The sequence below is a fragment of the Lemur catta genome, chromosome 2 (assembly GCF_020740605.2).
Source record: "Lemur catta isolate mLemCat1 chromosome 2, mLemCat1.pri, whole genome shotgun sequence".
Lineage (NCBI taxonomy): Eukaryota > Metazoa > Chordata > Mammalia > Primates > Lemuridae > Lemur > Lemur catta.
The window spans coordinates 44961551-45081987 of NC_059129.1; the positions used below are offsets into that span (position 1 = coordinate 44961551).

The 120437-nt window shown below is 49.1% G+C and overlaps 3 protein-coding genes, 1 long non-coding RNA gene and 1 pseudogene across 17 annotated transcripts; 3 read left to right on the forward strand and 2 right to left on the reverse strand.

Annotated features, from left to right (window-relative positions):
• Nucleotides 1-5842: 5842 nt before the first annotated feature.
• On the reverse strand, nucleotides 5843-57519 carry LOC123632846. 5 transcript variants are annotated; one of them, XR_006733488.1, is made up of 6 exons: nucleotides 57129-57519; nucleotides 44968-45069; nucleotides 35730-35812; nucleotides 31108-31289; nucleotides 7635-7779; nucleotides 5843-6102 (listed from the first exon to the last, which is right to left on the reverse strand). It is a non-coding gene; the product is annotated as an uncharacterized LOC123632846 (long non-coding RNA). The 5 variants fall into 5 exon arrangements; XR_006733486.1 differs by adding an exon at nucleotides 44284-44431 and having other exon boundaries at nucleotides 5843-7779; XR_006733485.1 differs by having other exon boundaries at nucleotides 5843-7779.
• On the forward strand, nucleotides 14548-48705 carry SCUBE3 (signal peptide, CUB domain and EGF like domain containing 3). 3 transcript variants are annotated; one of them, XM_045543553.1, is made up of 22 exons: nucleotides 14548-14987; nucleotides 27560-27682; nucleotides 28634-28759; nucleotides 31526-31660; nucleotides 32643-32765; nucleotides 32964-33080; nucleotides 37609-37725; nucleotides 39414-39536; nucleotides 40005-40121; nucleotides 40773-40898; nucleotides 41190-41306; nucleotides 41454-41558; nucleotides 41851-41967; nucleotides 42295-42453; nucleotides 42680-42895; nucleotides 43242-43403; nucleotides 43595-43762; nucleotides 44253-44414; nucleotides 44830-45027; nucleotides 45529-45681; nucleotides 45804-45883; nucleotides 47552-48471. In XM_045543553.1, the coding sequence occupies exons 1-22, from the start codon at nucleotides 14903-14905 to the stop codon at nucleotides 47699-47701; spliced, it is 2979 nt and encodes a 992-aa protein (XP_045399509.1). In that variant the 5' UTR covers nucleotides 14548-14902; the 3' UTR covers nucleotides 47702-48471. The 3 variants fall into 3 exon arrangements, with proteins under 3 accessions (XP_045399509.1, XP_045399508.1, XP_045399510.1); XM_045543552.1 differs by having other exon boundaries at nucleotides 14851-14987; nucleotides 32640-32765; nucleotides 47552-47908; XM_045543554.1 differs by lacking the exon at nucleotides 14548-14987 and adding an exon at nucleotides 35189-35236 and having other exon boundaries at nucleotides 27613-27682; nucleotides 32640-32765; nucleotides 47552-48705.
• Nucleotides 57520-57705: 186 nt separating the features above from the next.
• On the forward strand, nucleotides 57706-89757 carry ZNF76 (zinc finger protein 76). Of its 7 annotated transcripts, none has more exons than XM_045543559.1 (14): nucleotides 57709-57928; nucleotides 76568-76718; nucleotides 80094-80174; nucleotides 80286-80363; nucleotides 81804-82003; nucleotides 84053-84169; nucleotides 84427-84502; nucleotides 85103-85228; nucleotides 85360-85539; nucleotides 86352-86585; nucleotides 86677-86840; nucleotides 87568-87732; nucleotides 88262-88375; nucleotides 88931-89757. In XM_045543559.1, exons 2-14 carry the CDS (start codon nucleotides 76646-76648, stop codon nucleotides 89033-89035), a joined length of 1713 nt encoding a protein of 570 aa, XP_045399515.1. In that variant the 5' UTR covers nucleotides 57709-57928; nucleotides 76568-76645; the 3' UTR covers nucleotides 89036-89757. The 7 variants fall into 7 exon arrangements, with proteins under 7 accessions (XP_045399512.1, XP_045399515.1, XP_045399513.1 ...); XM_045543558.1 differs by lacking the exon at nucleotides 57709-57928 and adding an exon at nucleotides 64515-64536; XM_045543556.1 differs by having other exon boundaries at nucleotides 57706-57928; nucleotides 80094-80363.
• A 1710-nt stretch (nucleotides 89758-91467) lies between these two features.
• DEF6 (DEF6 guanine nucleotide exchange factor) lies at nucleotides 91468-114311 on the forward strand. 2 transcript variants are annotated; one of them, XM_045543563.1, is made up of 11 exons: nucleotides 91468-91618; nucleotides 100656-100796; nucleotides 101429-101614; nucleotides 103190-103435; nucleotides 103521-103667; nucleotides 107301-107409; nucleotides 107541-107839; nucleotides 109223-109389; nucleotides 109508-109706; nucleotides 113428-113518; nucleotides 113722-114311. In XM_045543563.1, the coding sequence occupies exons 1-11, from the start codon at nucleotides 91523-91525 to the stop codon at nucleotides 113943-113945; spliced, it is 1905 nt and encodes a 634-aa protein (XP_045399519.1). In that variant the 5' UTR covers nucleotides 91468-91522; the 3' UTR covers nucleotides 113946-114311. The 2 variants fall into 2 exon arrangements, with proteins under 2 accessions (XP_045399519.1, XP_045399520.1); XM_045543564.1 differs by lacking the exon at nucleotides 91468-91618 and adding an exon at nucleotides 95759-95951.
• On the reverse strand, nucleotides 111748-113383 carry LOC123632270 (annotated as a pseudogene).
• Nucleotides 114312-120437: the final 6126 nt, after the last annotated feature.

The window sequence follows — 120437 nt, forward strand, 5'->3', positions numbered from 1 at the left end:
TGATCTGCTGATGGGCCTCTCTTGTTTTCTCACACTATAATAGATTTATTATTTTATTTGTTCCAATCTTTTTTTTGTTTTTTTTTTTTTTTTTGAGACAGAGTCTGGCTCTGTTGCCTGGGCTAGAGTGCCATGGTGTCAGCCTAGCTCACAGCAACCTCAAACTCCTGGGCTCAAGCAATCCTCCTGCCTCAGCCTCTGGAGTAGCTGGGACTACAGGCATGCGTCACCATGCCCGGCTACTTTTATATAGATATAGATATAGATATAGATATAGATATGTAGCTGTCCAGATCATTTCTTTCTATTTTTAGTAGACACGGGGTCTCGCTGTTGCTCAGGCTGGTCTTGAACTCCTGACCTTGAGCGATCCTCCTGCCTCGGCCTCCCAGAGTGCTAGGATTACAGGCGTAAGCCACTGCGCCCAGCCTGTTCCAACCGTTTTTCTGTCATTTTGCGGATCGGGACAGGAGAGAGGGTCATCTGCCTGCTTGACCCAAACTTCAACAATGTCTTTGTATAAGCATCACTCTGCTCCTTGTACAACACACATTTCACAGCTGATGGCTGAAAACCTGACGATCCCCAAATTTAGACAGGTGCTGGGCTGGCTGCATCAGAGTGCCCTGATTATCCATGCGCCCCTCTCCTGGGGGCTCTGAATGCACCGCCCTACTTGGGGGTCATCAGCCCATCGCACGGGAGGGGTGGAGAGAGACTCAGGTACTGGAGCTTGGCCACCTGCTCCACAGTGCTTGTGGCCGATGCTCAAATGTCCAGGTCACTGTCTCTGTGAGTGAAGGGGACACGGGGTGGGTGCAGAGATGGGGAGTCTAGGGGATTTATTTCTCTTAGGACTGAAGGAGGATGGGAAATTGCAAAACCCGTTGGGGAGAACTGAAGGACAAGAGAGATACAATGAGTACGATTGAATGGAATGGAAATGAATGATCGCTGCAGGCCTCTCTCCCTCCCACAACGATATCAACTCTGCAAACCCCAGAGATCAAAATGGGGCCAGAAAATTCCCACACCTAGAGATTTTTTTTAACAACTTTAATTGCTATTCTAACTGAGGGGCCCAACTCCAGCTTTGAGGAGATATATTTACTGGTTAGATTTGCAGTAATGATTATTATTGTTACTGTTAAGAAGAATACACTCATTGTCTGCAGTGAGTTCACAATTCTGCACAAACATGACCTCATTTCTCCTCTGAACGGGGCAGGTATTGTTAACTCTGTTTTTAAAAGAAGGACACGGAGGTCCATTGTGGTCCAATGCCTTGAGCAAGGCCACACATCAAGAGAGGGAGGGAAGATGGAATAGGGCCGCAGGCCTCTCCCGTTTGGGTCCCAGGGCTCTTTGTGCTGTTCTAGGCTCACATGTCTGGTCAGTTCCTCGACTTTCCTTATGATCGCAGGGCTGGTTCCAGGGAACCGAGGGCATCAGAGAAGTCAGGGTACCCTACATCAGATATCAGGGTAGGAATAATCATTACCTTTCAGTGGCTCAGCCAAGTCCAGACTCCAGACTCAGCAACCAGAACCTTCCCTGGTTTGGCTGCAGTTTCACTAGGCTGACTTCCCTCCCCACTACCTCAACAATGCAGGGGAGTCAAGTGCTTCACCCTCTGGATCCACTCGGACTGAAAGCCCTATTCACACCAGATTTGTCCTCCTGCCCCATGACAAGCTCCTGCTGCCTACATGTCCCTTGGGTCAGCGGTCCCCAATCTTTTTGGCACCAGGGGCCAGTTTCATGGAAGACAATTTTTCCACGGACCGGGAGGGGGTTGGGGGCGGAGGCAGAACTCAGGTGGCGATGGCAGTGATGGGGAGCGGCTGTCCATACAGACGCAGCTTCGTTGGCTCTCCTGCCGCTCACCTCCTGCTGTGCGGGCCGGGTGCCTAAGTCTTGTGGAAGACAATTTTCCACAGACGGTGGGGGGCTGGGGGTTGGGGGGTGGGGGACGGGACTCAGGCGGTGATGCGAGGCTGGGTTCATAACAGGCCACAAACAGGTCCCCAGCTGCAGCCCGGGGGTTGGGGCCCGCAGCCTTGGGTTAATCACAGTACATTTTGGCCACTGCACTATTCTTTGGGCCTTTGCTTCTGCCATCCCCTAAACCATGTCCCAGAACACCCTCCACCCTTCCTACCCAAGCTTCAAGCCTCAACATGCCGAAGAAACCTTCCGTTGGCCTTCCAGAACAGTTGCTCTCCCTCCCTGAACCCGTACTCGTTCATTCCCCAGATACTCACTGAGGGTCTCCCGGGGGCAGGCAGCGTGGGAGGTGATGGGAATCTAAGAGTGAACAAGCCAGACGTGGTCCCTGCTCTCATGGAGTTTATAGTCTAGCTGGGGGAGATGGGAAAACAAAAATAAATAATTCAGTAAGTCACATATTTACAAGTCATCATAAGTACCTATGAAAAGGCTTCCCACTAAATTCCAAAGAAATTAAGGCCTCAAAAACATCCCAAATCTGCCACGTGGCTCCATCTCCCGGCCTGTCCAAGAGAGAACTTGGCTTGTCTAGGTACATCACAAAGGGTCATGTGGCTAAAGGGTGACGGTGGATGGGAGCAGAGGGGCGCCAGACGGGGCTTGGAGGGAGGCCAGGCTGACTACACAGGGCCTCGGAGACCACCGGGCAGCTGGATTTTCATGCTTGGAGCAATGGGAAGACGCTGGGAGATGGTAACCAGGGAGTGACGTGAGCTGACTTGTGACAGAGATTCTCAGTGAGGCACAGGGCAGGGGACATGGGGGGTATGATTTTCCTCCCCTCCCCCAGGGGACATTTGACAATGTCTGGAGACAGTTTTGGTTGTCACAACTGCAGAAGGGGAGCTACTGGCATCTCGCAGGCAGAAGGATGCTGCCAAACGTCCTGCAATGCACAGGACAGCCCCACCACACTGTCAACAGTGCTGAGCTTGTGCATCCCGGCTGTAAGATGACCCTGGCTGCTGTGTGAGGGACAGACTCTCCTCAGGCCCCAAGAGTGGAATTAGGGAAACCACCTGGAAAGCCATTTCAATTAACCTCATATAGCTATTTTGTTGACCTGCCTGAATCTCTCTTCCTGTGTCCCAAACCTCATCCTCCCTGCTTTGGGGTCTCTGCCTTCCCTTGGGTGACAGCCAGCGAACTGGGCCCACTCATCTTCCAAGAAGCCCCCTTGCATTTTAACCAGGCCCTTCTGGAGATCATACAGTACCCAAAAGAACAGTCAGGCTGGCAGAGCAGAGGGGGAGTCATGCCAAGGCATCACCGCAGCGGCCACCTGCTCTGTGGGGGAGGATGTGGGGTAACAGAGACCAGCTCCAAGTGTGTCCTCTTCCCCCATAGTCACCGCCGGCCCCTGTCATGCCAACTGCTGCCAGCTCAGTGCTCTTCTCCTCCTTGACTTCCCAAATGCTGGGGCCTGTATGGGCAGCAGAGGATCTGGGCCTCGGAGGCACATGAGGCCCTGCACTTACAGCGAGGTCATGAGTGTTTACACCAGCATGGAAACCCATCATTTACAGCCTTGACATGTAAACCAATACAGAGAGCCCTCAAGGGGCTCTCCTCTTGGCCCCTCCCCTCCAACTTGAGGTTGGTTTTAAGATTTAGGAAAGACATGATTGAGTTGTGGTGACAATGGGAGGTCTGTGGATGAGGAGGTGTCTCCAAAGAGGAGGGGATGGTACCTCCTCAGGGGCAGGGCTGGCCAAGCAGATGGGTGGAGGTGGGAGAGTTTGTTTCCTGTGCCCCAGTTACGGACCATTCTTCTTCCACTAATATACAGGCTGTTAACCTTTTGGATGTGTAGGGGGTCTTATGGAAATGTTGAGGAAAGCCATAGAAAACCTCTCTCCGGAAAAATGAATGCCAGGGACAAAGTTTGTATACAATTTAGGAGACTCTCAATTTCCCTTGAAACCTATGTGACAATATGAACTAATTCACACCAACATGTAAATGACTAACAGGATTCAGTATATTTCCATTTGATTAGGGAGTAAAGCTCTTAAACCAAAGGAACTGGAGCTCTTACTAGAGGAACTTCTCTACATCAGTGGGCTGAGACACATTCTAAAGGGGATGGGAAGCATCTCCTAACTTCTGAAATCTCTATCTCTGCTGTACCTACACATAAAACTGAGTTAGGAAGTGGGGAAGCTGCAAAGGGAGGAAGGGCAACAGAGGGTGTTCTTAGGCTAATTTGGTATCAGAAGGTCGCCTGAGACTCAGTGGGGCTTGTTTGGACCTGGGTACCAGATATTCCTGGTCAGCCCAGAGCATCTGATCTTGTTAATGAGCCAATAAAAATTAAGGGGACAAAGGCCAAGCCCTGGCAGCTCAAATGAATCTCCTCCGCAAGAGGGAGCAAACTCGTAAAGAGTTGTAACTGAGCAAGCAAATGGAGGAATCTTTGGGTTTCATTAACTTTAATAGTGCTCGTTAGGTTGGCTTCTAAGGGCCGTGGACAGGAGCGAGAAAGCCAGACTCGTCCTCAGGGCTGGGGAGCAGACCAGCTCTCATGGACGCCCCCTGCATACCCCAGCGCCAAGCTGGAAGCCGCTGTTCTTGCTACCCCCGCAGGCTCCCCAGCCCAGCACGACATCCTGGCTACACAGGCAAGGAGCCCGGGCCTCAGGGACTAATTCTTTCCTGCCAGAGTAGGGAAAGACAGGGACAAAGAGCTTGGAGCAAACCATCTCCACGCTTGGACAGGCCACCTGGCTCTGGGCATCCACACAGAGGCCCCTCCCAGGGACATCAAAAGTCCAGCTCCAATGCCCACAAGCCCCCACTAAAGGATCCTATGAGAGCCTGGCCAGAGGGCCATTGTCAATGCCAGCCCCACCCCTGCCCTCCTCCTTCTCCATCCCAGACGTGTCCAATGCCAGAAAAACAGAAAACAAACAAACAAGGCCAGCAGAAAACACAGTACCAAACAAAGTCGCCTCACATTGTCCTCTGTGGTTGGCCGGGGCCTGGAGCCAGAGGCCGCTGGCCTGGAAAAGCCCAAAGAGCTCCCTGAGCTCGGCCCCTGCACGGAACCTCCTCCCTGTGCAGTGTCTGCCCTGCTGCCTCCCCTTTCTTTCAGTCCTTCTCCATCTGTCTTTTCCTTCTATCCATTATTTCCCTGCCTGTCACTTCTTTTTATGTCCCTTTTCCCCTCTTCTCCTTTCTGTTCCCTTCCTGCATCCATGATGAAATACATTCACTGAAAATCAACACATTGAAGAAATCCTGCAGCGTGCATAAAGCCAATCTGTGATGCGAGCCAGCCGTGCTGCCACTTTGCTGTACAGTTATCAGGGTTCCCGGCACCTATGCAACAATGCCAGCCCTTTAGCATCTGATCGGAACAGGCTTCTCAGCATCCGCCCTCATCCCACCTTTCAGATCTTCCTCCCACTCCCGAAATACTTGTCTCTGATTGAACCACATTATTCATTCCCTGAAGACACTCTTCCCTCCAAGTCCTTGCTCACCTTGTTCCCCCCACCTGGAAAGCCCTCACCCCCTTCACCTACCTCCACATATGGGAATTCTATGTATCTTTTGAGGTCTGCTTTAAACCCTTTTCTCCTCTGTACAGCCGTCCCCGTGGCAGCTGGAATCAATCTGTGTCCTTTATGCCTTCATTAGAATTTTCTGTTGGCACCTCCATATTTGGACATGTACCACATTCTGCCTTATATTCTAATTACTTAGATGCAAATTTCTCTCTCCTACCAAATTACAAACTTGAAAGGAGAAACAAACCATTGTCGTCTTCGAATCCTCACATCCTTTAGGTATGTCCCTGGCACAGAGTAAGTGCACAATAAATGTCAAACGTTGAGTCTACGGTTATAAAGAAACACACATACAATTAATTTTACATATTAACTTCACCAGTGTGAGCGAATCTCGTTTGCAATAATTTTATTTGCAAACTTGTTTGCGGCACTGTATTCCTTGAGTAGGCTCCCCGAAGTCTGACTTCAGGACTTCGCCAAGGGCTGCTAGGGGATGGTATGTTAGATGGCGGCACCTACTGGTGAAGGGCGGCATTACAGCTTGGTCCAATCCACCCCAGCAGCGTTGGACCCAGGACTGGAGGCAAAGCGCAAAGGCAGAAGAGGATTAGAATGAGTTACCCTCCCTCTTCAGTAGCCCTTAGGCTGATCAAGGGGTGGAACATCGGTGGGTCAGGGTCAGGGCCCCTGGGAAGAGCTTGTTCTCCAGCACACTGCAGCTTCCTGCAGACTGAATTTTGCAGGACCAGAACAGGGGACCAAGGGATCTCAGCCTGACTGTGATGTTCCTTAGTTCTGCCAAGTCAGCTCAGAGGAGGAAAGGTGATGCGAAGAAGGGAGATCTTCGTGCCAAAAAATGCAGGCAAAGTTTTGTAAAGATATCAACGCCTAGCACAAGTACATAACTGGCAAACATTCCAATGACCCCTTTTTTGCTACAGGTTTTCAGCTTCTTTCAGAAGGATTTTCAGTCCTGTGGGAGCCCTTTTCTGAAAATATAATAGATGTTATTGGGTCTTTAGATGCTATCGTAAGCTTTGTTTTACAGCAATTCACTCTACAGTCTACTTGAATCTGGTTCTTGAATACATTGAACTTTGTCCAATACCTCCACTGATTCTTTCTTTAATCTGGGACACCCATAAGAATGGTATTGGTGGATGGAGAAGTCCTTCTCCACCTCTGCGTCTTCTCCTCTGGGGAGGGAGCCCAGCAGGGATGGGGGAGGGAAGCCAACCCAGCTCTCAGCAAAGTTTGGAAGTTCATTATGAAAGTTCCTACAGCCCCCTCCTCTGCCACTCAGAACACATTTGTTAAGGCGTCAACTGATAACTGAAGTTTTAACTGGCAAAGTCTTAATCCTGTCATCCTCTCTCATGGGGATATTGGTATTTGGGGCCAAAGAACATAAGGTTTAGCTCAAAGAAGTGACTCTCTAATGATGGCATTTTAAGCATCAATAGGAAAGATCTTTGATGAGGTGGCAGAGAAGCCCCCAGGGACTTTCAAGTGGCCTCAGTCAGGGTTCTGCCTCCTGGGTCTGCCTCCTCAGAGTTCAGATGGGAGCTGCCTGTAGACCCCTCTCCACGTACCCTGGCCCAGGCCTTTGCTCACTCAAGCTGCTTCTCACCCAGTCTCCTGCCTCTGGCTCTTTATCCAGGGTGCCATCACCCAATTTTCTAGACCTTTGGGGAGATCCTGAGCTCTGGCTTGGAAGATTCCAGCTATGCATCTTTGTCTTCCAGAATCCGAGAGTGTCTGGCCAGAGTCCCCCCAGGTCCCCTGCATCTCCATGGTCTTTCTCCAGCTTAGGGTTTCCACACTGCCCTCCATTCCACAACCTCTGCTTCCCTTAGTCTTTGGGCAACCCGAAGCACCCTCAGACTGGTGGGAGGTGGGGAGACAAGGTCAGGGAATGCTTTACTTCTCCTTGGGGTTTGCATGAACTCACCATTCCTTGATTCTTTCAGTCATGCAACAAACACTCATTGAGCACAACTATGTGCCAGAAATATGCTTGGGATTGGGGATATAGTAGTGACCCAAATGGGTATTGCCCTCAAAGGTTTGACAGACTAGTGGAAGATAAGCAGACTATTACAGTACAACCTGGCCAGGGCCATCACTGGGATAGGTTTCAAAGACCACTGAGCTCCAAGTTTGCTGGGCAATAAGAAGACTTCACAGACACGGTATCGTTTAAGCTGGATCTTAAAATGTAGTAGTGGGTTCCCAGCTGACAAGAACATGGTACCTGCAACTCAGAAGAGAAAAATGACATGTCATTGGAGAGAGAGATTCAGGACTGGCACAGAGGGACATGTATGCCATGCCAAGGAGTTAGAACTTAGTTGTGTCAGACAATGGTCCATGGGACACACAGCAAGTGCCTGAACTGTGGCAGCAGCAAGAGGGGTGGTGAGGAGGGATGGAGTTGAGGGAGGTTTTGGAAGTTGCACCCTCAGGATCTGGTGGCCTGTTGGATGGAGAGGACAGAGTCATTAAGGACTCTAAGGAATCCAGCCGGGGCCACTAAGTGGGTTATGAGACCACTAACCTCAAGATGCAGATGGAAGGAAGAGGACAGGTCAGGGGAGAGCGTTGAGAGGAACAATGAGTTCGGTTGGGGGTAGGTTCAGCTTGAGGTCTTGAAAAATATCATTGGAAGTATCTATAAGTAGGTGGAAATATAAGACTAGATAGAAAAGAAAGGAGCGAGTACAGCACAGATCTGCAAACTGGACGTACAGAATTACACTAGAAGAAAAGTTGGGTTAGGGATATAGATTTGAGCGTCATCAGCACATTGGTGGTGGCTGGAGCCATAATGCCCTACTAGGTGGCCTACTAGGGGCTGTCCACCTACTTTGTGCTGGACCTTCCACAAGTCGTCATCAGTAACACTCCAACAACCTGCAAGGTTGGAATTTTATCCTCCCTGTTTTCCACATGAGGAAGGTGAAGTTCAAAAAAGGGAAGCGACTTGCCTGAGCTTACCCATAGATAGGGCTGGGATTTACACTTGGGACTGTCTGGCCGACATTCTTCCCACCACCCTTGCTGTCTCTCAGAGAGAGTGCCGAGGGAGGTCGTGTAGTGTGAGAAGTGAAAAGAGCCAATCTAGAAGCCCGAACTCTCCAGCATTTAAGAGGCCAGTGGAGGGAGAGTAGCCGCAGGACAAGCAGGAAAAGAAAGCGCTCCGAGAAGGGGAAGGAAAACGTTCAGAGGTTCTGGGTGACGCAGAGAGGTCAGTCTAGCTGGCAGGCAGCCCTAGAAGAGGAGATGTGGATGTCACTGGAGACTGTGGGGAGGGGTGTCAGAGGGAGACTGGGCCAGACTGCCAGGGGCGAAAGGGAAGCAGGGAGGTGGAGACTAGTGCAGGTGTACTCCTCCTAGAGGCAGGAGGGTCTGGGGAAGTTAGTTGCTGCTTGAGGATGCTGCGGATCATGCTGTGCTTACAGAAGGAGGGGAAGGAGCCAAAGTGAGAGGCTCAGGCAGGGGGATAACTGACACAGTGAGCTCCCTGAAGGGCCAGGATGGGTGGGATCCTGTACATACATGTGGTACTGGGCTTGGCTGAAAGGAGGGACACCTCTCCCAGCAGGGGAGGGAGAAGGGGGGCAGGGATAGCAGGCTCATGCCAAATGGTTTCTGGCTTCTCAGTGAAACAGGAGTTGAGGGTGCTGATTGGAAAAGCACGAGGTCATCTGGAGGAACTGAAGTGTGGAAGGGGCCAGGGCATGGGCTTGGGGCAGTTTGGAGACTTGCCTTGTGATGTGCAGGGGTCTGGAACCACACATCAGTGTTGATGCCAACTGGCAGCGTGGAGATTTTTGTTTCCTTCATGGAAGCAGCCAGGGAGCAGGTGAAAAGGAAGCACGTGGCAAAGTGACTCAGGTGTAGGGGTGGGAGGGAGGAAGGGGTGGGCTGACACTGGAGGGAGGGGCCCAGGGATCCAATCAAGAGGTGGTCAAAGTGGCCAGGGGAGGTTGGAAAAGGTGTTGGCAGCTCGGGGTTGGAAAAGGTGTTGGCAGCTCGGACTGGGTTACCTCTCCCCTAGTCCCAGAGGGCTGTCTGTGGACCTGTCTGCAAAGGCAAGACTCAAAGGCCTTGGAGCAAGGTACTCCCAGAATCCCAGAGCTGAAGCAGCCTTTGAGAGAGGATTACCTCCGATCCTCTGCCTATAAGGCAAAATGACTTCTGAGCCATCATGAACAGTGATGGGGTCAACCTGTCCACCAACCCAGCAAGATCCCCTCCCTCCCTCCTATATTTCTTCTGCTGTTGTTCTGAGTATTCTCATTTTCTCTCCATCAATCACTGATTTTTGTTTATGTTTCTGTCTTTATATTTCTCTCTGTTTAAGAGTCATCGGGATTCAGCCCAAATCATCCCTCATCCATGAAGCTTTCTTGGATGACTGGCTTCTGTTTCCTCTGACTTTCTATAGCACTTTCTCTCTGGGCCTTCGATGGCACATTCTGCATTCAGATGTTCTGTTTTGCATGTGTGAACCTTGCCTATCTGCTAAGACGTATGGCATCTGGAGGGTTTGTCTTGCGACGCGGAGGGGTCCAGAACCATACACTGGTGCTGTACCTCCACCAGCGAGGTCACATTTCCTACTTCTTCTGCATCCCCTAGAGGACATAGGACAGTGGCGGGGAAGGCATGAGATAAGTAGCACATGTCACCTGATGGAAGGATTGATGACTGGTCAAATCATCAGGAAGAGAAAGAGCAAGAACCGGAAGGGGGTCCTGGCAGCTCTGGGATATGGGCTAAAGAGTACTGATCTGGAAGTCAGAAGCCAGGGGAGACATGGATTCTGCTTCTAGCTTTGCCTCTTAAATATGCTGTGTGCCCGTAGGCAAGCCATGTGACCTCTCATCATCACACAAAGGTGATGGCTACAGTCTTCTGCAGTTCTGCTGCTGCATGATCCTCCAGAGCAAGGGTACTGCCCTGTATGTGAAGGAGCTGGTCAGCGACCTTTGGCCTGCCCCAAATGATTAGGCTTTAAGAGTTCTAAGAGTGTGTTGCAATTCTGTGGATTCAGAGGTGGCAGTATAGAGAGCAGAGAAGGTATACAAGCTTCAGAGTCAGGCCTGGGCCTGAGTGCTGGCTTTTTCTCTTCTTAGTCTGTCATTCTGGGCAAGTTAATCCACCTGAGCCTCAGTTTTCCCATCAATAAAATGGGGATAACAAGTCTTGCCTGATAGGCTTGTGGTCAAGTGCCTGGTACAGTGCCTGGCACATGGTAGCTATGAGCTCTAATTTGTGTCTCAGCGTGTGTATCCCTTCCTAAGGCAGAGTAGAAGGTGCAAGGCAGTACAAATGGAAGTGCTGCTGACAAGGGCAGTGCGCTGGAATGCATGGAATTTTTGAAACCTTCTCAGCAGGAATGTGTGACAGACAGGAACCTGTTAGGGGTAGTGAGATTTGACCCCATTGGCCACACATAGACCCAGCAGCATCAAAACCTGATCTGGGGCAAAGCTGCTTCTTCCCAAGCACTACTATACTTCTACTGTCAAAACTGTGGTCTTTGTTCCTTCTGTGAAGTAATGCAAATAACTACAGTAGCCTCCCCCACTGAATTTCTACTATGTGCTAGGTGTTTTCTATATATTATCTCATTTAATTAACACCATAACCTGGGAGGTTTTCATCCACTTTGTCAGCTGAGGAAACTGAAGTTCACTGAGGTTGAGTAACTTGCCTGAAGTCACAGAGGTAGAAAGCAACAGAGCTGAGATTTGACCCACAGGTTTGTTTAACTAGATAGACCCCATACAGCTGGACATTGATGTATACCTCATCTTTGAGTCATACGACCATACCCATTTTCCAGATGAGGAACCTGAGGCTCATAGAAGTGAAATAACTCCCTAAGAGTAGATAGGTGACTGGGAAATGGTAAGGCCTGACATTGACCTTGGAGCAGTCTTGTTCCAGCTGGTACATGTTCTCCAGTAGTCTACGCCTGTCAAGGTAGGGTCATTGGACTTGTTTTACATATTAGGAAGCTGAGGAGCAGAGAGAAAAAGCAAAGCTTATAGGAGATTTGGCAGGAGAGGGGAAGTCCCTGAGTGTGGTGGAGCCCCGGCAGAGGCAACCCTGAGCAGAACCTGAACTGAGATCTACCAGCTACGGGCCTGCTCCTCCAGTCTTCTCCCCAGACAGGAGGAATTAGAGTGAAATGAACGTCAGAGGCTCCTCAGAAGGAAGCAGCCTGAGAGGTGAATGTGGGAGTTCCAGGGACACTGGACACTTTGCCCCTGCTGGTTATGATATGGCAGATGCTACTGCTCACCATTCCTTCCTCGTCATCCACCTGAATTACTGGCCAACTAAGTCCCTGCAGGAGTGGATGGGGCAGAGGGCAATGTGACCAGCACCCCAATTCACAGTGCCCTGGTGATACAAGCCCTGCTTCTACTCCTATAGAATCCTCTGAGGGGCTGGGGGTGGGCTGGAACCAGATGGGGGGAGGGCAGCAGAGCAGGCAACTGCCTCTTCTGCTCAGAGGTGGAGGAGGAGCTCACCTCATCCTAGAGAAAAAAAGGAAATGATCATAGGAAAACTGGTAGGATGAATAAAAGGAAACTGGGGTAAAAGACCCCTAATCTTCCAGAGACATAGTAGCTTAGGTAGGGCAACCCACCTGAGCCTCCCTCCCTGAAAGCCAGGGCAATGGCCACATCCAGGGGACCAGGAAATCACACTGAACTGGAGAGAAGGTCCCAGATAACCCATAACCTGCTCCTATAGAACCCTCCATGCCCACCTCAGATGACGGGTAGCGGGTGGGCTGGAGCCCCTCCCCTCATTCCCCCAGGGACCCAGAGGAGCTAATGTCCAAGGAAGCCAGAGGTAGAACAAACCAAAGCAGAGCGTAATCTCCCCTCCCAGCCATGGGGAGCTCCTCAGCTCTCTCCCTGTGCCCCCATGTAGATCACAGGCACCGTCTGGCAACCTCCAATTCTCTTTCTTTCTTCCTTTCTTTCTTTTAACCACTCTCTTGTTTGGGGCAAAGAGGATGGCAAGTTTGCACTTGTCCTCCAGCCCTACACATAATTGGTAGCAGCAGGCAAAGCTGCTACAAGGGGAGGGCCTTGCCAGTGGAATGAAAGGGGGAGAGTCTTAGAGTGACAGGGCCGGAAGGGACCTGGCAGATCATCTGACCCAACATTTTTGCAGCCTCCATACCATTCCCGTGATCTGCGTGCTCCCATCCCAGTGGCCATCCCTCATGCCACGCAAAGGTTTGCAAGACCTTCTCCCCCAGCCTTCCTCAGGGCATTGCCCCCTTTCCACCTCAGAGCGAATCCACCCTCTTGTTTTCTAGATGAGGAAACTGAGACCAATTGAGATATGACTTGCCCAGAGGAATCTCGTCCTAAGATAGAGCCAGGACAAGAAACCCAAATGCCTAAGTATGTTTCCATCCTCTTGGTTTTCTACCCCATCCCTAGGGAAGGAAGGGCTCGGCTCTTCCCTCTCGGGGGCATGGAGGCTGCTGACCAAGCACACCTCTCACCCCAGCTGATGCAGGTGACCACTGTCAAGGGTCTGAGAACCAAGTTGTCTTCGAGGAGATTTTGGTCATTGCCCCTTCCCCCAGAGTACCCTGAGGGCTCTGTGAGGCTAGCCTGGGTTCCCATGGTCTCGTCCCTGTAGCAAATTGGCTGTGAAGCATGAGTAGCACCTGGGGCCTCGTGTGGTCTCATTCTGATCACAGCCCCACACTCCAAGAAAGCCCTCATCACCTTCCAAGAGGTCTTTCCTCTTTACCTTACTATGGAGAGAAGATGCAGACTGGGGGAATGGGTCAGGAGGCAACGGCCATGATTGAGGGATACTGCTCCTTCTGCACAGGTTGCCCCTATTTTATCTTTCCTCTGCTGGCCCTGCAGTTGGAGGAATGAAAGGTTGAGAATGAAAGGTTGAGAATGGACCAGACAGGACCACCGCATGAAGCTGAGTGTTGGAGGTTTGGAGAAGCCTGTTGTCTTTGTGTTTACACACATGGGCATGTTTCTGTGGGTTAGCTTTTGCTCCTGTGCTGAACACATGAGAGTGTGTGTAGGCGTCCGTGTCTACATGGGTCGGGGGGTTCAGCGGGCTTACCTCCAAGGCCCTTCACTGCAAAGGGGTTTTCCCTGGAGCTGGCAGCTTTAGCAGGGGGAAGACTACTTTCTTCTTAGTCCTCAGTTAAAGTGGACTCAGACCTGGAGTCCCGAGGATGGGGATGTTTTTGGGGAGGGGGGTGTCTAAGAGTTGGGAAGGCGTCACTCGGCCAGGCACTGGAGTCACTCTGTGTTTCAAGCTCCTATGTTCCGCGTGTCAGGCTGTGTCGGTGGACGCGCCCAAGTCCTGCGTGTCCATGTCTGCCCCAGCTTCCCGACATCTCGTGCCCTCTTTGTCTCCGGGTGGAGGTGTGCGTGCAAACCTGCGCCGCACGGCCTTCCTCGCGTGCGAGCGCGGGGCGCACCCTCGCTCCCCCACTCTTTCCGCGGGGAGAGAGGACGAGCCGGAGCCCGATGGTGTTTGGTCTGGAGCCGAGCGGGGCTTGCATTGATCCATTGATTGTGCGCGGTCTGCGCCTGACCTCCCTGCTCCCGGGGAAGCCGTCTCCATGGAGACCGGGCCCGCTCCCCCAGCGCCGGATTGTAAATTCCTGCAGGCAGCGGCCCGGCAGCCTGGGGAGGGGGCCGCCGCGCCCGGGCGCGCAGGGGGAGCGGCCGCCGCGCCGAGGCCCCATTTGAAAGAAAAAAGGGCACGAAAAAGGAGGTGGTGGAGGAGGAGGAGGGGGAGGAGGAAGGAACGAAAAGGAGCGAGGAGAGGAGGAGAAAGAGGAGGAGGAGGAGAAAGGCGAAGAAAAAGAGACGGAGCCTGAGAGACGGAGCAAGAGCGAGAGAGGAAGAAAGAGAGGCAGAGAGGGCGTGTTTCTGGCGCTGCCTTTCCCCTCCCCTTTCTCAGGTCTCTCGCTCGGGCTCTGCGCGCTCTCCGGCTGCAGCTCTCCGGGCGAAGCTGGGAATTGGGTGGGATTATACGGAGCAGCCCGCCGCCGCCGCTAGCAGAGCCCGACTTGGAGAGGGCGGGGGTTCCCCTCCGTCAGTCGCGCCGGGCGCCCCTCGCCTCGTCTCGCTCTCCGCCTCGCATTCCCCGACGTCCGGCCGGCAGGACCCCGCAGCACCCGGAGCCTCCCGCCCGGGGAGCCACGGTCTGCGCCCCGAGCCTGTAGCCCCCCGCCCGGCCCCGGCGGGGCCCCCCCCTCCCCTCCCCCTCCTGCGCGCGGGGACCCGGCCGGCTTCCGCCCGCCCCGGGCTGCAAGACCGGCCCTGGCTGCCCGGCCGCCCGTAGCTCCAGCCATGGGCTCGGGACGCGTGCCCGGGCTCTGCCTGCTCGTCCTGCTGGTCCACGCCCGCGCCGCCCAGCACAGCAAAGCCGCGCAAGGTAAGGAAGGAGGGGCGCGCGGCCGCGGGGCTGCCCAGGCTGCGGGGCCCACGGGCCGGGGCGCGATTCCCGAGGGCAGGGAGGCGCGCCGCTGTCAGGACCCGGCCCTGAGCGCCCGGACTCCGCGGCTGGGGGCCTGACCGCTGGGCGCCGCGCCCCGAGTGCAAAGCTGGAGCAGCCGGGGCGGCGAGGGTGAGTGCGAAGTTCTGGGGGCGGTAGGCAGAAGTGACCACGCACCTCAGAATTCTGCCCGACTTCATCCATCCCACCCCGCTCCCAGCATCTTCGAAAGACTTCTTGTCCTCCAAAACCCAGGAGAGAATCTTCTCTTCTCTCAAACAGTGCCAGAAACTTCACTTGTGGCCTGGAGAGACTGAGAGAATGAAAACTTTTCAGCCATGCCATATATTTCTCCCTCTCATCCCCAACCCGCATGCAAAGTCAGACAGAAATTTCGAAGTTCCTATCTTATCAGTGGAAAAATGTTAAAGAAAAATAGGATCTTTTATGGGAAAACCAACTCATCTCTCACCCATGGTAGGGGGCTGAAGAAGACAAGAAAATTTCTGTGACTGGCTCCCGGCAAAAATGTTGCGTTTCTGCCTCTTTGGGGGAAAATCTCTTTCGTCTTGCATGGCTTTCCTTTCTTATCATAATATTTATTTATTAAGGCCTCGGGTTTCCAATTCCATTTAAATCCAGGTCAGAATTGCATTAAAATAACAAAGTAGAATTCCAGGCTGGGGAGTCTGACAGATCCCTCTAGGAATTAGAGACAAGGAGGTCTCTGGTCCCAGTCCCTGACCCCCAGCTCATTGCCTGGCTGGTCCCAAGGCTGTGCGGGCAGAAACCGGGCTGGTGTGCCACCGTTCTCCTGGGCTAGCCTCCCCTCCCCCTTGACCTCTTGCTGTACCCCTCCCCCATCGTGTCCTCACTGACAAGAGATTTATATGGACAAAAAGAAAATTCCTCCTGGCTAGGTTTTGTCCAGGAGAATATGATCTTGCCTATTATCCCAGAGGCTCCTGGAGCCAGCTGGGAGGAGAAGGTGGCTGGGCCAGAAGGAAAGTTGAACTTGGGAGTTGGGGAAGCCTGAGTGTCTGGCAGTCAGGTCGCTGTGTCCTGGAGCCTGAGTGCTCGGCTCTTAAGCTGCTCTGTGTACTAGATGGGCTGCCATTCTGTTAAAAGGAAGGCGCTTTATCATTGCTGCTCTCCTCTCCCAAAACACTGCCTCTACGCTAACCTCTTCCCCTCCAACCTGTCCTTTAGCAGAACCAAAACACTAGAGACCCTCAGCTGTCAAATACTAGATCCCAACCCCAAACTGCCCCTTCTCCAGTCTCCTGGTTCCAGACAGCCCACCACCACTGCCACCCCCAGCCTGCTAGCAGCCCCTCTCCTCACTGTGGATTTGCTTGTGTTTTCATAAACAAAGCTGGCTTTTGTAGTGCTTGCTGACTTACTCATAACATGGAATTAGCTAGGGAGTTTAGTCTGAAGGAAGGAACAGATTTCATGAAGTAATCTAGAGACAAGATAAGGGCCTCTTTCAAGTTGGAGCCAGTGTCAGTAGTGGCCTAGTAAGGTTGGGAGGCTGGGGGCAAAAGAAAGAGCACTGCATTCAAGGGGGCTTCAGGGGCAGATGGAGACTCCTCTAAGGGACAGGTGCCATCAGCCCATGGTTCAGGGACAGGACTCAGAATCCCTCCAAGGTACTCCAGGGCTCCCTCTTTTATTGGACACCTGCTGGATGCTGGGAGACATGCTGCCAGAGTGGAGGCCCCTGCCCTCAAGGAACTTACAGACTAGTAGTTTTGTCCCTTGCTTATCTAATTCACAGACCACACTTGCTCTGACTGGGCTGCAGTTAGCTCTGCATCTTCCTTCCTTCCTTCTGATCCCTGAGTCTAGCCTGGCATAGAGTGGAAGCCTCTCATTGACCCTGCTATTCAGGAAATCTATAAAGCCTGGCTGGAGGTTGCCTAACAGCAGGTTCGCTGGGTTAAAGGGATGCCTCTGGACCCCAATCTGCAGGCAGATGCCGCAGGAAGGACAAGTACCGACCAGGCAGGGCAGCCTTGCAGCCTAACCCATGGGCAGAGTGCTGTGGGCATCGGGGAGGCCTCCCTTGCCCCCAAACATATCTCCTGATGATCACCGGTGCTAGAAAGTGTGCCTTTCAAATGAAGCATTAGTAGGTCAAAACACAAATACTTTCGTCAAGTATCTTGCAAGGAGTTACTATACCTGTGGGGAAATCCGGGTCTCTGTCCCTTTTCAGCAGAGATTCCCATGGGGGGTGGAGGAGGAATGAGCCCTAAGTGTAAAGGTGAGTGTGTGTGTGTGTGTGTGTGTGTGTGTGAGAGAGAGAGAGAGAGAGAGAGAGAGGGGTTCACCACGATCACCCACAGGCGACACGGCTGGTGTCTGTGTCGGTTGCGACCGAGCAGCTAAGTGGGAACGCTGATGTTTCCGCGTCTGTGAGGCTGTGTGTGGATGAGTGGGGGGGTAAGTCTGTGTGACTGGGAGGGAGGGAGCATGAGGGTACATGGTTTTGAGTGTTTTTCAAGTGCCTGTCTGTGTATTTTAAAGTAGACAGACTGGATAACCAAGATAATTGTTAACTTAGAAGCATTAATTTGCTTTGCTTTTGGGGAGGGAGATTGGGGTTGGGGAGGCAGCAGTGGTTAAAAAGACCTAATCCTCACATAGGGCTCAGGTTACAGCTGAATGAAAAGGTCTCCTGGCCTCCAGGGAAACTTGTCCCCAGAGCTGGCTCCCGGAGAGCCAGCAGCCTGGCCGTTTAGTTTACCTGGTAGTTTTCTCCCCTCATTAGGGATAGAGTTTTGATAAAGTCGTATATTTAGAGTTTCCAAGTAACACCATCCCAGCAGCTGAGAGCATTCCTAGGGCAGCAAACAGTGTCTCTCTGTCTCGGTGTCTCTCCGGGTCTCTGTCTGGGTGTATGTGTCTCTCTCTCTTTCTCCCCCACCCCTCTCTTCCTCTTTAATGTGGCTGTTTCCTCTCCTCCCGCTTCCCTCGGCCCCTGTGGCCAACTCTTACAGTGAGGGGACTGTTCCTTCTGGCCCCTCCCTCCAAAATATGAAATGAAAACCATAACCGTGTCAGCGGGTGAGGGTGTCCCCGTGGGCAGCTGGATACTGCCTGTGCCCCATCCAGGCCACACTGGAGCGGGCAGAGTTGGAGCCTGATCTTTAGTCACTTCCCTCTAAGCCCGCCCCCCATTTTTCCAGAAGGGTGGAGAAGGGGGTGGACTGCTTAGAAATTCCTCAGGAATCCCTTTGACCTCTCTTCTTTCTGTGATCCATGACATGTTGGGGGGGGTGCGCCTGGGGCAGGGGGAGCAAGCACAGAAACTTCTCCCTGTTTTCCACCCCTTACTCCCCATCTCCTTGAGTCTGCAGAGTGGAATGAGAGAGAGAGGACTAGAAGACTCTGAGGCCAGTGTTACAGCAGGCAGTGAAAGAAGAAAGTCATCAGCAACCCTCAAATGAAATTGTTTTCTGAGACCTTCAGGAATCTGAGAGCATGAGAACCGGTTTGAGATGTGAGCAGCTGGAACCTGTTGTAAAAGGAGCCAGTCCTGGGTGTGAGTTTGGGAATGTGAGGTGTGCATCCACTGGAGTGTGTGAGCATGTGTGTGTGTGACTCACGGGGTGTGTGTGTGTGTGTGTGTGTGTGTGTGTGTGTGTGCAGTGCTCTGGTGAGAGGAAAAAGGAAGTGGGGCAATGTGCGTTTTGTTTTAGTTGGAGAAGTAAAGAAATCGAATGGCTTGGTCCACTGCCTTGAACTGAGGGTGGAGGAAGGGACAGGATGGTTTCAGACCCTCGAGAAGATGGAGGTGGAAGAGCTTGCTGCCTGAACCCACCCAGTCCCTGCCCCCGGCTCTGGTCCCTGCATGTCAGGGTGTGGGCCTCCCTTGACGTCCCATACCCTTAGCACATGACCACTTATAAGAAAGAGTCCCTGTCAGGGCTGGAAACTGCGGAGCTGCTCTGAGGTTGGCAGTGCCCGCAAGAGGCCCAGACCTGGGGACAGCTTCTTCAGGCTCAGTGAGAAGACAGGAGTCTGGAAATAGGACTGCTGGGCCTTGTGGGGAGAAGTGAAACAGCCAACTCAGGGATGCTTGGGGGTAGACGAGCTAGTCACCTGGGCTAAGAGGGGATAGAGACTCCCCCTCCCCCACTGGCCCCTTTATCACCAGACTGCCCCCCACATGCCCACACACTGCTAGCCTCACTGGGGGATGGAGGCTATGGCACCGGTGGGTTTAGACAAATGCAGAGCCTAAGGATTCAGGCCTCTGAGGAAATCATTGAAATTCTCCTCTTCACTTATAAAATATCAGTAGGGTCCCTTGCAGCCCTGAGATTCTGCACATCTCATCCAAGTCCTTCCTGCTAATGGCAGAAGATGCTGTGTCGAGCTTCAGTCCTGTAGCCGGGCCTTCCCAGGTTACTCACCTAAATTTCAAGCCTCTCCTCCCTGGCCCCTCCGCTTCTGCCTGCCCGAGTCCAGGTCACTTGGCTGCTCTTCCTTTCATCCCCCACCCCATGTCCTGGAGCCCCAGGTACCTGATAGTTCTGTGTCCTTAAGTGGGTATTTACCCCTGGAAACAGTCACTGAAGGATACGTGTATGTTTCTCTGTGTGTGTATTCAACAAAGTTGGGAAGTGGAGTGAAATGTCCATGTCGTGGAAACTGAATATTCCTGGAGCTGGGCCCCTGGGCCGCAGTCCTTGGTCCCACTCCATACATTTCCAGCTTTAAGACTAGCTCTTGGTATTCTGCCCCAGCCCAGGCATCTGCTTTGTAATTGCATTCAGGTGCTGTGATTTAGCCACGTGGGCAGGATGATGACCCCCTAAATAGGGTGCTGTGGCCCTCACTCTTAGGTATGGCTTTTCCTGTGGCTGCACCCATAACCTTAGAGGGCCGTGGGGTTTGGATTTCAGAGCCCCATGCTGGAGGTTCTCCAGCTCTGGTCACTGACAGTGACAAGCTGAGGAAAGACCTGGGCAGGAGCTGCTGGGCTGGAGGGAAGATCCAGGATAAGGAAACAGATCTAAGGAGTCCTGGGGTGAGAGCGGAGTATCAGGATATGTGGGCACAGGGGGGCACTGGGAGAACGGGGGCACTTGGAGGCTAGACCCTGGGGAGCAGATTTACAGAGGACGTTTTTACAAGTTTCTAATTATATTTATTTGGAGTTTTCCTCTGGCGGTTTGAAGCTGTTAACAGCAGGAACCTGTATCCCTGGTGTTTGTTTTTGTTTCTAACCAGCTGCTTGGCCCCGACATAGTGAATCCAAGGGCAGGCGACACCTGCCCACTGCCGCACCGGCAACCCCTTCCTTGTTGCAGCTGTCTGCACCTCCCTGCCCACTGCTCAGTCCTGCTCTCCTCTTCTGCTGCCCTCAGCCCGGGGCCTCAGCGCATCTGCATGCCTACTTCTGATTCCGGGCCAGGATGGTCTGAGTTTCAGCTGCATTCCCCTCCATGGTTATGTATTGCGCGCTTGCTTCCTGCTGACCTAAGTGCTGAGCTGGGGTGGGGGGGGCACAACAGTGCCGAAGGCTTGGATCCCTCCGGCGGGTGCTGAGAGAAGACAGTGGGTATCAAGAAAGAGCACTGGACTGGGAAGCAGAAGACCTGGGTCCTGGCTCTACACTAGCTATCTGCTCTCTCCTGAGAGCCCCTCTCTGGGCTTCAGTTTCATCTGTTTAATGAGACAGGACCATCTGAAGACCAAATGAAACCACCTGCATGAAAAAACTTTGTATACTTAGTGGAATTATACAAATCTGACATCATTGTTGTTTGTTATTTTTTCAATGAACTTGGAGATAAGACTAATAATCATGAAACCGGATGTACCTCTGCCCACTGCCCACCTCCCTGCCCTCACTCTCCAGGTTCTGCTCTGCCCCCATCTCACTGCCCTTACTCTACTCATCCTCTAAAAGCCTTTGGCTCAGCTTTGTTGGTTCTGTCCACACTGGAAAGGGGAAAGTTCTTGTCCTTTTAGGGATACATTCAAATGAGCAAGGAGCTAGATTAGGGGTAAGGCAGGACATCAAAGGGAAACTCATCAGGGCCCCAGGTGATAAGGTTTCAGGTTCAGCCCCTCACCCTCTAGATCACCAAGCCCCAGCAGCATTTCCTAGCTGTTCAGTTGAGTAGGCTAAGCTTGTGTGAGAGGAAAGGGTACTTTTTTTAAAAAGAAGAACATGCTCTGTCTCCTCCTTGGGGTCAAGAGGTGGTCATTTGCGTGGTTTCCTGTACTCTCCCTAGACCTCCACCATCTCTGCTGAAGTGTTGTCTGGGTTGAGGATGCGCCCAGGCTCCAGCTGAGGTCACAGAGCCTCAGCCAGTCCCAAACTGGGAAGACAGCCTGGGATGCCAGAACTGGGAAGCCAGGCTCTGCCGGTTTCCCCAGTTGCCATTTTGATCCAGAGTTAGAGCAGATGTGCACATATGTGGGTACGTGTGCACATGCTGCAGGTTAGGATATCACGGCCAAAGCCTGGGCTGGTTCTATTTTGGATGTTACTTAGATGTGGGTGGCAACATGGAGGCAAAAATGAGGGAACCAACCAGGAGCAGCAGAAGAGTGTTGGTCTCAGGTGCCTGTCCTCAGGTTTGTGTTAGCACCGTCTGAAGGGGATGCTCTGAAGACACCTGAAGACATTGACATCCTACAACTCCTTGATCCCAGTCTTCTGGCCCCAGCACTCATCAAATGGATGCCTTTAAGTGGGTACTACCTTTGTTTGAGTTTCCTGTTTCCCTCCTCTTAAGACTAACCTTCCTGGGACTTCCCTCCACCCAGAACAATTGGGGGGTCACAGGAGAGTAAAGAATCTAGCTTTTTCTCTGAGATAACACAAAGCAGAGGGGATACTGCAGATATGGACCTCATCTACTCATCACCAACCCATCCGTCTCTCTATCCACTCACCCATCTGTTTAACAAATATTTATTAAGTGCCTTCAATGTATAATTAGTCTGTCTTGCTCACTGCTGAATCCCTAGCACCTAGCACAGTGCTCAAAATCTGTTTGTTGAACAAGTGAATGAATATGCTCAACTCTACTGCTACATGGGTTTCAAAGATTCAGAAGCCATGGTCTCAAGGAGCTTACAGCTTCAGCAGGAAGATAATATTCATGAAGTAAAAGTTAATAATGGAGGCTGGGCGTGGTGGCTCACACCTGTAATCCTAGCTCTCTGGGAGGCTGAGGCAGGTGGATCGTTTGAGCTCAGGAGTTCGAGACCAGCCTGAGCAAGAGTGAGACCCCGTCTCTATTAAAAAAATAGAAAGAAATTATCTGGACAACTAAAAATATGTAGAAAAAGTTAGCCGGGCATGGTGGTGCATGCCTGTAGTCCCAGCTACTCGGGAGGCTGAGGCAGGAGGATTGCTTGAGCCCAGGAGTTTGAGGTTGCTGTAAGCGATGCTGACGCCACGGCACTCTAGCCCGGGCAACAGAGTGAGACTCTGTCTCAAAAAAAGAAAGGAAAAAAAGTTAATAATGGTACATGGTAGCATATAAGAAGCATCATAAGCCTGTGATTGGTCAGGTGACCAAAGAACCTGACAGTAAATGCTTTAGGAGTTAAGAGAAAGAGTAGAGCAGAGAAGGCTGGAGCAGTCACAGCGGTGGCACCTAAACTGGGTCCTCAGTGATGGGTAAGATTTGAAGATATTTAAAAAGCGGAAAATAGAAGAGTGAGGCACACCCATCGTACATCCCAGGCTAGCCTGGCTGGGGCAAGAAGAATGTCACAGCCCTGTGGGTACCAGGCAGGCTGCTTCTGACTTTCTCACTGGGTCCCCCAAATTTGCCCACAACTACCCCCACCCCAGTGAGTGGTAAGGTAACTACTGTAGTAAGGGAAAAAGGAGGCTGACTTTACCTAAAGGCTTCTGCTTGTCCATGGCCTGTATCCCTGTTCATTTCCATTTGTTATTCCTGTGCTGGGCCTGGGCAAAGTTGTGAAGCATACGAAGTGTTTCCTTGGGGGTCCTGCTGCTTCCCTTTTGGGGTATATTTGCCCATCCCCAGAAGGGAACATAACTGCCTATGTTATAATAATCGACCCTTTCTGGTCTGCCCTTACTTCCCCCGCCCCAGTCCACCCTTCCTGCCTACGTTTAGCAGAGCTTATGGAGCGCCTTGTTAGGCACTGAAGCCAATTCAGAAGAAATGTCAGACAGTGCTGCTGCGGTTACAGACCTGTTCCTTCGTGCCAGGAGAGAGGAGGCAGGGCGGTCTCTGCAGCTACCACTCTCCCCTAGTTCAATTTTTGTTCCAACCCAGTACCTCAGGTGGAGGTGCGTTCTCCACAGCCTTCACAAAGGATTGTGGAGCTTCTGGGTTCCCTTCACCCATCCCTTCTTTGGGCAGTTCCCAGCATAAGCGGAGTAGGCAGTGGAATGGGTACCATCAGGGATGTGTCTCCCCCAAACCCTCCACACCATCACATGCTCCCCGGGTGCCGCATCTCCCCACACCAGGCCTGAAACGGTAAGACGGAGGGGGAAGGGAGTTCCAAAAGGATACAGGGACAAAGTTGGAGAGAAGGAATAATAACAGCAAACCTTTGTTGAACATTTACTGTACGCCTGCATTGGGGTGCTAAGTACTTGGTATTAACTCATTTGATGCTCATGGCAGCCCTATGGGGAGGTGCTATAATTAGTATTATTCCCATTTATGGAGGAAGGAACAGGTAAGTTTAGGGGCTGGCCAGGACCACACAGATACAAGTAGAACTGACATTTGAACTGACAGTGTCACTTCAGAACTCCTGTCTTAACTACTCTGTCATGTCTCTTCCCAGTTTAGGCACATAGCTTTATTTGCATTACCTGAGTTGGGAGAGGGAGACAGATAGCAGCCCCAGCCTCACCCTGCAGATCCTGATTCAGCTGGTCTGAGTGTTGCCTGAACATTCACATTTCTTAAAAGGTCCACAGGCAATTTCAGTGTGCAGCCAGGGTTGAGAACCACTGATCTAAACCAATCCACCCCGCCCCCCCCCCCCCGGCTGGGCACAGTGGCTCATACCTGTAATCCTAGCACTCTGGGAGGCCGAGGCGGAAGGATTACTTGAGGTCAGAAGTTCAAGACCAGCCTGAGCAAGAGTGAGACCCTGTCTCTACTAAAAATAGAAAAACTTAGCTGGGTGTCATGGTGTGCACCTACAGTCCCAGCTACTTGGGAGACTAAGGCAGGAGGATTGCTTGAGCCCAGGAGTTTGAGGTTGCAGTGAGCTAAGATGATGCCACTGTACTCTAGCCAGGGTGTCAGAGCGACACTATATCTCAAAAAATAAATAAATAAATAAAAATAAACCGATCCACCCTCAATAGCATCAACTGGTTTGCCAGCTAGTGAACAGCTGCACCCTAGAGAGAACAAGCTGAGACTGTGACCATGAGTGTGCAAGGGATCCCTGCAAGGACAGATTCTGGCAGGTGTGGTGAGAGGGAGCTCTGGAAGAATGAACTGGCAAAAGGAGGAGACACTGGATGTAATTTGGGGGCCCTCTTTCATAGCTCTGCCTTAGGCCTGTTCTGCTTTGAAAGATTCCAGCCAGATGTTGAATGGTCCCTTCCTCAGCAAGTGAGGAAAGCTTAACATACTACACGAGATGGCTTTAAACTAATAGCAGAGCAACTTAGCAATAGCTAAAAATGAACTGAGGCAAACTAAATCCCCTCAGACCAGGAAGAGATGTTGAGAGGATAGTTTTGAGCCAGATTTGGAAAGCTGAGCATAGTGTGGCTGGAAGAGAAAAGAGAGGGATGCATCTGCAATGTGAAGAGTGAGATGCGAGCAAATGTGTGGAAAGGAGTAGAATCGTCAGGGATGGTAGAGGGAATAGGGGAGGAGAAAGTCTTCCAGAGCAGAGACTTTGCTGGAGAGGGATAGCATCGAGAGCAGGGAGATGAGGGCAGGGGAAAGACGGTGGGGAAAGCCAGCTGCAGGAGGCTAAAGGCTCTGCCAGGAGGCCTGGGTTTGCTCTGAGCAGCATAAGGGGCCACTCTGGTACTGGTGAGCACTGAATGGGAGGAAAAGGGAAGAACCGGGAACCCAGACCGCCTGATGCAGGGCTTAGTGAAGCACCAGCTGATTCAGAGACAGGCACATACCTCCAAGATGGCCCCAGAGGAGGGTCTTCCGGATGAGTCCCCATGTTGCCAGGCCCAGGGGGTATCCCTTATTTAGGACTCCTAGAGCAATGCTGTCCAACAGAACTTTCACTGATGTCGGGAATGTTCCATATCTATGCTTTCCACTATTGTAGCCACTAGACACATGTGGCCATTGAGCATTTGGCCCGTGGCTAGTGCAACTGAGGAAGTGAATTTTAAATTCATTTAAATGTAAATAGTCACATGTGGTGAGTGGCTACCATATTGGACAGCACCATCCTACAGCGTCTATTGCCTGACCAGTGATTTAATACTTACCATCTCAAGCTTCCTGTACTGGGAACCTACTTTTTACTAGATACTTTATTAGGCACTTTACACAAATTATCTCATTAACTGCTCACAGCCTCTCATGAGAAGGTATTATCAGCCTCATTTTAAAGGGGAGGAGATAGAGAAAAAGAAAAGCCTCCCTAGAGAATGGTAGAGCTGGATTTGAATCTGGGACTGACTGGTTCCAGTGCTTATGATCTTTCTATTATAGAACATTTCTTTGGACCATTTTCTCTTCATCAATTGGACAAACTAATTCTCCATGCAGCCTCTTGCCATCTACGAGGTCCCTCTTGCTCACACCTATGAACTAGTCTCACATGCCCTCTCTTTGTTCTTTCACTTTGGGATGACTTCCCAGGTGGGCTAGCTAGGGGACACCACGACAGTAGAGCCTGAGCGAGGTGGAGAGCAAGTGTGGACAGAGGCTCCCAGCACGTGGAACCACTGGCTGGTGGCTGGCTGCAGGAGACTGGAAGAGAATTGAAACGTACAGTGCAAAGCTGAATGGAAGCCTGTAAGATTTGAGGCAGCGTGTTTGGGGACACTCTTCCAGATTTCAGTTCCCTTTTAGCCCCAGAAAGCCTCAGACCTGCCCCCTAAGTTCTTCTTGAAGTATAAAAGCAGAGAACAGATAACTATTTTAAGCTAGAACTCATGGGTATCTATAAATTGGAGAGATTACTGGTCCACTCATCCATTCATTCGGTAAAAATATATCAAGCACCTTAAGGATTTGGATTCAATAAGGCTATAAGGCCTGAGAATCTGCTTTTTAACAAAACCCAGGCAATTCTACAGCCCAAAGATCACACTTGGAAGTCAGATTGTCTTGGTTTCAAATCTCATCCCTTTTACTTGCAGGTTGCTACTTACATACTGTCTTGGGTTTCCCAGTTCACAGCTATAAGTAATCTCTTCCCCCTCTGATCCTCCCTATGACACAGCTTCTCAACCCGGCTGCACATTAGAATAACCAGGAGAGTTTAGACAAATGCTGATGGCCAGGCCCCAGCCTGGGGTAGTTGACCGGAATCTCCAGGTGTGGGGTTGACACTGATGTGCAGGCTTGAGGACCCCGTCCCTCATCTCTGATGCCTTCATGGCCCGCTTCATGTTTCCTGTCTCTCCTTTTGGCAGGGCTGCGTTACCTTTAAGCCTCCACAGCCCTCAGTGTCGTGCCCTTCACAAACATACTCAATAAAGCATTTTCAATGGAATGAAACATTTTCCCCTATTTCAGTTCAGCTTTATGGGCACCGTAATATTGCCCCAGAAGTTGGAATCTTTTGCCCAAAGACTCTTTTCTATGTCCTTTTTAACCATCCTCATTTGCGCTAGATGTTGGGCTCTTCCTTTAGTATAGCTGTGTGTGCAGCACCTATGGTGGGCCAGGAGAGAGAGTAGCAGAGCCCCACGGGCTGCACTCTCCAGGCTTCAGGTAGCTGGTGCCAACCCCTGCCAGCTCCTGTGCCCCCCACTGTTGGCAGCACAGGGGCTGAGGAATATCACCCGAGCTAGAACTTCTTTCCTCTAAAGCTTCTTGGCGAAGTGGTAGGCAAGCGGAAGCAGGCTCATCTCAAGCAGAATCATGAGGCAGATGAGGATCCCTTAGATGCTAAGTCCCCCTTCTTCCTCCTTTAACTACCAGTGGCCACTGTCCCCATGCCTATTCCCTTCCCCTCCCTTTAAGCCTGCTCCTAAAAAAGGTAAACTAATTCACACTAGGTTGATTATTTCAAATCAAGTGTGCTACTCAGTCCAAGGGCTTTTTGTTTGTTTTTAAATCAAAGAGAAGTGTTTCAAATGATGGAGTCATTATAGTTGTCATTATAGATTAAGTACTTTTGAGGGGAATGGGGGTTCTTTCTGAATTCCTGAAATTACACAGTCTGTCCACTCTGAAATCAGAGGGACATAGCAGAGCACCTGTTTCTGGAGGAGTCGCCACCTCTGTTTTAAAGAGGAGATTTCGCCCTTGGGAACCTACTTTCAAGGTACCCTTGAGAGGCACCGACAGAGATTCTCATGTGGCCCTCTCTACCCCTGCCAGATGTGGACGAGTGTGTGGAGGGGACTGACAACTGTCACATCGATGCTATCTGCCAGAACACCCCACGGTCCTACAAGTGCATCTGCAAGTCTGGCTACACAGGGGATGGCAAACACTGCAAAGGTGAGGCTGGGAGGGGGCCTGGAGAAAGGGAAACCAGTGCCACCAGCTCAGTCTGTGCCTCAGACTGTGCATCGCACCAAGATTGGAAATGCCTGCTGGCCAAGGGTGGGTCACTGCATCTTCCTAGAGAGGGCACCATTTTCTAATTTGCACAAAGGCCCCCTGCAGGCTAGCAGAGGCCCTGCTGGGGATAGTTCACAGCCCAGAAACAGCCGGGTGGGAGCATCGGTGCCTGAGGTTCCCTGGCGCCAGTACCTCCATCTTTAGACCCTCACACTATCTCCCACAAAGGATGGAAACAGAGAGTGGGCCCTGGGGAAATTTCATACCATAAACACACACATCTTGCCCTCGTAATTAAGGTAATGCAAATTAAAGTAGCCTGGAGATATTATTTTACATTTATGAACTTCAGTGTTGGTGAGACTTCAGTGGACAAGGTGCACTAATTAGTTCCTGGTCACATCATAAATTGAAAAGTAATTTTGTAATACCAACCAGGAATCTTAAAAAGTATTTATATCCCTTGACCCAGGAATTTTACTCTTGGGGAATTATTCAAAGGTAATTCAAAGAAACAAAATAATATATGGGTGAAGTTGTTCTTTAATGCATTATTTGTGACAGTAAAATAAACGAAAGAAATCTAAGTGCCTAACAGTAGAGAAAAAGTTATGAGAATAGAGAAATAAGTTATACTGTTCTCCAACCATGTACAGTGGTGATTAGAAAGACCAGATGGAGACATGTGAAAATGTTTGTGATTTAGGTTTAGATGAAAATGGCAAAACACAAAATGGTTTGTAACCCCTGAATGTAACTATGTAAACACACACACACACACGCTTATATTCTTTGAAAAAGCAACCACAAGGCTGAGCCCAGGGGTGGACAGTGGGTTCACTGGGTTCCCAGGTAGGTTCAGTGGTCACAGCTTCCCTTTGTCCACAGATGTGGATGAGTGTGAGCGAGAGGATAATGCAGGCTGTGTGCATGACTGTGTCAACATCCCTGGCAATTACCGATGCACCTGCTACGATGGATTCCACCTGGCACATGATGGACACAACTGTCTGGGTGAGCAAGGGAGCGCGGATTTGGAGGGGGGATGTCTTGCGGGGAAAGAGGTCTTTTCAGCATCTCCCATGTCCCAGGCAAGGAGGGGAAAGTGATCAAAAAGAGCTCCATTCCTACAAGAGAACAAGGTCAGCCTCCCCTTTGAGACTGGCCACTAAGGATGAAATAATCCTTCTGCTGAGTGAAAAACATCAGAGGAGAAGCTGCCATAAAATGCTCCCAGGGGAAGGTCCAGGAGATGAGAAGAGTGGGTTTAGCCAGTGAGTGAAGCATTGTGAGAAAATGAATTGGCTCCAGACAGATCCTGGTTCTGCTGCTTACTAACTGTGGGGCTTGGGGAAATCAACTACTCTCTGGGAATCTCAGCTTCCTCATGTCTAAAACGAGGGTGGTAATAACCCACTTGGAGGCTGGTGGGTAGAGCACCATGAGAGAACATGTGTAAAGAGCCCTATACAATCCTTAGCACATAGTTGGTGCTCAGTAAGTGGGAGGAATGTTGTTGTTGATGACGATGATGCTTCTCCATGCCCCAGGGAGCCTCTGACCCTTACAGGCCTGTTTTCTCCCAGCTCTTCCTGCAATCTCCAGTCCCACCTTCTCCTCACTTGTGAGACCTCAACCTGACATCATCTCCTTTGTCCCAGGAGCTGGATCAGAGATAGGAGAATCTGTAGGGAACCGAACTCAACTTTGGTCTCTGTCATTTTGGAAAATGATTGGGACCAAGTCAGATTCTTCCTCAAGTAGAAAAATTTGAAGCCCATAGCAGGAAAGGATTTGAGATTTGAAGCCAGGGGTTCTCTCTCAAACTCCTTCTTTCTGGTGCCAAAACAGAAATAGGGCACTGGAAGCACAGAGAAGCAAGGAAAGGAAGAGAAGCAAGATAAGTGATGCCCAGAAAAACAGGCTAGGGTGGTCCTAACCCCCTACCTGACCAAGCAGATGAATTCTCTGAGGTCCCACTGGCCGAGGAAAGCCTCCTTACTGCAGAGCTGCCTCCAATGCCACTCCTTGGACCCAGGCCACAGGTTTCTACTCCCAACCCAGGCCTCTAAACCCAGAGTCCTGCTGGGCCCTTACCCCCAGCCCTGGCCACCTCTCCTACCACTTTAGCTACTAAGGAAGGGCCTCATTTCTCATCTGCCCAGTCACCCTTGAGGAACTCTTTTAGGACTCCTTTGGGAAGAGAAGCTGTGACACTTGGACCAGGACAGTGAGTTGCCTGAAGGACTGAGAACATGAGCTTCTGAGTTCTTTGGCTGCCTTTGACCTTTCTAGGCCCCTGATTCTCACCAAGTCTAGTTTCCCTGTAAGTGTTTTGGGGAGAATGAAGCAGAGGGACAAGAGAGGGCCAGAGGAGCAAAGGTCTCCCTAGGGTTAGGGTTCAAAGCCTCAACCCTACCTTTGGCTCATGGGGGAAACTTGAGAAAGTTGTCCATGCCCTGGGCCTCAGTTTCCCCACTGAGAATTGGAGGAAAGAGCTTGACTAGAGTAGCAAAGCCACAAGGTTAGAATAGAAGGGAGCAAATAGGAGGATGGAATGTAGGATGAGGCAAGCACAGGAAGATCGGGATGGGGAAAAGTCAAGAATGTAGCAAGGGATGGGGCAGAGACAGGAACAAAGCAGAGGAAAGTACACCTACTTGGCTCTTCCAACAGGTGCATATCTCCAGCAAGAGCCAGCTGGATCTGGGCCCCTCTGCCTTTGGTCAGAAGGGGAAGGGAAGGTTTCAGGGGCTCAGCAAAGAGGATGGGGAGAGAGGGGCAGACAAGGCCCTTAGGAGCCCAGATTCTAGCTGCTCCCTTTGGCGACCAATCTCCCTGATGCCTCCTGGGCCAAGGCAAGCTGAGAAGGGCTGTGGACTTGGGAGGGCAGTAGCTAGCACAGAGATGGAGCCAAGGCATTGAAGTGGGAGCTCCAGGGTGAGCTTGGCTCTGGGACCTGGGGCTGGTGATTTTGGGGTGACAGCCTACTGTTCCCCTTTCCCTGTCTAGGGTGTGGCCTGGCAGCTCTCCCCAGATCCCTCCCTGCCAAGCTGCCAGACTGTGTTTTGTTAAACCAAAATAGGAGAAAGGCTAGGAAATATGGCAGCAAGCCCAGGCATTGGGGGAAGGGGAGGAAGGATGGGGCCATGGCCTGTCCACAGAAATGGTCCCTGCCCCACAAGGAGTTGAAGCTCAGCTGCCCTTACCCACCCTGCCCCTCCCACCTCAGGACCATGGCCATGGCTCTCCCTGCACACGGAGCCATTTCCCAGGTCTCTGGATTCCCTGGCTGCTCATCACAATGAGCTGCCGCCCCTGCTAACCTCTCCCTGACCAGTCTAACCAAGCTCCATCCTTACCTTCATCACTGTTCCTCTTCCCCTGGCTCCTTTGATGATTTCCTCTGCCCTATTTCCACAGGTGAGGGAAAGGGAGGCAAGTCTTCACCTAGGTGAGCCAGGTTCAGATGTCCCCCTGTCCTCTACTTGCTTAGCTCCCCAGCTCTGCCCTCAGGGTGGCCTCTTCTCATCCAGTGGAACATCTGTGCAGAATGTAATCAGGGAAAAAAACAAACAAAAAAACAAAATAAACAAAAAAGAAATATCCAGTGGAATAGTAGCTGACCATGGGATGAGAACTGCCTGGCCCGAGGCTGGGCTTCGGTGGTGGGGGCGAGTGTGTTGGGCTCTGAAAATGGCCCTTGGCCTTTGGTGCTAAAGTCCCAGGGTATGCCCTGGACCCTGGCCTGCACCCCATGGCCCAACCTGTCCTGCACAGATGTGGATGAGTGTGCCGAGGGCAATGGCGGCTGTCAGCAGAGCTGTATCAACATGATGGGCAGCTACGAGTGCCACTGCCGGGAAGGCTTCTTCCTCAGCGACAACCAGCACACCTGCATCCAGCGGCCAGAAGGTCAGCCCATGACCTGGGAGGGCCCTGTCCCTGCCCTCCCCAGGCTTCTCTTCCCAGCTGTCCCTCAACACCCCCTAAGTCTTACCCTCTGTTCTCAACTCTGTTAGCTCCATTTTGTCTTGTCCCCCAACTCAGTCACAACCTAAGGGCTCACGGACAACACTGTATTAGAGCAAAATCTACAGGAATTAATTTGGGGTCAGGGTCAGTATGGGATTGAGGCTACTATGGGGTGTCCTGAGGTGGATATTGTTCCTAATATCAATGGCTGAGTTGTGGGTAGCTGAGTTTGTCTAAGTTGCTGCTTATCTGAAAGGGCTGTATCAATGCCTTCTACCTTGGATTGGACTGGGAGGCTCAGGCAGGAATAGTGGGGTATATGTTACCTATTCCTGTGACTCACCCCCGACCCCCACTAGACTGTGACATCCCTGAGGGCAGGGACTATGTCTAATTCATCTTTGTATCCCCAGCACCTAACATACTGCCCTGCATGTAGTGAGAGCTTAATAAATGTTGAATAAAATTGCATAGTAATTATCTATGCCAATTACTCCCCACTCACATTATAGATCTGGTTGTTATTTATCTTCTTCCTAGTTTGACTCTAAGCTCTTTGAGGGAAGAGATCATGTCTTATCTTTTTCTGGATTCTTCCTAAACCCACCCGTTCCCTAGCACAGTGCCAGACACCTATTAGACACTATTTTTTGGTTGTTTGAAGGAGAGTGTGACCGTGCAGGTTTTCTTTGGGATGGGTATCAGTGCCTGTCATTCAGAATTGTCCTGCGCTCTGCTCCTAGCACCCAGCTCTATGAGCAAGACAGGAGGCCTGTGACAGGGAGAGTCAGTGCCCTCTCGGTGTTACAGCCCCAGTGGAATTCTCCCAATGTCCTAGGCCCCCACTTGCCCCTTAGAGTCCTCCTGTTCTAGGCATCCAGGGGTATAAAGCATTCGCCCCCTTCCTTTTCCCTTTTAGAAGGAATGAATTGCATGAACAAGAACCACGGCTGTGCCCACATTTGCCGGGAGACACCCAAGGGGGGCATTGCCTGTGAATGCCGCCCTGGCTTCGAGCTCACCAAGAACCAACGGGACTGTAAATGTGAGATAACTGGGATGGCTGTGGCGGGAAAGGAAAACAAAGGGAGGGGTGTGAGGCCTCAGCAGCAAGAAGACAGGGCTGGGAGGAAAAGGGAATATGGGGAAAGCAACTAGAAAAGACGGCCAGTATCCATGTTGTGGAGAACTGCGGTCCTCAGGGAGAAGCAAGCTGATAGGCCCCTGCCCTCTCTGTGCACAGTGACATGCAACTATGGGAATGGTGGCTGCCAGCACACATGCGATGACACAGAGCAGGGTCCCCGGTGCGGCTGCCATGTCAAGTTTGTGCTCCATACCGACGGGAAGACATGCATCGGTGGGTGAGGCCAGGGGAGAACTCAGTCCGCCTGTGATGGGGGTGGGGTGGGGGCCCTTGGGAACCAACCAGGGGTAGTGGGGGAGCACATGGGGCCCAGGTGCTGGGACAGAGGGACTGTTGAGAGAGTTAAAGGCCCAGACAATGCCAGGTCTAGTGAAGGACAACTCTAAGAGTGATTGAAGGGCTCACCTGACCCTCTTCCCCTCTCCAACCCACTGGTTCCGCTGCCCTGCCCCAGGAGCTGCACTGTCCTCTTTGTCCCAGGACAAAGTGTTGCCAGACAGAATAATTAGCAAGGGAGCTTGCTGACCAAGGCTGTGGTTGAGAAGAGGTGGGAGAGCTAGGGCAATGCAGCTGACTAGGCCTGACCAGAGGCCCTGGTTGACTAGTGTGGATAGGAGGGGAGCTGTCATGGGTCACTGTCCCCACTCTGGAACTGAGGGTGGGACAGAGCACTCGTTCCTGGAACAACCATCACTGAACCGCCAAATGGGGTTTCCTGGCTCCAGGTATCTTTTTCCTCTGGATCCTTTCTCTCCTCACGCTCCTCCTGCAAATCCCCTTTCTCCTCCCTCACCCTAGCCCCCACTCAGCTCCAGATCCCAGTGTACCCCCTCTCAGCTCCACCTCTACCCCCTCTCTTCCTTATCAGCTCCAGCCTTCCATCTCTCTTAATACCTGGCTCCCTCTTCCTGACTCCCTAGGCCTTACCTCATATATCTTTAGGTACTCTAGATCAATTTAATTCTTTAATTCCTTAAGGTTAATTCCTAATTCCCTAAGTCTTTAAGTCTTTAGTGCTGAGAAGGATGATGGGACAAAGTGTCCCTTGCAGAAGTGGGAAATGAAAGAGAAGAACTTTGGATGGGGGACAGTCTGTGTCTTGAGCCAGGCAGGGGCGAGTCTGCTCTGTAGGCGTTGGTGTTTATGGGTGGCCATCCGTCTGGTGGGCTGCAGCATGCTGGGGATGGGCAGGGGTGAACCCAGCCACTCTGTATGAAGTCATGTATATCAGAGACATGACATTCAGCTGAAGCACCAGACTCTCCCCACCCCACTCCACAGGCCTGCCCGCTTCACTGCAGACACAAGGACAGGGGAGCAGATGATGCTCTTACAGGGCTCCCTCAGGCACCCGCTCCGGAGACTGGCACACACAGTTCTAAAGTGCTTCTATAATTAAAATCTCTCCTGCTACATGTTTCCCTCCGAATTAACTCTTCAAAGACCCTAGAACATTTTTAGGTCTTCACGTTGCCTTCTCCTGGCAGGTGTGTTTTATTAATAGTTCCTTTCATTTTTTTCCTCATAGATCTAATTCTTTTGTTTTCCAAACATCCCACCACCCCCTGGACACATTCACACATCTCTAGAGTCTCCCAAAAGAAATTGCATGCAGTCCCCAAAGAAAATATGCGTGAATCAGGACAAAGCTCGGGGCCGTAGATGTGAGGGTCTGATCCCTCTCAGACATGGCTGCTTCTGAAAACAGCCCTATTGAGCTTGAGCTCTTGTCTAACCTGAGACCCATTCCGCCGTCTGGGCCACGGCCAAGTGAGGCAGTAGGAGCAAATGAGGCTGTTCTGGAGTTTACAGCTATGTTCCTTCCTAGTGCCCCTTCCTCTTCTCTAATAGAACTTATTTTACCCTGCCCTACATCTCATTTTTCCTGCCAGCCCCGGGAGGAGGAAAAGTCATTGTTTGGGGCCATCAGGACATTCAGATGTAGTGGGGAGAATGAGAGGGCAGTGCAGTTTAGCAGAAAGGGAAAGCACCCTTTGGAATTTGGGATTTGCCAGTTTGTAAGGCTTGAGGTTGCACCCCAGCTTTGCCTTGGGCATGCTGTGTCACATTGGGCCCGTGGTTGCCCCTCTCTGAGACTGTTTTTCAGTTTTTTAGTCACTTGGTGGGAGCCTGGCTTCTTTGAGTATACCAGGTAGGACAAGGCTGAGGAGTGAAGCTGTTGTAAGGGTTTCAGGGTTCATCATCCGGGGCTAGTGATTTGGGCTTTCAGGGTGGAGGAGGGGTGGGGAGGGTTCTAAGGCCCAGCGGGCCACAGTGGCTCCTACCCAACATCTAAACGATTTTTTTACAATGTCAAACAGGGGAAAGGCGGCTAGAGCAGCACATCCCCACTCAGGCCGTTTCTAATGGTAAATATGTCTGCTCTCTCCGCTTGCTCTCACCGCCTTGCTAGGGGAAGGGCTAACCCGCTGGGGCTCCCACTAACCGCATGCCCATCGGGCCCAGTCAACAGGGCCCCCCGGCAGCCTGGGCACTGGGCCCATCAGGTGACAGGAAACCTGAGTCCCTAAGAGCTGGCTGGGAGCCTTCATGTTGGTTTTGTCTTTCTTTTTTCCTGTCACTTTCTCCTTCCTCTTCTGCTCCCTCCTCCCACACCTGCCTTCTAACACCGGACCCCTTTCCCAGCCATCTGTCCCCCCACCCTCTCTTTACATAGTTAGAGACCCAGCCAGCTCCATCTTCCCATGATGCCCACTGTGCCACCTGAGATAGGGTTAGATACCATCCCCTCCTTGAGGCTTCTTTCTTGGATTCTTACCTGTGTTAGTTCACAGTCCCAGCAGCACTCACCATTCCCTCCCCCATAATGGTTATGAGCATGGCATTTGCATTCAGACAGACCTGAGTTTGAATCCTGGCTCTGCCACTCTCTATCTGTATGACCTCAGGCGAGCTGCTTTCCTCTCTGATCCTCCTTTACTCTTCTGGAAAATAAAGAGAATAACAGTCTTTCCTTAGGGTTGCTGTGATGACTGAGATAGTGCAAGTAGAGTATCTATCTAGTAAGCGCCTGGCACAGGGTTAAGTGCAGAGTAACTTGTGGTTTTAATACTGCAACCTGGAGAGCAAAGGGGTTGGGCTGTGCCTTCCTGCTGCCCCACCCTGCTCTGGAGAATGCTGTCCTGCAAAGGCGGGCAGCTATGCCCAGCTTCCTGTGCAGCCTGGGATGGACATTGTGCCTGCTCTGCTGCTCCCTATCCTGGATCCTTCAGAAGCCACCTAGACTTGGCACAGGATCTCTGTCCCCTTCTCCCTGGACCTCTTCTCATGCTAAGAGCACTCTTAGGGGGGATGGCTAGGTTTGGAGCCTAAACTCAAGGTTTCCTCCTAGGTTCCTCCATTGTCCTGGGGAACCTCAGGAGAGACTAAGGTAGGAATCACACAGAAGAGATCTCACTCCAGGTTGGGCTGTTCCTAAACCTGGGCATTAAAGGGACCAGGCCATGGCCAGGGACCCAAAAGCAGAGTTGGGCTTCTCCTGGAGCCCTGGCCTTGCTGCTCTCGTTGGTGACAAGGGTTGGGCCTGAGTGTTAGGAATCAGAGATTCAAGAAGATGACAGTGCTAACCAGTACTTTCCTCATTTCGTTCCCCTGATTCTGAGAACTACTCTCCTCTCTTCCCTAGCAGAGGCCTTGGGCTCCTCTCTTTCTAATGGGAGAACTCTAGGCCCTCCAGAGGACCATCCCCACCTCCACGGTCCCTGTGTCAGGGCCTTTCACTATTTGAGCTAATGGTTTTTCCTGGACTCAGCTGATTCTCCCAAGCTGCTATTTAAACCTGTTTTTCTCCTGCTCTGAATTTAGAAGATAGAGTGACCCACCCATTCTCCCCCAACTCTGACCTTCCAGTGAAGGGAAAATTTACCAGTCAAGAAGGGAGCAACAGAAAAGACTTAGCAGAAATAAGGATTCTGATTTTTGCTACCTCTGAGGTTCTCTCTTCCACCTACCTTTTTATCCCCTTCCTTCTCCTCTGGATTCTTCTCTTTTTGCTCCCTCCCCTCACCTATACAATATCTTCCCATTAGCAAAGGAAAACAACAAAACAGCCAGCTTATCGCCATCTGGAACCAAAAAGGAGGGTCTGGGAACAGCCGAAGGTAGCTTAACCTAGTACGTGCTGTCTCCTCTGAGGATGAGCAGTTCGGCATGGAACTGAGATCTTTCTTAAGACAGCTGGGCAGGGAGGAAGGGGAAGATAAACGCATGGGCATCCCTCAGCTGTCTTAGGAGTGGCCAGGCTCATTCTTCTTCCCAGCCTACCCACAGTACAGTTGTCCCATTACGACCCCCGCCCCCCCCCACCAAAGAGATGGTCAGTGGAAAGAGGAGGAAACTCCTGTCTGTCCCTTCTGGTTCCCTGGCGGCCAGAACCACCCTCACTTGGCTCCCATCTCTCCCTGCTCCCCCCACCTCCTCCACCCCTCAGCACATTCCTGCCTGACAGCTCTGGCTTGTACCTGCCTCACTGCTGTCCACCTTGTTTCAATCAAGTAGGGGGCAGGGAAGTGGACTGCTTGGCTGCACTTGTGAGGGTATGGGGGTTGGGAGTGATGGGAGGAAGGGGGCTGGGAGCCTCCCTCCACTTAATGCTCCTTCTAAAACACAGGGAGGCAGCTGAGGCCTTCCCTTGGGCCTCTGTGGTCTCCAGTACCCTCCAAGTGTGGGACTCCTCCAGGCCAGTAACCTGGTTACCATCCCCCACCTCCCTCCTGAACAGAGACCTGTGCTGTCAACAACGGGGGCTGTGACAGTAAGTGCCACGATGCAGCGACTGGTGTCCACTGCAGCTGCCCTGTGGGCTTCATGCTGCAGCCAGACAGGAAGACCTGCAAAGGTAAGGACTTTGAGAGGACAGGAGAATGGAGACCTTTGGTAAGGACTGACATTAGGACCAGAGATAGGGTGCCTATTGTGAGGTCACACCTCCTCGACTCCCTTCTTGTAGAGAACCCAGGACATAGCTAAGGGTTGTCTCCTGTCCACCTGTCCCATCTCAGTTCAAGGAGCACAACAGTCCAGCCAGTTCCTTAGTGCCCCTGCCCCTCCCCTACCTTGTTTCCTGGCTCTCATTCCTAGTCACCCTCTTAGTTAATGAACATGCAATTCACATTTGTCCCTGGGTCTGGAAGGATATTTGAGTACTGACTTTGTGTGTATACGAGGTCACAGGTGTGTTCCATAACCTTCTTAACCCACATTCCTCAGACTTTCCCAGGGGAAAATGATCTTTCCCCTTAGAAAGGCTGTACTGGCCAAAGGAAGAGTAGGATAGCCATTAGGAGCACTGATGCTAGAGCCTGGCTACCTGAGTTCAGATCCCAGCTCTGCCTCTTACTAGCCCTGTGATCCTAGGCAAGTTACTTAATGTCTCTGTGCCTCAGTTTCCCCAGTGCTTGCTTCACAGGTGTGTTGTGAAGATTAAACGAGGTATTACATATAAAATACTTAGAACAGTGCTTGGCAAATGGTAAACACTTTGTGTTAGCTGTTCTTCCAGTATAATTTCACAAGCTGTCCATTCTATTATTTCCCCTCCTTTTAATTAGCCAGGTCTGGGGGATGATGGGGGAGAGGGACGAGGAAAAAGGGAGAGTAGCCATACTGTAAATATGATTGATCAAGTCTGTGTCCCCTAGTAACAAGAAGTGGGGACTGGAAGGAGGACCTGGCTCCTTCTTTGTGTCTTTTGGCCCAACAGCTGCGAGAGGAGGGGGAGGGCTGGGGCAGCAGGTCAGCCAGCCAGAGTCAGAGGTTTCCTGCTGGGAAGGACTGTTGACAGGTATGCTAAAAGTGAAGTGGAAGGCTGCCCTCCCTGCTCCCTTCCCCCAACTAGGGGTGAGTAGCCTGGGTCCTGTCTGCCACCAGCTTGGGGAACTTGACCTCAGGAAGGAAGCCGTTCACCCGCCCCCTTTTCTTTACTAGTGCTGAAAGCTGCCGCAGGCCTGAGCCTCTCCAGACCTCTCCCAGCCCAGCCCCCTGCCTGGCCCCCATCCCTCCCCCATCAGCTCCCCAGCCTCCCTGGCTCTCCGGGAGGTCCTCCCTGCCTGGCCTCTTTCCCAGCTTCTCCTCCCTTTTGACTCTCCACCTCTCCTTGGCTCCCCCCTACCCAGGTCTCTTGACAGGGCCCTCAGTGACAGGGGTGAGGGACAGGAAAGAGATAACACTATCCGCCAGCCCTCTTGGGAATGGCCATTAGCTGGAGAGTAAGGGGCACAGACTAGCCCTGCAGGTCAAATGCCCATCTGCTCCCTGCTTCAGGCAATTCCCTGAGGGCCTGATTCTGGTTCCCATCTGTCCCCTTCTAAGAGGACTCAGTCCCCGAAGAGAGGGTATTACTAATGGCCACAGACCGCCTGAACACGGAACAAATGGAGACAAGAGAGTGATAGAGGTGTCAGAAAAGGCAGGCCCAGGGCTCTCCTTGATTTTCCCTGTCTCTATGAGGGAGAGAAGGATCCTGTCTCCTTATTTGTTTTCAGCCTTCAACATCACCTTTTATTCTGCTTTTTCCTGCTTCTCCAGACATAGACGAGTGCCGCTTGAACAATGGGGGCTGTGACCACATTTGCCGCAACACAGTGGGCAGCTTCGAATGCAGCTGCAAGAAAGGCTATAAGCTGCTCATCAATGAAAGGAACTGCCAAGGTGAGCAGACTTGAGCCAAAGTGAAATCCTTGGGAGATGTTCTTGGAGTGGGAGAGCTTCAAGGAGGCCAGAGGCCCAAAGTGTTAGAAACTCAATAGACACTGTGGAGTCTCTGTAGGCAGCACTGTCCTGCAAACTAGCAAACAGGACCCCTTCCTCTAGGCGGACCAGCTCCACAGTGAAGCACCCCAATTCACGTCCTTGGCAGAGAGTGATCTGCCTAACCACACATGGTGGCCCTGATCCACAGGCATCAGATTTTACAGTTCCTAACTCCAAGGACTCCAAGTGGAGGGAGCATAGAGGATGAATCAGCATTGCTCAGTCACTGATCCTAGAGCTGGGCCATGAGTAGGGACTCTTTCAATTCAAGGCAAGAGAGCCAAGGCCCCTCACTTGGGCCCTTCACCTGAGTGAGGGTCAGGTGCCCAGAGACAGATTCAGTGGCTCAAATCCTTGCTCTTCCAGATATAGATGAGTGTTCCTTTGATCGAACCTGTGATCACATGTGTGTCAACACACCGGGAAGCTTCCAGTGTCTCTGCCATCGTGGCTACCTGCTCTATGGTGTCACCCACTGTGGGGGTAAGCTAGCAAGCTTGCAGCCCCCCAGCCGCCCTGTCTCCTCTCAACTCCTCATCCTCCAATCAAATAAGACCCTGAGTTGGCTTGTGGCTATGGGTAATCCCTGGGTGCATGCATTTATTGTGATAAAATGGGAGGAATTAAGATAGTTTCTGAAGGCCAGCTGGGAGACTGGGGCATCAAAGAACAACATCCTGCCTCCAAAATTCCTATCTCCCATCCCCATCACTATCCCTGGACCCACATCCTCAGTTCCCAAATGATAGTCCCTCTGGTAGGTAGGAGTGGAAGGCTTTAAAAAGCTGGTCAGCATGACCCCTTCTCAGTTATTCGTTTGACTGGGGACAGAGATAAGGGGAGGAGGTTTGAGCTCTTCTCAGGCCAATAGTCATCTTGGGGTACATGGTATGCTTTTTAAACTATTTTTTTAACTGTAAGAATATTTAACATGAGATCTATCCTCTTAAAATTTTAAGTGTACACTACAGTATTGTTAACTATAGGCACAATGTTATACAGTAGATCTCTAGAACTTAGTCATCTTGCATAACACAGGATACCTGGAACTCTAACCTCTAACCAAATGTCCTGCCTGCTCCCTGGCTCCTACTCCTTCCCCACCATTGTCTGTCTCCCTACCCCTTCCCCTAGATGTGGATGAATGCAGCATCAACCGGGGAGGTTGTCGCTTTGGCTGCATCAACACACCAGGCAGCTACCAGTGTACCTGCCCAGCAGGTCAGGGCCGGCTGCACTGGAACGGCAAAGATTGCACAGGTGGGCAGTGCCCTCTGCTGACCAAAGTTGACACTGCAGTTTCAGGGGGACAGTTGGGGTCCTGGAAAGCACAAAGTATCGTGCAGGGGAAACATGTGAGGTGGGAAGGGGTGGAGAATGTAGCTTTTTGATTTAGAGACATGAAGTTTCCAGTAAAAAAATCCCTTCATCAGTCTCCATGGGTACAATTGTTCTGCATGTAGCTGCTTCTCTTTGTCCAAATTACACATCTCAAGTGAGAGGGTGGGCAAGGAATGCACCAGTTTCCTGAGGCCTCTCTCCCCTTCCTAGAGCCAGTGAAGTGTCAGGGAAGTCCTGGGGCCTCAAAAGCCATGCTCAGCTGCAACCGGTCTGGCAAGAAGGACACCTGTGCCCTGACCTGTCCCTCCCGGGCCCGGTTTTTGCCAGGTACATGGGAGAAGGGTGCTGGAGGGCTTTGGGGGAGAAAGGAGGGAAGGCTGGCTGTTCGGGCAGCTCCTCTGCTCCCCTTAGGTCCCTCCAGCCAGGTGGGGTTGGGAGGGCAGGTCAGAGTTGTGACAGACCCCTTTTTCTCAGAGTCTGAGAATGGCTTCACAGTAAGCTGTGGCATCCCCAGCCCCAGAGCTGCTCCAGCCCGAGCCGGCCACACTGGGAACAGCACAAACTCCAACCACTGCCATGGTGAGCACCAGCCCCTAAGCCTTGTTTCCACCCCACTCTCTTGTATTAATTCCTTATTTATCTCCTTCATTATTTCCCTGGCCTTCCTTTTTCCTGGGTCTCCCTCTTTGCCTTGTAATTATCCAGCCCTGCTGCCTCTCTCTCTGCCCCTAACATCTGATCACCTTGGCTTTTGCAATCCTACTTCCCCAGCCAAGGCCCTGGCCTATTGCCCAGCTTCTCAACACCCTCCACACCACCCTCCACCCCTACTGGGCCCCCATGCTGTGCTGAGCTTCTACCATCCCTCTAGAGGCTGCAGTGCTATCCGTTAAACAGCGAGCCTCCTTCAAGATCAAGGATGCCAAATGCCGTTTGCACCTGCGAAACAAAGGCAAAATGGAAGAGGCCAGCAGAATCCCAGGGCCAGGTCTGGACTGGGGACCCCATTCCAATGGGATGTCTGACCACCAAACCTTCCCCACCCCTCAGCTCCTCTGCTTAGCAAGATCGCTTCCAAAAACCCACCAGTACCCTGAACTCTGGACACAGCAGGGGAAAAAGCAGTTGTAGGCATAGGGCCCAAGGAAGTCTGCAGGACATTCCCTTCCACCAACTAATTAGTATCCTAGACTAAAATAGGATTGAGATAGTTGCAGTCAGAGATCTGGTGAGGTCTGCCTGGGTTGGGGTGAGTAAGTGAGAACTTTCCATGTCACCAGGGGACTCCTTGGGGTTGACAAGTCCTCTCCCCCAGGTGGTGCCCCCTGCTCTGACTGCCAGGTCACCTTCATCCACCTCAAGTGTGACTCCTCTCGGAAGGGCAAGGGCCGGCGGGCCCGGACCCCTCCAGGCAAGGAGGTCACCCGGCTCACCCTGGAACTGGAGGCGGAGGTCAGAGCTGAAGAAACCACAGGTAGGACTGGGGCACAGTTGGGAGTAGGGCCAGGAGAGGGCAGAGGTGGGAAAAACACAGGTCTCAGCAGCAAAAGGCAGGGGCAGACCCTGCCTGATGCCAAGCCCGAGAGCTAGTCCCTCTTACCATGCCCCTCCTACCTCCCAGCCTTGCTCCCCTGCCCTCCTGCTCACAGCCACTCTTTCTTTCTCTTCCTTCTCTGATGCACACTACCATCCACCACCAGCTGGCTGTGGGCTGCCCTGCCTCCGACAGCGGATGGAACGACGGCTGAAAGGGTCCCTGAAGATGCTCAGAAAGTCCATCAACCAGGACCGCTTCCTGCTGCGCCTGGCAGGCCTTGATTATGAGCTGGCCCACAAACCAGGCCTGGTAGCTGGGGAGCGAGCAGAGCTTGTGGAGTCCTGCAGGCCCGGGCAGCACCGTGCTGGGGCCAAGTGTGGTAAGGAAGCTTGCTGGGGAGCAGGGGAATGGAAAGGCCTGGGTTGGGCCTGGCTCAGAGCAGGACCTTTCATGGCCTTAGCTGCATCTTATATTATGAAGCAGCCAAGACTCTCCTGCCCACCATCCTCCCTTCCCTGGTCCCAGGCTGAAATCTAAAAGAATACCAGGCGGGACTGGCAACCCTCCTGCACACGGCTTTGACTCCCCTATTCCCCACAAGCAGGAGTCTGTTTGTTCCCTGACAAAGAGATTCTCCCTAACTCTGAGGGAGTGGGAAGGGGAGTCGCAAGCCTGGGTGGTGGGAAGTGGGGGGTGGGTGGCTAGCACGGCCGACTCTCCCTCAGTCAGCTGCCCGCAGGGAACGTATTACCACGGCCAGACGGAGCAGTGTGTGCCATGCCCAGCGGGCACCTTCCAGGAGAGAGAAGGGCAGCTCTCCTGCGACCTTTGCCCTGGGAGTGATGCCCACGGGCCTCTCGGAGCTACCAACGTCACCACGTGTGCAGGTGCCAGGGGAACAAACAATACAGAGTGGGGTAGGGTGGGTACTGGGACACCCATGGCATGGGATTTCCCAAAGGGCAGGCCCAGGCTCCAGGCCACTCTCTTAGTCATCTTGTTGTCCCCTGAGATTGGGTGACCCATGGGGATGACTCAGGACCATCCCCTTCAGAGTTGGGCCCTTGATTCACTGCAGGTCAGTGCCCACCTGGCCAACACTCTGTAGATGGGTTCAAGCCCTGCCAGCCATGCCCACGTGGTACCTACCAACCTGAAGCAGGACGGACCTTATGCTTCCCATGTGGTGGGGGCCTCAGCACCAAGCATGAGGGGGCCATCTCCTTCCAAGACTGTGACACCAAAGGTGAGTGAGCTATTCACCCCACTGGGGACACCCCAATCCCAACTTCCAAAAAAAAATCTCTGAGTCCCCAGAGTAGACCTGACTACCTTGTCCCACCTGACCAGCCACACCATCCTGCTCCTAGGACCCATCCTGGCCCTCTACCAGTCCCAGGCCTGGGAATTGAGAAACAATTAACAGTCCCGCTTACCCCTCCACTTTGAAGAACTAGTGGCACATTCCCCTCCATACCCTAAATCAGTTTCTGTATAGATTTGATACTGTGCTCAGTGTCTGAAAGAAAAGGACTGGCACCACAACCAGCCACTCTGTAAACTTTGTTTTTCCCTGGGCTTAAATTCTGGCATGACTGGGAAAGGTTGGGACCCTGGAAGGAACTTTGGTATTGTCAATCTCCTGATTCTCCATGATGAATGTATCCTGCCCATCCCGTGCCCCAGAACTCCCACCAGCCCGCCATCTTGATTCCTGCCTTTCCCCCTTGCTGCAGTCCAGTGCTCCCCAGGGCACTACTACAATACCAGCATCCATCGCTGTATCCGCTGCGCCATGGGCTCCTATCAGCCTGACTTCCGACAGAACTTCTGCACCCGCTGTCCAGGAAACACAAGTACTGACTTTGATGGCTCCACCAGTGTGGCCCAGTGCAAGAGTACGTGGCAAACCAGGCTGTAGAAAAGGGAGTAGAGAGGCCTGGGAGCAACGCGCATGGAAAGAAGAGGAGTGGCAAACCCACAGGGAGCAGGGCTGGGGGAGTGGGTAGGCAGGAAAGTCCCACTCTCTACCTCTCCCCATCCCACTCAATCTAAAGGTCAGTTTCTAGGCTAGGCCCTGTAGCACCCTCTCCCTGGAGACAGGTAATGAGACAGAGACAGATGAAATGAGAAGGAAAGGTACTAAAAGGGCAGGAAGATGGACCCAGAACTTGGAGAACAGATGATGAACTAGGATGGTGGCTGCCCACATGTGTCTGACCTCCACTTCAGAACTCTTCAGTTTCCCCAACCTTTCATTTCCCCACTGACTTACTTTTCTTTCTTGCTCTATCCACCATGGCTTGGCTGCAGATCGTCAGTGTGGCGGGGAGCTGGGTGAGTTTACTGGCTATATCGAGTCCCCCAACTACCCGGGCAACTACCCAGCCGGCGTGGAGTGCGTCTGGAACATCAACCCCCCACCCAAGCGCAAGATCCTTATCGTGGTACCTGAGATCTTCCTGCCATCTGAGGACGAGTGTGGGGACGTCCTCGTCATGAGAAAGAACTGTGGGTGGCTGCAGAGCTGGGCCAGGGAAGGGCAGTCCAAATCTGGTTAAGAGGGAGAAAGAGAGACTGGTATAGGAAGAATTAGGGCAAGGATCTGTGAGGACAAAATAATGAGAGAGGCCTTAGGAGCTGAGAGGCTAACAAAGGAAAACAGCAATGAATGGCACATATTCAGTAGAAAGCAGAGTTAAGAAAACTGCGCTGAGGCTAGAATTCCAGTGGTGTTCCATGTGTCACTTTCCTATCCTAGTATTTCTGCCATTCCATTCATTTAAATGTCAAATTTCTTACACTATGTAAGTGCCTGGATTCAAAGAGAAGTTGTGCAATGAGCCCAGGAGGCAATGGGAGAGGGTGTGGGGTGTGGGGTATGTATGTGTATAGAGGGGGAGCCTTTGTCAGAGTGATTCTTTCCCCCATGCCCCGCTCCAGAGCCCTCATCCCAGGAGGGCTTGCACAGCCTGCCCCGTTGCTCTGCTGACCTGCTGCTTGCCTCCCCAGCCTCCCCATCCTCCATTACCACTTACGAGACCTGCCAGACCTACGAACGCCCCATCGCCTTCACGGCACGTTCCAGGAAGCTCTGGATCAACTTCAAGACAAGTGAGGCCAACAGCGCTCGTGGCTTCCAGATCCCCTATGTTACCTATGATGGTGAGCAAGGGCAGGAATCATGGAGGTGGGTGAGAAAGGGGAGGCCCAGATGTCTTGGGAGGGAGCCAGGAGAGCAAGAGGAGCTCCCACCCCTCACCCCCTCCCCTTGGTTGACTTTGCAGAGGACTATGAGCAGCTGGTAGAAGACATTGTACGAGATGGCCGGCTCTATGCCTCTGAAAACCACCAGGAGATCTTAAAGGCAAGTGAATATTAACAATAGTAATGACAGCCAACAGTTAATGAGCATGTAACCCTGTGCAGGCGATATGCTAAGTGCTTACATGAATATTCTCATTTGAGTCACACAGAAGCTCTACGAGGTAGGTGCTCTCATCATTCCCACTTTATAGATGAGAAAACTGAGGCACAGAGAATTAAAGACTCCCAGTGCTAAAGCTGGGATCTGATCCCAAGTCCTTCTGACTACAGTGTCACCTACACTATACCTTGTGGAAAACCTGAAGGAGAAAGGGAAGGTGAAAAGAAATGTCCTCTACCTCTTCCACCAAGAGACAGGGAAAATGAAGTATAGAAAGTTGCTTTTGCATAAGTTCCTTCCTTCCATTACCCCTGCCCCAGGCCGCACTAAGAAGCAGCAGATCTAGCACAGCTTTCTCAGAATCAGTTCATGTATAGACTTCTTTTAAAGGAAAAGAAATATTTCCAGTACTGAAGAATGGAAGGATACCCTGGGTTGGTGGATCCCAATTTGAGAAAATCTTATTTAAGAAACTATAGTCCTAGTCATAGAATAATCCTTCATACATTATCACTGCAAAAAAGTCTGTCTTATGAGTAAAATAATTTTTATATTATCATCAAAAGCCATGATGACAAAAATCACCTAGAACTTACAGACTCCAAAAGATGTAATTTCAGCAATACTTTTCAAATATTTGAAATATCCGCACCCTCATTTCAAATCAAGTGTACTGTGGAACTCCAATACATAAAGCAGTACAGCTGTTCTGATTAAAGAGGACCGGGTTGAGAGGCTAGAAGCCCCCTCATTATTTTAAAAATCCACTGATGCAGTGGAAAAAGCACCAGCGTAGGAACCAGAAGATCTGAGTTTTTAATGCACAATGCCTGGCACTTAGTAGGCTCTCCACATGTCATGCTGCTGTTGCAGACAGGGTGGTCAGGAAAGGACTCTGGGGAGAAGAGACCGTAATGAGGGAAAGGGGCTACCCACTAGAATATCAGGGGAGGAGCACTCCAAGCTAAGGAGCATGAGAGCAGTTTGATGTGTTCAGGATCCTCAAGAAGGCCAGTGTGGCTCAGCATAGTGAGGAAGAGTGGAGGGGAAAGCAAGGCACAGATCACATTCAGCCTATGGGACATGCAACGGACTCAGCTTTACCCTGGGTGATAAAAGAAACCAGAGAAGTGTTTCAAACAGGAAAAAGATGGACTAATTAAAAAATCAAAAAATCACGGTGGCTGCTGTGGGGAGAACAGTCTTTGGAGAGACAAGGGTAGAAGCATGGACCCCAGTGAGGAGGCTACTGCGGTAGTCCAAGTGAGAGATGATGGTGGCTTGGACCAGGGTGGTGGCTGCAAAGATGGTGAGAAATAGTCACCATCCAAATATACCCAAATATGGATACAGTTTGAAGGTAGAGTCAAGCAGGAGAGAGGGATGGTTCCAAGGAATGGGGCCTGAGCAGTAGAAGAATGGAGCTGCCATTGACTGAGTTGTGGAACTCTAAAGGAGCAGATGGTGGGGATGGGAATCCAGAGTTTACCTCTGGGTATGTTCAGCGTGAGATATCTGTTAGCCGCGAAGAGGGACTGCAGAGTCGTGATGTTCCTCTTTCCCACTCCCATTGCTGAGGCTGACATTGCTGCCTGCCATCCTCTGCAGGATAAGAAGCTCATCAAGGCCTTCTTTGAGGTGCTAGCCCACCCCCAGAACTACTTCAAGTACACAGAGAAACACAAGGAGATGCTGCCAAAATCCTTCATCAAGCTGCTCCGCTCCAAAGTTTCCAGCTTCCTAAGGCCCTACAAATAGTGCCCCTAGGCCCAGAGACCCAGGTTTTGAAACCCTCAGACTTCTTAGCCCTCAGAGCCGGCAGCCCCCCACCACCCTCAGACAAGGAACTCTCACCTCTCTCTCTGGAGAAAAAAATATCACTACACAGACCAGGCACTCTCCCTGTCTTTCTAGTTTCCTTTCCTTCTCTCTCTCTCTCTCTTTACTATTTTTCCCTTTCCTACTTGCTCCCTGGAAATGCCATTCAGTGCTGGCTCTATTCCCCCTGAGGGGTGAAGGAATAGCACAGCCCCTTCCCTGCCCATTTTACCAGCTCATATGCCTGGGTCCATCGGCTTGGAAGGGTGTTAGAGGCCCATGAAGGAAGTGGGTCTAACTGAGAATGGGGAAGGGGAAGAAGGGCTTCTGCCATTATAGGGTTGTGCCTTGCTAGTCAGGAGCCAGAACGTCCCCTGGCTGTGCTCCCCAGGGTGATTCTAACAGCCCAGATTCCTGCCAAAGAAGCCTTGACTTACAGGCTTAATGCCAACACTGGTCCTCGGGGGCACATGATTTGAGCCCTGGACCACCCACATAGCTGGCTTTCTTGTCTATATAGCTCCTCTCTTTCTTCCCCCACGTCTGCCTGGGGTCTACTCCATAGAGTTTACAAGTGGCCCACAACACTGGGCTAGTGGATACCGGCTGAATGAGGAAGAGCAACAGGCACTGCCATGTTGAATGCCCTGCTTTGGCTCCTGGAGAGAAAGACTGTAGCTCTGCAAGACAAAACCCAGGTTTTAAAGCATCACCAAAAAAAAAAAAAAAAACCGAAAAGAAAAGAAAACAGAAAGAAAAGAAAATATATCATCTAAAGGACCAGACAGAACAATTGGAAGCCAACTTCAAACACTAATCCCTTTTCTTACATGTCTTCCCTGGCCCAGCTACCCTCTTAGTTCCACCCAAGTGCTCCCTGGGGGAGCCCTACTCCCTTTGCTACATGTTGTCCTTAAAGAAGCATGGCTATTGACCTGAAGCCAGCCTGGGCCTTGCCCCACAGTTGTTTTTCCCTTGTAGCCCCAGGTGGCTTGTGGGCTCTACCAAAGAGGACCCCAGTCTATAGCCAGCCTGGAGCCACCTACCTCTGGCCTCAGGCTGTGGGCAGCAAGAGGAATGTGTGTGTACTTGGCAAGCCTCCTGTCCACCCTGTCCACATCTAAGAAGTGCAATCATTTTGAGTCTTTCTATGTTGTCTAGAGGGAGGGTTTTTGTTTTTTGTTTTTGTTTCTTTTTCCTCTATTAGAACAACCCTATTTATAGCTGCCCAAGAGAGAAGAGTGTATGTTTGGAGTGGAAGAAAATCAGTTTTGAATCTCATGAACCTTAACTGCTGGAGCATCTGATCTGTCTCTATTCCACCAGTGACCATCCAGACCTCTAGAGCCCTTGGCTGGGGTAATCCAGGATGATAGGGATTTGATATGTAGGAAAGTAATTCTGGGGACTTGATGGAGCAGGAAGGCAAGGGACCTGTGTTTGCTAAACCAATCCTGCTGTCCCTATACCTCTCTATGGATTCAGCATAGACCTCGTGATTGTAGAGGCCAATGGAAATGGTCAGTGATTTTCTACCCCAAGTAGGGAAAACCTCCATCTTTTCCCTGTCTTCATCCTGTTTTCCCCTTGTGTGCACATGGAAGAGGACCAGGACAAACCACCTGGGGATGGGCTGACTCAGGTCCAAGGCCAGAGACAAGGCTGTAGAAGCCAAGAATAGGACAGTTATCAAGGTGTGAAGTTGGTGAAAGCACCAGATATTTGCCTGACCCTGGCCACTTCCCTCTTGGAGTTGACTTCAAGCCTAGCTTCCTCAACTACTGTTTTTCTAAAGGAAGAATCAAGTCCATGCCCAAGCCCAGAGCCTGTACACATTCTGCCTTTAATCCAATGTGCTGCCTATAAAATTATTTTTCCAATAGCTTCTTCTGATTCTCTTAAAACTGTAGTCCTAGTCAATCAAAGGCTACCAATTGACTTCTCAGGTTCATTTCTAGGTGACCGTCCCAGGATATGTCTCTCCCAAGAGACTCAACATTAAATAAAGGAGCCTGACCCCCTCACCCTCTCATCAGTAGTATTCACCAGCCAAAACAGCCTTAGCCGTGGGAAGCCAATGGCACAGCTAGACCCCCTGACATCCATTAGCCAATACTATGGCCCTTGGGGATGAAGTGTCTGGCTGCCTTTGTCTCTCTGGATCAAAGACAGCCACTGTAAAGATGCAAAATGGCTGCTTCTAAGCAGGGAATATGGTCATTTAGCAGAAGTGTCAGTACTTCCCAGGAAGTACCTGAAAACTGTTTTAATCAACTTTGACCATTGTAATTCTCCACCAGAAGCTAGGATAACTTTCTGATTCCTCTCTCCTTGCCATTTTGCATCTGTCTTGGAAAGCCCGTGAGGGTGCTTCCCAATTTATGCCTTTGGGGTCTGGCTTCTCCTTTCTCCCGGCTTTTCCTGTCACACCATACATACACATAAATACACTTCCTCCAATCATTTAAATATTCCATGGTTTATGAGACCTGCAAATAAGTTCCACAGTATGGAAAGTATAGACCACTAGGCTTCTTAACTGATGTCAAGGCAGATCTCAGTGAGCAGGTGAAGACCTGCTATTGTCTACCAAGTTTAATTTAAGTTATCCAAGTTGGGGGTTAAGAACCCAGGCAAAACTGCTGCTGAACCTATGGAAGAAGCTGGCCCTGGGATCAAACTAGGAGTTAAATGGACTGAATGAGGAGTTATCACTCAGGGACTCCCTAGGCCTTTACAGTTTAGACAGAAAAGAGGTTTTTACCAGTGGAAGGAAGTGGGAAGATGTGTACATAGGAATCCTTCATGAAGCAATCCAGAGGCCTCTCCACAGGATGGGATGCTTGTGGGGCTACAGTACTATGGGGCCTCATTCATCTTAGTACAAAACCTGCCCCGATTTGAGTCTGGGAATGGGAAGCCATTTCCCCCGAGGGCTCCAAGCACCAAGTGATGCATATCAGAAAGGCGCTTACATCCTCAGCAGCATGGCAATTCCTCTTTACTTCTCTGCCTCCCTCCCTCTGTATTATCAGGCTATGCCCATTCCCTAAACCTGAGTGAACTCTCAGAGTCAGAAAAAACTGAACAGATCCTGGACTTGAGCTGCCTGTCCCAAGCCTAGGAATCCTCCACAGGTTGATACTGAGCTGTGACTGCCCTGACTTCCCCCAGGATTTGGTCAGTTTGAGGTGGTAGAAACTCATATTTGTTGCTAAAAGTTCAGTAATGTAGTCCTGGTCTTTGGCCCTAATGAAACATTTTATGTCTGAGAAGTGTTCTCCATATGCATGTTTTATGTGACTCTGGAATGGATAGGAGGTCATATCTCAAATGCCAGAAAACCTAAGAGCATTTAAACTTTTTGTATTTGCTGCTTAACCTCAATATGACAAGCCTCAAACAAGGGGAACAAAATATAACTGACCATAAGCTCAAAGTGTTAACCTGCTAGGTTTCTTTCTTAAGCACAGTAAAAGTGGAAGCAAACAGCACAAGGGTATCTTTAAATTTGACCTGTCTCAAAGGTAGCAAACCTGTCCTTGGTCCATTATTTGGACTAGGAATCCTTTAAGAAAATATATGATTATAGAGAATAGAACCCCTAGTTCTGTTACCAGCTTATCTAGACAACACAAGTTGTAGGGGTGTAGCAGTTTGGATAAACTGAAAACTTTATTCTTCTGTGTGAGTTGAACTGAAGTTTCAGAAAATAATCACCATGTGGGAGGCTTTTTTTTAATGCAGAAGAAATCTCAAAATATTGTATTTATATCTGGCTTCCACTGCTGCCAATATAGTAAGCATCTCCTACACAATGAACAATAAACAGCAAATGATGCAGTTCATAGAGTATTTTGCACTTGGGGAAAAATATGTATCTGAACTTGTAAAAAGAAATGTTTGGATTTTGTATTGTCTTTTTTATTATTATTAAAATACTAAATGAAACTCCTTGGCCTAGCATGTTTTCCTCTATCTCAATAGCTTATCCTAGAGCCAGAAAATGCTTTGAGAAGACAAAGTGTTTTCTGGCTTCCAGATAAAATTTGGCAATTTATCTTATTCCTAATGATTTTAGAATTTGAAAAGGTTTGTCTCCCCTCCTTCCCTCCCTTCCTTCCTTTTCTTATTTCCCCCAAGAGACAAAGTCTCGCTCTGTCACCCAGGCTGGAGTGCCGTGGCATGATCATAGCTCACTGCAACCTCAAACTTCTGGGCACAAACAATCCTGCTGCCTCAGCCTCCCAAGTAGCCAGGACTACAGGCACGCACCACCACACCTGGCTAACTTGTTATTTTTTTGTAGAGATGGGGGTCTCGTTCTTGCTCAGGCTGGTCTCAAACTCCTGACCTCAAGCAATCCTCCCTGCTTAGCCTCCCAAAGTGCTAGGATTACAGGTGTGAACCACCTCACGCAACCTCTTTGTCTACCTTTAAAAACAATATCAAGAATTATCTCCTGAGGAGGATCTAGGAGGCGGAGGAAATTTATTGTTCCTCCTTAGCATAGTACACTCCACAAAAACTGGCCAGGTCACAGGTAGTTCAATACCTCCCTAATTAGGATGTCCCACTTCTGGCAGAGTACCTGCAGTGAGGGTCACCCAACATCATTCTTTTTATGATACACTCTTGGCCACCAAATAATATTCTGAAATACAGATTATTCAGCCACTACAATGCAGTCTCCAATCTCTTATATAAATGAACAGTCCCAGCCAAGGGTAGTGGTGAGAACTTGTAGTCCCAGCTGCTTGAGAGGCTGAGGCGAGAGGCTTGCTTGAGCCCAGGAGTTTGAGACCAGCCAGGGCAATATAGTGAGAACCTCATCTCTAAAAAATAAAAAAAATTAGCCAGGTGAAATGCTGCGCGCCTGTAGTCCCAGCTATTTGGGAAGCTGAGGCCAAAGGATCACTTGATCCAGGAGTTCAAGGCTGCAGTGCACTTTGATCACACCTGTGAATAGTCACTGCACTCCAGCCTGGGCAACATAGTGAGACCTCATCTCTTAAAAAATAAATAAATGACCAGTCTCAATTTGTAGGCTCAGAGATAATAGAAATTAATTATTGCAAATATATAACTCCCTGACAAGAAATTTTATTGGATTTAATATACACATGATATAGCCATTTAAGAGTACGACTTAAGAAACAAGGAAAGATCATCAAAAAAAATTGAGAATATTGAACATCAGAATATTGAACATCCCTTTTAGCATCTATGACGAAGATAGTTGCATGCATTCCATAATTACTGAGTTCCTGTCAAGCATCTGGTTGTCATAGCTTGATAACAATAGCCATGCTCAAGATCCACACTCCTTATGTAACTTTCTCATTATAACTGATCTTCCCATATAGATTTCCCAACAAGAGAGAATACAGTCCCCTTGGTGGCTATGAGTATAAATTAATACATTGGCATTCTATTTTATAAATTAACTTCCTATGAGTTTGATTTAGTGTGACAAAACGTTAACACCTTTGTGTGTACTATAATCACACTTCTAGAACTGTAAAGCTGAGGACCATATCCAGAACTATTGTACTACACCAACCTGGGGACATCCTCTTTGACTTCTCTCTTAACCCTCTTCTATTCCAAGAACGCTAAGTCTTTGGTCTGACTTCCTAGGACACTTGCTTTGGTGTCCCAGAATAATGTACAGTCAGGGCCATGGCAGTATGGGTATGCCTATATTAAGAAGTCTTTAAATTGGGGTACATAAAGACTTTCCAAGGAATTCTTTCCAAGGGTATGTGAAAACTTTGTAAGGGATATCCGGGTAAGAAAATCAATCTGAGGAGAGTTTTTTAAAGGAATACATTTCAAGATCCTCAACTTCCATATGAAATCTTTCCTAAAACCCTTCTGTTTGAGAGCCAGCTGACATATTCATGCACACTCTCCATTCTACCTCCCCTTTCACCATAGCCCTTTGTCCCTTTTTACAAAAGAAAAGTATATCCCTCACCTACACTAAATCCTGATGCATGGTCAGGGTGTAAAATCCTGGAGAGTTGGAAGAGAAGGGTTGTTTTCCACTTCATCTCAAAATATTCCCATTGCAATCAGTCCTCCTCTTACTTCATCTTATAAAATGTTTCTTATTTTCTACCTCCTACTGGCATAAACCGAAATTGTTAGCTACTCAACCCATTATTTCTTAGCAAATATACCTTTCTTTTTTAAAAACACATAAGAAAAAATTTATATATAACAAGATTATTGGAGTTATTTCTGATTTTTAGACATGATTCTTATTTAATTGTTCCCAAAGACAAAACACCAGAGTTTGATGCAAGCAAGCACATACATTTACCAAGGGAATAACATGCCTTCTATATCATTTCTGAAAAATGATGTATGTAGCTATACATTGTACTGCATTATTCCAAATTATATAATGAGAAACAGTACTATCTTGTTTTTACCATTTATTATAATGTTAATATTAGATCTAGATAATTTTAATCTTGACTGATTAGTAATATATTTTATAAGCTACAGTTAATAATTTATTTCCCAATGATTTTATAATATCTTTTAAAATGATTGTTAACATACTTATTTAAACTGAAGAATAAAATTCACACTTTTTCCTAACAGAAAGTAAATCTGATTTGGCTGATTGGTATGAAATTAAGACTGGCTTTGCCAATTCCACAAATGGCAATTATTTTCTGTACAGTGAATGAGCTGAATCTGCACTTTAATATTTTACTAAAAAGATGCTGAAAACATTTAATGATAAGAGAATTTTATCAAAAATGCTGTGTTGAGGCCGTGTCCAGTGGCTCATGCCTGTAATCCCAGCACTTTGGGAGGCCAAGGCAGGAGGATCACTTGAGGCCAGGAGTTCGAGACCAGACTGGGCAACATAGTGAGTCCCTGTCTCTGAAAAAAAAGAAAAAAATTTTAAAAAATATTGTGTTGGCAAAGGAGTATGGAAATCAATATCTGATTAACAAGGTGCCTATAAGTGAAAAGGTCACAGATAATTAATAATCATTTTTATTAAGACTGAAACTGAGACTCTACTAGATAAATCCTTTTGCAAGTTGAATGGTTTCTAATTCTTTTTTTAATATAATTAAAGGATTCTATTTGATAGTATTTGATAATAGATCACTTTATAATTGTTGGCATATAATAAGAGATGTGTTACAATGATATTCCTTGAGTCTTTGATCTCAAGGAATATCATTGTAACAAAGCTATCCCTTTTCCAATTATGTGAACAAGGCTTCTTAATACTGTGTCTATAAAAATAAAAAACAGGTAGAGAATTGATGTTGTACTTTATCTCCTTCTACAATTAGGCAATACCATGAATACCTGAAATAACTGGGGAAAAAACACTGTATTTCTAAGATGCATTTTCAATAAAAATTGTACTTTTTAGGTTTCATGAGTTATAAAAATGTATATTTTTATGTGTTTAGCAAATTGTGTATACTAGTAATTACAGGAAGTGAATGGAATTAGGAGTTCAAGAAGAAAACAAACCATATACAATTTCTGTTAAAGAAGAACTTGTTCATATATTTTTAAATGGATGATAACGGGCATCAAATTTTTTGGATATTTGGAATCCACTGGATACATTTCAGAATGATGTAACAACTTTTAATTTAAGATGTCAAAATTTGCAAAAAGTCAGAAATTATAGCCTCTACTATGAAGGAAAATTTAGGTATCAACTTAAAGATGAACAAGGGGTAAATAGCTCTTCAAAATTATTTTATGGGGTAGCCTCAACAAGAACGAGACCCCCATCTCTACTAAAAATAGAAAATAGTAGCTGGGCAACTAAAAATGGAAACAAAAAATTAGCTGGGCATGGTGGTGCACGCCTGTAGTCCCAGCTACTCAGGAGGCTGAGGCAGGAGGATCATTTGAGCCCAGGGGTTTGAGGTTGCTGTCAGCTAGGCTGATGCCACTGTACTCTACCCAGGCAACTGAGTGAGACCCTGTCTCAAAAAAAAAAAAATTTATTTTATGGGGTCTAGTTTTGAAAATGTCTGAAGATCACTAGCCTATACATGTTGAGGGGGGAGGATAGGACAGAAGCTGCTAGAAATGATCTTCAATACTCCATCCCAAAATATTTTCCTTACAAACTCTCCTGAGGATCTGAAATCACCCACCACTAGAATCATTATTTCAGTTTCAGACATTGTTTTCCCACAGTTTTTGTTAAATGTGCAATGGCAAAGGTGATTTGACATCGGATTAGGATTTGCAGGGAATGTACAAAAGGACAAATGTATTTTTTACTGTGGAAAAAAGATGGTGTGGATATTGTGAGGGACAAACTCAGGTATATCCTGAGTTCTATTCCCTGCTGTTCATACTATACTGTCTGTATCTATACGATATTTCTGTGGCCAATACCTTGTCAAACTTGCACCAAAAAGGAACAGAAAAGGGGCACTACAGTGATCAGGCTGTTTATTTCTATACCGGGAAGCATATAAAGGATTAATTATTGGCTGGGCATGGTGGCTCACGCCTGTAATCCCCAGCACTTTGGGAGGCCAAAGCGGGAGGATTACTTAAGCCCAGGAGTTGGAGGTTACAGTGAGCTATGATTGCACCCACTGCACTCTAGCCGGGTGACAAAGCAAGACCGGTTCAAAAAAAAAAAAAAAAAAAGGATTATTAATCATAGCAATGGACCATCAATTGTCATTTACTGCATACCTAAACTGAGAACTCTGGTCCGAGTCCCGCCTCTAGAAAGGCATCCCCAAGATGGGGAAAAGGGGATGTCTAACATTTAAAGGGGGGCTTTCTGGTTAAGCTCCTCAGAGAGGGAGGAGAGGAACAGGATGTCTGTGCTCCCAAAGGCATCTTTAACGACCATAGGCCCCAAACCCAGTATTTTGTAAATGTTTCTAGTTTACTTCCTTTTAAAATTATTTTTATGAAATTGTTGGGGAGAAAGATACTAAAGAAATGAGTTGAAATCTGAAAGGGTAGAGAGAGTGAAGTTTCTCACTTTATTCTCCCAGGTAACCTGTTCCTCCCCTAAGAGGCAATCTTTACCAGTTCCTTGTCAAATTCCCCTTTTTAATTTAATTTTATACCTAAAGCTCACTCCCTTTTAATTTTCCCTCAGGTTTCTCAAAATTCCCCAATCGCGGTCCCTCCCTGCTAAGAAGGGGAAGTAGTAAAAGGGCTTGGTTCTGTTACCTGAAGCCAGCCTACGAGAGGGAGTAGCCGGTTTTGAGGCCGGGGGTGGGGCTGACGGAGGATGAGTGAGAGAACCCAAGAGGACCGTCAGGGCGCCCTCCCTAAGCAGCCAGTCCCTCACTGCTCCTCAGTGTCGTCCTTTTCAATAAGGAGCTATTAATACCTGCAATTGCTTCCTTCAAAGGGTGGCTCGAAGATCAGTAGGCAAAGCTGGCGGACCGTGCACTTTAAAGCGCTTCGGGACCGTAATGCACAGTTCGTGCTGAGTGCGCGCCGCGGCGGCCGGGAGGAAGCCTGGGGGCTCTGAGCCGGAGGAGAGTCGGCAGCCCCAGCTCGAGCCGTGGGACACGCGGGAACGGCTTCCTTCACACCCTGTCCCTCTGATCCTCCCCGCCTACTTCTGAAGCGCACCTTCTGGCCCGCCGGCCGCAGGCGAGACGGCGCAGGTCCCTCGGGGCCTCCCCGCCCCCGCCTCAGGTCTCAGGCGGACCGAGTCCTTGGGCAGACAGGCGGCGGCTCCCGATGGCCACAGCTACGCCTGGGCTCCGAGCCGCGCCCGGGCCCTGACCCGGGCGTCGTGACGTCATCACGCCCTCCCTGGGCGCTCGCCCTCGCGGGCCGTGCGCCGCCCCGGCCGGGGGGCGGGGCGGGGCTCCGAGGGGCTGGGTTCAGATCCCAGCCGCCCGGGCTTCTGGGCCCCGGAACGAGGATAAGTGGGACGGCCGCAGCGGCGAAGGGAGGGCGGGGTGGAGCGTGCCCTGTATTTTCCATACGGGTTCCGGGGCCCGGTAGAGGCGTTCCGAGAAGAGAGGAAATTGCGGCGGCCCTGGAACCTGGATATCGCGCGAGGCAAGCTGCGCGCGGGCGGGCGGGGTATGGCGCAGGCGGGTTGCGGGGCCGGCGCTGGTGGCGGGGCCCGGTGCATGGCGGTCTGTCTGCGGAGTCGCCCTCGGGGGCTGTCAGGTTGGTGGCCGCGGGAAGAGTGGGTCCACTGTGTCCAGGGCGGGAGGCTGGGCGGGCGCAGGGCCCTGGAAGGTCCCGAGCCCGGCGTGCCCACCCCCCTCCGGTCTTAGCCGGGCGGCCGGGCCCCTCCCCCACCCAGGGACCCTGCCCCTCCATTCCGCCCTGCGACTCCTCCCCCATGACTCCCAAACCCCACCCCGTGACTGTGCCCGCCCCCACCTCTGTGACCCCACACCCCACCCACTGACCCCCAAGACCTCACCAGATAACCCTTAATTATTACTTGACTGCTAATCCAGGAATTTCCCCAGCTCTTCTCAGGGACCCACCAACCCATGACTCCCTCGCTTATAATCTAGTGACTCAAATGACCCCAAGATCCCCAACACTCTTTCTTAGTGACCCCCAAACCTCGGTGACCCCACTGGCCCAGTAACCCCAACGACTCTACGTTGTGTTCCCCACAAACTCGGTGACACTGCTCAAAACTTTCCTGGCAACTCCTGAGGCATACTCCAGTAGTTTCCCACCCACTCATCAAAGTAACTCTCAGTATCTTTGCCCCATGACCCCATACCCTCATTTCGTTTTCTCCTTTCATCCTAAAATCACCCCCACTGGCATCCCTCTGCACTCTCAGCCCTCCGTTATCAATCAGCACATGACTTACAAGTGCCCCAGCACCTTTCTGATGCTAAGGAGGGTATAAGAGAAATATGAAGTAGCAATAATTGAAGGCATCAAAGAATTGTGGATTGAGTTTCTGGTCCCAGGTTGAAGTCCCAGCTCTGCCACTGTTGTGTTTTGGGAACCTGGGAGAAGTCCCTTCCTCACTCTTGGCCTCAGTTTCCTATCATTATTGTGATGGAGTTGGGTTAGATGATCTCAGAGTTTCCTTCCAGTTGTGAAATTCTGCAATTTTCAGTCAAGATAATTGTTTGCAGTCATTTTTGTACCTCACCCTACAAGCTTACTCTTGTTACCTCAACCCAAGGCCCGCTGGCTTCTTGAATCTTACTCCCTCATTCCCATGATGCCCTACACTCTCACTAGTGCATATCCATTTCCCTTGATCAGGCCCCATCGGTTAACATGTTTGCAAAGCAATATAGCAGAGTGTTTCAGCTTGGGGCACTGACATAAGAAACCTATGTTCCAGTCTGTCTTTTGCTCTTTAGCTGTGGGACTTTTGACATACCATTTAGCCTATCTGAACCTCAGTCTCCACCTCTGCTAAGGGAGGATAATAGTAGTGCCTAAGGTAACACATGTAAAGCACTTGGCACCATGCCTGGCACATGGGACTCCTTAAGTATAAGCTGTTGTTACTACTGAGAACCTCCTGTGGGTCTTACTCTGTCCTGGGTGCTAGGGATTCAACAGACAATGAACATGTGGCCCATATTTGCATTATCTTTCTTCTATTGACATCTTAGAATCCCCATCCTCTTATCTCTGCTGTGGCCTCACTACTCTGGTTCTTTACCCCGATATTGCCTTAATACTGGCTCACTGAACACCTACTGTGTGCCAAGCTTTGTATATTTTTATCTCTCAACAACCCATTCACTACCATTTCCCCTTCCCACTTTTTTTTTTTTGGGTTTGGTTTTAAATAAACAAACCAGAAACATAGCTAAGGTAGTAAGGTAGCAGAGCTGGGATTTGAACCCACAGTCTTAAAAAAAAAAAAACCCTTCCTTGTCTCTCTTGCCCCCAAACCTACCTGGTTTTCCACATCAACCTCAGCCCCTTGTTCCTTATTTTCTAGTAATGCCTATACCCAACATCAGCTCACTTCATGACCCTTTGCCCAATGGCTTGGTAACTGTTTCATCCTATTATTCGTGACTTTTGTCCTTGTATCCCCTGAGATCCCTGCATCTTGTAGGGGAGGCAAAATATCTTTTTAGGTTCATGGCTTAGGCCCCTATAACAAAACACAGATTAACAAGAGAAAAGTATATAGATTTTCATAAGTTCCCCAACAGCTGGAAGCATACACATTAAATGTAAGTTTTACATGACACAAGAGCCCTTACAACGAAATGAAGACCTGAAGAAATGGTTAAACTTCATATTTTTGTGCTAGGTTTGATGAAGATTGTACAGTTGTGGAAAAATACAACAGGGCACAAAGGGTATGATCTAATGGTAATAAACAGGGGAAAATTTAGCAAGGCTTGTTTGTTCAGATTCTTCTCTGTGACCCTGTGTCTTTAGAGATAAGGTTGCTCCTTTCCTCTGGGTATAGTGAGGGCACCTCTCACATGAGGGTTTTATGACCTGCTTCAGGGGAGAAGGGCCAGGGAAAGTGAGAGTGACCTTCTGTCATTTTCTCAAATTGCCATATTTTGGGGTAGCATGTCCTGAACCCAGTCAACCTTAATACTGCTCTTTATCCTTTGCCCTGATACCGTCTCACTCTGAGTCCTTGGAGCTCCCAGCCCTCACCCTGCAATCTCACTCATCCTAAGGTGTCTCCCACCTCGCTAATGCTTTACCCCAAATCCTGTCATCTGGTTAAGTCCCTTACCCCCAGGAATCCATGTGTCCATATACTCTAAAACCCTTTAGCCCAGTCCTCTTTCATCCTGTGATTCCTTCCTGTTTTCATTCTCAGTGGTCTAGCTCTCCCTGCACTTCTACTGTACTCAGCTACATTCTGTTACCTGAAACCTTCATCTAATTAGCCCTTCATCTGGTGACCTCTTGATGTGCCCAGCTTCAGTGGAATGAGCCCCTTCCATCCTAACGTGAACCCATCCTTCATAACCTATATACCCTCCCATTTGAAGATCTCTCACACCCCTGCCCAGCATCCTATGAGTTCCTGCCTCTCAGATTCCTCCCCCATTTTCATCAGTGATCGCCAGAGTCATCTTTCACCCTTCCCCTCTCCCTGTGTTTCAGTGCCTTCTCCTTCTTGCCTTCCTCTTTTTTGTCTCCCTAACCATCTTCTTCTCACCACTCTTGATAACAAACTGATTACAATGTAAACCTCCTGCCCATCCCACCTCTGTGCCTTTCTTCCTCCACTCTCCCATGCATCCATTTCACAGCCACGTGAATGACCCTGCTGCTCTCATATACATAGCACTCTCCATCCAAACCTCATCAGCCTCTTTGGTTTCTGCAGAGAACTACACTCTTCTCTAGAACTTCTGATGGCTTCTGGTAATAGATCACCAAGATCTCAGTCCTTTAGGTAGCAAGGAGAGAACCCTAAGAAACCCTTCAGAATCTATGTAGCTGCATCTCCTGGAAGCACTCCCACTATCCTATCTTTCTGAAGCTGCTTGCTGTATATGCCCTCAGGGTAGAATGCTTTGAGTGTCAGCCTCTGCCGGCATTGAATTAGCCCCATTGTTTTCCAGTCCCCTCCCTGGGAAGACTGGATGGTCAGTAGCAAAATATGACATTAATAGTCCACATCCAAAACTCTTCTAGCTAGGTGAGGTGGCTCACGCCTGTAATCCTAGCACTGTGGGAGGCCAGGAGTTTGAGGTTGCAGTGAGCTATGATGACGCAAAAACCCAAAAACAATGACAAAAAAGTCTAATCTGTGGGTCACCAAATTCCCAGGGCTCCTATAATGTACTTTCTGGCTATAGAACAATAAATACAGCAGAAGGCAAAACTAGAGTTAAAGAAAAACTAAAGTTAAAGAAGGCTGACGCCACGACACTCCAGCCCAGGCGACAGAGCAAGACTGTCTCAGAGGGGCACAGCTAGATGAACAAGTGCAATTCTAGCACTGGCATGTACAACCTCTGTGGGTGGATTAAAGAAAAGGAGCTTTTGCCTTACATTTGCTTAATGTTTCTTAGGGCAGAGAACATATTCTACTTTGTAATTTAGTTATCTGTGTACTTCTCTTACCCCCCACCCTGTGACTTCCTTAAGAACAGAGGCTGGGTTTTCTTTACCTTCTGTCATTTTAATAGTGTCCCTCATATTTAGCAGGTAGTCAGTAAATACTTACTGTGTTGAATTAAATTACTCAGAAATTCTGCATCTGGGACATCCAAGTAAAAACTGCTCTTGTCTACATTTGTTTTGTAGCCACAACAACTCCCTCCCCAAAGCCCTCCAAACATGATAGCAAGTCCCTTGATTTAAACAGTTTGGAATTTAGACACTTCCTTTTTCAGTCATTGCTTGGGTGGAATGGGTATAAGTGCCTTTTTTTTTTTTAAACCATATTTCTGATAAAGCTAGAGAGATTGGTTGAGACAGTTGCTGGACGCAGTGGCGACAATGTCAGGGTCTGTCTTACATAGACCTGTTCTCAAGAAAACAGCAAGATGAAATATTTAGTAGAGATTGCAGAGACAATTAGGGAATAGAGGAAACCAAGGTGGCAAAATGTTGGTAATTATTGAAGTTGGGTAACAGATTCATGAAATTCATTACAACTACTTTTGTATGTATTAGAAATCCATAACAAAAAGATTGGGGGGGTGCCAGACATGGTGGCTCATGCCTGTAATCCTGACACTCTGGGAGGCCGAGGCAGGAGGATCACTTGAGGTCAGGAGTTCAAGACCAGCCTGAGCAAGAGCGAGACCCCATCTCTACTAAAAATAGAAAAAATTGGCCAGGCATGGTGGCACATGCCTGTAGTCCCAGCTACTTGGGAGGCTGAGGCAGGAGGATCACTTGAGCCCAGAAGTTTGAGGTTGCTGTGAGCCAGGCTGATGCTGCAGCACTCTAGCCCGGGTGACAGAGCGAGACTCCATCTCAGAAAAAAAAGATTGGGGGAGCAGCTAGATGCTCAAGTACAATTCTAGCACTGTTCCTTGGAAAACACCTCAAAGCACCTCTGTTACTGAGTTAGTACTGTTATCTAGGTTAAGCAGTATACTTCGTGCTGACCTATCTCTGATCTCTTCTGTTTGTGAGATATCAGGATACCAAATGAAAAAATTAGAACCCTGTAGAATTCTGCGTCTGGTGGTCTGGGAATCGTAACAGCCTAGCAACAAGCACCTGGTCCTTCCCTGCTTCCCAGCTCAGGTATGGTTTCTGATGGTAAAGGGTTGGACTGGACTTGAGAAGAAGGTGGGGAAAGAGGGGCCCAGGGCAGGAGAGAGACCAGAGTTCAACTAGGGTCTTCCCCTTCTGACCTCAAGCTTTCGGATTACTGGGAGATCCTAAAGGTGTGGATGTTCATTCATTCACTTATTCATTCATTCATTCCACAAATATTTGAATACCTGCTATGTGCCAGGTACTTTTCTAGGCACTGGGGTTGGAACAATGACCTTACCTTTTGGGCAATGGACAAGGAAGAGACAGACAATAAACAAATAAATAAGTAAAATATATATTGAGAAAATTAAGCAGAGAAGTGGAGTGGTCAAGGAAGGTCTCACTGAAAAGGAGTGTGCCCTGTATACATATTCGAGAAACACAAGGAAGCCAGCCTGAGATAGGGGAAACAGCTGGTGTCGGCGTGGGAGTGGATTAGGGGCAAATCACATAAGCCCCTGGCTTTTATTGTGAATTGTGAGATGGGAACCATTAGAGGATTCTAGGAAGATAAGTGGTATGATTATATTTTGAAAAGATCATTCTGGCTGCTGTGTTGAGAATAAGCTGTACTGAGGAAAGAGTAGAAGGAGGGGAACTGGTTAGGAGGCTACTTCAGAGTCTAAGCAAGAGAAGTTGGTGTCTTGGACCCAAAGTAATGCAATGGAAGAGTGGGAAATGTTTGGATTCTGGGTATATTTTGAAAGGAGCCAGCAGGATTTATTGATGGATTGGATGCAGCATGTGAAAAAAATAGAGAAGTTGAGGATAGCTCCCACATTTTTGGCCTGAGCAAGTAAAGGGTGAAATTCTCATTTACTGAAATGGAGGAGCCTGGAAGGGGGGCAGATTATGAGAAGGGGGAGATAAGGAATTCACTTTTAAACTTGTCCAGTTTGAGATATTTTTGGATGTCACAGTAGAGATACTGAGTAAGCGGCTGGACATTCAAGTCTGTTGGAGTCTGGTAAGTATCTATTCTCAGGAACTGAAAGAACACTATTACCAGGCAGGAGACAGAGGAGTATGGGGGGAAGAACACTGGTGGTTTAGGCCCTGCCACCAGGTAGCTGTGTGATCCTTTGGGACTCCTCAGGCAATGCAGGCCTCTGTCTCTTCATCTGCCAAATGACTGCTTTAGACTAGAAGTGAGTTGTTTTCTCAGCCCCTCCCATTGTGAGAATTGATGAATTAAGTGCTTACAGTACACAAGAAAATGCATCTGTGTATCTGAGAGCATTTTGGAAACTGCTGAGCTCTACACAGTAGAGTAGTGGTGGTGGTAAGGTTCCTTCCTTCCTTCATTCGCTAAAGTAATACCCAGTGAATGCCTGCTGTGTGCTGGGCACCGTGCCGCAGCATGAGGAGACGATGACGGAGGAGATGGATCCATGCCCTTGTGGAGCATCACCGATAAGCCTCCAGGTATAGCTTCACTGCCAAGTGCAGAGGGAACACGGGGCTGGAGTCTGACAGTCTGGCATGATATTAGCCAGGGAAAGCTCGTTCTTGACCTGGGTCTGGGAGGAAATGGTGAATGTGGATGTCAGAGACAAGGCAAGATGGTATTCCAGGTGAGGAAAAAGTGGTCCATCCAGCTTGGGGCTGGGAAAGTGGTGTGATATGGTTGGGAAGGGATGTGGTGGGGGCCTCAATTCCCTCCTCCTTCATTTTTTCTTTTCTTTTTTTTTTTTTGAGACAGAGTCTCGCTCTGTAGCCTTGGGTAGAGTGCAGTGGTGACATCGTAGCTCACTGCAACCTCAAACTCCTGGGCTCAAGTGGTCCTCCTGCCTCAACCTCTCAAGTAGCTGGGATTACAGGCACATGCCACAACGCTTGGCTTATTTTCCTATTTTTAATAAAAGACAGAGTCTCGCTTTGCTCAGGCTGGTCTTGAACTCCTGAGCTCAAGCGATCCTCCCACCTCAGCTTCCTAGAGTGCTAGGATTACAGGCAGGAGCCACCACACCTGGTCCCTACTTCATTCTTTAACTCAATCTTTACTCCCTTTGCTAGGAGCTTTTCGTAAGGAGCTCATAGTTATGTAGAAGATGAAGGGTTTCAGATCTGGTCTCAGGAGTTTCAGTTAGATCTAATTCGCAATGAATGGAACTGAATCAGGATTCAGATTTGAACTTAAGAGCTCAATTAGCTATGTGACCTAATTGCATTAATCATTTGGTATCTTTGGCACATTCTTTGTTAGGTGCTAATTAAGCCAAAAGGCATGCTCTCCAGGAACTTAAATTATAATCTGTATAACAGAAAGTAAGAATGTTATTTTCCTCTAAAAAAGTCAAGTGTTAAAGAAAACACATACCGTGGCAGTGTAATCCTTTAACTGCATCTGGAAGCCATCCTTCAGCTGTGTTTATCCGTGTCTCATTTAGATGTCAATGTTTATGTTGCAAGGAGAGTCTCTAACCAGGTAAACAAGAACACAAGACATAGCCCATGCTAAGTGACAGATCACCTACAAAATTAGTTTAGAGTTGACAGGTAATCAGCATCTGCCACTTACTTAATGGAATAAGTAAATTTTGTCCTGGTGAGTGAAAAAAAAAAAAAACCAAAACAGCTACAAGTCCAAGTACAGCTGAGCATCTTTAACTGACAGCCCTAACTTGCTTCAGGTGCTGATTTCCAAAAGCTACTGATAAACCTCAAATTCCTCTTGTGCTGGCAGCTATCAATCAAGGTATAAAATTGTGAGCGTCTCACAAATCCTATGCAGTCATCTGTTTTGCTGGTAGAAATATGGGGCCAACTCAGGCTTCTCACTTGTAGTTCAGAATCAGAAAGATCTGCGATGTTGGATAGGTCATTAAAATCCTCATGGTGCCTTATACTGTCATGAGCTGAAAGAGCACCCCTTTTAGTACCTTGGGTTTAGCATTACCCCCTCCCCAGCTTGCCCTCCTGTGAATTATTCATCTCTGAAAAGCCCAGATATAAGTTGTTAGGCTCATACTATATCTCACTTCATAACTGCACTTATTAGAAGTTCCTAGCTGGGCTCTGGGTGGCCAAAGTGGGAGGATTGCTTGAGCCCAGGAGTTCGAGACCACCCTGAGCAAGAGTGAGACCCCATCTCTACTAAAAATAGAAAAATTGGCCGACTATGGTGGCACATGCCTGTAGTTCCAGCTGCTCGGGAGGCTGAGGCAGGAGGATCGCTTGAGCCCAGGAGTTTGAGGTTGCTGTGAGCTAGGCTGATGCCATGGCACTCTAGCCCGGGTGACAGCAAGACTATGGCTGAAAAAAAAAAAAAAGAAGTTCCTGCTGCTTTGGGATTGTTGATAAAGCATGAGACCCATACAGCTAAGATAAGAACGAAGGAACTGGGGGCTCCTTGAGATTTTCTATTTTTTTTTTTTTTTTTTTTGAGACAGTCTCACTGTTGCCCAGGCTAGAGTGCCGTGGCATCAGCCTAGCTCACAGCAACCTCAAACTCCTGGGCTCAAGCTATGCTACTGCCTCAGCCTCCCAAGTAGCTAGGACTACAGGCATGCGCCACCATGCCCGGCTAATTTTTTCTATATATATTTTTAGTTGTCCATATAATTTCTTTCTATTTTTAGTAGAGATGGGGTCTCGCTCTTGCTCAAGCTGGTCTCAAACTCCTGAGCTCAAACGTTCCACCCGCCTTGGCCTCCCAGTGCTAGGATTACAGGCGTGAGCCACCGCGCCTGGCCTCCTTGAGACTTTAGACCTGACCTACAGCTTAGATGCGGGGATGTGGCAGGGGTACCTGAGACTAGAGTTCTTTTCTCTGTCTGAGATCATCCTCTTAAACTAGGAAGTACTGTCCCAGGGCTACATAGGACAATGAGGGAGAAAGGTAGTCCCTGCTTAGACTACCACTTCAGCCAGACCCACCAGGCTGGGGATACACATGTTGAAGCCACCATGTCCTCTGGTCCTGTATAGACCTGGTGTTGCCTCATGCTCAATGTAATCAGCTTTCCATATGAAATCCCAGAATGGCATCCTTGAATTGTGAAGCTACGTTTTCAGATGTGATTTTGCTGCAGACCTGTAATGTCATGGAACCCATCCTGTCAGCACTGGACTGTCTGCCTCATGAAGGGAGAGAATCATAGATATTCCTGTAGCCAAAAAAAGGTTTTAGGGTGTTTTTTTAAATTCTTTTATTTATTTAGCATAGGTAACACATTCTCAAGGCTTAATTTTCTTCTTTAAGTATTAAAGATACACAGTGAAAAGTCACCATCCCATTGCTGTGCCACAGTCATTCAGTCATCCTTCCACAGGCAACCCTGGTTAGTAATTTCTTGACTGTCCTTCCACAGATTTTTTTTTAATGCCAGTGGGAGCACATAAAATGCACTGTTTTATACTTCGCTGTTTTTATTCCATATATTTTGGAGATCTACCCATCAGTATGTAAGGAGCCGCCTCATTTATGTCTGCATGGTATGGAAGTTCCATATTGATAGACATTTTTGCTTTTTCTAATTTTTTTTGCCTTTATTACATGTAGGGATGCCATGAATAATCTTGGATATAGGCCATTTTTCATACAAGTGCATCTACCTGTAGACTAGATGTGAAGTTGCTAAGTCAGATGATATGTACATTTGTAATTTTGGTTGCTATTGCCAAACTGCTGTCCATAGAGATCAAACTAGTATATACTCTCACCAACGGTGTAAAACTGCCTGTTTCTCCACATGGACATTGCTTTAAGAATGTATCAGATTCTCTGAAGATCAACATAGGATACTGAATCATGAGGTCCCATTGTGACGCTCTGTTCCATGAGACAAACAAAACAACACATCCTCTTTTGAAGAATATCACGTTTAAAAATATATCCAAGCAGAAGCTAGACCTCTTGGGGGGGGGCGTTATAAGAGAGGAAAGGAAGAAAACTCCTTGAGGGAGAAGTTCCCCATCTCAGTGTTTACGCTGGCATGAACTGGAGGAGGAATAGAGGGATGTTTTTCTTTGCAGGACCTAGGAGAGAGGAGGTGCAGGTGATAACAGGAAGGCTGTGGGGAGAATTGAGGGAAACCCCAAGAGGGACGGACTGGCAACCAAGTAGGCAAGTTTAATGTCGGCTGTAGAACTGCCTCTTAGCTCCATGCTGGCATCTTTTTATTTCAACACTTTTATGTTTTAAAAACTACAACCCTTCTTTTTAGCACACCTGTCTTTTAGCAGTTTCTTTTTGGCCTCTTCTGACTTCTTCTTATTTGGATTTGGGGTTTATACGAGTTGCAACCAGATGAATATTTACCCTTATGTCTTTTTTCACTTATTAATTTGTTAAGCGCCCGCCCCCCATTAATCCATATGATCTTCTTGATTCTTGTCTAAAACGTTAAAACCAGCATCATTGTGTGAGTAGCTCTTGTTTTCTGTTGATTCTTTTTGTGGGACGATGTAGGACGACAAGGTTCTTAGATCTCAAACCCTTATCTGTCCCAGTGGGGTTAAGCATTGAGAATTGTTCAGTGGAACAACCTCCAGTACTGTCAGCAGTGCACACTTGTGCCTATCTCTCCACCTTGCTAGCTTTCATTGTTGGATTTTTTTTTTTTTTTTTTTGAGACAGAGTCTCGCTGTGTTGCCCGGGCTAGAGTGAGTGCCATGGCGTCAGCCTAGCTCACAGCAACCTCAAACTCCTGGGCTTAAGCAATCCTACTGCCTCAGCCTCCCCAGTGACTGGGACTACAGGCATGTGTCACCATGCCCGGCTAATTTTTTCTATATATATTTTTTAGTTGGCCAGATAATTTCTTTCTATTTTTAGTAGAGACGGGGTCTCGCTCTTGCTGAGGCTGGTCTCGAACTCTTGACATCGAGCAATCCACCCGCCTCGGCCTCCCAGAGTGCTATGATTGCAGGCGTGAGCCACTGCGCCTGGCCCATTGTTGGATTTTTTTTTTTAATTTAATAGACTTTATTTCTTAAGCAGTTTGAAGTTTGCAGAAAAATTGAACAAAGTACAGAAAGTTCCCATATACTCCTTCCCCCTAGTTTCCCGTATTATTAACATCTTGAAATGGTGTGGTATATTTGTTGCAATTGCTGACCCAACATTGATAACATTTTTATTAATTCATAGTTTACCATATGATTCACTTTTTGTGTTCATTCTGTGGGTCTTGCCAAAGGCATAATGTCATGTGCTCACCATTACATTATCATACTGAAGTGTTTTACTGCCCTAAAAATCCCCATGCGCAACCTATTCATCCTTTCCTCCCTCTCCTTGAATCTCTGGCAAACGCTGACCTTTTTATTGTCTCTATAGTTTTACCTTTTCCAGAATGTCATGTAGTTGGAATCATATAGTATGTAGCCTTTTCAGACTGACTTCCTTCACTTTGCAATATGCATTTAAGGTTTCTCTATGTCTTTTTGTGGCTTGATAGCTCATTCATTTTTATAGTTGAATAATATTCCATTATATGGATGTACCACAGTTTGTTTATTGAAGGACATCTTGGTTGCTACCAATTTGGGAAAATTATGAATAAAGCTGCTGTAAATGTTTGTGTGGAGGTTTTTCGGGGGACATAAGTTCAACTCACTTGAGTAAATACCAAGGAATTTGATTGCCGGGTCATGTAATAAAAGTATGTTTAGTTTTGTAAGGAACTGTCAAACTGTCTTCCAAAGTGGCTGTACCATTTTGCATTCCCACCAGAAGTGAACGAGAGTTCCTGCTCCATATCCTCAGGAGCATTTAGTGTTATCAGTGTTCTGGATTTTGGCCATTCTAATAGGTGTGTAGTGGTATCTCGTTGTTTGAATTTGTAGTTTCCTAATAACATGGTGTTGAACATCTTTTCATATGCTTATTTGCCACATGTATGTGTTCTTTGGTGAGGTGTCTGTTCAGATATTTTGCCCACTTTTTAATTGGGTTGTGACACCCTGTGCCTATCTCCCAGCCTTGCCAGTATCAGCTGTTGGATTTTATACTTTGATTTTGGTGATTTGATTATTCTTTCTTGTTCTTTAATTACTAATTAGAGTGAGGCTTTATTGTTTATTTACTACTAGTGTTGCTTGTGTGAATTCATATTGTAGCCTCTTGTCTGGTGGGAATTTGATACTCTGAAAAGTTTGTATGTGTCTGGTTTTTTTGTTTATTTGTTTGGAGACAGGGTCTCACTCTGTTGCCCAGGCATGTGTACAGTGGCATCATCATAGCTCACTGCAACCTCAAACTCGTGGGCTCAAGGGATCCTCCAGCCTCAGCCTCCTGAGTAAGTGGGACTATATGCATGCGCTACCATGCTCGGCTAATTTTTGTATTTTTTGTAGAGGCAGGGTCTCGATATGTTGCTCAGACTGATCTCATACTCCTGGGCTCAAGTGATCCTCCCACCTCGGCCTCCCAAAGGCTGGGATTACAGTTGTGAGTCACTGCACCAGCCTGATTTTTTTTTTTCTTAAACCAGCTCTTCTTTTCACTTGATTTTCTTTTTTTGAGACAAGGTCTCATTCTGTCACCCAGGCTGTAGTACAGTGTCCTAATCATAGTTCACCATAACCTTGAACTACTGGGCCCAAGTGATCCTCTTGGCTCAGCCTCCTGAGTAGCTAGTACTGCAGGTGCATGCCACCACACCTGCAAACACAGGGTCTGGCTATGTTGCCCAGGCTAGTCTTGAAATCCTAGCCTTAAGTGATCCTCTTGCCTTGTTCTCTCCCTTGATTTTCTTTTACTTCAGAAGTCCAAAACTACCTTTTCTTCCCAGTTGCAATCTGGATATTGTTCCATTTCAATGAACTGATAAAAATAAAGATTTAACCTTTTTGTCCAACGCTGATGTTTTTTAAAAATGTGAACTATGATAACCCAATCCCTCCTGATGCTGATGGAATGTTTCATTTTCAAGAAGCCCTTCTCAAGCCAGTGGTGACTCCAGGCTGAATTCCAGAAACAACTTAGATGCAACTTCATATCTGTGCTAATTTGCTTGTTGGTGTAAAGCTTATCCTTAGCATAATCCTTCCAAAATGCCTTTATTTTGGACTTTCATGGACTAACATGGGTTTGAAACCCAGCCACGATTGCCATGTTGGATGTTTACAAACTAAGGTGTTAAAATTCACTTAAATGTATGACTGAAAATTAGATTTTTAAGTTATTTGTTTTAGTTTAAATAAATTCTGTTCTGTAATAATGGTGCCTGTTATTTTCATTGCCCTTTTAGAATTGGAAGTAATCCACTTTGCCTAATTACTCCCTTTCCTGTGACTAATTCAAATCTTTAAAATTGCAGTAGCCAAATGGGAACCATACTAAAATGTGATTTGGGCTTTTAAAATCAATGTGCCTTTTGCAAAGAGATGTTTAGCTGATGTTTTAAATTTGTGTTGTGTTAATGCAAGTTTCTGTTATTAATTTCCTGTTTTCTCTTCAGTGTTTAGAAAGCCATAGAACCAAGCCTGTTTCACTAAGATTTTGTGTGTGCACTGAGGTCTTTTTCTATAATAACAAATACTGAATCATTTTACTGCAACTCTTCCAAATCTGGTTCTCATTTGTTCGCCACTTGTCTCAGTCAGCCTTCGTCCCTCCCAACCTAACGTTTCTTTGTCCTCATAAGAAATTTTCTGTTCACAAATGAGGAATTTTCTATGTGAAGACTGTCATCATTTTTTTCTTCAAAGTTGAACATTCTTCTCTTTCCAAGCAAATGTTTAGTCTTGTCTTTCTTTTCTTTAGGTTTATTTTCCTTTCTATTCTTTTCTTTTCTTTGGCTTCTAAATACAGTTGCCCTCGGCTGGGCGCCTGTAATCCTAGCACTCTGGGAGGCCGAGGCAGGAGGATCGCTTGAGCTCAGGAGTTCCAAGACCAGCCTGAGCAAGAGGTGGCACACGCCTGTAGTCCCAGCTACTCGAGAGGCTAAGGCAGGAGGATCACTTGAGCCTAAGAATTGGAGGTTGCTGTGAGCTAGACTGACACCACAGCACTCTAGCCCAGGCAACAGAGTGAGACTCTGTCTCAAAAAAAAGAAAAAAAAAATACAGTTGCCCTCTAGGCTTGCTGAAACAGAATACAGAAAGCCTTGTTCCAAATGTCTGGGGAGTTCTGGTTGGCAGAGGATGATGGAATAGCAAACAGGTGCCTAAAGTCAGCACAGCCCAGCTTAGAAGTGGATCAGAGTAGATATCAACTGTGACAAAGTAGACAAACAGATACCACGGCTACTCTTTAGTTTCCTGTCTTTCACATCCCTTATTTTTCTCCTTTGAGGAGGCAATTTAAGCACATCTTGATTCATGGAGAGACCTAAAAGATCCCAAGTGTCTAAAGTGTTTTTCTAAACATAATCTCTCCCCAATAATTATAATTTATATTTTTACGTTAGGAAACACATTGATATAGTATGAAGGCATAGGGTTATTTCCCACATACAGCCAACAGTGGGTTAAGTTCATTTAAAAGAGCAACAAACAGAAGTGGACTTGCTGCTCGTTCTGGGAAAGTCGAGTGTTCCCTTTTGTCATCACTCTTACCTCACCTTACCCACTCTCAGTCTGTCTCTCCCCTGTACCCAGCTCAGGTCATTACAAAGCTGGTAAACCTTACACCCTCCAAGGAGAAAACAGAGCAGCTGCCCCCACTAACCCTCCCCAACTCCTGCCCTTTCTTAGAGGGCCAAGGGAGTTACGAATCTAAAATGCCAAACGCAGGCAGAACTGCTTGGACACAGCCATCCTGAAGCAGTGACAAGGCCTCTCTTGGGCTCTCCTTCTGTTGCTGCTGTTAGTTTGGTGCCGACACAGAGAGATTCAGAGTAAACCATCATTTAAAGGAAGGAAAAGGAGAAAAATGGCAATCAGGACACTGGTAGATGCCTGGCAAAAGGTTTCCCACCCCTGCAGTCAGGCTTTGTTGGAAGGCAGAGACTGGGAAGGTTAGGGAGCAACAGTGGGCTCTTTTAAAGGTTTGTGTTCTGAGGCTTAAGGAGGAAAAGTGAATGAGTTGGGGTTGGGGTTATTTAGCCTGGATGCGAGAACATGCAAAGGAGTGGTGATTTGTTTTCTTTGAGTCTTAGAAGGGTTATTTTGGGAAATGTGGCTACCAGCTATTCCCTCTTTCCATTGCCAGCAGGCCAGGAAGGACTGGGTTTAAGTTACAGTTGGTGAGATGGAAGTTAACCCATATTCAAGTGTTTTGAGTGCTGACAGTGTGTCAGTCACAGTGGATTAGCAGAAGGAAGAAGCACGCCAAAGATTGAGAAGTGTGGACTCGGGGGCCAGCCAGCCTGGCTTTGAATCCTGGCTTCAGCACTTACTAGCTTTGGGACCTTGGACAAATTACTGTATCTCTAAGCCTAAGTCACCTGATCTGTAAAATGGGGAAAATGTACCTACCTTGTTGAGGGTTATTTTTAAGATTAAGAGTTAGCATAGGTAAAGTACTCTGAACAGTGGCTGGCACATATTATGGGGTATCTATATGATAAAAAATAATATTAGTAGCTAGGTGAGGTGGTGTGTGCCCATTGTCCCAGCTATTCCAGAGGCTGAGGTGGGAGGATTTCTTAAGACCAGGACTTCAAGGCCAGCCTGGGCAACATAGTGAGAACCGTCTGTTTAAAAAAAAAAAAAAAAGCATGAGCAGTAGAAAGCATCTAAGAGTCATTTGGGCCAATGCTTCATTTTACAGATAAGGAGGCAAACATAGGAGATGGAATCGAGATTAGAAGCCAATTATTGGCCGGGCGCAGTGCCTCACGCCTGTAATCCTAGCACTCTGGGAGGCCGAGGCGGGAGGATCGCTCGAGGTCAGGAGTTCGAGACCAGCCTGAGCAAGAGCAAGACCCCGTCTCTACTAAAAATAGAAAGAAATTATCTGGCCAACTAAAAATATATACAGAAAAAATTAGCCAGGCATGGTGGTGCATGCCTGTAGTCCCAGCTACTTGGGAGGCTGAGGCAGAAGGATCGCTTAAGCCCAGGAGTTTGAGGTTGCTGTGAGCTAGGCTGACGCCACGGCACTCTAGCCAGGGCAACGGAGTGAGGCTCTGTCTCAAAAAAAAAAAGTCCCAGTTGAGTGCAAATGTGCTAAATGAAATTAACCATTGCTTCAGGAGCCATGGGGCCTACCCATAACACTTGGAGGCCATTTTGCAATCCCTTTTCAACCTGTACTCTGCTTCGTTTTTAGACCTGGGTCTCTCATGTGTGTCCTTATTTCTGACACAGTGCTGTTACACTAAAACATGTTGCCAAAAGAATCTCTGTCTCTAAGAGAGTGAAAATTGAGGTTCATGGAATAGACCAAGAGAGGCCAGGACCAGAGCTTTTGTGAGATATGGACCATGTAGGGGTTATCAGCGTTCTGGGCAAGGTAAGGGTTACTGCCAGGATCCTAACAGACCAGAGAAGATGAGTCAGATGCCAGAGTTCCCCCGTTGAGCAGTGGTTCTTTACCTCTAATCCCTATAAGACTCTGATGCCAGCCTCGGACTCCCCTCTCTTCAGCAAAATGCATAGGGTCACACACCAAAAAAGTATTTTCGGGTGGCTTCAAGGTTCATAAATCTCCAGCTTCAAGAACCTCTGTACTTGGTAGCATAATAGAGTCATTAAGAGCATGCTCTGGATCAGATGGCCTAGTTCAAATCCTCCTCTACCACCTGTTAGCTATGCAACCTTGAGCAAGTTACTTAATGTCTTGGGCCTCAATTTTCTCAACTGTAAAATGAGGATAACAGTATTTAATTATAGAGTTGTGAGAATTAAATGAGTTAATATATGTCATATTTCTAGTACATGGCTAACTCTACAGTAGTGTTCACTATTAGTAATAGTAGTATTGCTGTCCCTGGAGCTTAGCTTAGTTAATGTTTGTGGACAGAATGAATGAATAATCCTATTAGAGTTGAGATGCCAAGCCTGGGGTAGAGCATTCTAACCATTGTGTCATAGATGGGCTGTAGTTATGCCCAGATATTGATCCACTCAACCCTCAAGGCCGTCAAAGCCACAGCTGGTCACTCCTAGCTTCAAGCAGCAACATCTGCGGTGTGACATACAAATATCTTTCTTTCTGGGTGCTCTGACACAAAAACAGTTTGGGTAGCACCAGTTGAGGCAAGCAGCTGGTAGCTCATGAGAATCAAATAGGCAGTCCAGATTCCAGGCCCAGGAAAGTTCTGTAGGTGGGTGGCAAAAGAGTCTAACCACTGAACTGAGAGCAGAGGCTGTGGGCTTCCAGCAGCTTGGCAAGTGCAGGAGTCTATAGCTACAGTAGGCTCTGCACGACGGTGAATGTAGAGGAAGTCCTGCCGACAGGATCCTCCCATGCTTCCCACCTTGCACATGAGGACGGGGTGGGTGGGTCACTCTGGGAGGATTTGTGGAGAGCCCCCAGTCCCAGGTGCTAGCAAAACCACTTCAAACCAGAAACCAGACTGGAGCCCAGAGGTTTGTGTGGGCAACAAATGTTGAACAGATAGTGTAAGTACTGAAGTAGGGGAGCCCAGGGGTGTGAGCGCTGGGAAGAAGCAGTGCCCAGGGCTATGGGAATTTATAACAGGACCCAGCTGTGCCTGCCAGCTGGACTCTAAGGGTGATGAGAAGCTATTGAAGGGAAGTGGTATATTTAGATTTGTACTTTTTTTTTTTTTTTTAAGGTCACCCCAACAGCCTGTTAGAAAATGAACTTGGGCCGTTGCGTGGTGGCCCATGCCTGTAATCCCAGCACTTTAGGAGGCCAAGGTGGGAGGATCACTGGGGCTAGGAGTTCAAGATCAGGCTGGGCAACACAGCAAGACCCTGTCTCTACAAAAAAATTTTTTTAATTTGCTGAGTATGGTGACATGTGCCTGTAATCCTAGCTACTTGGGAGGCTGAGGCAAGAGGATTGCTTGACCCCAGGAGTTGGAGGTTACAGTGGCCGTAATTGTGCCACTGTACTCTAGCCTCGGTGACAGAGTGATTGTCTCTTAAAAAAAAAAAAAAAAAGAATTGGAAACAGATAAGAGTTTAGACATAAGAGGCTTTTACAGTAATTGAGAGGTGAGAGGTGATACTTGCCTGAAATAGGTACCTGGACTTTTGAGGAAAAGGAGGACTCAAGGGTGATCCCAGAGATTCTGGGTAGATAGAAGTGTCATCCCTGGGATAGAAGATACTGGAAGTAGAACAGTTCTAGGGGTTTGGGGCATGTAGTGAGTTCTGTTGGGGACTCGTTCCATTTGTGATACCTGTGAGATGTTCCCTGAAGATGGTCAACAAGACAGGTGGATGGGTGGGTCCAAGCACAGGAGAGATGTTGGAGTGGGCTGTCAGCGATGGGGCTGGCTGTCTGCCTTCAACAGGGCTCCCTCCTAAGGGGAGCAAGTTTGAAAGTGGATTTTGATCAGTGAGCTCTTACCGTGCAACCAATTTGACTGGCATGCTTCTCTTCTATGCTCAACTTTTAGAATTCTTAGGTATGTATTATATATTTTGAACCCTTTTCATAAAAACCAGTATAGTTCACTACTTTGAAGAATTCATCTCTTTTTTCTTCTTGGCTGGCTTCATTAACTCCTTCCCTGCATGTCCTTGCAGTAGGAGGAAGCTGGGCAACTCATAATGCGGTACTGTCTATTTTCTCAGATTTGTGACCCAGAAGGAAATCTGTTGGTGCTGGCCAGAAGCCAACTTCATGTCTCAGTACATGAGCAGCAGTTTGCCATGGAGAGCTTGGGGCTGCAGACAGTGACCCTCAGTGATGGGACAACAGCCTACATCCAGCAAGCTGTCAAAGGTGAGTATTTTGGGGGACCTCAGGATCCCTCCCTGTATTTCAGCCTCTGGAAAGGAATGTCCCTGTCAGAGAGTCTCATTACCACCCTGCCTGCCTGCCTACCACCACAGCTTGCTCTGCATGAGAATCTCTTGTGGTGCTTGATGGAAAGGGACCTTGAAAATAAAATGCCATGTAGGCAAGCTAGAGAATAAGACTGCCCCACCTGTGGGAGCGAGTAGTTCATAAATATTTCTGCAGCAGATGAACACAGTGCTAGTTATGACTTCCTGCTTTTCAAGTATTCCCCATCCAGTTCCTCAGTGCTTTCCAGAAGCAGTTCATCATCCTAATTCAAGCAAATTTAAGCACTCAGGCTATCTACTGAGCATCTGCCATGTATAAGATATTCTTCTAGGCTCAAAGGGGGACACCCAAGCATAGCTCTCATGCCTTAGTCCACACTAGGGGTTGCCAGAAATAAAAACACAGGGTGCACAGTTAGATTTGAATTGCAGATAAATGACAACTACTTTTGTAGTATGGGTATGTCCCAAATATTGCATGAGATAAGACATGTATAAACATGGGATTAAATACTAAAAAATACTAAATAACACTAAGCACTAAAAAAAATTATCATTTATCTGGAATTCAAATTTACCTGGGCATCCTGTATTTAATCTGGCAATCTCATCCCCACTCTCAAGGAACTTAAAATCAAGGTAGATGTGGAGTCAAAAGAGAGTGTTGTGGAGAGCAAGGCCTGCAGGCCAGGCACACTCCTCCTTTCTTGCCAGCATTCTCAGGAATGCCAGATGGCATTCTTGTCTTCCTTGGACAGCACTGGGCAAACACTGCCTTCTTCCTACTCTTTACTCACCTTTTCTGGAATCCATGAGCATCATTGTTCTCGTGACCACGTTGTCATTGCAACGTTGCCCTCCTTCATTTGAACACATTGTCGGAATATATTTCCATTCCTAAGTTTACAGATAAGTTGTTTATTGATTTCATTTTAAATTGTCCCTTTCCTGATGATGACTAAAGAGGCCCCTTAATCTCATCGGTAGCTCTTTCCATATGTCAGTGTGTGGGGGTGCCTTCTGGAAAGATGTCTTGTCAAGAGCTGTTTGTGATGTGTGGGTTCTCACTGGCCTCATTCTCTTGAGAATGGAACTTCTCTAGAATACTTCTGAAGCCTAAAACCCTGTGTCTGCAGACTTCCCCTACCGGTCTTGCCTGCCTGGTGCTGTCTCACCAGAGGTACAGTGGGATGGGAGAACTTAGGAACTCCAGGTAGGCCTGTGTTTGCACCTTGGACCCATTTAGTTGCTCTGCCTCTGTCTTCCACTGCAAATTGCATAAAAAGCAAGTGACCACACCTGGCCTGAGAAAGCCACTCTTTTCTTATATTTTCTTTCTTATGTCTGGGTCTCTTTGCCTCCCCCATGTCCCCATTTTTATCTTTCTTTCCTCACTCTTCCTGACTCTGATCTCTGCATCCTCTGCAGTGTTGCCGTGTGCACTTGCACACGTGCATGAACTCGCACACTTACAACAGATTGCCACTGCGTGGGGTAGAGTTGTCCTTCAGAGACTGGGACCACACTGTCCTGCTGAGCTCCTCTGACGCTCTTGACTGAAGCACTTCTATCCCTGTCAGCAGGCAGCTCTGTCTGGGCTCAGCTTAGCTAGCAGGAAGCCCTAAAATGTTATAAGACTTATCTGTAATTAGGATGAACATAAAATATATCATTCAAACCCCACACTTGGAGAGTGAAAGACTGTGTTATTAATAAACACACTGAAATGCGTGGTCACCTCTCTATAATGGGATACAAGGCCCCCATCAGTCAGCTGTTCTCCCTACCTGCCTCTGCCCATTGTAGTCTTTGGCCTTTAGAGGAAATAGTGGGTTAAAATTTTTCCTCAGATAACTCTTCTCAACATTTTGTGTCCTGTCTTGAAGCAGTACCCACTCTGCTAGCAGTAGCTCTGCTGATGCTTTCAGAACCCCAAGTTCTGATGGCTTTGCCGTTAGGCTACCATGTGGGTAGCCTAGTGTTCTCTGGGTGGGAGAGAAGAAAGTGGGTTCCTCTCCCCTCATCTCTGCTGCCTTTCTTATCTTTGCTTCTACCTTACCTGCCTTCAGCTGGGTTGTAGGACTGTTAGTTACTGACCCTAAGAAGACTCAGTTTGGGGATTCCCCAGAAGGGGAGATGTCAGCAGAGACCTAGGCTGGAAGTCTGTACCTGAAGCTTCCAAAGAAAGGGACAAAGAAGTCATTGGTTATTAACTCTTCAGTCTCCCTTTCTTTCTTCTGTTTCTCATTTCCTTCCTTCATTCTCTCTCTTAGACTCACTGGACACAGGGAGGGGACATCTAATTTTAATTCCAAGAGCCTTTTAGAAGTGCTTTCCAGTAAGATAAAAGAAGAATAATTTCCTAAGATATTTGGAGTCTTGTTAATTTTTACATTGCTTGTTGTGTTGCCTTAGGTGAGACAATTTTTTACTAGAGAATTGAAAGGAAAATATAAGAGCTCAATGAAGGAAACATTACTCAATAGTGGCAGTGGAATAAGACCTAGATGGATACATAATAGCATAATAGTCCACATAACTCCTATTGCTTTACTTTCCATTTCTTCTAAAATGCAGATTGGGGCCAGGTGCGGTGGCTCACGCCTGTAATCACTACGCTTTGGGAAGCTGAGGCGGGAGGATCACTTGAGGCCAGTAATTCAAGACCAGCCTGGGCAACATAGCAAGACCCCATCTCTACAAAAAAATAAAAAAACAGCCAGTCATGGTGGCACACACCTGTAGCCCAGCTACTCGGGAGGCTGTTAATAAGCTAAATAAGCTGTCCAAGGTCACATAGCTGGTAAGAGGTAGAGCTGGAATTCAAACCCAGACATCTTGGCCTGGTTCCAGAGCCTGTTGCTTTTAACCACTGTGCTGTACTGCCTGCCTTCTCAGGGGCTGCAGGTCTTGGCACACTGCCATAGTGAGAGACTAGGGAATGTATTTTGATTTTGTTAGTTTGAGTTATATCTGGATTTTGACCCACTGGGGCCTTTCTAGGTTTCAGGGCAGCCTTTGTTCTCCATTTAATTCCATTTCAGCAGCTTAATGTTAGGTTGGAAGTCCCCACTTTGCTGGGTGTGGGTAGAATAATAAATGGAGTTGCTCCTCCTTTGAGTGACTAGAAGGGAATCTGTTGGGAAATGTGGGGTTCCTGCAAGGCAGGGTGTCTTCACCCTCAGTGCCTCGAGGCCCACAGCTCACAGACTAGTGCCCAGAGACTGAAATAGGCCTCTGCTAAAAACAGGCAAGTGTCTCTTAGTTGTCTTCTGGGCCTGGCCTGTTTCTCCCCATATCTACCTCACAGGAGAGAAGCTACTTGAAGGGCAAGTGATCCAGCTTGAGGACGGGACCACCGCATACATTCACCAAGTGACAGTGCAGAAAGGTGAGGGCACCGTGCCACACCCATCTGGGGAGAGAAGCCTGGCAGCCCCTACCGAGGGAGCCCTTTATGACACTGAGCTCCAGAGAAAAGCAGGCATTGCTCTCATTACAGAATCTCTCTCCTTTGAGGATGGACAACCTGTACAACTGGAAGATGGCAGCATGGCCTACATACACCACACACCGAAAGGTGGGATCACAGTCATCACGACTGGTGGGGCAGGATGGGAGGCAGAAGTGGCAGAGGTTGGGGGATAGAATGTTATACTGTGAGGGTCATGGTATAGACATGGGACCTGTCATCTCTAGGGCACACACATGCTCACCTGGATTAGCTGCCTCGCCCACCTTCCCTAGTGCAGGCTGCAGAAGCACCTGTTTCTGCCCCCAAGTACTGGCCTTGGGGGTCAGTGCCATGCTATGGACCTTGATGGTGGCTTTGACCTTGGGGGTCAGTGCCATGCCATGGACCTTGATGGTGGCTTTGATCTTGGGGGTCAGTGCCATGCCATGGACCTTGATGGTAGCTTTGGCTCCAGCACAACCACAAAATCTTAGGGCTTTAAAAAGGACTCAGGGCTTTCATCCAAGATGAGGAGAAAAAACTTACTAACATTTAAGAATGAAGCTTCTAAGGTGCTGAAGAGTAGTGATTTATTCCTTCTACAAGTAGTTTCTTGAGTGACTACTGCAGGCTAGGCATTGCGCCAGGTGTGGAGTGTTAAGAGAGAACAACATCAGACACAGTCCCTGCTCTCTTAGAATTTAGTGGGGGAAATGGAAGTGAAGCATGCTGATCATTACAAACAGGGATCAGGCTCAGGGAGGGCTTCTCTGAGGAAGTGGTGCTTGAGCAAAGAGGTGAGGAATGAGGTGGACTTACCCAGGGGAAGAAGGATGTCAGGGAGAGTTCAGTACTCCAGACAGAAGGAACAGCATGTGCAGGCCTAGAGCTGGGGAGAAGAAAGAATAACATGTTCAAGGAGCTGTTAGAAGCTAGAGCACTGGCAGTGAGGGCAGAATGGCCAAGAGGAAGCCAAAGAGAGAAAGGCGGGGCCGGTGTGCTTGGGGCTTGCATGTCAGGATGAGGATTTTAGTTTTTATCCTAAGACCAGTGTTAGAGCTGTTTAGGCAGTTAGGTGACACGATCACATTTGTGTCTTGCAAAGATCCCTCTGGATGCTGTGCTGCCTGGAGGGAACTAGAGGGGGTGAGGGGTAACAGGTCAGGAAGCTCTTGTGATCATCGAGGCCAAGATGAGATGGGCCCCTGTTGGGTCCTCAAAGAGCTTGTGAGTTCCCAGTCAGTGCACCATGGGAGAGGCAGCTCCAGAAGGAGGGCCAGAAGAGTGAATCACCGAGGTGTAGCTGGGCGTGGTGGCACCTATAGTCCCAGCTACTTGGGAGGCTGAGACAAGGAGGATCGCTTGAGCTCAGGAGTTTGAGGCCAGCCTGGGCAACATAGTGAGACCCTTATCACTTAAAAAAAGTGAATCACCAAGCGAGGGGCCAGGAGAAACTGGATGCTGAAACCCTTCTTGGCGTATATACCTCTCATTAACTTAAAGCAGGGTCCCAGCTGTATCTCTTCCCCTTGTGTGGCATCAAAGTTAACCACGTGTTCCCTCTAGAGGGCTATGACCCCAGTGCCCTGGAAGCTGTCCAGCTGGAAGACGGCTCCACTGCCTACATTCACCACCCTGTGGCTGTGCCATCGGACAGCACCATCCTGGCTGTGCAGACAGAGGTGGGCTTGGAGGACCTGGCAGCAGAGGATGAGGAGGGCTTCACTGCAGACACAGTGGTGGCCCTGGAGCAATATGCCAGCAAGGTGAGCACACAGAGCCTGATGATCGCTGTCTTGACGGTGGGGCGTTGCCTGACTGCCTCTTGCCCTACCAGAACTTCACCTCTCTAAAGGACAAGGGCAGCCCTGTGCTTGGGCACCGCCTGGGCTATTCCCTTTGCCCCTCCACCTCAGCTCCCCCGACTCCTCTGTCACACATCGTTGTCCAGGGTTTGCATCACAGCCTGGCTGGGGCCACTGCCAGCTGTTTACACTTACCCTTGTTTATGCTCTCTGCAGGGGGGAGGCTGCTGCAAGAAACAGTGACATCCTTATGGTAGCAAGTTAGGTCCAGCTTTACTTTGGCTGCTGTAGTAATACCCTGTGCTATCCAGAAAGCCCTTGCCTGTGACTTTTATTACTTTTCTAGTCCACTAAGGTCAGATTCCCTTGTATTTATTTCATCTCTGTGACCCATTTAGTCATTTGGGAAAATAACCTCAGCAGGCAATGACAAGCACATATGCAACAGAGCAGCTGGGATTCTTGGAGGATGCGGCCCACACAGTAGCTCAGCTGATCAGGAGGAGGGTTCTGGCTCTCCACACGTCAGTCAGTCCAGCCTCTCTCTGCTGGAACTGTGGTCCTGCCAGTGAGGGGCACGGGTACAGAGACCCATGAGCTTTCCAAATCAGGTGCCCCCTCCCTGGGCTGGACTGCAGAGCCTCAAGGTGGATGTGGCAGAGCTTCCTGGAGCACCAATTTACCCAAAGATCAGGGGAGTTGTTTTTATAATGAAACTGTGTGGCTGTATGATAGCAGAAAAGAGGAAATCCTCATGTATTTCAAAATAAAGTAAAATAAAGCTATGCCCACTCCCACCCGTATTCCTGGAGGTATATTTTAAAGACCAAATTTGAGACTTGTTGCTGATGGAAAGAGAACTGGGTTTTATTTAAATGATGAGCCCTGAGATCTGTGCTGGCTCTGCTACTACCCAGCCCAAACCTGGGTGAGTCCCTCCCCTCCCAGGCCTCAGCTGTTCCTCTCGAATATTAAAAGAGACCAGATGATCTCAGAGGCCGCCTCCGGCCCTGATGCTCCTTCCCTCGATGACCCCGGAGCTAGTGAGACATGGGAGCGAAACGCAAGTGCCCACATGGGTCGTGACCTTCCCCTCTACCCACCAGCTGCTTAAGTATCCATGAAACTTTGTCAGCTGTTTGACCCCCTGACTTGGAGCCTGACTAGACAGACTTGCCATGAGTTTGGTCTCAACCCTTTATACCCCACTCACTTGACTCTGGAGTTCAATTTCAGGAGCTCCTGGAAAGACCAATGTGATCCTGAAGCATTCCAGAAAAAAAGACTAAGGGACAGTCCCACCAGGACCCTTCCCAGGAAGCAGAAGAGCAGTAAGGGCTTTGTGTGGCCAGGGGCTGGTGCGAGACAGGTGGCTCTAGCAGAGTCCCAGGAGAGGAGATGAAAGGGGAGGACTTGTCAGCTGGGTGCTGTCCTTAAAGCTGAGACTTCTGGTGGGGACTGCAGTCCCCTCCCTTGCGTGCTTCTGGTTGTGGCCACCTCACCCTGGGCCTTATGCCCTGCCAGGGGAACCCAGGTGAGCAAGCCCCCTTGCTAATGCCCTTTCTGAGCACAGGTTTCCCGCTGGGAGGAAGAAGCCTCCCATCAGAGGACGGAGGTGTCAAGAGTTGCAGCCTCCTAGGTGTGTGTGGTTGAAAGGAGGGTCTGGCACTCAGCCCAGTTCAAGTACAGCCTTTCAGACAGCCTCTCTCCCCACCCTCCCTAGCTGTCTAGGAAATAGCCTTTCTTCAATAGCTGCCATAGCCCCTATGACCTTTAGTCTTCCCTCTGTCCATCAGAGATGGGTGGTGACGCTGCATACCAGCACTGTTTCTTCTGCAGTGTGCCCCACAGCTGTCCCCTGTCTGTCTGGAATGTCCTTCTACCATAGAGGCCCCTGACAGGCTTAACCTTGTCTATTGGGTCTTAAGCTGCCTGGTGGGCCCTGTGTCCCACCTTTCGCATCCCCTCATTGAGGAGAAAACATGTAGGGACCCCAACATTTTCCCCCAGGTTCTGCATGACAGCCAGACTCCCCAAAATGGCAAGGGGCAGCAGGTTGGAGACAGAGCCTTCCGCTGCGGCTACAAGGGCTGTGGGCGTCTCTACACCACTGCTCATCACTTAAAGGTAAGGTTGCTGGCAGACAGCTTTCAGCTCTGCCATCTTCCCTTCCAGACTGTAATTCTGCCTTTCCACTTTGATTGGAACTGGTCCCTGCCCTGAAGTTGCTGGAGGGAAGAGATGAGTGTACAGAAATGTCAGCACAGGGGGCTATGGCATGTGTAAATGCTGCAAGAGGGAAGAGGATCAGGGCTCTAAAGAAAACCGGAGAGTACAGGTCATACCCTGGTTCCTCTGAATTGTGTGATTGCTTGTTCTCACAGGTGCATGAACGAGCTCACACAGGTGACCGTCCATACAGGTGTGACTTCCCCAGCTGTGGAAAGGCCTTTGCCACAGGTAACCTACCTGGATGGAGACCAAAGGCAGACCACTTTCAGCTGAGGGCAGAGGGTTCTAGATCTGCTCTGGGATCTCCCTGAAGGGAACCCAACACCGGGCTGCCTTCCCGGAGAAACTACCGTCAGAGTGCTCTGACTTGCAGGGTGCTGTCTCTGGAGCAAGCCCTGCTGCAGCCGTGAAAGGCAGCATGGTCCAGGCCAACAGCCCAAGCCTGGAGGGCTGGGGGAGAGGCCCTGCCTCTGGTGTTAGCTCTGATGCCAACCTGCTGTGGGCCATTGCATCTCACTGGCCTCATCTTCCTCTCTGTGAAAACAAGGACCTTTAGCCACCAGTTCTTTATGTTTTCTTTCATGCTCATGTTCTAGAATGGCTCCAGCTGCCCCTGGAGAGGGAAGAAGGGCAGAATGGGCTTTTCTAGCCCCTCTTTAATCTGCCCAGGCTGGGGTGGGATAGAAGCAGGCATAAGCTTCTTGAGTCAAAAAGACCTGGAGCCTCCCAGAGCACACCTTCAGATGGACAGCCTCTGCGCCAGGCGGCTGGCGGAGGATGAGGCCCCACTGGGTGCTTTTCTCACCCCTCCCTGCCACATGTGGACAGGCTATGGGCTAAAGAGCCACGTTCGCACCCACACTGGTGAGAAACCGTACAAGTGCCCAGAGGAGCTGTGCAGCAAGGCCTTCAAGACCTCAGGAGACCTGCAGAAGCACGTCCGTACCCACACTGGTATGCTGGGCCCTGCCTGCTCCCACCCAGTTCACTGGGCAAAGGGGACTCAACTCACCTTTCAGACTTAGACCTGGAGCCTGGTGTCATCCCCTTCTTGCACCACCCCTCACACCCCCCCATTCGCACAGGTGAACGCCCCTTCCGATGCCCCTTTGAGGGCTGTGGCCGCTCCTTCACCACGTCTAACATCCGCAAGGTACACGTGCGCACCCACACGGGCGAGCGGCCCTACACCTGCCCGGAGCCCCACTGTGGCCGCGGCTTCACCAGCGCTACCAACTACAAGAATCACGTGCGCATCCACACAGGTGGGCCAGCTGGGGGACGAGGACCACCCCCCGAGGCCCCAGGCCCTCTACTATAGGCTTCTGATCTAAGACACGTTCTCAACTCCCAGCCCAGAGCCCTTCCCTGCCAGCCGTTCCAGGCTGGTCTGGGGTGGGGTATCCCTAGAACCGCCGTTTCACTTGCAGTGAGCTGTTGCACCATTTCCAGTTAGGTACAATCTGACGGGTACTGCCAGCCCTCGCTGGGGTCCCTCGGCTCCTTACCACCTTCCTGCACCTACCCTGAATTCCTCCACTCCGGCTGAGCTCCCGAACAGAGGCTAGGGTCAGGATGATCGGAGGAGGCAGAGTGAAATGGGGCCCTCCCCTCCTCACCCATCCATGGCCCATGTGGCTCCTGTGCATCCTCCCCTCCCCAGTGCTACTCCCTTGTCAGCTGTCTGTGTCTTCTTAGCCATGTGTGTCCCCTCTCTCTCCCGTCACTCCTGATACCTCATCACCCCTGTCTCCTGCCTCTGCTGTTTGCCACTCTCAGTGCTCCCTCCCGCAACCTTGCTAGCCCCTAGTGCCCCCAGCAGCCAATTCACTGTCCCCAGCCTCGCCCCATCCCACTTTTCCCTCCACCTTGTCTCTGGGCTCAGTGGTTCCACACCCACGTGCTCTCTGTGTCCCACTGGCCATCTCCTCCAGCGCTGTCCTTTCAGAGTCTCAGTTTGCAGTCCCTCTCCCGCCTGCTGGCTCTCCCTTTACCGGCCCTGTCCCCAGCCCCTGTCCCCTTAGTTTTCCCCTTGCCAGCCCCAGTTCCCACCCCCCTCACAGCCCAGTGTCCCCAGGGGAGAAGCCATACGTTTGCACGGTGCCAGGCTGTGGGAAGCGCTTCACCGAGTACTCGAGCCTGTACAAGCACCACGTGGTGCACACGCACTGCAAGCCCTATACCTGCAGCACCTGTGGCAAGACCTACCGGCAGACCTCCACCTTGGCCATGCACAAGCGCAGCGCCCACGGCGAGCTGGAGGCCACAGAGGAGAGCGAGCAGGCCCTCTATGAGCAGCAGCAGCTTGAGGGTGAGGGCAGTGGGCAGGGGCTAAGAGTGGGACAAGCCAGGCCTCCCATGGCATCCAGTGGCAGGTGTCAGCCTGGGCTCTCCTCTCCCAGCTGCCTCTGCTGCCGAGGAGAGCCCGCCACCCAAGCGACCCCGCATTGCTTACCTTTCGGAGGTGAAGGAAGAGGGTGATGACATCCCAGCCCAAGTGGCCATGGTGACCGAGGAGGATGGGGCCCCCCAGGTGGCTCTGATCACTCAGGATGGTGCCCAGCAGGTACAGGCCCTGGAGGGCAGGGGTGGGGCCAGCCACTCTGGCTAGCACCCTCTCCACTCTCTCTGAGAGCTCTGGATAGCCCTGAACTTCTGACAGCCGCACCTCCACCCAGTTTCCAGTTTAAGCTTTATGTATCTCACAGAGCTGAGGCTGAGGGGACCACGTCTTGTAACACAGCTCCTCCTCTTCCTCATGTTTTCAGCTCAGTCTCTGGGACTTCTGGGGCACAGTTAGTAGTTTCTCTCTTTACTTGGAAGCTGATAGGTCCTGATCATCTGAATGAGACACTTGGATGTCCTTCTCAAGAGAAGCATGTTGGTATAGGAGCTAGAGCATGGTGTGGGGTTTAGAAGCCTGGGGTCTTGTCCCACCAGTGTACCAGCCAGCTGTATAACCTGACCCTTGTCAGCACCCTCACTGTGAAATTCACCTGTGCCTTCTAGAGTTGTCATGAGGACGACATTAGGTGGAGACCCAGAATTGCACACAACAGGGCCCAGAGGCAAAGTGGTGACAGATAGAAGTGGTTGGCCAAATTCTTCTAGTGTAGCCACTCATAGCAACCTTGGACCCATTCTGTTTGCTTGTCCCCGCACCCGTTCCACTCTTACGACACTTCTGGGTTACCAATAAGCCACCTTTGTCTGGGAGAGCAGATACGTCCTCCTTAGGGGCTTTCAGACACCCTCCAGTCACACTGCCAGCTCATCTCCTTTCCTATCTGCAGGTCAGCCTGTCCCCGGAAGACCTGCAGGCCCTGGGGAGTGCCATCAGTATGGTGACCCAGCATGGCAGTACCACCCTCACCATCCCCAGTCATGAAGACGACCTAGCCACCTCTGGTGCACATACGGTCACCATGGTCAGCGCCGATGGCTCCCAGACGCAGCCCGTATGACCAGGCAGTTTGCTCGGGGTTTCTTGTTCTCTTGTCATTCCTTTATGTGGGGTGGTCACTAAAGTGCAGGTTAAACTAGTCAAGCCTTCTTACAAGACAAAGATTCCCCACAAAAAGAGGGTCTTCCCCACAGCTCCTCTGGGCCGTGATTAAAAGCATTTGACTGCAAGTCAAGAGACACTTTCTACATCTCAGTCTACCTCTGATTTGCTTTGTGACCTTAGGCAAGTCACTTTTCCATGGACTTCAGTCCATTTTCAAATGAGGGGATTAAATTATCTCTGGGGTTTTTTTACAGCTCTGTCCTTCTGTTACTCAAAATCCCTAAATTAAATTGGGCTCTAAGTTAGAGAAAAACTGAACTTCACTCAGCTCTGAGCCCCAGGCTAATTAATCTGACCCTTGTGGTTTTATCCATTCCCTTTGGAGTGGTTCCCAGCCACCTTGCTTGAAGGGACTTTATTTCATCTGGGGGGAGGGAGAGTACTGCAGGTGGGTTGAAAGACCTCATTCTATTTTTCAGGTCACAATCATTACCTCTGGGGCTGTGGTAGCTGAGGACTCAAGTGTAGCGTCCCTTCATCATCAACAGGTGGCGTTGTTGGCCACAGCCAATGGCACGCACATTGCGGTGCAGGTGGGTAGAGGTCTGGAGGAGAGGGGACCCCACCGCAAAGAAGGGAACGAGTGGGGAGGGGAATCAGGTGGGGATCTGGAAGAGAGGGGCGGCATCTGGCTCGGAAAGAGCCCGTTTCAGAAGACGGAGCCCTGCATGCCTACATCCATGTCCAGGCCCTTTCTTGGCTGAGGCAGAGTGATGAAGCCCCTTCACTGTAACTCTGATGGCAGTCTACCTGTGGTCCAGGCCCTTCACCTCTTTGTGTCTCTCTGTCTTCATCTGGAAAATACAGAGGCTGAAGTAGGTGATCACGAAGGGCCTCTCCAGCCAGCCATTCTCCTGTGAGCAAGCAGGTCTCTCTGAGCCTGGCCCGTTCCATGGCTCCCTGGCCATGCCTGGCCTGCTAAATACTCTGTCAGTAGATTTCCTGTTTATTGGAGCCCTACTAAGTGCTCAGCACGTGGCACTGGAAAGACCGAGGAGATTCAAAAAAGTAGGCCACATCCTACTAACACTAGGCTCTATGAGGAAGGGTCTCACTCTCTCCTTCCTAATCCATCCTCTTCCCCACAGCTGGAGGAGCAGCAGACCTTAGAGGAAGCCATCAGTGTGGCCACCGCTGCCATGCAGCAAGGGGCCGTGACCCTGAAGACAACAGTGTCGGAGAGTGGCTGCTGAGCGCAAGCGGGGCTGGGTCCTACACCGCGTTAGAGGAGGTGCCGTGCTACACAGGCATTCTTGCCTCCAAGGGCCCAGGCTGTGGCTGACACACACGGAAGGTGGCCACATAGGTTCTAGGGCAAGAAGGCGGTAGGAAAATGGCCTAACTGATGGGGGCCCCGCCCAAGAGGAGGGCCAGGTGGCCAAAATTGGGGAGCATGTCATCCTGGGGAGCTGAGAATGAGCCTGATCACCGGGCTGCACTGGGGTACCCTCCCCTCAAAATCAGTGGGGTGTCCACTCCCCTTCTCAGGTGGAAATCGGGGCTGCTGTGGGGACCAGCCCTCCACCCTGACGGTCATCGCCTGCCAGGGGAGGGGCAGGCAGCTCTTCGGCCCAGCGGGAGCAGAGCAGGCCCAGCCCTGCCCTCCCAGCAATAACCACCTCCCTTGAGGCCAGCCAGGATGCCTGGCTACTTGGCACAGGGACTTCCTGCCACTACAGTCAGAATTAATTCCTCAGGGGCCTGTGGCTGGAGAAAAGGTCCCCAGCCCCCACCACCCCCAGCTGCCCCCCAGCCTCTCTGCGGCAGAGAGGCAGGGAGCAGCCCTGTAAATAGACTGCAGGAGATTGGGTTTAATTTGTTTTGTTTTTTTAATTCCATTTTGATAATTTTTTTTCCTGCTCTGGGTGGTGGTGACAAATGGGTGAATGAGTATTTAATAAATGTTCCAAGTTTCTACCTGGGTCCCTCCATCCTTTCAGCTCTGGGCCTTGGTGGCAGGGCTGGTCAAGTCAGGCTCTCAGCCCTGTGTCCCTGGTACAAACCACGTCCAGCCTCAGTGCCCAAGTGGGGCCGGCCTGCCTGTGGCACAGGTAGGAGGAATCCCCCATATAAGATAAGCCCTGAGTAGCTGCTAGTGGCTTCCTGCCCACAGCTGAGCAGGTGGACTCCAAGGTGGCCATTGCTTCCAGGCTCTGGCTGAATCTCAGGCCACAGGATGATTAGGTTGGAGGAACTAGTTTGCTCTGTCTTACCATGTGAAGTATAGTCAGAGCCCCTCCAGACCCAGCCGCCCCCCAACCACACATAGTCAACTGCTTCAAGAGGGCAAAGCCCTAGGTTAGAGTGAAGCCAAGGTTGCCCAGGTTCAAGGAACAGAGTCTGATACCTCTGGTGCTGACATCCTGGCTCTATTAGCCAGCTCTGAGGGTGCCCAGCTAGGACTGTGCTGTGGGATTCCAAAGCCACAGTCAGACCCCACTGACAAGTGAGTTGGTAAGACCAGATCGGCCCTAGAAGGAGGAAGAGGTGCAGGGGAACACATTCCATGGAAGGGAGCTCTGTTTTTCACCCTGCCCGGGTAGGAGCATTACAGGGATTGGAGGTTCATCTTTTCCTCTCTCCACTGTGATGGATGTGCCCCAAGCCCCTTCCTGCCACCCAGGATTGGAACCCCTTCCTCCAACCCAGGCATCTTCTCCCAGGATGCCTAGAAAGCTCCCATTTACTCTGGCCGCCCGGTCCTTGGGAACAGGCTGGGCATGCTTCCAGGGAGGGGGTGTCTCAGAATAGACCTGAGCAGGCGTCAACATCCATGCCACTCTTCCTGGTGTGGGTGCATCCCAGTACTCACGGGCCTTGAATCTAAGAAATGGAAGCACTGATGTGGAAGCGCCCCGAATCCAAGCCTGCCACCACCAAGACCCTTGAGGCTGGGCCCTACCACAGGGCTCACCCCCATGTGCTTCAGAAAGTCTCCAGTGTCTTCAGGGCAACTGAGCCCAGAACGGGCAGTGCTCTGAGTAGCTTTTGGGGCCAATGCTGAGGGCATGGGGAGCCAGCAAATCAAGTGCCAGGTCCACCTGACGTGGAGAAGTGCCCTGGCCCAGCTCCTCCTCCAACTTGTGATGCTGCCTTTGTGTTCCACTTGGGTGGAGTCTCACCAAGGGACTGTTAGGTGGGCCTAGGCAAAAGAAACGCTTTATCCAGAGCCTACAATGTGCTTTGCATCTGTTCTCAGACATGCTTACAACTCAGGTATTCTTCCTTCTTTACCAATGAGGACACTGCTCAAAGAGGTTAGGTAATTTATCCAAGGCCTCCCACCTGGTAAGTGTGGAATTGGGACTAGACCCCCAGTCCATCTGACTCCAAAGTTAGGATGGGCTTGCTTTCTCCCCCAGCAAGCTGCCTCTGGGAGCCCCAGAAGGCCCTGAGGCTGAGGAGGCTTCTGAAAAGACCTCACATGCCCAGGGAGCAAGGCCAACACAGAACGAGGGCTCTAGCTCTCAGAGAGCTCCCCAGTTCCCGTGTGGGGAGTGGGGCCACTGAGCACTGCAAGAGCAGCAGGCCAGGTTCCTGCGGGCACAGGGCGCCAGAGAGAGCAGGCAGGTGGAGCTCTCGCTCCGCCACGGCTCCTCTGCGGTCTCTGCAGCCGTTTGCATTTCCTGAAACCGGATCTTAGTGTGAGAGCCGCCCCCGGCCGGGCGGGCGCCTCAGCCATGGCCCTGCGCAAGGAGCTGCTCAAGTCTATCTGGTACGCCTTTACCGCGCTGGACGTGGAGAAGAGTGGCAAGGTCTCCAAGTCCCAGCTCAAGGTGAGGGGCACCCGGGACCCAGGGGAGGCTGGCAGACGTACATACCAGCCCCTGCCGCCTGGGAGCCAGGCGTGAACACCGTGCTACTCTGGGGGCACCCAGGCATCCAGTGGCCCAGCCTGGGGTGAGGGACCAGTACTGGTAACTGGGCCAACAGCCTGGTGGAGGCTGCTGCCCACCATGCAGAGGCCCTACTGGGGTTCGTGCAGCTCCCTTGCCCAGAACCGGGCTCCCCAACTGTCTGTCTGGAGGGCGGGGGGAGGGCATCATGGGGTTCTGAGGGCCTTGAGCCAGGCCACATACCAGACTCCATGTGATGAGCACAAACGTCTCCCCGGAGTCATGCTTGGGCATGCAGCCTGCTCCTTCTTGCCTCTTCCTCCTGACTTTCAAGAGAGACAGTTAGCCACTACTTGTCGGTCACTTCCTCTGGAGCTAAGAGGCATGCAGGGCCTCCCCGACTCCTGAACCAGTCTGGCCCGCTGAACTGTGCCCCCCAGATGGTGCAGAGCTGGGAGCGGGCAAGGACTAAGGACCGAATTCCACCCACAAACACCAGGCTGGGAAACTTGTTAGCTTGGGCCTGGAGACCTCAGGTGAGGGGGCCCTGGAATCTAAGCCCAGTAAAAGCCCCATTGGTGACTGTCTGCTATCATCTGGCCTAAACAATGCCTGGGAAGCCAAGTCTTTCTACCTCTTCCCCAGTCAGTTCATGCTGCCTTCCCTACCCTGGCTAGGGAGGAAGCAAGGCCCTAGGCTGCTAGAACCAGGGAGCACTGGGAGAAAGGAGCAAAGTAGGCCTCAGCTCTCCAGGACCTGGGGGTCATCCATTCACTCTGCAGATATCTGATTGCCCTACTGGAGGCTCTATGCCCAGGATGAGGCTAGGCCCTAGATTCCGGGTGTCACCTCGGCCCCACCCCCGCAAAGGAGGAGTACGGTCTCAAGGAAACCTTCATGCTTAAACCTCCATCTCCCTCTGGAAACCTGAGACATGCCTATTCTGTCCCACCCGCATCCCACACCCCCAACTTTGCTGAACTTGGACCTGATGAACTTGGATATCCCAAACTGGTCCTACGTTATAATCTGTCCCTTAGCTGGATTTAGAGTAACTAATAAATGATGTTTTACTCTCCCGAGGAGTATCACCTTTTGTCACCTGGGGAGTACCTCCCAGCAGTCAGGTCCTTCCTTACGTCCTACGTAAATCCTTTATCTCGCAGATCATGTCATCTAGTTGGGTTCTCAGTATAGGTGGGAGAAAAGTTGATCATCTGGAGTCCATCCCTGCAGACTCTGTGCCCCACACCTGCCTCCCACCCTGCCCCTTTAATAGTTTGCCAGGACAATACCAGCCCCCATGGCTTGTTGCTTCCAAGGTACCATTTGCCACCTCTCCATTACCTGTGGCTCCTGCGATGTCTCCGGGCTCTCTGTGATCCTCACATGGGGGGGGAGGCTACAGGCTTCAAGTGGTTCCGCTTTTCCTGGTGCCATCAACCAATAAGGCCTCCTAACTGGAGCCTCTGTCTAGGTCTCTAACTGGGCCGATACTCCCCACCTCCACAGGTTGAGTATTTCTGGGGAAGATTCCATGGGGAGCTTGCATACTTGAACTGTCTTTGTACCACTTCACAGTTCAAATTGAGCCCAGCAACGTCTCTGGTCACACAGGATCAATGGTAGATGTCACCCCTACTTGACATAAAACTTGTCCACTCTGGAAAGCTGAGCTAACAGTGGGAGTCTCAGGGGCCAAGTGGAGGTAGGGCAGGCATGGCAGAGCTCCTGTCACAGGAGAGAAGGATGGAGCAAGCAGTTCTCCCCCAGGCCCATCGTGGTGGATGCTGGAATGGGAGGAAGTAGTGACAGTGTTGGGGGTGGGGATTCCGGAACGTCAAAGGAGTAATAGAGAAGTGGTCAAAAGGCAACAGATGAGAGAGATATACAAGCAAGGCCCACCCACCCCCCAAAAAAAGACTTAGGGACAAGGGGAATGATCTTGGGGTTGGCCTGTTCTTACTGAAACTGTCCTTGGTTGGAACCAGGCAGGAAACCTGCACCAGCCCAGGGCAGGCTACATCTGTGTGTGACAGTTGCCGCTTCTCCCCTGATGTGTTGGTAGAGGGGCTGCCACTGGCTATCCTGGGCAAACCCAGGATGAGGCCAGAGGGAGGAGGAAGAACAGCAAGTCCCCCAAGAAAAGCCCATGGAGTCAGGATTGTTTTCCCTGGACAACAGAAGGCTTGGGGGTGGGGAACCAGATGTATGTGTTCCTCTCTTTGAATTCTTGTAGAAAGTATAGTGGCTTTCATACAGTTGGGTTGAGAACAGTGAAAATAGACCAATAGGAATGACATTTCTGCCCAGGATGGATTTAGGTTCAACACAAAACTTCCCAGGAGTTGAGGGCTGTGAGTTTTTGGTGGGTCCTCAGAACCTCCTCTAAAAAACTATAGGAGTGGCTGGGCACAGTGGCGTGCCTCACGCCTGTAATCCTAGCACTCTGGGAGTTCAAGGCAGGAGGATTGCTTGAGCTCAGGAGTTCAAGACCAGCCTGAGGAAGAGTGAGACCGTGTCTCTACTAAAACTAGAAAAATTAGCTGAGTGTGGTGGTATGTGCCTGTAGTCCCAACTACTAAGGAGGCTGAGGCAAGAGGATCGTTTGAGACTAGGAGTTTGAGGTTGCTGTGAGCTATGATGGCAACACTGCACTCTACCCCAGGGTGATAAAGTGAGACAGTATCTCAAAAAAAAAAAAAAAAAAATTACAGGAATGAGTAGCCATCCTGACAGAGGGCTGTAGAGAGGGGAGCCCCTGGGAATGACGGGCTTCCTAATGGCCACACCCTCTTCCCCAGAGGAACAGCTTTGATTTTAGGCCTAATGGAGGATCAGCCGAGAATTTGACCTGACTACCAGGCAGCAGGGGTGGGGATACAGATGGAGTAGTATGTCTCTGGCTTGGTGAGGATGTTAGGGGCAGCAGGCCTAGTACTTCCCCAGGACTGGCAGGAGCTGGGGGAAGGGAGGGAGGATGTACAGGGGCCTCTCAGGCTTCTGAGCCTCCAGCTGACACTCAAGGCGGTTCTGGAGCCCAGGGAGAGTCTCTCTCCCACTGAGAGTCTCTGAGCTTCAGGCTCTGCCTCCTCTGAAGAGGGACAACAACCTTCCCCTTAATGGAGGAAAAGTTAAGAACAGCTCCAGCCTTTGCCCTGACCCCTATGTGCTGCTGCTCTCCTAGGGCTAGGATGTGGGCATGGGGAGGGGAGGATGATTTAATGATGTGCAGAGCACTTGACTCAGCCACATAGGCTTGGATCTATACTGCTTCCCAGCTGGCTGACCTCGAGCAAGTCACTGCCCATCTCTGAGCCTCCAGTTTCTCATCTATAAACCAAGAGTGTTGAACTGGGGATCACCAAGCCACCCAGCCAGCCTATGAAAATAACTTAAATACTGTACATCCAGTAGGTGAAACTGGTCCTTGATGCAGCCTCTCCTTTCCCTTCTCTGGGCCTCTATCTTTTCTTTGATGCCCACACGCAACCCCTCCAGCCCCTTCTTGTTTCCAGCAGGTTACACAGCTAATTCAGAGAGTCCCACCTTTTAAAATTCCCCATGCTGCTCCATGATTGTAGTTATGCTCTAGTACCCACTAGAATACACTCAGCAACTCTTAAAAGGATCTGTGTCTTTGAAAAGGATCCTTTGGTACCTAGATTCATTTAAAGACCATAGTCCGTTTAGGGGGAGGGAGTATTCATTCTTTGTGAAATCATTGCTTGGTGACTTTATGAATGCCCAAACCCCCATATCTGCATCTACTCCCTGCTCAGCCAGGATCCTGAAGGCTGGAAATTACAGAACCAGTCCGTACTGACTTATTCTGTTTGGGTTTTTTTGTTTGTTTGTTTGTTTTGTTTTGTTTTTTTGAGATAGGGTCTCACCTTGTTGCCCAGGTACGAGGACAGTGGCATGATCATAGCTCACTGCAACCTCAAACTCCTGCCTCAGCCTCCCTAGTAGCTGGGACTACAGGTGCGCTCCACCATGCCAGCTAATTCTTGTATTTTTTGTAGAGACGGGGGTCTCACTGTGTTGCTCAGGCTGGTCTTGAACTCCTGGCCTCAAGTGATCCTTCTACCTGAGCCTCCTAACGTGCTGGGATTACAGGTGTGAGCCACTGTGCCCAGCCCCTACTGACTTACTCTTGTGAACATGGACCTGACACCTGCCCTGATGCCCACACTTGAGTTCTTAGAGGACTCCAAGTCCCCAGAGGAGAACTACTCCCCCACGTGCCTCCAGAAGTAAGAGCCTTTCAAAGGTCAGTGGAGCTGACCCAAAGGTCAGGGACTGCCTAGGTGGGTGTGGGAGACTGGAAACCTCTCTGAGGGAGCCCTAATGGCACCTTATGAAACATACAGACACCTGGACCCCACCCCTGGAAACTCTGAGTCAGTAGGTCGGGTGGGGCGGGCGTACTTCAGTTTCATCAGCTCCTCGGCGATTCTGCTGCTCAGTCACAGCCGGGGCAGTGTGGAGATCAAGAGCAGGACTTTGGAACAAGACCTTGGGGAACACTTCACCTCTCTGAGCCTGATTTCCTCCTCTGTAAAATGAGGATAATGAGAGTCTCTGCCTCCGGGGCTGAGGATTGATTGAGATCTGCAAGCGAGCTCCTGCTCAGCGCTCCTCCACCCCTGCCATTTCCTTTCCAGCATGAGTCCTCCCCTAGTCACACCCTCTCCCCACCCACAGCCCTGCTCGCACCCAGGCACAGGAAGCCTGGCAGTCTGAGGTCTGCCTCTCCTCTCTGAGGAGAAGCCCTGAGCCCTGAGTGCCGGAGCCTTTAATTCCTCCTTGTCCTCATATCTGACAGCCCACAGAGATCAGAGTCTCTCTCCCGGGCTCCTCAGAGTCCAATGGCAAAAGGTGCAGGTGAGAAAGATGGGCTAAGTAGGCCTTAGAGGACAGTGTGGGCAAGTGAACCAAGGAGGGGAGTGGCTCAAGTAAGCGTGGGCTGCTGCGTGGCAGGTTCCAGCCCGGGGTGGGAGTGGGCTTCCTACGGTATCTCCGCAAATTCCGTGTTTAGAAATGAAAGCTGAAGCCTCGTGAGGTTAATATGCTCAGAGATATCAGCCATGTCTGCCTGGCTTTTGTATTTTTTCTGCTGCTTCCCACGAAGTATTTAAGAATATTCAACAGATGTTTATTGAGCATCCATTGTGTGCCAGGCCCAGTGATACAGCAGTGAGCACAACACAAAAATCTCCACCCTGGTGCTGACATTCTAGTCAGAGGGGACAGATGATGAACTAAATAAAACGTACAGTGTGATGGAAGATGATACAGGCCATGAAGGAAAATAAGCAGAAGTAGCGGTGGGGAGTGTGGAGGTCAGAGGGACTGGGTTGTAGAGTTAAATCAAGTTAGCTGGGCGTGGTGGCGCACGCCTGTAGCCCCAGCTGCTCGGGAAGCTGAGGTGGGAGGACTGCTTGAGCCCAGGAGTTCAGGACTGGCCTGAGCAATATAGCAAGACCCCTCTCTAAATAAAAAATGAAGTGATCAGGGAGCCCTCCCTGAGAAGATGACATCTAAATAAAATTGGAAGGAGGAGAAGGTGGGAGCCATGAGGTGACCTGGGAGAGGAATGTTCCAGGCTGCAGGAACAAGTGCAAAGGCCCTGAGGTAAAAGTATGCCTAGCCTGTTGTAGGAACACCAGGGAGGCCAGAGTGCCTGGAGGGACGTGAACAAGAGGGATGAGGTCAGAGAAGGCACAGCAGGCCAGGTCACGTGGGGACTGGAGGCCTCTGGAGGGACTGGAGCTTTTGCTTTGAACATGATGGGAAACCACTGGAGCATTTAAGTTAGACTTGAGGACGCAGTCAGAAACATTCAGCGTCAGGGGATGTTATACTGATCCCTGGAGTCAAGGTTGGAATTAGAGTCCTTACTGCCCTCAAGGAATGTAGAACACCCAGAAATGCTCACACAAACAGTTTACAGCAAAAGAATATTATTACAGAGCAATTTAATAACAGGGCAAATTAATAACAGTAGTTAATGGCACTCTTGTTTTTTATCTCTATTGTTTTAAAATTTTGTCATAAAGACAACATACGCTCCTGGTAAAAAAAAAATCAGAATGCAGAAGAATATTATGTTAAAGAAGAAATTTATTATGAAAGTAAAATATGTTACTGGTTAAAAAAATTCAAAGAGGGCAGGGCACAGTGGCTCATGCCTGTAATCCTAGCACTCTGGGAGGCCGAGGCGGGCGGATTGTTTGAGCTCAGGAGTTCAACACCAGCCTGAGCAAGAGCAAGACCCCGTCTCTGCTAAAAATAGAAAGAAATTATCTAGACAGCTAAAAATATATATAGAAAAATTAGCCGGGCATGGTGACTCATGCCTGTAGTCCCAGCTACTCGGGAGGCTGAGGCAGGAGGATCGCTGAAGCCCAGGAGTCTGAGGTTGCTGTGAGCTAGGCTGACGCCACGGCACTCACTCTAGCCCAGGCAACAGAGTGGGACTCTGCCTCAAAAAAAAAAAAAAAAAAAAGCAGCACTTCCCATACAGGAGGGAGACTAGCATTTTCTCTGTGCAGACCTGAGTCTGGCATTCCACACATGTCATCTCGCTCCATCTTCACAACCCCTCTCCATAGCAGGGTTTAGCCCTTGTCTTATTTTTTTTTTTTTTTTTGAGACAGAGTCTCACTTTGTTGCCCAGGCTAGAGTGAGTGCCGTGGCGTCAGCCTAGCTCACAGCAACCTCAAACTCCTGGGCTTAAGCGATCCTCCTGCCTCAGCCTCCCGAGTAGCTGGGACTACAGGCATGCGCCACCATGCCCGGCTAATTTTTTCTATATATATTTTTAGCTGTCTAGATAATTTTTATTTCTATTTTTAGTAGAGACGGGGTCTCACTCAGGCTGGTCTCGAACTCCTGACCTCGAGCGATCCACCCGCCTCGGCCTCCCAGAGGGCTAGGATTACAGGCGTGAGCCACTGCGCCCGGCCGAGCCCTTGTCTTATTGACAACAAAATTGAGGCTCAGAGAGGTGAAGGGTTTTATCCAAGGCCCTTCAACTAGAAAGAGAAGGTCCCTGCCTTCCCTTCACTTGAGTGTAGCCATCTGCCTGGGGCTATGCAGGAAGCTTCCTCAAAGATGTGCTTTAAGAGTCCTGAAGGAAGATAAGGACATGGGTAGTTGGAAAAGAGACAGCAGATGGGTCTATGCAAAGCTCTTAGAACACCTGTCACTTCAGAAGTGGTCAGTGGATGTTTGCCATTATTTTCTTGAGTCAGTCACCCTGGATTTTAAGTGCTGGGCATTGACCCAGTGGCACCCCTTAGACTGAGATTGGTATCCTATGACCATAGATATGTTAGGCAAGACTTTTCTAGATATGTAAGTGATAGAAACCAAACAGCTTAAGGGAGAGAGTATTTATTGGCTGATATAACAAAAACTCCAGGAATGGCTACCCAGAGAGAAATGGGACAATGAAGAAACACTGACCCCTTTGCTGGGCCCCTACCTTCTCACTTTGCCAAGGAGAACCTGAGGCCCAGGAGAACACTGGGGGGAAAGTCTCAAAGCTTTCTCCCCCTCCTCTGCTTGTCTGTAGAAAGAGGACGCTGATACCTAATGAAGTAGTTAAGATTATGGTTGCCTGGGTCTGAATCCCAGCTCTGCCGGCTAGAACCTTGAGTGGGAAAGCTGAGGAGTTTTTCACTATAAAGTGGGGATGTGAATAGTTGTTAGGGGAGTTAAGTGAACGAGACAGTGCCAGCTCCTGTCTGCAAGGAACTGATGCCATGGTGAACTGCCGGTGGTAGAGGAAGCCCTCAAACACAGCATTTATTGATGGCATTTGGTGTGCAGAAGAGGACGTAGGTGCTAAGGGACATAAAGATTAATGGGGCCCTTATCTCCAAGGTTCACAATCCAGTTGTGGAGAGAGGCGCAGCGTCCATGTTCTGATGGGGGGCAGCCTCTGGAGCCAGGCACATCTAGTTCCAGCCTCAGCTCTGCCATTTGCTGTCACCTTCTCCCTGCCTCATCTCTTCATATGAAAACCAGGAAGAATAATATCTGTGTATCGAGGTGGTTGTGAAGACTAGAAATGGAGTATAAAATGCACCTCATACAGTGGCAGCCAGATAGTGTGCAATAGTAACTAGTTTTAATCATTCACAGTGTCCGAGGTATGTCTATGACAAAATTACTACAAGGTGCTTTTATTTTCAGCAGATTTCCTTGTTCAAACCCCTTTGTCCTAATGTCATGGATTTGTTTACAAATGCTCATTTCCCCTGCACACAATCATGACCACTATCTCTTCAAGCCTTGCCCTCCCCATATGACGGACCAGCTTTCATAACGCTTCTCTGAGCCCCCTCCAGCTCCCTTCAGTCTTTTGAGGGGCCCTTGCCAGAGCAGACACACCTGGGTGCTGGGCACACTGTAGCCTGGACATTGAGTCTTTGATGGAAACTATGGTAAATGTGGGGCTTCTGCCCTGGGTTGGCGGACTGCCTCCCTGCAGACAGCCCAGCGTTGTGGGAAGCTCTTGGGCTTCGGAATCCGACAGAGCTGGGTTTGAATCCGAAGTTCTTGCTCACTGTGAGTACTTGGGCAAGTTACTGAGTCCTTTGAGCCTCGGTCTCCTTGTCTGTAGAAAGAGGACACCCATACCTAATGAAGTATTAATAGTTAAGATTACGGTTGCCTGGGTTTGAATCCCAGCTAGGCCAGCTATGACCCTGAGTGAGAAAGTTGAGGTTTTTTTTCATATATAAAGTGGGGATATGAGTAGTTCTTATGGGGGTTAAGTGATGATATGTAAAGTGCTTAGTTCAGTGCTTGGCTCACAGTGTATAAGTTTTCGTTATTACTGGACAGAACTGTATGTGCAGAGAACTCAGGCAGGATAGGCTGGGGATAGGTGACGGGGGGCAGTCCTCTGGCTCAGTCTTGGTTGGGGTGCAGGAAGGCAAACTGCCACTCTTCTCTGTCTCAGGTGCTATCCCACAACCTGTACACAGTCCTGCACATCCCCCATGACCCCGTGGCCCTGGAGGAGCATTTCCGAGATGACGACGACGGCCCTGTGTCCAGCCAGGGCTACATGCCCTACCTCAACAAGTACATCCTGGACAAGGTGGGGCCCAGCTTACGGGGGGCACCTCTAACCTCTCTCTACTTCCTCAGCCTGGCCAGCACCCTAAGGCCTTGCCACTAGCTCTTCCCCACAATAAACTCCCACTTCTCTGCGCTCTGTCCATCTCTGCTCTCCCATCCCCACCCTCACATCCCAGCCACCTATCCCCTCCTTGTCCCTCTCAACTCACCCTCAGTGTCCCTCATTTCTACCCTAGTCTCTATCCTTCCCGTAACCTTCCACCCCACCCCTGCCTAGGCCACCTCCAGCTTCCATGTATAACTTTTACAAAGGGCTCTCTATTCCCCACCAATACTATCCCCCCCCCAGCTCCTCCCACCTGTCACTGTCTTCCCAGGTTCTTCTTGGCTGTCAACTCCTTGCTGGGCTTCCCCTTCTTTCTACCCTGGGCTGAGGGTCTGGAGTTTCTCTGTCATCAGGGGACTTCAGTGGGTGTGGGTGTGTTGAGGTGGTGAAGTGATTGGGACCAGCTCAGGGATTCCTTGAGTTAGAGCCTTGGACTTGGCAGGGTGGGAAGCAGGGGCATAGATGACCCAGGACAGCCAGCTGGAGCCTAGTTGGGTGGTAGAGCAGGGGTGGGGCAGCTGACTGACTTGCAGGCCTGGTGGCAGGTGGAGGAGGGGGCTTTTGTTAAAGAGCACTTTGATGAGCTGTGCTGGACACTGACGGCCAAGAAGAACTATCGGGCAGATAGCAACGGGAACAGCATGCTCTCCAATCAGGATGCCTTCCGCCTCTGGTGCCTCTTCAACTTCCTGTCTGAGGACAAGTACCCTCTGATCATGGTTCCTGATGAGGTGAGGGTGATGGCAGCCCCAGGGACTGAGTCACTTGGGGCCAGGCCTCAGCAAAACCATGAAGGAGGCCAAATCACCTTCTGTACCTTCCCACATCCCCTTTCTTCACTGTCTCCCCATGCTCATACCTGCCCGCACCCAGCTATAGCCAGATGCCTACAACTGCTCGTATCAGAGCAACTGTGCCTTCTTCCAGGAGAACTGAAATCATATTTCCATCAGGGTTCTGCTGGCCCTCACGGTAGCAAAATGATCTGCAAATTCTGTATGATACATTACTAAGCATTTTAAAATGAGAAGATTTAAGATCAAATGGTGGGATTTTAGGCACTGTAGCACTCTAGGAAGGGTGCTTTATAAGGGGAACTTCCTGAAACAGGACGTTACCCTAGGTGGGCAACTAAGTCTGGCCCTGGTCCCAGATTTTCCCTTTCTGTCTTCTTTCTTCTGAAGAGCCAGGGCAGACTCAGCCCAGGGCCCCAGAGAGAGGGCATCCTGGGAGCAGAGGCCAGGAGTCTGGCCCCTACCTCCTAACTTGCGGGGAAGCCAGGGAGGCCATTCTCCTGTCTGCCTGCACTCTCCCTCTTTTCCCCATTGGGCCTTTTAACCCTTTATTCCTCTTGGTGGCTCTGGAGATGCCTGAGTGAACTTAGGTCTTTTAAGTATACAGGGAGGGGGCCTCTGTGTTTACAAGAAGCCCTAGCGTGTGGAACTCTACTCGGCTTTGTCCTTGCTTCTGTTTGTGGGAAAGGGAACCACCTGGGCTCTGAACTGCTACCCTCCACTAAACGCCCAGCTGAGATCCAGTAGTCCCCAGAAAGTCCTAAAGAGAGTTTCCCAAGAAGCCCCTGGGGTAGGTGAGGGGATGTGGTTGCCCTTGTCATATCCCTGCCAGTCAGGGCGAAGTGGCCTCTCAGAGGCCAGGAGGCCACTCGCTTCTGTGATCAACATACAGTGAGAACAAGCTGCAGCAGGATGTACCCCAACCACCACTTCCGGTTCCTCTGTAACGGGTTTCCTGTCCCTGCCCTGCTTAACCCCACCCCAAATCCCCTTGCCCTCCCATGAGGGAAGGATACCCAGGTTGGGGCTTGGGGGCTTGGACTGAGGACCTAAATGTGATTCAGGAGATCCAAATAGAATCCTGGCTGCCCCCAACTTGCTGCGTGTGACTTGGAGCAAGTCACTTCCCCCTTTGGGCCTTGGTTTTGTCATATGCAGAGTGAGGCTGTGGGACGATAGGGCCCTTGCACCCCCTTGACACTTGCTATGATTCACTGCCTCTGCCTGGCCCCCAGGTCTCAGCACCCAGCTTTACCCTGCCCTCAACTTAAGGCAGGAAGGAGTGGGACTGGAGGTTGGGGACGGGGAGAGAATTCCCAAGTTGGGGCTAGGGCTCCAGGATCCCCTCCTAAATCTCTACCCTGATCGCCACCAGCCTTTGGTCCTCTGGATCCTCCAACCCTCTGTCCCTGGTCCCTCTGCCCAGGCTCTGGGAGCCAGATTGGAGCGCCCCCTGGTGTTGGTGCTGGCAACACTGCCTGCTGCAGTTACCAAGCCTTCCTTCACCTCCAGGTGGAATACCTGCTGAAGAAGGTGCTCAGCAGCATGAGCTTGGAGGTGAGCTTGGGTGAGCTGGAGGAGCTGCTGGCCCAAGAGGCCCAGGAGGCCCAGGCAGCCCAGACCACCGGGGGGCTCAGCGTCTGGCAGTTCCTGGAGCTCTTCAACTCAGGCCGCTGCCTGCGGGGCGTGGGGCGGGACACCCTCAGCATGGCCATCCACGAGGTCTACCAGGAGCTCATCCAGGATGTCCTAAAGCAGGTCAGCCAGGCTGGGAACTAGGGGAGGAGCAAAGGAGGGTTGAAGGGGGCACCTGTGACACCTCTGACTTTACTCTGGCTGGCAGGGCTATCTGTGGAAGCGAGGGCACCTGAGGCGGAACTGGGCAGAACGCTGGTTCCAGCTGCAGCCCAGCTGCCTCTGCTACTTTGGGAGTGAAGAGTGCAAGGAGAAAAGAGGCACTATCCCGCTGGATGCACACTGCTGTGTAGAGGTGAGGGCGCAGGGGAAGGGGTGGAGCACCCAGGGGCCCCCAGGGTGATGTAAAGACAAGAGGGTAAGAGGCTGAATGGAGAAAAACCACAGTGACACAAATTTCTGCTTAGATTAATGTAACCCAAATATATCTGGTGCCTCAAGGCTATTCTCATCCAGGTCAGCACTTTAAAAATACCAAAACTGCAATTCAAATACCAAAGTCATTGGTGAATAATATGGATTTTGCTAAAGATTTCAGAGGAGATGGCTTATGTCTACACTATACAGCCAATCTTTCTAAAAATCCTTTTTAAAGGTCTTTCTCCTTTACCCAAATTTCATTCCCTTTGGCAGCTGTATACCTCCCTATTCTCCCTCAACATCACTCCCCTCTCCCTCTTCCTCTCCCTTTTCCTCCCTTGCCTCTGTTCATTATTATTTTAGAGGCTTAAAACAGCAATGTTTTAAATAGTAGTAAAAATATATCTAAATGACAAGAAACTTGCCATTTTAACCATTTTAAGTGTACAATTTGGTAGCATTAAATACAGTAACCAAAAAAAAAATTTTCTTTCTGAGACAGTCTCCCTTGGTTGCCCCGGCTAGAGTGCAGTAGAATCATCATAGCTCATGGCAACCTCAAACTCCTGGGCTCAAGCAATCCTCCTGCCTCAGCCTCCCAAGTAGCTGGGACTTCAGGCATAAGCCACCAAACCTGGCTAATTTTTCCATTATTTGTAGAGATAGGGTCTTGCTCAGGCTGGTCTCAAACTCCTGACCTCAAGCGATCTTCCTGCCTCCGCCTCCCAGAGTGCTAGGATTACAGGCGTGAGCCACCATGCCCTGCCTTTTGCCCATTCTTTAAATTGGATTATTTGGTTTTTTTGCTATTGAGTTGTTTGAGCTCTTTACATATTCTGGTTATTATTAATCCCTTGTCAGATGGATAGTTTGCAAATATTTTCCCCTATTTTGTGGGTTGTCTCTTCACTTTGTTGATTGTGTCCTTTGCTGTGCAGAAGCTTTTTAGCTTGATGTGATCCCTGATGACTATTTTTCCTTTGGTTACCTGTGCTTTTGAGGTCTTACACAAAGTATCTCTCCCAGATCAATGTCCTGGAGTGTTTCCGCAATGTTTTCTTCTAGGAGTTTCATAGTTTTGGGTCTTAGATTTAAATCTTTAATTCATTTTGATTTGATTTTTGCATATCGTGAGAGGTAGGGGTCTAGTTTCATTCTTCTGCATATGATTATCCAGTTTTCCCAGCATCATTTATTGAAGAGACTGTCCTTTCTCCTCTGTATGTTTTTGGCCCCTTTGTCAAAAATGAGTTGGCTGTGGATTTATATCTAGGTTTTCTATTCTGTTCCATTGGACTATGTGTCTGTTTTTATGCCAGTACCATGATGATTTGATTATTATAGCTTTGCAGTATTTTTTTTTTTTTTTTTTGAGACAGAGTCTCACTCTGTTGCCTGGGCTAGAGTGCCTTGGTGTCAGCCTTGCTCACAGCAACCTCAAACTCTTGGGCTCAAGCAATCCTCCTGCCGCAGCCTCCCGAGTAGCTGGGACTACAGGCATGTGCCACCATGCCTGGCTAATCTTTTCTATATATTTTCAGTTGTCCAGCTAATTTCTTTCTATTTTTAGTAGAGACGGGGCCTCAGTCTTGCTCAGGCTGGTCTTGAACTCCTGAGCTCAAATGATCTGCCCGCCTCGGCCTCCCAGAGTGCTAGGATTATAGGTATGAGCCACCGCGCCCGGCCTGCTTTGCAGCATTTTTAAGTCTAGTAATGTGATTCCTTTAGCTTTGTTCTTTTTGCACAGGATTGCTTTGGCTTTGGGGTCTTTCGTGGTTCCATACAAATTTTAGGATTTTTTTTTCTATTTCTATGAAGAATGTCATTGGTATTTTAATAGGGATTGCATTGAATCTGTAAATTGCTTTGGTAGTATTGTCATTTTAACAATATTAATTCTTCCAATCCATGAGAATAGAGTATCTTTCCATTTTTGTGTGTTTTCTTTAATTTCTTTCATCAGTATTTTATAGTTTTCTTTGTATAAATCTTCCACTTCTTTGTTAAATTGATTCCTTGGTATTTTATATTCTTTGCAGCTATTGTAAATGGGATTGCTTTCTTGATTCTTTTCTAAATTGTTTGCTGTTGGTGTATATAAATGCTACTGATTTTTGTATCATCCAATTTTACTGAATTTATCAGTTCTAACAGTTTTTTGATGAAGTCTTTAGGTTTTTATAAGTATAAGATCATATCATTTGTGAACAAGGCTAATTTGACCTTTCCAGTTTGGATGCCCTTTATTCTTTCTCTTGTCTAATTGCTCTGGCCAGGGCTTCCAGTATCATGTTGAATAAAAGTGGTGACAGTAGGCATCCTTGCCTTGGTCCAGATCTTAAAGGAAAGGCTTTCAATTTTTCCCCATTCAGTATGATGTTAGTTATGGGTTTGTCATATATGGCCTTTATTATTTTGAGGTATGTTCCTTCTATATCCAGTTTGTTGAGGGTTTTTGTCCTAAAGGGACATTTAATTTTATCAAGTGCTTTTTCAGCATCTGTTGAAATGATCATATGGTTTTTGTTCTTGGTTCTGTTAATGTGATATATTACATTTATTGACTTGCATATGTTGAACCATCCTTGCATCCCTGAGATGAATCCCACTTGATCATGGTGAATGATCTACATTCACAATATTGTGTAACTATCACCACTATCTATTTCCAAAACCTTCTCATCACCCCAAATAGAAACTGTACCCATTAAGCAGTAACTCCTCATTCCACCTTCTCTGCCCCACCCCCACCCCTGGTAAACTCTATTCTGCTTTCTATTTCTCCACATCCTTGCCAACACTTATTTTACATTTTAAAAAATTATTATAGCCATCCTAGGTTCTGTTCATTTTTGTCACATAAGGTGTTGCTAGGGAAAGAGCACAATCTAAGCAGAAGTCTCAGCTTCACCACTAACAGGCAGTGTGAGGTAGACAAGGTCTTGGACCTCTTAGAGCCTCAGTTTCTTCCTCTTTAAAGTGGAGTTAATAATGCCTGCCCGGCAAGGGTATATGAGAGGAGAGAAGAAAATGATGCGTATGCGACACCAGTACATACTCTAGAACATAAGAAGCTCATAGGCGGTAACTATTATTTTCCACAGAATAAGCTTAGTGGAGGCAGGGATTTGGTCTGTTGGCACACCTCAGTATTCCAAACCCCTGGAACAATGAATGGCACTCAGTAGGTACTCCAAAAACATGTGTGGCATGAATGAATGAACTTTCTCAGCAGGCAGGGCTATGTGGAAGTGAGTGGTCATGGATAGTTAGGACCGTGTCACTGGAAGTGTTCAAGCACAATCTGCATAAACACTCATGTGGAGAGATACCAAGATGAAAATGGCCCCACCCGGCCTTCAAAAACAAAGGCTACAGCGTTGCGGGACACAAGGACCCCGTAACTAACCGTCCATATCGGGCCACACAGGCTCCTGGCAGAATGGGAGGGGTCCTCAGGGGAGAAGGTCAGCAGGAGGGATGGGGGCTCGGGCTGGAGCACCGTTGGGGCAGGTGAGGCCCCGACCCCTGTGAAGCCAGCCTGGCTGCGGCCACCTCTCTCTCCCAGGTGCTGCCAGACCGCGACGGAAAGCGCTGCATGTTCTGTGTGAAGACGGCCACCCGCACGTATGAGATGAGCGCCTCAGACACTCGCCAGCGCCAGGAGTGGACGGCTGGTGAGCGCCCGCTGGGCGGCCTGGGTCTGCCTGGGCCTCCGGCGCCTCATCTGGGAGAAGGGGGTGATAATCCTTCACCCAGCGGGAGGCTGGAGGGTGGACCCGCCTGACCCACTCCCGCTGCTCCGCAGCCATTCAGATGGCGATCCGGCTGCAGGCCGAGGGGAAGACGTCGCTGCACAAGGACCTGAAGCAGAAGCGGCGCGAGCAGCGGGAGCAGCGGGAGCGGCGCCGGGCAGCCAAGGAGGAGGAGCTGCTGCGCCTGCAGCAGCTGCAGGAGGAGAAGGAGCGGAAGCTGCAGGAGCTGGAGCTGCTGCAGGAGGCGCAGCGGCAGGCCGAGCGGCTGCTGCAGGAGGAGGAGGAGCGGCGCCGCAGCCAGCACCGCGAGCTGCAGCAGGCGCTGGAGGGCCAGCTGCGCGAGGCGGAGCAGGTGGGCGGGGCCGGGCGGGGCCGCGGGGGCGGGGTTTGGAGGAGGGACTGCTGGGCCAGAACCCTGGGGCTTGAAAGAGGGATGCGGGGGGGGGGACCTGTGGCCAAGAAAGGGGTGTGGGGCGAGAACCTGGCCGAGGGAGGGCTGGAGCTGAAGGACGGTGTGGGGCGGGGCCAGGTTCGGAGACCTGGGCTTGGGGGCGGGGCTTAGGACCGAAGGAGTAGCTAAAGGTGTGATTCGGCATTATTAATAGTTTGGACCGCCAGTGCGGTGGCTCACGCCTGTAATCCTAGCACTCTGGGAGGCCGAGGCGGGTGGATCGCTCGAGGTCAGGAGTTCCAGAAGAGCCTGAGCAAGAGCGAGACCCTGTCTCTACTAAAAAAAAAAAAAAATAGAAATTATCTGGCCAACTAAAATATATATATAGAAAAAAATTAGCCGGGCATGGTGGCACATGTCTGTAGTCCCAGCTACTTGGGAGGCTGAGTAGGATCGCTTAAGTCCAGGAGTCTGAGGTTGCTGTGAGCTAGGCTGACGCCACGGCATTCACTCTAGCCCGGGCAACAGAGCAAGACTCTGTCTCAAAAAAAAAAAAAAAATAGTTTGGACCAAAGTTGGGCTAAACTGAGACTGAGTTTACCATAAAAGCAGTCTGGGGAATGTAGGGTGGAAGGTAGGCAGGACGCAGGTGGAGGCGGACTAAGTGTGCAGAGGCAATTAGATTGAGGATTTAAGAGATCTGGATGGATCTAGAGTCCGAAACACGTGGATGCTGCTCTGCCCGGTCTGCATCTTAGGAGCCCTGTGATCTCACCACATTACTTAGCCTTATCAGTAAAATGCTGATACTAATGGAACTTTGCTCACAGAGGTAGGGTAGGGATTAATTAAGAAAACACTTATAAAGTGTTCAATAACCTTTAGTTGTAATGATTATAATCACATCCTTCCTAGCACCAGCCATAATTATAACATATCATATTATTATATATATAATAATTATTAAAGCTGGTGCTAGGAAAGAGGTGATATATATTATAAAATTAAAATATAATTTAATGTATTATTTAATTATAATGTAATATATGTTAATTATGCATTATACTATATAATTATTATTACTCAGGCTGGTGTTAGGAAGGGAATAACTTGAGACCCTTTCCATCATGTAACATCTGTTCACGGACCATTATGTGTCCCAGTCAGGCTCTCAGAAAGGGGTCAGATCAGGAACCCCTGACATGAAGGAATTTCCTAGACCCTCACCCCCAGGTAGCTTAGCTGACCCAGCCTGGCAGAGCCTTCGAGGAAGGGCAACATACCTGCCCTCTCCCTCTCCCACGTCCCCATTGACCTGGGTCTGCGTCCCGCCTGCCTGGATAGGCCCGGGCCTCCATGCAGGCTGAGATGGAGCTGAAGAAGGAGGAGGCTGCCCGACAGCAGCAGCGCATCAAGGAGTTGGAGGAGATGCAGCAGCGGTTGCAGGAGGCCCTGCACCTGGAGGTGAAAGCTCGGCGGGATGAGGAGGCCGTGCGCCTCGCCCAGACCAGGTAGGCCTGAGGAACCCATCTGGTTCTCCCACCAATCCCCCCACCCCCCATCTTCCCGCTTGCTGAGCACCTGCCAGGTGCCTTGGGCACTGGAGACAACACAGTGCACGCCCGGCAGACTGCTGGAGGAGGAAGAGGAGAAGCTGAAGCAGCTGATGCTGCTGAAGGAGGAGCAGGAACGCTACATCGAACGCGCACAGCAGGAGAAGGAAGAGCTGCAGCAGGAGATGGCCTTGCAGAGCCGCTCCCTGCAGCAGGCCCAGCAGCAGCTGGAGGAGGTGCGGCAGAACCGGCAGAGGGCGGATGAGGACGTGGAGGTGAGGTCTATGGTGGGACCGGACGGAGACTGTCAGGATAAGCGTGCTAATGTGCAGGCTCCAGAGCCGGGCTGCCTTCCCTCAAACCCTGGCTCTACCATATGCTGGCTGTGTGACCTTGGGCAAATTGCCTCACCTCTCTGAGTTTCAAGTCTCTTATCTGGGAAAGGAAACTGGTAATAGCATTGTTACGAAGATTAAACTGGATAATACATGATATTTGGTATGTAGTAAGTACTGAAGCAATATTTGCTGCTATTTTTGTTAACATTATTATTAACCTGGGTAAAATTTTCTCCTCCTACTCTTCCAAGCCTCCTTTTTTAATTTTAATTAAAAAAAATTGTTTTGGAGAAATTTAAAAAAATTTTTTTTTTTGAAACAAGAGTCTCGCTCTGTTGCCTGGGCTAGAGTGAGTGCCGTGGCATCAGCCTAGCTCACAGCAACCTCAAACTCCTGGGCTTAAGCAATCCTCCTGCCTCAGCCTCCCAAGTAGCTGGGACTACAGGCATACACCACCATGCCTGGCTAATTTTTTCCATATATATTTTAAGTTGGCCAGATCATTTCTTTCTATTTTTAGTAGAGACAGGGTCTCGCTCTTGCTCAGGCTGGTCTCAAACTCCAGACCTTGAACGATCCATCCACCTCGGCCTCCTAGAGTGCTAGGATTACGGGCGTGAGCCACCATGCCCAGCCTATGTGAATTATATCTTGATGAAGGTGGGTTTTTGGTTGGTTGGTTTGTTTGTTGTGAGACACAGTTTGTCTCTGTCACCCGGCTACAGTGCAGTGGTGTCATCATAGCTCACTGTAACCTCAAACTTCTGGGCTCAAGAGATTCTCTTGCCTCAGCCTCCCAAGTAGCTGAGACTATACGCACTCCGCATAGCCTGGATAATTTTTCTATTTTTAGTGGAGACAGGGTCTTGTTCTTGTTCAGGTTGGTCTCCAACTCCTGAGCTTAAGCAATCCTTCTGCCTTGGCCTCCTAGAGCACTATGATTACAGGCATGAGCCACTGAGCCTGGCCAAAATTTGTATTAATCATTTACAAATAACAAAAACCCAATACATGTTGATGTAAATAATTTTTTTGAAAAGTAATTATTTTTCTAAAACAAAAATATTCTTTGGCGAGAAGAATGGCATTGCTTTACATTTTTGTAAATCTCTTTAATGTCTGATTTCATGGAAGACAGCTAGATTCTCATATCTGCTCTGCAATCAGTGTGTTACAATATCGCACATCAGGTAGCCTCTGAAAAACTCTGTACACTCATGAAACAATGAAAGTGACAAAGATAAATGACATCTTAGTATTATAAAAATAGCTCTGACCTTGAGTACCCTTGAAAGGCTCATGAGGAACCCCCAGACCACACTTTGGGAACCATCACTGTAGTCTAATCTCCTCATTTTACATATAAGGACACTGGATCTCAGAAATCCAAAATCACACGGCCTGTTAGTGGTAAGATGCAGATTAGATGGTTCATCTCACTGCTCTTGGCTTAGGTTCTCAATCAGAAACCTGGGAAATAGACCCTAATTGCCTGTCCTGTTCCCTCTAGGCACAATATATTACCCCCACCTTAATTTTTTTAAATAGAAGAGGTAAATCAATAAGCATGATAAATGCTGTAACATACTGTGTTTAAGTTTGAATTACAATATTTGAATTAGGATTTGGATTTGAACTGAAACACTAAGGCAAATTCTATTGTCCCTACTCCATACAAGCTGGTAATGACAAACTGCACAGTAAATATGATAGATAAATATGGAAATCAGATTAACCACCATGTCACTATTTATCTCACATATTCTCTGTCTGAAATACAACTGAATGACATTTCAGAAAAAATTCTCAAGTACTGGCTGAAATGGTGGTGGGTATATTAAGAGACTGCAAATAAATTGGCAATCGTAAGGAACATTTTAGATAAAATGGAATTGTTCTTAACTGTGGATAATTTTCATTCCCTAACTACACTTTGTTTTTATCCTTTTTAACAAAATCAAGAAATGTTCTTGGTCACCTAGAGATGATTTCCTTTGTATCTTACTAGATGGATCAAATCTTCTTTAAATGGATCATAGCCTGTTCCTTTAAACAAAGTAGTACCCAGAAAAGCTGGTCTGGTGGAAGAAATTCTTCCTAAGGAACCCACTCCCAACTTTCATTTTCTTCAGCCTCAACTATTCCTTGATTCTGAATCATGATCATGTCCACCCCTTCTTTCATTAATATAGTGACATAATAGTAATTCTCTTTCTCAAGAAAAGAATTCACAATCGAGGCAAAGCTAACATTTTTCAGGTGAAGAGCTGTTTCTTTCCAGATTTCCCTTTGAAAACATTCTTCCCAGCTCTCACTGAACTCCAAATGACCCCCAGGAAGTTGGAAACTGCTGGCTCCAAATGACCCTTTCCTCTTGCTCAGGAGGACACAACAAGGATGCCTGCAGCTGGTCACCACCACTCCTGCTCCAACTCCCGGCCCTTGCCCCACGGCTCTGCGCGGGCTGTCAAAGTGCACAAGAGGTCACACCCCTATATATATATATATATATATGTATATGTATATATATATATTTTTTTTTCCGAGACAGAGTCTCACTCTGTTGCCTGGGCTAGAGTGCCGTGGCATCAGCCTAGCTCACAGCAACCTCAAACTCCTGGGTTCAAGCAATCCTTCTGCCTCAGCCTCCCGAATAGCTGGGACTACAGGCATGCGCCACCATGCCCGGCTAATTTTTCATATATATTTTTAGTTGTCCAGCTAATTTCTTTTCTATTTTTTTAGTAGAGACAGGGTCTCGCTCTTGCTCAGGCTGGTCTCGAACTCCTGAGTTCAAACGATCCTCCCGCCTCGGCCTCCCAGAGTGCTAGGATTACAGGCGTGAGCCACCACACCTGGCCTCTATATATATATTTTTAGAGACAGGGTCTTGCTCTGTTGCCCAGGCTGGAAGCAGTGGTGCAGTCATAGCTCACTGCAGTCTTGAACTCCTGGGCTTAAGCGATCTTCCTGCCTCAGCCTCCCAAGTAGCTGGGACTACAGGTGCGGGCTACCACACCTGACTCAATCCCCTATCTTGCTATCCCTGTACTTTCACTCTACTCCTTGGAGCCTGAATCATAGAAGATGGTTTTTCTTTTTAATTTTAATTTTTAATGTTTTATTTTTATTACTATTGATAATTTTATTTTGCTTTGTTGGCTTATGTAGTCATTGCAAAAAATTCAAACACAGAAATATGTAATATAGAAAGGGAAAGTTCCTCTACAATTCCCCCACCCCCAGCCCCACCCCAGAGCTAATCGCTCTGTGAAAGTTGAGCAGAGGTTCTTGCATTAGGGCTTGGAGAGGTGGTGTAGTCCAGTGGTTAGAACTCAATGTATGTCCTTGGGCAAGTCATTTAACCTCTTTTGAACTTGTTTGTTGTTAATTTCTGCTCTGTAAGTTAAATAAGATAATAAATGTCCTTAACACATCTTAGCTGCTCAATAAATAGAAACTATCATTATCATTTTTGAAATTATTGGAGGCAAATTCTGTTCATGTATATAACTCTTTATGAACATGCATGTGTTTTTCTGAGGAGCTGATCAGTAGCCTTGGTCAGATTTTAAGGGACCTGTGAACCTGAAAAAATCAAGACCCCCTGCCATGAATGGTGGTTCTGACCCACTCCCCACTGGCCCTGCCCCCACAGGCTGCCCAGCGGAAGTTGCGCCAGGCCAGCACCAATGTGAAACACTGGAACGTCCAGATGAACCGGCTCATGCATCCCATTGAGCCTGGAGGTGAGAAGGGGTAGATTCTGGAGCTTTCCCTGGAGTTGGGAGGGAGAAGGGAGAGAGCAAGGGACACCTCTAGGTCTCCAGGGCCAGCACAGGTAGGACTGAAAGTCAGGAGCTCCCCTCTCCCCCAGGGCTGAGGCAAGGCCCCTTATCTCTCCTCTTCAGTGCACAACTTCCTCCTCACTTTCCCGCATTCTCTCTGCCAGATAAGCGTCCTGTCACCAGCAGCTCCTTCACAGGCTTCCAGCCCCCTCTGCTTGCCCGCCGTGACTCCTCCCTAAAGCGTCTGACCCGCTGGGGATCCCAGGGCAGCAGGACCTCCTCACCCACCAGCAGTGAGCAGCAGAAGTCCCTCAATGGAGGGGATGAGGCTCCAGTCCTGGTTTCCACCCCTCAGGAAGATAAACTGGATCCAGCACCAGAAAATTAGCCTCTCCTGGCCCCTTGTTCCTCCCAACATTGTGTCCACCAGGACCTAGCCACAGCTGGCCTGTGGGTGACACCAGCCTCTGCTAGGAGAGGGAGCTGAGGTCCTGCTGCCAGGGGCCCAGGCCCTCCAAACATAAAACAGTCCAGGACGGGACCTGATTCATCTTTCACACCAGCTCCAAGCCCCAGACTCGGGAGGCTGTCTGGGATGTTGGTCCTCAAGAACTTGGCCCTGTGCTTTAGCCCAAAGGACCTGATGACTCGAGCTGCGAAACAGAGTAAGCAAACAAGCCAGGGGCCTTCTGCCCCCAGGCTGCCACCAAATTGTGGAGGCACATTTCCAAATAAAAACTGCTGTTGGAATGAACTATTGGCTCAGGTCTGTGCATCTCTCCTGCCATTGAATCCAGTTATAGGTTCCAAGGCAGTAAGCTATACTGAAGTGGTTAGGAATGTAGACCCTGGAGCTAGACTGCCTGGGTTCTAAAGCTGGCTCTGCTACTTACTGACTGATCGCCTTTGGTCAGGTTTCTTCACATCTCTGCGTTTCAGTTCCCACGCTGGTAAAATAGATAATAATTGTACCTACCTCATAGGGTTATGTGAGCATTGAGTGTTTGGCACATGAATGAGCACTGTTAGTATCAGTCAAGAGTGTTTTTTGAGCATCTACTCTAGGCCTTGCAGTTTCCCAGGTTATTTAATTCTCATGATAACCCTAAGAGCTGGATATCTCTATTGTCATTTTATAGATGAACAAATTGAGGCTCAGGGAGATTAGGTAACTTGTCCAAAGCCTTTCAAACTTGCTTTTCTCCCATGTTCTCTGCCTCACTGACCTTGTTACCCAAGACAGAGATTTGAGAATCTAGAAAGATTCACTTCCCCTCTCTTTCCCACCTCATCCAAAATGCATAATCAAATCCAGTAGATTCTCCTTCATACTGTCATATCTGTCCCTCCTTTTCCAACCCCATGGCTACTGCCATGGTTGAGGCCTTTGTATCTTCTACCTGGGTATTAACCTTTGTCTCTTTCATCGGGCCCTATATCTAATCAATCACCAAATCCAGTCAATTGGGCTTTCTTGCTTACTCTCAAATCCACACCTTAGGGCCATGTCTCATGGCCACTGCCTTATTCTGGCCCTTGTCACCTCCTAACTAGATAAGAGCAGTAGCCAGGTCTCCTTGCCATGCTGCCTGGATGGGGTTTCTAAAATGCGTATTTGCCCTCAGCCCTTCCCAATTTCCAATCCCTCAGTGGTATCCTAGAGTTTTGTTGTTGTAGTTGTTTTTAGAAATAGGGTCTTGTTCTGTTGACTGGGCTGGAGTGCAGTGGCGTGATCATAGCCCACTGCAACCTCGAACTCCTGGGTTCAAGGGGTCCTCCAGCCTCAGCTTCCCAGGTAGCTGGGACTACAGGCGTGCACTACCACGCCTGGCTAATTTTTAAATTTTTTGTAGAGATACGGTCTCTCTATGTTGCCCAGGCTTGTCTGGAATTCCTGGCCTCAAGTGATCCTCCAGTCTCAGCCTCCCAAAGTGCTGGGATTACAGGCATGAGCCACTGCACCTAGCCTTATCCTAGAGTTTTGACCCTAGCTCACAGACAAGTTCACATTACCATATGTGGCAGATGAGACCCATGATGATCTGGCCCAGGAGAGCTTACTGTGCCTCTGCCTCCTAGATCTATTTGCAGCTCCCTCATTTTTGTTCCTGTGAGCCTCACACTGGCCATGCTTTCCACCCTACTTCATGTAACAGCCTCCATAACTAAATACTTGAGTTCCTTAAGGACAGGGACATATCTTCTTCAACTATGTCCCCAAAGCCTAGCATAGTGCTTGACTCTTAGAAGACATTCAACAAATATTTGTTGAATGAATATATGCATGAATACATTCTAAAGTGAACAACTGGGTGTCAGGTGGCTAAAAAGTGCTGAAGCAGCTAAGATACAAACCCAAGCCCATTCATTCATTCAGCAAATATTTATTAAGCTCTTAATATATGCCAGGTATTGTGCAAAGTGCTGGCTGTATGGTACAGAACAAAAACAGAGTCCCTGCCCTCCTGAAGCTCATGTGCTATCTAATATCACAGTTCATGTCTTTTGCAAGAACACCAAACTCTGTTGCAAGGAACTTCATTACAGTCTATTTAAAGTGCAATGAAACAAAGCTGCTTGTATAACAAGATGCAGATTTCAGGGATGGGATGTGAAGTTCAAACTCTAAGTGCTATAGGAATTCAGAGAAAAGGGAAGCTTTAGGTGGAAGCTGGGATTTGAGATAGCCCTTACTTTTTCATAGATAAGAAAGGACAGTAGGAGAACATGGGAACAATATACATAAAAAGAAGCATGACACATTTAGGGGACAAGAAGTCTGGATTCTGGATATTGGATGGAAGGATTAATGGTCTTGTAATTGGAGTGCGGTACAAATGGATACAGAGAATTTTAAGAAAATTAATTTGCAGATCTTCAACTCCCAAATGTTCTCTTTACCAAAACTGCTTTCTTCTTTCACCATTTTACCTTCCCTACTTTCAAAAGGAAGATTCCCCACTCACCCATCTGTTCTCTTTCAATAATGGACTACTCAGAGGGGTTAAATTCATGAAACACCGAACAAAGCAATAATTTGTAATACTAGAATAGGACTGTAGGTGCTGAGAAAGTAAATGGCTCAAAAGCTGCATAACAAATCCCTTTTGTACTCAAGTCAGTAGGTTTCCTAATCTTTGCTTTTAAAACTGGAAGGACTTAGTTGTGTTGTTGGCTGATAAGTCATTAAATATATTTATTTATTTGTTTAGAGATAGGGTCTTGCTATGTTGTCCAGCCTAGAGTGCAGTGGCTATTCATAGGCACAATCCAAGCACACTACAACCTCGAAATCCTGGGCTCAAGTCATCCATCTGCCTCAGCCTCCTGAGTAGCTGGGACTACAGGTGTGTACCAGTGGGCCCAGCTTGCAATATATTTATTTATTTATTTATTTCAGGATATTATGGGGGTACAAACATTTTGGTTACACGTTATGACTTTGCCACACCCAAACCATGATTTGGGGTGTGCCTTTTCCCCCCACAACTCTCACCGCGTCCATTAGTTGTAAGTTTACCCACCCCCAACCCCCTAATCCCTGGAGACTATTACTACCATGTGAGCACCATAGTGTTGATCAGTTAGTGGCAATTTGATGGCAAGTACACGTGGAGCCTATTCTTCCATTCTTGTGATACCTCACTTTGGAGGATGGGCTCAAGCTCTATCCAGGAAAATATAAGAGATGCTAGATCACCATTGTTTCTTATAACTGAGTAATATTCCATTGTATACATATACCAAATTTTAGCAATATTTTTTAAAATAATAGATTTCTATGTGGTTTTTTTTTTGGCAAATAACTGAGAATCAGATGCCATCGTTATATCAAGACTCTCAATTCCCATCTACTTACTTATATGAACAAGGTTCCTCAGCTTGAAAAATGAAAAAATAGATCTAGAATTCATGTCGAATGCAGCCTCATTCTAGCAGTAAGTAATATTCAACTGTGAGTATGTGAACTAACCAAGGGAAAAAAGTAGCCCATCCATTTCATTGAGATACATTTACAAGCTGGGCACCATGGTACATGAGTGGAGTCCCAGCTTGCTTGAGGCCAGGAGTTCGAGTCCAGCCGCGGCAACATACCAAGTCCCCATCTCTTAAAAAAAAAAAAGAGATACATTTACAATGTATTTTTTTGTATTTATGTTTAATATTTATAAAAATTATGTTATTTATATTGTTTTGATCAATCGGCATTACTAATATTTGAAATGGCTTCTCAAGCCAGAAGAAAATGTCTCACAGCTTTATACTTACATGAAACTTGAAACATTAAAAAATTTCAACTTACATATTTTGGTTGCAGAGGTATATGATATGGTGATCAATAAAAGGCTTTCAAACATAAAAGTATGTTACATTCGGATTTTTTTTTTTTTTTTGCGACAGAGTCTCACTCTGTTGCCCGGGCTAGAGTGAGTGCCGTGGCGTCAGCCTAGCTCACAGCAACCTCAAACTCCTGGGCTTAAGCGATCCTACTGTCTCAGCCTCCCGAGTAGCTGGGACTACAGGCATGCACCACCATGCCCGGCTAATTTTTTCTGTATATATTTTTAGCTGTCCAGATAATTTCTTTCTATTTTTAGTAGAGACGGGGTCTCGCTCTTGCTCAGGCTGGTCTCGAACTCCTGAGCTCCAACTATCCGCCCGCCTCAGCCTCCCAGAGTGCTAGGATTACAGGCGTGAGCCACCATGCCCGGCCCATTTTTTTAATGAACTAGGCAACACCTTATTCTACAAAATAGAATGAGTGTTCCTTTAATTTTATTTTAAGAGATGGGTCTCACTATGTTGCCCAAGCTGGTCTTGAACTCCGGGCCCCAAGTGATACTCCCGTCTCAGCCTTCTTAGTCACTGGAATTACAGGCGTGAGCCACCGGGTCCAGCTGCAAGGTTTTAGACTTGAGGTGCCAAGCCAACCTTGAGCCTCAGTTTTCTCATCTGTAAATGGGGTTCATTCCAGGCTTTTGAATGCTCTGTGGTAGGGCACAGGGAGGGATTGATCATTGAGGTATCATACAGTGAAAGGAAGATCCCCCTGATGGCCTGAGCACAACCCACGCTAGAATTGACATGAAAAGCTGTCAGTCTTGGGGGACATTTCTAGGGGGCAGGAGAAGATATTATCTCGTCTTTTAATTCCAGGGTTAGAAAATAACTCTATCCTTTCCAACATCCTGGACAAAGGAAAAGTGTGTCCTGTCTCTGATGCCCTCAGAGATATCCATAAACTCTGGGGGCCATATGGAAAGCACAGTCTTCATGGTCCCAGGTCATCTCTCTCTCTGTGGCTTGTATGTGAGGAGGGGTGGGAAGGTGGGGCTGGAGTGTAAGAGGCGTGTTAGCAACTGTTGCCACAAGTCTACCTACCAGGAGTGGGGAACCTGCGGCCTTGGGGCCACATGTGGCCTTCTGGATTCTTGAGTGTGGTCTTTTTCACTGAATCCAAACTTTGAGGATTTGTTCTGCAACGTTTGGATTTCGTCGAGGGGCTGCACTTGGGGATCGATCTGGAGGGCCACATGTGGCCTTTGAGGCTGCAGGTTAAGCCCAGGAGGTGCTGGTTGAAAGTCACTTCTCCAGTCCCTGTGGCAGTGAGAGGAGAAGGAATGTCTGATTTCAGGAGACTAAGGAGGTGGCCACCTACTGGCTAGAGCCCGAAATGGCTATGAAGGAGGTCAGAATCTAATTCACAATAGCTTTCCTATTCCGTGCTGCAAGTTATTTAGTTATAAATTACTGGGCATCAGTTCCTTCACCCTGTACATGTAAGGGGGGAAAAAGGAAAAAAAGAAAATAATTGGGCATCAGAGCAAACTTTGGTAGCTGAGATCCCTGGCTGGTCTGGAAAGGACTGTAGCAGCTTGGCAGGGACCAACTGTTCCCACTCTGAGCTGTCCCTAAGGGCAAACCTAGTCAAAATGAAGATTCAGGGAAGCTGTTTTAGTCTGAGTTTGTGGTTCAGGTAACAGTAACTGACTGATTTTATCAGAAAACAAATTTATTTGTAGAGTATAGGAGAGTGCCTTAAGTAATTGGGAGGACGAGTGAGCCAGCTTGGAGGTGTGTAGTCAGAAACACAACCTGAAATCAGACCACACATTTCTTGTGAAGACACTCCAGCTGCCACTTCTGGGTAGAGCTGCTGTTGTGTCCGTGGCCGACATCACCACATGCTGGATGCTGCTCTGACAACAGCTGGCCCGGCTGTCTCTGGAACTCAGGTGGAGCTGCTGCTGCACTTCCCTGAATGGATTACATGTGCTCCCTAGTTCTTCATCTTTCCAGCTGCCAACGCGTCTGACTGGTGGAGCCTCAGTCACGTGGCCATGCCCTAGCTGCAAAGGAAGCTGGGAGCAAATGCCTGACATTCTCAGCTTCTAAAGTGGAGGAAGAGTCTAAAGTGGGAGATTCCCCAGATATGGGAAGAGGATTCAGAGGTTGGATGGCCAAAAACAAGTGTGAAAGTTGTCAGGATCAAAATGAAGTCACTCATGTTAAGAAAACTAACAAATAGAGCCAGTGAAGGCCATGTAGAGAGTGTTCTCATGCATGTATACTTGATCACAAAAGACTCTACTAAAACCGTAACCTTGCACAAAGGCCATCACAACCTTACACAAAAAAATACTTGTGCGAGGACATCTGCCCAGCCAGCAACTGCCTGTCCAATTTCAGACTGGCATCACCATTGTTATTGATCTTTGTATCTAAGGGTAATTACTTCAAAACAATTATATAATCCTCCTCATTTTTTCCTTTAAAAACCTGTCTTCCTTTACCACTTTGGATACATACATAGTTTACTATGGCATGTGTATTCCCATTACAATGCTCTATTCCCAAATAAATAGCTTTTCTTTTAGAG

What these genes read in the sequence shown, in the direction of transcription:
- DEF6 (XM_045543563.1), top strand. Translation starts at nt 91,523, where the DNA reads ATGGCCCTGCGCAAGGAGCTGCTCAAGTCTATCTGGTACGCCTTTACC. An exon ending in TCTCCAAGTCCCAGCTCAAG is followed by an intron (nt 91,619 to 100,655) that starts GTGAGGGGCACC and finishes TCTCTGTCTCAG; the next exon opens with GTGCTATCCCACAACCTGTA. An exon ending in GCGCCAGGAGTGGACGGCTG is followed by an intron (nt 107,410 to 107,540) that starts GTGAGCGCCCGC and finishes GCTGCTCCGCAG; the next exon opens with CCATTCAGATGGCGATCCGG.
- ZNF76 (XM_045543555.1), top strand. An exon ending in TGGAGCAATATGCCAGCAAG is followed by an intron (nt 82,004 to 84,052) that starts GTGAGCACACAG and finishes ATTTTCCCCCAG; the next exon opens with GTTCTGCATGACAGCCAGAC. An exon ending in GCACGTCCGTACCCACACTG is followed by an intron (nt 85,229 to 85,359) that starts GTATGCTGGGCC and finishes CCATTCGCACAG; the next exon opens with GTGAACGCCCCTTCCGATGC.
- SCUBE3 (XM_045543552.1), top strand. Translation starts at nt 14,903, where the DNA reads ATGGGCTCGGGACGCGTGCCCGGGCTCTGCCTGCTCGTCCTGCTGGTC. An exon ending in TGGTGTCACCCACTGTGGGG is followed by an intron (nt 40,122 to 40,772) that starts GTAAGCTAGCAA and finishes CCCTTCCCCTAG; the next exon opens with ATGTGGATGAATGCAGCATC. An exon ending in CAGAGCTGAAGAAACCACAG is followed by an intron (nt 42,454 to 42,679) that starts GTAGGACTGGGG and finishes ATCCACCACCAG; the next exon opens with CTGGCTGTGGGCTGCCCTGC.